Source organism: Danio aesculapii, chromosome 17 (assembly GCF_903798145.1).
Source record: "Danio aesculapii chromosome 17, fDanAes4.1, whole genome shotgun sequence".
Lineage (NCBI taxonomy): Eukaryota > Metazoa > Chordata > Actinopteri > Cypriniformes > Danionidae > Danio > Danio aesculapii.
Genome location: NC_079451.1, coordinates 11489081 through 11631037, shown reverse-complemented (window position 1 = coordinate 11631037; position 141957 = coordinate 11489081). Strand labels below are relative to the sequence as shown.

Sequence of the window (141957 nt, the reverse complement as noted above, 5' to 3'; positions counted from 1 at the left end):
AGCCGCGAGGAAAAAACTTCACCAATTGGCGAAAGTGAAGAATTAAAAAACCTCGAGAGAAACCAGGCTCAGTTGGGCACGACCATTTCTCCACTGGCCAAATTTCTTGTGCAAAGCTGCAGTCTAAGCGCCAGAGTTGTTGTCAGGTAAACCAAGAGCTAAAGAAATAAGTAATGCCGGGAGACAAGAGAGGAAAATGACAACAGCCAGAAAAAATCTGAATTTCCGCCGAGGTTTTCAGTAAATCTTGGTGTTTTAAAGTCTGCACGAACCGGAAGCTGCAACTGTGTGACACATTTCCTAGAGAAATGGAATATTAAATGAGAAAACAGTGGGCGTGGCTTGTTTTTTTGTGTTTTGTTTTTTGATTGGATGTAGTAAAGTAGGCATTTTCAGGAGAGTTATTACAACCTAACAGCCACCTCCTAACCATTTCTGTTTATTGTTGTAGCGTTGTCAAAACTGATAGTTGGAGTGGTGTAGTTAAGAATGTTAGCCATGCCCAATAGGCGAATTACCAGTTTGTAAACATTCAGGATGCGTGTGCATCGAGGTTGCAGAAAAAAACCGGGAGCGCTAGCATTTACAGTGAGGGAATGAGTTTGTTGTTGTATTAGAGATGAGTTATATTGATTACATATTATATATATTATTTACATAATGCTTTCAGTGTATTATAACAGCTTGTCATCCAGCGATAAGCACAGTTATTCAGCAAAATGAACGTTAAAGTGAGCAGCGTCTGACAGGTCCATTTGTGATAGCACCCTCCCAATCGCCTCCAGCCCAAAATTATATCCAAACATGTGTCCTATTCTTATGGCCCATATGGTCCAAAACCTGACAGGTGGACAAATCTAAGCTTGTTTTTAATAAAAAAATATAAATATGGATATAATTAATAATACTACTACTAATAATAACATTATACAAAAGCAAAATGTCATGAATAAACAAAAAAATGCAGTGTTTTTTAAATGTAGAAAATAATAGTTTTTTTAATATTTTAATCCTTTAATTCTTTTTCATTTGTACAGATATTTGTGTATTGCTGTACATCATGCGTGTTTTTAGCAATGTGTAAGCGAGGCGCTCAACTAACACGCTCTGCGCTGGACTTTAGACCTGCTTTCAGCCGGTCTATTGCGCAGTCTATTTTAGTTCCTCAAAACAGCAACGCACCAACAATGTGCCTTAATATCATTATCGCAATACTAACATTTTTTTAACCTAATTTTCCCAGTATCGTGCAGATCCACTGCTGTGATTTAATTCCTTTGCACATAATAATAATATTAAATTGATCAGCTATAATTAGTGTATGTGTGACAAGATAGAAAGACAATGTGTTGTTTAATTGCCTTGTATTATACAAGCAAAGCAGCGGCAGGCATTCTTTCACAGGAAAAAGTGAGAGTTGGACACCTTGTGCGGCTGTAGGCCAGCGTTCCAGTCCCGTGACTGTGATTCTGTCATGCATGATATTCCACAGTTTAAACAAACTCTCTCTCTTCTGTCTGCCAAACACACACACACACACACACACACACACACACACACACACACTGTCTCTGGCTTTCACACTCTCTCCTGCACACCCATAAAGCCACGCAAACATTTGCACAGATAGTGTGAGAGTCAAAAAGACGTGCACAATTACACAAACATCCGAAACAGTCAGCAAACTCCCCAGGGCTGTTAAATCAAAAGACAGAGATGATTTCAGCGAGTCCTGCAGGACTAATGGGAGATTCTCACACACACACACACACACACACACACGCACACACACACACACAAACACACACACACACACACACACACATCTATGCAAAGTAATGCATCATCAGAAGAGGAGAAATGACAGTGTGGGAGTTAAAGCAGAGTTTAAAAAGCTCTGTATTGCAGTGTGGGCTCAAAGAAATTAAGAAATAAAGATTTTTTTCCAAATTAAATTATTTTTTTTCTTTCAGGGTTACTTTTTCTGGATTAAATTGAAATTTTTGTAATCAAAATGCTTGTCAACTTGTTTGAAATTTTTTTAAATGTATTTTTGGTATCAGGAAATCTATGAAATCGGTCTTTTATTGTTAAATTATGTTTTACTCCAGTTAAATCTAAAAGGTGATTATTCTTTAGAGTTTTAATAATTGTATTTATTAAGCTTATCATTATTTTTACTATGAGAATTAGATTTTAGTGTTTAGTGGGATTATGTTGATATTTTTTGTCACAAATTATTCAAATGAAGCCAACCTTTCAAAGAAATTGCTTCATTTTTAGTGTGTAGATAATATGACAACAGTTTTGAATCATTTTTAGTGTGTAGATAATATGACAACAGTTTTGTCTCACATAAAATGGTAAAAATTTGTTAATGTTCTCATACTCCAAGCTTTTAAAAACAATTAAAACTTTTAGGCTAGGTTTTCTCATGCTACCATCAAAGTTTGTACAAAATTTACTATCTAATTTACTAATTAGTTTATTTCTAATATAATATTTTGCTTTAGGTGGCACAGCTGCTTAGTGGTTAGCATGGTCGCCTCACAGCAAGAAGGTCGCTGGTTCCAGTCCCGACTGGGCCAGTTGGCATTATTGCGTGGAGTTTGCATGTTCCCCCCGTGTTCACATGGTTTTCAAGTGAAGTCAAGTTGGCCTTTTTATTGTAATTTCAACAATACACAGTGCAGTATACAGTGAAACGAAACAATGTTCCTCCAGGACAAAGGTGCCACATCAAACAACATAAATTGAGAACAAATCTAGAGAATGAAATAAAATAAGATAAGATAAACTACAATTAAAAAAATTTAGTCATGTTTCCTCGTGAGATCAGGCTGGAAAAACCAATAAGACATTTCTATGTAGCATACTTGGTCCTGCTGCTTGCGATAGTGCTACTGTTCTGGCATGACAATGGTAGTAAAAATGACTCTTCTTGACTCTTAAAGTTTTACTGTCAAAAAAATCTGCTTATTTTATTGGCTTTTATTTTTGAATTATTATTTTATTTGTTTTTTTAAATGATTATAATTATTGATAAAACTGTGTGATCAAAAATATAATTAATGATAAAACTAATTATACAAAGCATCTTTGGCTTTGGTTTTTGGCTAAGTGTATTAAGAATTTTCCGTTTTGGCACAGAAGTTTCATTTTGTTGCATCCCTAGTAATTTTTATATCGGTGTCAAAATTAATCGTTTAATTAATTATCGATGCGGACGATTCGGCATCGTTTTAGTAATAGATCATAACCGTCGTGGTACCTTATTATGGTAAGGGAGGTTAGCATGCATATTTAAAATGTTCCAACAACATAAAAAGCAGACAACTGTGCACAATTTCTGCTTGTGAGTTTGCTGGACCGTCTTTCACTGACAGTGAAGTACAGTAGAACCCTGGAGCACCTATTTCTTTACTAGGGAGAAAATGAAAGCTGTAAAGCTCTATCTTTTTTCTCTCACAGTGAGACCTTTGACCTGCTGGTGTGTTCGTGAGCTAAAGATTCCTCTTCTCTCTTGATAATTGTGCAACAGCTGTGGATCAGCTGTGATAGCCATGGCTGTTTTTCAGTGTCAGTGCTCGGCGAACAGCACTGATCATTAGAGCCAATCACAGCCCTTTCTGTTGAGTGCTAGAGCACAATGGTCAATCATAGATGTTTAAGAACTCGCTCAACAGCACTCAAAAAAGCAAGCGAGATAATATTTACATTTATTTATTTGCTATAAATGCTATACTTTTCTCCTGTTGCTCCGGTTTTCCCCACAGCATTTTAGATTTATGATTGCAGCAAGCATTTAATATGTTTTCTTTCATAGTGAACACAGAGAGTTGTGCATGAAATTACATGTTTAACAGTGTCATGTTGAATATAATACAAGAGGGAATCTGATCATGACAAATGTCTGATTTTATCAGTGAATAAATGGTCTAATATTGTCAATGACAGATTGCAAGCATATGTCTCAAACATAATAGTTGTATTCTGATGTCATCACTTTACTGTGCATTAATGACCAGGACAAATTTAGGCTAAAGTCTATACAAAATTGAGCATTTTAACCAACAGTAGAACTACACATAACATTATTATTGTTGTTTTACCATATGTTTGAGAAATAACAATAATAATAGCCTACTCATATTAACCTTTATTTTACATCTACAGAATCGTGAAAAAATCATGATCTTGATTTTAAGCAAAAGAATCGCGATTCTTATTTTAGCCAAAATCGTGCAGCTCTAGTTTAATAGTAACACACACTGGTCCATATCATAGGCTTACAGTCCTTCTTTTGATTAATTCACCCACAATGTCCCAAATTCTGGAACTTCACACGTATTATACTGTAAATTCCATTTTTATGACTGGAATCATAAAGCCCTGTGTGCCTGTGCGTGTGTGTGTGTGTGTGTGTGTGTGTGTGTCTTTACAAGGCTTAGATCTACAATCACACAGTCTGAGCTGTGCTTCTTACGTATTTCAGGAGATAAGCTGCAGCAGCACTCTCTCTCTCTCTCTCTCTCTCTCTCTCTCTCACACACACACACACATACACAGGCAAAATCTGTCTGGTCTGCAGAATCACACATTGCTTCCCTGGCAAAGCTTCAAACCATCTGTCAAAGGTCAAGGGTCAAATGAAAAGAAAGCTGTATATAGAGCACAGCAACATGCACAATTCTGCAGGCAGACAGACTGAGAGGGTCACACAAACACATAAACAAGAATTCACAACGTGCGTCAACCAGGCATTAGCAAGAGCGCGAGAGACTGTTTAAAAAATGATTCGATCCCATGCCTCTGACACTGCAGAACCATATATTTGTGTGTGTGTGTGTGTGTGTGTGTGTGTGTGTGTGCATCTGTCTGTGTGCGCCTGTCTGTGTGTAGTCAGGCAAACACACGTGCAGAGAGCTGGAAATCAGCCCTCAGTGTGAGCACATGCACAGATGAGGAGAGAGACAGAGAGAGAGAGAGAGAAGTGCTTAAATAGAGCACAGTACAAACACACACACACACACACATCCAGAGAGAGAGAGACAAGACAGAGACGAGGCCAAGCACAGACATCTGGCTTTAGTTAATGCAGTGCAGACCAGAATTAGAGTACTATCAGAGCGAGTCGATAAAACACACACGCAGCTGAAATTAATAAACCTCCGCATCAGACGGATGATATCACAGGATGAATATCACTGCAGCATATAGAGTTGCACAATCCAGTGCGAAACACTGTCTGCACAAATAAAGCCTCCATCAAATCAGTGTTTGCAACAGCAGGCTGGACTGTAATGCAGATTCTATAATAATGATTTTACTAGAGGCTGAGTACGTAAATAGCCGGAGCTATATATTCTGCATTACAATATTGCAGTTATAATAATGCATTATAATTACACAATCAGAAACTGTATTTGCTTTCAGAGGTGTAATTTAGCATCATTGATTCAAGTTAAATGCATTAGGTTCTAATAACACATTATTAAGGCACTTTGTACAATTGCGTGTATACTGTTGGATCTAATCAAAATTCAATTTTGAATTTTGCCAAAACACGGCACGTCTTAGTGATCTAAATCCAATGGTGCTGTCTATTTCAGTTCCTAAAAATAACAACGCGTCAACAATGCGCCTTAACACACCTCCTTTCTAGACCAGATCACCCATGAGTCCACAAAGTGGCGCATATTGATTTGCTATTTAAATGTGGCACAAAACGTGAAAATTAGGGATGCGCTTGTCTGAAAACAGAAACAAATCACACCATAAATGACTTGCGCCTTATTGCGCTGGGTGTTTGATAAGGTTTTAAAGAGTTGAGGGGGTCGCCACAGTGGAATGAACTACCAACTATTCTGGCATATGTTTTATACAGCGGATGCCCTTCCAGCCACAGTCCAGAACAGGGAAACACCCATACACTCTCACATTCACACACACACTCATACACTACAGTCAATTTTGTTTACCCAATTCACCTATAGCACATGTATTTGCACTTGTGGTGGAAACCCGTGCCAGCGACCTTCTTGCTGTGAGGCAAAAGTGCTAACCACTGAGCCACTTCATTTTATAACATTAAAAATCAAATTCAAAACCTCTCAAACTACTAGAAAACAACAAGCATAATTCAGGAAGGGAGCAAAACACACCACATGTAAACAGTATACAGATGCAGCTTTTGGGCTGCTTTTTTGGCTTGTGGATTCACTAAACATTAGTAAACCTTAACAGAAATGTTTACAACAGGTGTTTGCAAACGAGCCCAAACAGAAAAAAACCCACGCTATGTAGACCTTGAGATAACTCAAACTGGCATTACGTGAAGTTTTGATAAGGATAAAAAACAGCCAAGATCTGACAGTGCTGTGATTATGATGATTTACACGTCATTTGTAAACGCCAGGAGGTTTGACCAATAGAAACTGGATCTTGGGTATGACGAGTGGGTGGGTAGATGTTTTATAACAGTAGTGAACTGGACTTATCACTCGTGCCATTCAGAATAAATTAAAAGAGCAATGGAAGACCAGAGTTCATTCACCAGGATCTTATTAGTACTTCTGTCTAATTCTTAAATGGGTAGTTCACACAAAAATGAATCATTTATTTTTCCACTTATGGTTTTAACCCTTTATAAGTTTCTCTCTTCTGTTAAACACAAAAGAAGATATTCTGATAAATGCTGACTGATGCTGCGTTCAAACTACAAGCGACTTGCAGCAGCAAAGCGACAAGCAATCGTTCATTTCAACGGAGAGTGAGCAACTTCCGGCAACCTCCATCTACACGAGTGACATCGACTGTTGGCGATTGATGCAACAAAGTTGAGAATCCTTCAACTTTATGCAAATCAAGAGCAACTTTCTTGAGGGACAGCCAATAGAAGCACCAGTAGAGCTCACGTGATCCTCTCTCAGCTCCCACAGAGGCTGGTTGTATTCTCCGTGCTTTAGTCCAATGACAGAGAACACACTTTTTGTTTGATCATCTTTGTAATTAAGCATTTTATATACTGATTCCAGTTATATTTAGGGTTTCTCTGAACAATAGGAGTGTAACAGATCATGGATGATCAGTGATTCGTACAACAATCACAGAGCGAACACATCTCGCTTTACATGTATGAAAGCATTAGGCTTTCCTGTAAATATAATGATGACAGAAGAAATTGTGGTAGGTTATTCGGGATGTTGTGGGTGTCTTAGGTTAGTAAAGGTGTTTTCTGTCACTACTTGTTTAGCCTGCATTGATGCATTTAGTGTAAGCTGAACAATTAATCATTAAAAGATCAGGATCTCAACACCCACACAACATAAATTATAAATTATGCTGATTTGCATATGTGTATTAATCCTTCAAATCACCGTCATATGCATTTAACTTGATGCTCAAAAATGAAAGTTGTAGGCAGCAATTATACTATTTAACCAACATGTGGAAACAACCAGCCATCAAAAATATGCCACTGAATAATTCTTCAAAAATGACACATGTAGCAATAAAGCATGACGTTTTATGAGTGAATAACTGAATCATTTATTGAAAATGAGACAAAAAATAAATGTTGTTGAACAAATTATAATGTCAGATTTATACATTTTATCAGCAACAGTAGTAGTAACAGTGAATTTATTATTATTTATCAGTGAATTTATTTTTAATAAAGTTACAGCTTCTCGGTTCTGTTTGCTAAAACCAAAAGTGTCTTGCAGTGCTTTTTTTATAATAAGTGGAACGCAAATTACATTTGTCTCCTCCCCTTTTTGGCTGATCCAAAAAATGGTCCAATCCGTGACTATAAAAACCATAATGAATAAATTTCATTTATAATTACATTTGATTCAGAGCTGATAACATTTATTTTGCATAATTCAGCATAACTGGTTTACCATTTAAGGCGACACGATAGCTCAGTGGTTAGCCCTGTCACCTCACAGCAAGAAGGTCGCTGGTTCGGGTCTCGGCTGTGTCAATTGGCATTTTTGTGTGCATTTTGCATGTTCTCCCCATGTTCACGTGGGTTTCCTCCGGGTGCTCCGGTTTCCCCCACAGTTCAAATACATGTGCTATAGGTGAACTGAATAAACTAAATTTTCCATATTGTATGAGTGTGAATGAGAGTGTTTCCCAGTACTGGGTTAGCAGTTCATTCCGCTGTGGTGACCCCTCATGAATAAAGATACTAAGCCGAAGGAAAATAAATGAATGAATGGTTTACCATTAGGCCCTTTATCATGGCTACCAATTTGTAAAACTAAAAACAACGCATCTCAAGTTATCTACTATCTAGATCTACTCAAGCTATAAACTCATGAGAACACAGCAGAGTAAATCTACAGGTTGAAAAGGAGATGAGTAGCATTAGAAGGGGTGTGTGTGTGTGTGTGTGTGTGTGTGTGTGTGTGTGCGTGCGTGCGTGCGTGCGTGCGTGTGTGTGTGTGTGTGTGTGTTTGCCCACTAACACGGCAGGAGGTTGTAACCCAGGGAAGCTGTCAATCACACGGCTAAGCCGCTGTTGCCACGGGGACGTCGTCTAACCAATGGTGTAAAAGACACGAGTCCCAAAAGACAAACACACACACGCACACACAAGCAGCACATACTCATGAAACAAATAAATACACCAGGAGAAGAGGCCGACAGCTGTTCTGATAAACAAGCGGAGCTGAATTATCCCCCCCCCCAACATTAAAAATAAGAGCAGAACACTGGAGAGTTTCTTCATAGCAGAAATAAACCAAGGACACGATCCAAATCAACAGCTTCACTGCAACATAATAATGATCAAGTCCAAAATAATTGACCTCACAGAAAACCACAGAGCTCTCAGACAGTGAAAATCCTGCTAGTTTACAACTAGACAAACATCCGCACACACACACACACACACACACACACACACACACACACACACACACACACACACACATACATGTGCACACACACATAAATACACACAAACAAACAAGACAGATAGGCAGACACACACACAAAGGACAGACATACAGAAAGACAGACACACACTGACACTTACACACATGTACACACATACACAGACCCATAAACACACACAACCATACATACAGACATACACACACGCACACACACTCACATACATATATACACAAACACACACGAGACAAACACACAGACAAACGCAGGCACACTTTACACAAACATACACACACACCCTCACACATACACACAGACACATACACTGACACTTACACACTTACACACATGTACACACAGACACACACACAGACCTATAAACACGAACACACATACAGACATATACACACAAACACACACACACACACACACATGCACACACACACACACGGACACATACACACATACGCACAAACGCAGATACACAAGCACTCATAAACACATAAACCACTGAACACACACACACGCATTAACATACATACACACACACATATATGTATATATATATACAAACACACATGACACACACTCAGACACACACACAGATACACACAGACACACTTCACACACACAATTACATACTCAAACACGTGGACACAGACACACACTGACACTTACACACTCACACACATGTACACACAGACACACACATACACAGACCCATACACACAAACACACACAGAGGCACCCTCTCTCACACACATACAGACACACAAAGACACACAAACTTACTTGCAGACATACACACGCAAAGGCAAAAGCAGGCACATACACAAATGCACACACACACACACACACACACACACACACACACACGCACACACACGCACACACACACACACACACACACACACAGATGTACTCATACTCACATACACACATACACATATACAGACATACACACAGACACAAATACAGACATACAAACTCACATGCAGACACACACACATACACACACACACACACAAAGACAAAAGCAGGCGCAAACACACGCCTACACACACACACACACACACACACACACACACACACACACACACACACACAGATGTACTCATACTCACATACACACATACACATATACAGACATACACACAGACACAAATACAGACATACAAACTCACATGCAGACACACACACATACACACACACACACACAAAGACAAAAGCAGGCGCAAACACACGCCTACACACACACACACACACACACACACACACAAAGACAAAAGCAGGCACATACACAAATACACACACATACAAACATACACACACCACACACAGACACAAACTCAAATGCAGACACACTAACACACACACAAAGACAAAAGCAGGTACATAAACTAATGCACACACACACACATAAACAGATGTACTCTCACACTCACATATACAGACATACACACACAGACAAAAATTCAAACTTTCAGAAAAACACACGTATACACACAAGCACACAGACCTTTAAACACATAAACCAATGAACACACAAAGACACACACACACACAAGCACACAAACACAAATACATACAGTCATACACACACAGAGGGACACACATACAAGCAGACCCACAAACACTCTCTCTCACACACACAAACACAGACACACAAACAAACACACGCACACACACACACACAAACTCACACACCCACATGCAAACACACGCACATTCACACACACAAGCACACAGACCCTTAAACACATAAACCAATGAACACACACACACACATACAGTCATACACATACAGAGGGACACACACACAAACAGACCCACAAACACACACACACACACACAAACTCACTTGCAGACACACACACAAAGACAAAAGCAGGCACATACAAAAATATATACGCACACACATGCACTCTCACTCACACACACATACAGACATACACACAGATGCATACACAAACTGGCACACAAACACACACAGACACAATCATAGAACCATAAACACACACAGACACACTCTCTCACACATACATACACAGACACACATACACACACACACACACACACACACACATACACAAATATATACATACACAGATGCACCCTCTCTCACACACACACACACACACACACGCACACACAGATATACACAAAGACATACACACACACACACACACACACACACACATAGACACGAACACACACAGCTGCACAATTACAGATATAGCAACCCCACACCTGTACTCAGTAAATGAATGAGATTATGCATGCACACGGATGCAAGCCTCTGCCAACCAATCAAACCACATATGATCTGAGCAACAACGCCAGTACTGTAATAACCAGTCACACACTCCTTTTCTCTCTCCACACACACACACACAGCTGGGAGCATATGACAGCAGCTGCAGGACCAAACTATCAATGCACACAAACACTGAATACGATGAATAAAACACAGTCACACGCACACACAAACACCATACTGCTCACCATTCATTTATTTATTCATTCTCCTTTGGCTTACTCCCTTTATTCATCAGGGGTCCTCACAGCGGAATGAACCGCCAACTATTCCAGCATATGTTTTACACAGCGGATGCCCTTCCAGCTACAACCCAGCTCTAATATACACCCATACACTCCCACACACACACACACAACGCCCAATTTAGTTTATTGCATGTCTTTGGACTGCGGGGGAAACTGGAGCACCCGGAGGAAAGCCACACTAATACGAGGAAAACATCCAAACTACACACAGAAATGACAACTGACTCAGCTGGGACTCGAACCAGCAACCTTCCTGCTGTGAGGCGACAGTGATAACCACTGAGCCATCTTGTGCAATGATTCCACATAAAAAAATCAACATATTTCAGCTCTTTTCGCACCCCAGCACATGTACATTTGATTTACATGTAAAATGTCAATGAAACACACCGCCACAACTTCAGTTACGCAGTGTGCGCTCCTCAGAGGGAGATCTGCGATTTCGCTGAGCACTAGTGTAGGAGGAAAGTGCGCCTTTGACCCCCATAATTAGCTTCACGGTTGTAAAAATGCAAATATGCCTGCTGCAGTACACACATAGGGTGCCTGCGTGTGAAGATTCTGTCTAATGAACCGTATACTGGCTTTACTGGAGTCAACATGCATTTGCTAAATGATTCCACAGCTAATGAACATCCAAGGCATTTATGATGAATTTGTGGAATAATTAATAAGGAATTTCATTATTCGTTCATTTTCTTTCAGCTTATTCCTTTTATTCATCAGGGGTCGCCACAGCGGAATGAACCGCTAACTTATCCAGCATATTTTTACACTGAGCCACTGTGACGCCTATGAAACCTTATTACTACATCAGTACTACACTAAGTTAAAAGTTTTCAGCTCTTAAATATCGGACTAAAAATTGCTTATTGGGCGACACAGTGGCCTCGTGGTTAGCACTGTCGCCTCACAGCAAGAAGATCGATGGTTCGAGTCCCAGCTGGGTCAGTTGGCATTTCTGTGTGAAGTTTGCATGTTCTCCCCATGTTCATGTGGGATTTCTCCGGGTGCTCCAGTTTCCCCCACAGTCCAAAGACATGTGCTATAGGGGAATTGGATTAACAAAATTGGCCGTAGTGTATGTGTGTGTGTGTGAATGCGAGAGTGTATGGATGTTTCCCAGTACTGAGTTGAAGCTGGAAATGCATCCGCTGCGTAAAACACATGCTGGAATAGTTGGCGGTTCATTCCGCTGTGGTGACCCCTAAATAAGGGACTAAGCCGAAGGAAAATGAATGAATGAATGATTAAGGTTTCATTTGTTAAGTGCATTAGATTGGCTGATAGACTGACATGTAACCATTATTATACAGCATTTATTAGACTTAATTAAAAAAGTATGATTACATAAATAAAAGCTGTACTTTACTGTGAACCAACACAAAAATAAGTATAATACAGCTTTTGATTCGAAAGAAGACGCCCACTAAAATGTCATTCAGTATGATTACTAACGTTTTACATGCATATATGAATACACTATTATACATGTATCTTGAAGGGAGGTATTTCATATATTTATATGGAATGCTCTTCCAGTTAACAAACACAGCAACTTTAGAATACCTAAAATCCTCCTGGGAGGAAGATTGTTGAAATCACCGATGAGCAATGGGAGATAGCCCTTGAACAGATCCACAGGTCATCGGTATGCGCAAGGCATGGCCTCATACAATTTAAAGTAATACATCTTTTACATTAGTCCGGACAAAAACTTAATAAGATATTTCCAGAAGTGGACCCTGCATGTAATTGGTGTGGGCTAGAATAGGCATCACTGGCTCATATGTTTTGAAGCTGTCCAAAATTATCATCATACTGGGAAAATATTTTTCGAACATTCTCAAAAATAGGTCATAAACTGATAGATCCAGATTCCCGTAAAGCAGTTCTAGGCATTACTGATTTCGAGTTTTCGAGAACTAAAAACAGTACTGAACAAAATAGTTCCATTTGTCTGTCTACTAGCACGAAGGTTAATATTATTAAACTGGAAACAAAGAGCTGCTCCTACACACACATATATATATATATTTTAAAACCATAAATTCTGCAAGTATTAGTTAAATTGAAGAGGATTAGACTAATTTATTTATTATTATTTTATTTATTATTGTATTTATTTTATTATTTGTTTCCTTTTTGTTTGTTTTTTATTTGTTTTTTAATTTAACTATTATTACTGTACTTATATATGGATTGTTTGTATATTGTATGTTTTATTGTCAGTCATGGTGTGAATGTTTGTTGAACCAAATTTTTAAGTTGTTGTATTTGAATGTCTAAAAAACAATAAAGAAAGTTTAATAAATGTAACTTGATGCAGACACCAAAAATTATACATCTTAACTTTGGCATACATTGGAAGTGGGATATGGGATATACATTGGAAGTGGGAAATGCCTTTCTTATTTGGGTTTTTTGTCTTGTTTCTTGTCAAAATATCTAAAAACTATCTAAGAAATAATATGCCAAAATTAAGTGAGTTTTTCATTAAAACAAGCAAAATAATCTGCCAATGGGATAAGAAAAATAATATTGTGTCAAAAGGAAAAACAAGTTTATTAATCTTACCCCATTGGCAGACTATTTTGCTTGTTTTAAGGAAAAACTCACTTAATTTTGGAATATTATTTCTTAAATCAAGACAATGAGTTTTGCTTGTCTAGAAAATGCTTCTTAATTTAAGAATATTTAGATATTAAGATTAGAACAGGACAAAAAATCTAAGTAAGAAAAGCATTTTTTGCAGTGTGGTTAAGGTTACAAACAAGTTTAGTGGAAAGCTTAAAGCTGGATCAAGAGGTAAGAGTAAAGTTCAAGAGTCTAATTATAGACGTAACCACAAAAAGTAATTAAATGTAGGATCTATAAGTGTGACATGGGTTTAAATATAGGTACGCTGTAAAAACATACATGGTTCGTGTATTATATCTTGATTTGCGCAAAGTAGGTGCATTATTTATTCATCACACACTAATAATATATGAATATGCAGACTGAAAAAATTATGTCAACAAAATTGTTGCAAACAATTTGTGTTGAATTAAAAAAACATTTATTCAGAAATGTTCAATTTAATTTGTATAAATTCAACCCAAATTAAATGTTTACAAACTACTTCACTTAAAAAATTTGTAAATCCAAGGAATCGAATTTGAATATGTTTTACAGTAGGTACAAATGCAAGTAACGCACATTATTACATGGTTACAATCATGTACCTGACGGTTTAAGTGCAATTGCATCCACATAACTAGCGTTGTTCATTGGTTATTACAGTAATGCTAGACTGTAAAGTGTATCCTATCTTTCTTCAAGTCCGTTTGAAGTAAATATCAGTCTGTAATAAAGATAAAGGGAAGGTGTGTGTGTGTGTGTGCGCGTGTGTGTATAAAACACGTCGTGATGACGGTGTTTGAGTGCTGTGGTGGAGTGATGGAGTCATTAGGCGCTACAGCGGCAGTGCAGTAAACTGTCTCACAACAGCTGATTAGTCTGAGTGAATCCCGCTGAGCCATGACCACACGCACACACACACAGTTGTGTTTCCCCCCACTCTATCATAGTAACACGCCCAGCCTTCATAGTAAAAGCCGCATGAATGTTTGTTGACTAAAACAACTGACAGAAACAAAACAATCAACTTTCGCTGTCATATCAGCAGCTCCGTCAAACTTTGCTCTGAAAAACAAGCCAAATGCTATTTGTAGAAGTTATTTCAACTGGAGAACACACAAACAAACAAATAAGCGTGTCTAGCTAAATGGGCTTTTCTCTTGTTTTACCGTGAGCGCAGGGCAGTCTGCGGCGGCCGCTCGGATGACTCCGGCTCTCCAGCCCCAGCGCGAGATCCCCGCGGGCTCCAGCAGACGCTCTCCAGAGCCGTTCGCGCACAGGCAGCGCTTCCCCGGCAGCTCCACCGCCATTCCCGCAAAAAAAGTGCGAGAAATGTCCACCGACAACACACAAACTTCCTGCTACTATGGCCTGCGGTGTTGACACATTATTAAATTACGGCGATTAAATGAATATTGTGGTGTGTTTTGAGTACAGGGGGTTAAAATTCCCTGCATGCGTCCTCGGGCGAGCGCTGGTGCCTCTGTGCGCCGGGAAACTGATTTACACTGGGAGTAGTAACAGTCATTATGGCTCTCTCTCTAGCGCTCGCTCTCTCACTCACTCACTCACACCACACACACACACACTCTCTCTCTCTCTCTCTCTCTCTCTCTCTCTCTCTCTCTCTCTCTCTCGCTCTCTCACTCACTCTCTCTCTTTCTCTCGCTCACTCACTCACTTACTCACTCACTCACTCATACGTGGTATTCATCCGCCCCAGTGAGAGCACACAGGACTATCAGACCGCAGAGAACACACTTGTCCGTCCGCCAGACTTGAGTTCACTCCTCTTTTGGAAGCACTGCTGCAAACTACAGAGAAAGTAGTTCCTCGTCTGGGCTTATTTATTCTGAACTTCTAAATTACACTTTAAAGCTACAGTTGAATTTGATTTAATTGTTTTATCAGAAACTGGAGTGTCGACATAAACACCCAACAGCTGAATTATGTTATTATAATTTAATTATTATTAAAAATGAATTAATTAATTATTGAATTATTTTTAATGTTTCAAGGTATTTAAGAAAGGAAAAAGATCTATCTATCACAAATAAAATAGAAAGATATTTAAAGAAAGGTAAAAGATCTATATATCGCAAATAAAATAGAAAGATATTTAAAGAAAGGAAAAAGATCTATCTATCACAAATAAAATAGAAAGTAGTGATTTCTAAATTTGCTGTGACTTGTATTTCACTGCAAACAATACAACAAACAGTATTTAATGTGTTCCTCATGATTTTTATTGTTTTATTTTCCAATTTTGGAACAAATTAATCAATAAAAGTTGTAACAGTAACAGTAAAGCATTTATCACTTTGTAATGTTCCTATTCCTTTTCACAACACTTAGACATTTAGGGACTGAAGACACCAAGTGATGAAGTGTTTCAGTTGTAATTTTGGTCCCATTCTTCCTGCAAACAAGTCTTAGGGTGGGCAACAGTACGGGGTATTGATTTTTGCATTTTGAGCTTTAAAATGCGCCACACATTCTCTATTGGAGACAGGTTGGGACTGCAGACAGGCCAGTCAAGCACCTGTATCCTCTTTCTCTGCAGCCAAGACTTTGTAATGTGTGCAGAATGTGGTTTTGCTGTGTCTTGTTGAAATTTGCATAGGTGTTTCTGGAAAAGAAGGCAGCATATTGTGCTCCAAAATCTCTTGGTACTTTTCAGCATTAATGGTGCCATCACAGAAGTGCAAATTACCTTTGCCAAGGGCAGTTACACAACCCTATACTATACCATGACAGACCATGGCTTTTGAACTTGTTGCTGTTAATAGTCTGGATGATCAATTTTTTCTTTGGTCCGGAGTACACAGTACAGGTTTCCACTGTGTGATGGTACATCCCAGAAGCCTCCGAGCCCAGAGAAGTCAACATCGCTTCTGGACACTGTTAACATAGGGCTTCCTTTTGGCACAGTACAGTTTTCACTGGCATTTGGATGTAACTACATATTGTGGTACTTGACAAAGGTTTGCCAAAGTAGTCCTGAGCACATGTGGTGACACACACACACACACACAAACACACACAAACACACACACACACACACACACACACACACACACACACACACACACATACACACACACACACACACACACACACACACACCGGGGGTATGGATGTGTATGTGTGTGTAAAATAATCAATTCAGGCATAGTTCTTATTAGATATATTTGATCTTTTTTGATGTACACATTGTCAATTTAATTACCTAATTATTGTAACAGAAAATTTAAAAGTATAAACATGAGCCTAGATCCGTATTATTGACTTGTTTGTTTCTTATATAAAATTCAACCTTTTATCTTGAAGACTGCACTATTTTAATAACCTTAACAACACATAATTTCAGAATATAGACAAGAACACGGTACAATATATAACTTTTGTTAATAATTTTACCTACTTATCTGCCTGTTTATTTATTTAAAGTTTGCCAAGATTGTAAATCCACATATTCTTAGTACAACCACACCAAAATTGTTTTGATTATATTTTTTATAATAACCCAATGACACATAAATACAAGTATATAAAAGATCAAGTAGCAGTAGTCTCTTTTTATCTATCTATCTATCTATCTATCTATCTATCTATCTATCTATCTATCTATCTATCTATCTATCTATCTATCTATCTATCTATCTATCTATCTATCTGTCTGTCTGTCTGTCTGTCTGTCTGTCTGTCTGTCTGTCTGTCTGTCTGTCTGTCTGTCTGTCTGCCTGCCTGCCTGCCTGCCTGCCTGCCTGCCTGCCTGTCTGTCTGTCTGTCTGTCTGTCTGTCTGTCTGTCTGTCTGTCTGTCTGTCTATCTATCTATCTGACTATCTGACTATCTTTCTATATGTCTGTCTGTCTACATCTCTATGCATTAAACATTTTGTTCTGTTATGCATCTGTTAAAAATATTCTGTTATGATCCTCCATCAGCAGTGTCTAAAATGCTTTAAAAAGGTTTCAATTATTTGTATTATATAACTTGCTATAGACTTTGTTTGTGGTGGCTCAGTGGTTAGCATTTCTGTGTGGAGTTTATATGTTCTCCTCGTGTTTGCGTGGGTCTCCTTTTATATATATAGATATCTCTCTCTCTCTCTCTCTCTCTCTCTCTCTCTCTCTCTCTCTCTCTCTCTCTCTCTCTCTCTCTCTCTCTCTCTCTCTATATATATATATATATATATATATATATATATATATATATATATATATATATATATATATACCTAATATGACACTCTTACATACATAATTTGTCAAATTTAATGTCATTTTGTTGTATTCAGATATTGTATTTCCAATAAAGGGAAAAAAGAAAAAACGCTGTGTCTAGTTATATGCACATTTCTGCTAAAAGCACCCAAAAGTGGTGTTCGTGGTTAATTCTGTCAGATGACTTCAGTGTAAACTTGGAGAGGTTGAGGTCATAGAGCATGACTAGTGTTGTCATGTGAATGATAAAAATAAACAGACTTTTGCAAGTACAATGACATTTGTGTGCTTAACAATGAGGAAAACTTTATGCACAGTTCCTACACTTTTGGTACATGTTATGCAATGTAACCTCAGTTTTCTGAATGTTTATGAAAATAAACATGATAGATAATCACAGATCATTAGGCTACAGAAAATTACAGGACATTACTGTTATTTGACTGCCCTCGTGTGTCGTGACCTGGAAATGCATAGAGTATGGAGTCAATATAGGCCATATATACTTGCAAAGTAAAAAAAAAGTTTTGCAAACAAAAATAAAGTATTGAGCAAAAAATAAATAAATAAATGCAAATCTTCAAAAATTGCAAAGTGAAAAATAATTTTTGAGTTTGCGTGAGTTTGCGATGCTGTTTTCTCTTTGCACTTCATATTTCTGCGCGTTTCATTTTGTGACCCTGATTTGACAAGGAGGCGGAGTCAAGGGGACTTGGGCGTTTACAGCAGGCCCCCTGTTGACTAAAAAGAGAATCAATAGAATCATTGCAATTGACTGGACGGGTTTTGTAAAGGCAGTGCTATATATTTTTTCAAATATATATGGTTTTTTATTTAATTGCAAACTTTTTTTTTTTTTTGCACTGCTTGATTTTTATTTGCAGTTCTTTATTTTTGTTGACACATTTCATTTTTTTCTCAATTTATTTTTGCTTTGCAATTTTTGTAGATTTGCATTTATTTATTTATTTTTTGCTCAATACTTACTTTTTTGTTTGCGTAACTTTATTTTGTATGTATATATGGCCCTAGATTGACTAACCAAAGGAAAATTAATCATTAGTAGGCCCACACGGAATCTGCACGCGCAGAATTCTGCATATTTCTGCAGATTTTTAGCCCATCATTGATTCTGTTTATTTACTTGTGTAAATGAGTGTAAATTTATATTTATTCAGTTTTTAAATGAATTTCAGTATAATTATTGACTAATATGAAAATGTTAATATAATTTATTCACAATAGAGTTTGCAATGTAATATTTTCAGTCTTTTAGTAGATATATTATTTGCATTGTAAACATTAAATACAAGTTAAAAAGGTATTACTTTTTAGTTCATATATTAAGGATTTAGTTATCATATTCCCAAAATCATTCCGCATAAATTCATAAAATGTACAAAATTCTGCGCAGAAATAACAAAAAACGTCCGCAGATTCCGTCTGGCACTAATCATTAGAAACCAGTCACCATTGACTTCCATAGTAGGGAAAACAAATACTATCGAAGTCAATGGTTACCAGTTTTTGGCTTTCTTAAGATTTTTTTTTATTTAACAGAAATCTAACAATAGGTTTGGGACAAATATGAGTAATGACAGAAGTTTCACTTTTGGGTGAACTATCCCTTTAACTGTTGTGTTTCTGCCACCTGCTGGTTATAAGTTGAGTTGTATGACTGACTTTTTCATCTGACTTTACGCTGCGGTTAATTAACATGTAATAAAAATGCTCAAAACGACTGAGTTAGATAAAATATTGAACTAGCTTTGTTCTGGCATTATTCACACTCAAAACCCTTCATAAAGTTGCTTTTAACCTACAAAGTGATTTTTTTCCCTACTAAAAAAAACCAGCTTAAACCAGCCTAGGCTGGTTGGCTGGTTTTAGCTGGTTGACCAGCCTGGTTTTAGAGGGGTTTTGGCCATTTCCAGGCTGGTTTCCAGCCATTTCCAGCCTGGTCTTAGCTGGTGAGGCTGGAAAATGACCAGCTAAAACCAGCTTGACCACCTTGCCAGGCTGGAAGCCCAGCCAAACCAGCTATGTCCAGCTTAAACCAGGCTGGTCAAGCTGGTTTTAGCTGGATTTAGCTGGTCATTTTCCAGCCTGACCAGCTAAGACCAGGCTGGAAATGGCTGGAAACCAGCCTGGAAATGGCCAAAACCCCTCTAAAACCAGGCTGGTCAACCAGCTAAAACCAGCCAACCAGCCTAGGCTGGTTTAAGCTGGATTTTTCAGCAGGGTTTAGATTGCGTCCCCACCTCCACCCCAAAACTACACTGTTATGCTAGATTTATCACTCTTTACAGTATAGTCCGACTTAACCGTAGAATGAAATTCATAACTTAATGTACTTATATTTGCTTAAATGTAAATATCCATTCGTCATACAGTTGTGAGACGCTGCAGCATATTATTAAACATTTATTATTTTTTTAAATATTTATATTAATATGTAAAAAATCTTGTTAAAATGATAAAATATAGCGGAAAATTGACTGTTTACAAACGCCACGCCGCACGTGACAGGGGCGTTACCTTAGTGAAGCTCGACCCACCTTGTTCTTCCATTCATTTCTGCTTCAACACTTCCTGTGAAAGGTAAACAAATGGAGCTCCGCACTCCGAGTCGTAAAATGATTCAAAATGTAAGCCTAATGCGGATATTCAAGCTTTCAAAATGCCCGGACAGAAGAGAAAATATAACGTTCGCTTTCCACCCGTGAGTATTTCTGTGTTTGGAAGTTTTGTGAGCTTTGTGAAGCTTCCGCCTCTGCGACACTGAACCGCTCCACTCATCCTGCTGTTGTTCGGCTTTCGGCCATGCAGGGACGCGTCAAGAAAATAATGCAGAAGGACACTGAGGTGGGACGAATCGCTACAGCTGTACCAGTCATCATATGTATCCTTTCAAAACGGATGCTGCTGTGCTCTGGGTATCATTTGTAGCTAGTCATTTGCAAGTTATTAAAATATTACAACACACTTAACAATGACCTCAGTTTTTAAACTAAGCATGTTTTTATTTACTTATTTGTTGTTGTTATTATTATTATTGTCATTTATTTGTTTGTTTTTATTGATGCACTTGTTTTTTGCATTGTAACAATATTTAATTGGAACTTTAATATAGGACTGGAGTCGACTCCTCAAACTTGACTCTTTTTTTTATTGTTCCGTTTACGCTCATGCTGATAATAACAGCTCATGCTGGGCAACTTTGGGACATGTATATGATGCCACCAATGGGCATGGCAACCAAGTGAGACACAGGGCTACTAATTAAGGCAACCAGATACAATTTTGTTGCCCATTCTCAATAGAAAAAACTCAAGCAACAATGCTCAAAACATTTCCCCGTGTACCATCAGCAGCATTAGTTCGCAAGATCGTTGAGAATGGCACAAAATAGCGCTCTAGAACCACGACTCTAAAGAGTCGGTTACTCGGCATGGACCTATGAGATTCTTTTATTCAATCATTTGTTGTTATTTTTATTTGATTGGCACAGATAAGTTAATCGCTTTCTAAGATTCACACCTTAAAAGAATCAATTTATTGACTTTGACTTTTCAGTGATTTGTTATGTATATTCTTTCCCCTATAATCTTTTTCTTTTCGTAAATAAGTTGCATGTTACAAGTATTCAATTAAATAAATAATATACAGTTGAGTCAGAATTATTAGCCCCCCTCAACAGTTATAGACAGATTTTACAACACACTATAGAAAATCTATAAAAGAGCTATATGAATTAAATAGACTTCTCGGCATTGGTCAGGGCCCCCTAATTCCCAGGGGCCCTAAGCGTTGCTTGCCTCGCTTATTGGTTAAGTCTGCCCCTACCTTAACACTTTTAGATTTTTTCATCCTTTTGATTACTTCGTTCATTTTTGTAAATCAGTGAAGAGGTGTTCTAGTTTCAAACCAGTTTCAAATAAGTTTGACTTCGACTCTTTGATTCTGTTGTTCTATCGACTCTTTACAATAACCCTCATATGAAATAAGAAAATTATTTGAATTAAAATGAATTCAAGAAAATCTGTCTTGAATTAAATTATGACAAGTCTTTAATATAGCTGTTATGTTCCATGACTTGATATTTAGCTAAAGCTTTAGAAATATTCCTCAAATCTCTTCTCACCATGACCTGTAAAGTAACTCAGTCCCGAAACAGCAGAGTGATGTCCATCAATCACATGTGAGATTCTTCTTCTATTAAAAAAAGTAATAATACTAATAATAATAATAAAAATGTACAGTATTTTTGTGTCTTAAACATTTATTTGTGTTGTTTAATCATACTTTGTAGGAAGCAGTGTATTAATTCAGAGAAGCTGTTTGATTTCCTGAAGGATATGGCAGATCAGGCCTCTACCTCGTCAACATCAGAAACATGCAAAACAAAGGGAAAATGGCAGTCCCACAGGTACAATATCATTCATCAGAATGCACATTATGTCCTGGAATTAAATATAAGTAAGCTTGTGCCATACAAGCAGTCATTGTAATGGAATTCTTGTCCCGTAGGAGAAGATGGCAAAGTGTGTCCATCAAAGCTAGGTCACCCGAGCGAGAGGAGCCGCCTCAGAAAACTGCCAGTGATCTAGTCATCAACAGTGATTCCTCCAGTGTAAGTGACTCAAATTAAAGGTGGTAAAATGCTGATTGAACATAGATTTTATTTTAATATTGTTTCAGTAAGTAAATAAAGTGAAAAAGCTGTTTTTTTAGTAAACCTGTTAAAGCGGTTCACAAATACACAGATTCATTTGTTTAACTGATTCAAATAGATTCATTTGTTAATTGGACTGAAGTGATTGGATCTGTTCTCAAGTCAGTAGCTCAGTGATCCATAGGATCTGGTCAGAGCAAGTTAACGATTGACTGATTCAAATGATCTGGCCAAAGTGAATCTTTAGTTTATGATTCATATGATTCAGTTAAAAAGCAAGTCTCCAGTTGATGATTCACTGATTTAAATGACCTGGCCAGAGTGAATCTCTATTTTCTTTGAATTATTGATTCATATGATTCCATTAAAAGGCAAATACCTTGTTAACAATTCACTGATTCAAATGACCTGGCCAGACGCTAGTTCTCTTGTTAGTTAACTAGAGTAATCTCTAGTTGTTGATTCATTGATTTAGTTGAAAAGTAAGTCTCCGGTTAACAATTCATTGTTTTAAATTACCTGGCCAGAGTGGATAACTAGTTAATGCTTCATATGATGTGGTTTAAAAGCAAGTCTCCAGTTAACGATTCCCTGATTCAAATGACCTGGCCAAAGTGAATCTCCAGTTAAGGATTCCCTGATTTATATGGTCCGTTCAGAGTGAAGGTGAGTTGCAAAACCAAATACCTCTGTCTCCAAAGAGCACTTCAGGGTGAAAACAGTCATGGCCGCCATGTTTAAGTGTTGTTCCAAAGCGAAGTGCACAAAACTGGCTACTTCGAAAGGTTTTCTAAAGTTAAAGATTTTTAAGGGTTACAGCTGATGCACACTACAGGCTCATGTGTGTTTGCATGGGGAAGTTATTTTGTGTTATTCCATCTTCAAAGATGTCACTCCATAGGGTAAACCAAGCTGTGAGTTTCCAGTTAACGATTCACTATTTCAAACGACTTCACATTTAGTGAACTTTTAGGGAATCTCCAATTAACGATTCACTGATTTATGTGATCCGGTCAGAGAGCCACTCCTGTTAATGATTCACTCATTCAAATGACCTGGCCAGAGTGAATCTCCAATTAACAATTCACTGATTCGTATGATCCGGTAAGAACAAGTCTCCAATTAGCAATTCACTGATTTAATTGACCTGGCCAGAGTGAATCTCCAATTATTGATTCACTGATTTATGTGATCTGGTCAGAGAGAGATTCCAGTTAACGATTCACTGATTCAATTGGCCTGGCCAGAGTGAACGTCCAGTTAATAATTCAGTGATTCATATGATCCAGTTAAAAAGTGAGTCTCCAGTTAACAATTCACTTATTAAAGTGACCTGGCCAGAGTGAATAACAAGTTAATCATTCATATGATCCAGTTAAAAAGTGAGCTTCCGGTTAACAATTCAAAGATTCAAATGGCCTGGCCAGAGTGAATGTCCAGTTTACGATTCACATGATCCAGTCTGAACGAGTCTCCCGTTAATGAGTCACTGATTCAAATGATTTTGTTACAGTTGTTGCATCCAAAAATCGCTTACATCCCTTTTGTGTAGTATGTGAAAAACAGAATTTTAGTCAACTAGTATGTTCAAATTCATTGTATTTTCAAAAAATACACATTTGTTTTTCCACAGTTCAGGCGATGAATGAATTGTTTTCTTGATGTTTTTCAGGAGTCTGAGCTGTTCATCTGCTTGGAAACCCATTCACCTTGACTGGGCTTTTGAAAAGGTGAGATTCATACTGATGTTTCTACTCATGTTCATGACTGTACCCGTCCAGTGCTGTGTGTTTTTAACCTTTCATTTTATTCTTATTTAAGTTTCACAAGATCCGACAATCTCTTTCACTGAAAACTGCAGTATCATTTATGAAGACCCAACATCTTTTTTGGGGAGGGAGTGTTATTGTTATCCTGACATATATATTTAATTTTTAATTTGTGAAATTGCTCTGTTGTGGCGTTATACTGGCCATGAAGTTAACCTTATATATATTTGTTTGTTTTCTAGTTTTAAATTCCGATAAGGAATCTATTGTTTATAGTATGATCGAGATTCTGCGATAGCGAGCAGCTCCATTTATTTTCTTTTATTTGGATTCATGATTAAAACTGTAGTTTGAACCGCCTAATGTTTATAAGCTGTGACATATAATAATATATATGTATAGAGGTAAATATTTATCATCTTTAAATGCAAATTTCCATTTTCCACAGTAGGATACACAGGGTTCTTAAAGCCAGTTATATATTTTATAGTGAATATTCTTATCTATAAAGCATATTTTAAGATGTAGATATTACACTATTATATAAATATGCCTTTTCTACTCTTAACTCAACTACTGTGATGAAAGACAAATGAGATGTAGTTAAAAATGTTACACGGGCGATGTCTGAATAAAATATCTGAGGATGATGTTTCAAAGGTACTTTTATTTGAAGGAAATGACGCTCTTTGCCTGGTCACAAAAAGTGTGATGCCGAAAAATGTACAAGGAAATAAATAAAACTCATCGGGATCATATTTTCTGGGGCAATATATCCCACATTTTCTTGGGTTACTAAATGACTTCTGGTTCCCTTTTCAAGCTTTTCAAACATGTCAGCAGCTAAAAATACAGTACTTGCAGTCATACAAAGCAAATAGAAAAGCAGTGATCTAAAAAATAACCAGTTGTGCATTTTACATGACTTTCTTTTTAATGTAGTCACAAAAGAAACATCTTGTAGTTTTCTTGAGCAATATAAATGCTATGAATAAAAATCACATGATCATAATACTATAAGATGCGGTGACAAAAGTACATGAGTAATAATTCCATCAGAAAAAAACATTAACCGAGTGCTCTGAAATCTCTCTTTATTGTTGCTTCTCCAAACATCCAATCTTTTCATAACTCTGAGACCCTTCCCAAAAGCCAGCCAGTGCATAAAAGGCACCGTTCGACCCTGTGAGCCCTCACAGAACAGGACAGGAGTGCCGTCATGCTAAAACAAGTCAACTATATTACACACATACACAGATATGACTCACGTCCCCTCTTTAACACTCTTTTCAGTTCTGATTTCCAATCATTTAATAACTGTAAACATCAAAATCATCCAAATAACGTGATAAGAGCAATTTGATGATGCCTGCTGTTTCAGTAGAGTCACATTTAGATCCTCTGTTTTTGTAGGTGGAGCCAAATGAAGAGAAATAAAAACGGTTAAAGAAAGAGCCAAAAAAAACCCAACAAGAACTCTCCGAGGCTGCTACATCCTGTGCTCAGCAGAGTCGTGCGCCATAGCCAAATGTCTGTTTAATAGCGTGGCAGTAGTACCTCTGCCATCCGTCTCGTGTTCGCTCCTCTTCGCTCTCGGGAACTCCTCGACAATCCACCTTTAGCTCTGTCTCATTACCCTTGTCTGTGAAAGTCAATGTCACTGTCGCATAGTGCTCTGAAATGAGACAGACAGATGAGGTAAAACATCGGGCAGTAAACAGGAAAACACCAATAATACAGCTAGAACTAGACAATATGACAAATCTCATATCTTGATATATATATATATATAAATAAATAAAAAAAATCACAATATTGTACAATTTCAGTAAAAATTAAATCAATTAATAGTTTCAGTAAATTAAATCAATTAATAGCTTATATATATATATATATATATATATATATATATATATATATATATATATATATATATATATATATATATATACATACACACATATATATATATATATATATACACACACACACACACACACACACACACACACACACACATACAGTATGTCACAAAAGTGAGTACACTCCTCACATTTCTGCAAATATTTATCTATAACTTTTCCAAGGACAACACTGCAGAAATTAGTCTTTGACACAATGAAAAGAAGTCAGTGTAAAGTTCGTTTAGCAGTGTAAATATATTGTCCCTTCAAAATAACTAAAAATACAGCCAATAATAGCTGAACCCCTGGCAATAAAAGTGAGTACACCCGTAAGAAAAAAATTTAAATGTTAATATTTTGTGTGGCCACCATCATTTTCCAGGATGGCTTTAATTCTCCTGGGCATAGAGTTGACCAGAACTTCACAGGTTGCGACTGGAATTCTCTTCCACTCCTCCATCACAACATCACAGAGTTGGTGGACATTTGACACCTTGTGCTCTTCCACCTTTCTTTTCAGGATGCCCCAGAGGTGTTCTATGAGCTTTATATCTAGAGATATGCTTGGCCAGTCCATCACTTTTACCCTGAGCCTCTTTAGCAAGCCAGTGGTCATCTTGGAGCTAGGTTTGGGGTCATTATCATGCTGGAACACTGCTTTGCGGCCCAGTTTCCGGAGGAAGGGGATCATGCTCTGCTTTAGTATGTCAGAGTACATGTTAGAATTTATGTTTCCCTCAATGAAATGTAGCTTCCCAATGCCAGCAGCACTTATGCAGCCCCACATCATTACACTCCCACCAACATGTTTAACGGTTGGCAAGACACACTTACCTTTGTACTCTTCACCTGGTTGCCGTCACACACACTTGACACCATCTGAACCAAAAAGGTTTATCTTGGTCTTATCAGACCACAGGACATGGTTCCAGTAATCCTGGTCCTTAGTTTGCATGTCTGCAGCAAATGGTTTACGAGCTTTCTTGTGCAACGTCTTTAGAAGAGGCTTCCTCCTAGGACGACAACCATGCAGACCAATTTGATGCAGTGTGCGGCGTACGGTCTGAGCACTGACAGGCTGACCTCCCATCCCTTCAATCTCTGCAGCAATGCTGGAAGCACACATCCGTCTGTTTTTCAACGACAATCTTTGGATATGACGCTGAGAAACTTAGCTTCTTTGGCCGACCATGGCAAGGTCTGTTCTGAGAGAACCTGTCCTCTTAAAGCGCTGGATGGTCTTGACCACTGTGCTGCTACATAGTTTCAGAGTGTAGGCTATCTTCTGATAGCCTAGGCCATCTTTATGCAACGCAACAATTCGTTTTTTCAGGTCTTCTGAGAGTTGTTTGCCATGAGGTGCCATGTTGAACTTTCAGTGGCCAGGTTGAGAGAGTGGAAGAGCTTTTATACCAAATTTAACTCACCTGCTATCTGGTGACACCTGAGACAGTGTAACACTAATGAGTCACATGACACAGGGGAAGAAAAAATGACTAATTGTGCTCAATTTGTACATTTTCTCTTAGGGGTGTACTCACTTTTGTTGCCAGCTGTTCAGCTATTATTGGCTATATTTTCAGTTTTTTTGAAGGGACAATATATTTACACTGCTAAACGAACTTTACACTGACTACTTTTCATTGTGTCAAAGACTAATTTCTGCAGTGTTGTCCTAGGAAAAGTTATAAATATTTGCAGAAATGTGAGGGGTGTACTCACTTTTGTGACACTGTATATATATATACATACATATACATACACAGATTTTTTACATTTGAAAGCATATAATAAAACACTGGATAACAATAAAACACAAGTGATTACAGAAGAGTATTGCACAAAGGTGAAAGCCAGGATAAAAGAAAAAGCGCAACTTGAACTAGTTTAATCGGGTCATCCTGGCTTAGTCCATTGCACATTTGCCGATCACGGATGAGAACGAGCCGCTATGTCAAGCCTGATGTTGATAACCAGGATAGAGCACATTTGCAGAATTTGTTAACAGACCACGGGATCGTTCACAGAATTAATGATGCAAGTATGGATAAAACCTGATGTGAGCCAATCAGGTAACGAGTTGAAAAGCACCTCTCTCACCCACCAATCAGGGTACTTTTATGCAGAGAATTAACAGAAACATGAGGATGTGCATTATTTGTCTTAAATGTGACCAGTGAACATTCATGCTACTAATTTAATTTATCGTGAAGATTTTACCAAACACTTAACTTTACCCAATATTGTACATCTATTTTATCTGTTTAGTTTATTTTTATCACGTTTATTTAATCTTCATCTATATGATAATTTATCGCTTTCATTAAAAATTTTTCTTCCTAATTGATTCTATTTAATCTATTATATGATGTTTCATCATTAATAACAAATTATAATTATACATGTAAAATATAAAATTGTTGACTTTTTATAGTTTGTAATTTATTTTTTGCAATTTCTCATTTGAATTTAAATGTTTTATCTTTCTATACCTAAACATGTTAGGTGAATAGTCTTATTTTAATGAATATAACTGTTAAATAAAGGGTTTTGTTTAAATGCAACAAAAATGGTCTATATTCGCTGAGAAATAGATAAAAATGTTCATTTTTAAAAGGGGCTGTACTCATTTATGCTGAGCACTGTAGGCCTATATTTATTTTTTTTCTCTAATCATTCATCTATTTTTTTTTATCTCTTGTCTATATATCCCCATGTTTAAATGTGAAATAGATATAAATAAACATTTATGAAATGATTGCTAATAACATTTAACACAAATTTTTAATTTTAATAATTGGACAATATATGTAAATAGGCAAGAGCATGGAGTGACTGTAAAACACATTATTTCTAGCACTGACAATAAAACTAACATATAGATCACTAGGATTAATCTTAGCCTCGTTGTTAGTCTGTTCTGGAGCAGGCTAGCTGCAAAGAAAAAAATCTCCATAGTAACTTAAAGCCCCGGTCAGATCATACGATTTAGGCACGATTTCCTTGACGTAGCGTGTCGCAGGAATTCGTAAACAACAAAAGGCCATCGTGACACAAGATTCAATTGTTTCTTCTCGTGTAATGTGCCATAGTTCAAGACAACCGATACCATGCCTGCGACGCGTCACGACACCATCCCAGAAAGTCTAGCATGTTTAATTTTTCCCCCCATCTTCATGACGAGTTCCGTCACGTGGATGACACTGTGCATTGGAGCTCATAATTTCTCGGTTATAGCAGTGGGTGCTGCTGTTAATGCATTTGTCAGGTAATCAAAAAATAGGCTGCATGCATATTTATAGCTTACTTATGGGTGGGTCACCGATGGATAAGATTTACAAGCTTTAACTACATTTCTAAAATATTAAGGTGTTTATAGCGGAAAATGTTATAGCGGACTTGGTTTGAAATGCATCACCTCAAATGTTATTCATTATTCTTGTTTATTGATAACTGAAAGAAAAGATACATAAAAATTAAGTAAAAAATTATAGCAAACGAAATTCGTTTCAAAAAGATGTTTTTTGCAAGAAAAATATACGCGTTATATTTTTATTTGTATCTCCACTACTCAAAACTATACGGGTGGATGATTTATTTCGCTCTGCGGAAAATAACGATTTAATGAATGCTTCACTGTAATTGCATCACAAATCTCAGTTATATATTTGCTAATTTTTTAAAATGTCATTGTTTTACATTGTTTTCACACCTGAAACTTGTCTATAGCACTTGTTCACTGCTGCTCTTATAGTTGTGTAAATTGCTTCCTTGTCCTCATTTGTAAGTCGCTTTGGATAAAAGCGTCTGCTAAATGACTAAATGTAAATGTTTTAAAGATTATGTCTGAGCATATGATTTTTCCTTGCTGTTATGCTTTCAATAATCCGTCTCTCTCGCAGCAAGTTCAGGCGAGTGATCCCCATGGAAGAAACCCATTGCAGGAAAATATACATTTAGAGTTCAAAGAAAATATCTTAATATTAAAAAGCATGTAGCGTACCCAGAAAGAGACCCTGTGTGTGCATCAGAAAAACTGGGTGAGCTTCATGTATTGTCAAAATAATGTGCAAAAAAACACAGACTCTGCGTTCTAACGTTACACAGAACAGACTGGGCTGTAAATCATATGTGCCCCATGATCACTCGCATGATTTCCTGATTTCCATGATTATTTCCTAATAGCACACATAATCTAAAATCTTTCTCTGTATCCGAGACGTTTGAACTTATTTGAATGCATTCGTCTACTAGATCCTTGGACTGAGAAGTTTACAGGGGTTCACTCGTTTGAGAAATGTCTGACTGTAAAACCTGCTGCTGTTTATTTGTAAGGTATTGTTTTCGTTATTATGTACTGATTCAAATTACTGGGGTGTGGGAGACAGTCCAGACGGAGCGAGCGCAGGCTCAATCATCGAATATATTCAACGCAAGCCAGCACCACGGTATTCACTGCATCACTGTGACTTTTATTTACATATGACTGGATGTGATGGACTGTCATAATTTTGGCTACTTCAGGACGCTACTGAAAGATTCGTATCAGAGGGGATTTAAGAGGTGGGTAATACTCAAAGCCGTCTGATAAATAACTGGTATAGGGCCTAACGTACCTGCATCAACTCGTTCTCACGGATTGCCTGCGTATACCCTCCAATACACCATATTATCGTCATTTTTGATTGCGACTTGTAAAAAGCATTTACGTCCTTGTCATTTTTTATGAGCCATTTTCTGAAGCTTTGAATGCACAATGCGCATTTATAAATGAATGCCGCAATAGACACCTGGCTTTTCATTTATTAACACTTTATTCGCGACGCACACTCTGCCAATTTTAAGTTTAAGGTTATATGTTTACATATGACTTGCAGAAAAAAGATAAAATATATATTTCAAATCGCATGATGCATTTAGCAGGCCTAAATAAGCTTTTTGCATCAGGCGTTTACACACAAATTAAAGAGTTTAAAAGTTTACGAACATTTAACGTTCCTTTTAAATGACTTTTGGTGCAATAAATAATCCTGAATAATTAAAAGTGTTAAAATATTTTTAAATGTATTTTATAACTATGAAATTTAATTACTAAACAATAAAGCATTAACTTGCCAAGAAATGCTCCACTTTACCATGGTAAAATAATGCCCCCACTCATGCAATACTAGAACCATGTCTATATAACCATGGAAATATATGTACACACATTAACACCAAAGTTGCGTATTTGTAAAATAAAGAAAATAAACAAGATGCGCTTATTCTCATGCAGCCTCCGTGAAAGAGCGCGTCGCAGCAATGAACTGGCTACTTGACGAAAAGAAATGTATGCAGCGTGGGCAATCTTCATATTTTCAGCCTCTGACTGAGAATAATGCAGCACTATTTTATTAACAAAATATTAAAAGGTTTTATTTTCCCTCAACACACTCATAATCATTTCTTTAGCCGGTGCGAGATTTTTGCCAACAGAATAGGCTATAAGCGTGCACATTTATATATATATATTTTTTTTAGGCACCGGGCCACCGGCACGCCCCTGTTGTAAAGGAATTATAGGTTTCATACTATCCTAATGAGCGCCCTTAAATAATGTAGCCTAGTTATTATTGTCTGCAAGCATCAGTGTTTATTGATATTAAAATAAGATAATAAAAAAAACAACATATTGAAAATGAGATTAAATATATATTGTTATAGCAACCTATGTGACTGCTTTGGGAAATAACACTCGTCATAGACGTCACAGGATGACTGATCATGAAGGAACGTGTAGTCTGGCACATTTGCTACCCACGACAAGTCAAGATTTTATTAAGCGGGAAAAATTTAAAAAATAATTAATTCGCATGATCTGACATAGTGACTTTCGTAACCGACAATAAAAATCGTGTGATCTGACCGGAGCTTAATTCAGCTTAATCTAGCCTGCTATCATGCAACTGAGTCAAGGCTAGATTCAGCCAAGATAGCCTCAAAATCCCCGCTTTATTCCCTATCTCACTTTTGTGCAATATCCCTCAGGTCCAACATAAAAATAAAAATATTGCCAAGTAAAATGTTAACATTGTACTTTCAGGATTTTTTTCCATATGCCAAGAAGTTTTGCGTTCATAGGGAAGGAAATGCTTTACGTGTGCAGAAGACAAAAGCTCAGTAGATTCAATTGCAGTAGGTTAAACTCCAAAGAGCAAAATTTTAGTTGAAGGCTCCATTTAATCTATTAAATTTTATCCCCAAATAAAAAAATTATCAATTTAGTGAAACAAAAAAAGAATATTTAATTGAGTGAGGAAAATAACATTAATAATTAATCTATTTTTGAAATCATCCAAATGAAAATGACTTTTGTAAAAATTTTACAATTTAAAAAAATTATAATTTAGCATTTAATTTTTGATTTCTGCTGAACACAAAAGATTTTTGTCAATGGGTATCAAAAGTAGCCATTGATATTCACACTACATAAAAAATATATTATGGATGTCAATGGTTACAGATTTCCAGCAACATTCTTCTAAATATCTTTTTTTTCTGTTTAAAAGACTTAAATTAATTTGGGAACAAATGGAAGATGAGCAAAGATCACACACGTTTCATGTTTGTGTGAACTGTTCTTTAACTTTAAAAAAACATACTGAATAGACCTAAACAAATGTATCTGTTGATTTCACAACTTGTTAAATCCATTGTGGCCGGTCAGTCATGTGTAGTGTTTCAGCTTACCACAAGGCCACGTGTTGAACCTCCACTTCATGACTATCTTCTGCTCTGATACCTGTCGAACCCACAGCGCAAGGTTTTCAGAAATCAATTTTCACTTAACACTATCATTACTCTAGCAGTTTATTTACAGGCTAGCATCATGTAGTTACGCTATATATATATATATATATATATATATATATATATATATATATATATATATAAAAAAACAAAATCTCACCAGCTCCAGGAACTCTCCGTTCACGTTTCCATTCAACAGGCGAAATTTGCCACCTTTTTCCGCTTCGACCATAGCACCGCTGCGTGTGAACGCCTGAACCAGCTGAAATGAACAATTTTACATACTTTACATACATAGATTCTGCTTTAATTCTAAGAACCCACTGATTAGGTGATGTTCAGATGCTGTTTTTAGCAATGCGCCAATCTCAGCAAACTCACCTCCTGATTGAGAAAGACCCGATACAGCTCTTCTGGTGAGGTGAGGAAAGTGTCCCTTATCGAAAACTTGCAGGTGGGGATTTTTACTCCTGTGTTGGAAGGAGGAGGAGCAGTGCTACAGGAGCCAATCTAAAAAAACACACACAAAGAATTTCAGATGGTTTAGATTCATTTATAGCAAAATAATTAAAAAAAACATTTTGGTTCAGCACATTTACTGAAAGGAATCTGTCCATTTTATTCATTCATATTCTTTTCGGCTTAGTCCCCTTATTAATCCGGGGTCGCCACAGCGGAATGACCCACCAACTTATCCAGCACATGTTTTATGCAGCAGATGCCCTTCCAGCTGCAACCCATCACTGGGAAACATCCACACACACACACTCATTCATTCACATACACTACGGATAATTTAGCTTACCAAATTCACCTATACCACCATGTCTTTGGACTTGTGGGGGAAACCGGAGCATCCGGAGGAAACCCACGCGAATGTCAAAAATGACATGGAGTTCAGATAAATGTCTGACAACTTTTTTTTTTTTACTTTTATAAATGTCTGTGAATTCCACTGCAAGTGTTTGAATATTTTGTATCCAAAAAGTAATCGATGTGACAAATATGCAAGTACTTGCGAGTGATGGATATACACAACAATTAATTCAAAGTAGCATTGAAAAGGCTCACCTGAGTTTTGCTGGTCTCAGTTATAGCCTGGCCTGTTGGCTGTTTGGTCATGCCGTTGGCTGTGGGCAGGATCATGCCTTGTGTGAACTCTACAACACACAACAGCATTCTCCATCAGACAAACGCCACAAACTCTGGCATGTGTTTAGTATTTTGGTGTGCCTGTGAGACTTGCCTGTTTTGAGGAAGCCCACATAGCTGGCAAGAGCCGTGCGGATTTTATTGGCTCCCTCCTTCCTCATCAGAGACAGCAGCGCCGTTTCCGGCTCATCTTTACAAAGACTGACACTGATCTGGGAGAGACATCGAAAATATCATCATCACTTACATAACAAATATTGCTGGATATATATACACAGCCATATAAATAATCATGTTTAGATCACTGGCTACATTTACAAGGAAGCTTTTTCTTTAATTAGGAATCAAATCATTCCAACTGATGAATCAGACATGAATGCTAAATAATCAGGTTAATGTGTGTATTTATGTAGCGCAAGCTTCAAATCACACATGAGTGAACACACAAGCTTGTGAAATGCACACAAAAATAGTTTCCCACTCTTTCAAATAGTCCAAGATGAGCAAATCCTCCTGTTTCATTTTTGTTTTAAAAAGCAAAGTTAATAATTACTGACTGGTTCTCAAAGATTTTGAATCCAAGGCCCTTCACTGTCTGTCCCAACTTCACTAACAGCTGGAAAAGTCATGGAGCTTTTAAAATGTATTGGAATGGAATGTACCAAAATCTGAAAACTGGAACTGCTTTGTAATAATTATTGATTGCTTTATTAAATAATATGAAGTAGATTTGTAAGACTTTAATTTTTATTTTTTTTTGTAATTTATTAATTTAACAGGGACAATGCTCATTAATAAACAGTGAAACTGTAAATAAGCCAGAGTTAGCCACGGGGGCTAATTTTCATCTGTTGCCCCCTAACTCAAATTATTTAACTCAAATTATACAGATTTTTAAAAAAGTTACCAGCATTGCTATGACAGCACAGTGATGCTATTGCAAGCAGCTCAATATATAGTTCTATATAGTTCCAAATAGCTCAGTATTCCGTTCTGTGGATATTCTGCTCATTTATAGTCTTGCTGTCCACTACCCTTGCGCTTTGGTCAGCACAGCAACAAACAGCCCTTGCATGGCACAAGCCATAGAAATCAATAGGTTTTATAGCGCATCACTTTCTGTGTCCAGTGTGAAAGCTGCTTCACTCCACACGGAATATGGCTGAAAGAAGAATGAAACCTGAGTGCTGAACACTGTTGTCGGAGGTTTTTCTCTTTTAGGCCCAAAACCTAAAATGCCATTTTCAAATGCCAAATTCAATGAAATTTAAAACCATGAACCATTTTTTTTTTATTGTAGATGCAATTTTAACAATGTTCATAGAACATATTTTTAATAAGCGGTTTTCTGATATTTAGAGATTTTGCAAGACTGTTGAAATAATGGCCCTTTAACAACCAAAAATGAATTGAAGTGTAAAGTTATTCGTTCATACATTTTCCTTCAGCTTAGTCTCTATTTCAGAGGTTGTCACAGTGGAATAAACAGTCACTGTTTAATTATTTTTAAATCAAATTTAAAATTATCATTAGCCCAATCAGAGGCTTTCTGAAGTCCTCTATTTTGCATTGGCCCCCTGGTTAAGAAACACTGCTTTATGGGGCTATCAAGCTCGTTTGGTGCACACACAATTTTTCTGGATAACTTTAACAGTCTTCTAAACCCAAAAACCAAATCAAACACTCCACATAAAAAGTAGTCCCCTCAATACAATAATATCACAATACAAAATTATTGCAATCTTTAATATATTGCCATATCACATCTTTTTACAATTTCCAATTTTGTCCCCAGAGAAAAACTTTGGCAACATCAGTTTTACCTAAATTAAATAGTTTATCTTACTTGAATTTTATTGCTGCAATGCAAAATGGGATTGTCAAGTAGACAAACTGACCAACACTTTGATAAAAACCTGTCATAAATGTTGTGTGCACATTTTAGTGATGGCGCCATCTTTATTTTACTAACTTACAGCATACTGAAGGTGACTCCGCTCACCAGAAATCAAAAATCAAGTTCAACACCAACTTCTAGTTAAACTTAAAATAACCATTACTCCATCTATCCACCCATCCATCCATCCTGGTAATACTACAATGTATATATATTAAAAAAAAAAAAATAAACATTACTGGGTAACTTACATCAAAGTCATCGATGTCATTTTCATCTGAAAGATTTGGAACTTCAATATTCCCCTTGTATTTAATACCCGATGTTGATGTCCCTATAAAAACAACACAAATCACATCAATTAAAATGACATTAATGTATTTAACTTCAATGAATACTAAACTACAGATTCAAATAAACCTTACTTTCCTCTGGGCCATATTCATCCTTACGTACCTTCTTTTTTGTACTTTAAATAACAATATAAATATGTAAGAATAATAGAAAGACACATACAACATGTTCAAATACAACTGGGAATAATTCAAGGTTCCTTACTGATCAGTTTATTTTCAATGTATCCATGATACATAGTAACAGCTGTCCGTCTTTGTATAAAAAGCTTCGTATCTTTGTCATATATTCCATTTTACACATAAATTCATGTTTTTTTTCTATCCACTGGGCCATTGTACGATGGTGTGGTTTCCAATGAATTGTTATGGATTCGCTTGCACTTTATAAGAGTATGTGTAGTATATACATCTCTGGTTTTTCTACATAAATCCTGGAGCATCCCTTTAAGCAAGGAAAAACAAGGGAGTTTAAGGCAAGTTTATATACAGATTTTTCACAATCTCAATCTTTACCCCTTGCCAAAATGTAAATATTTTCAAACATTCCAAAAATACATGAGTGATCTATCTTTCCACACCCCCTCCAACATTCCTCTGCATCAGGGTTGTTTTAACATTAATTTTTGAGAGTATGTACAATTTCTTTATTTGCTTAATGAAACTAACCAGATTAAGATTAATTTAAATAAAAACAAACACTTTATAGTTGCTTTATAGCAGATATTAATGTAATTTTAATAATAATAATAATAAAACACTACTATTATCATCATCATTCTTATTATTATATTATTATTATATAATAACTAATTTTAGATGTTAGTTTTGTTTTGAGAGGAATTATATCCCTAAACGAAGAAGGAAAAAGAACTTTTTTTGTGGGTACAATGGGGTCTTTAATTAAGCAATACCTGATCTCAATCACAGTGTTCCTCACCTGTCCAGGCAGCCTTCAGATTCCACTCATAGAAGAATATAAGCTTTCCTTTGCGGTTGTTGATGGAAGCTTCTCCCTCCACCTTGCTGACCTCTGTAATCTCACACTTGCCCTCTTCACTCTCCACCTGCAACCCCATGAGTAGGTCCTTCAGCTTCTCTGATGACCAGCTTGTGACGTCCCTCTCTGTCCTATTAATACAAAGCACACTCTGTTATAGTATTCCCTCATTTCCAGGACTCTACACCAAGGTCCTTTTTTAACTAGTCCTTTTAGATTAGTGCTTTAGATTTGCCAAGCCAAAAATAAAACTTCTCCATTATGATTTTAAAACTGCAGGAAAGGTATGAGTCCAAAATGACCATAGAAAAAATGACAAGTGATTAACATTACATTTAAGTATATAAAATAAGCAGAGGTCTCCAAACTTATTTCACTGAAAACTGAAAGTGGCCAAGAACTACTCGTCAGAAACACTATATATATTGCTGGACAAAGATTAATGGCTTCCAAAATAACAGATGGTTTTGACACAATATGCGTGTTATATACACTCACCGGCCACTAAATTAAGTACACCTGTCCAACTGCTCGTTAACGAAAATTTCTACTCAGCCGATCACATGGCAGCAACTCAATGCATTTAGACATGTAGACATGATCAAGACAACATGCTGCAGTTCAAACCAAACATCAGAATGGGGAAGAAAGGTGATTTAAGTGACTTTGAATGTGGCATGGTTGTTGGTGCCAGATGGGCTGGTCCAAGTATTTCAGAAACTGCTGATCTACTGGGATTTTCACACACAACCATCTCTAGGGTTTGCAGAGAATGGTCCGAAAAAGAGAAAATATCCAGTGAGCGGCAGTTCTGTGGGCGCAAATGCTTTGTTGATGCCAGAGGTCAGAGGAGAATGGCCAGACTGGTTCTAGCCAATAGAAAGGCAACAGTAACTCAAATAAGCACTCGTTACAACTGAGGTATGCAGAAGAGCATCTCTGAACGCATAACATGTCCAACCTTCAGGCGGATGGGTTACAGCAGCAAAAGACCACACCGGGTGCCATTCCTGTCAGCTAAGAACAGGAAACTGAGGCTACAATTCACACAGTCTCACCAAAACAGGACAACATTAAAGCATGGATCCATCCTGCATTGTATGAACAGTTCAGGCTGGTGGTCACAGTGTGCCCATTTTCCGATGGCTACTTCCAGCAGAATAACGCACCATGTCATAAAGTGCGAATCATCTCAGACTGGTTTCTTGAATGAGTTCACTGTACTCAAATGGCCTCCACAGTCAACAGCTCTCAATCCAATACAGCACCTTTGGGATGTGGTGAAACGAGAGATTCGCATCATAGATGTGCAGCCGACAAGTCTGCAGCAACTGTGTGATGCTATCATGTCAATATGGACCAAATTTCTGAGGAACATTTCCAGTACCTTGTTGAATCTATGCCAGAAAGGATTAAGGCAGTTATGAAGGCAAAAGGGGGTCCAACCCGGTACTAGCAAGGTGTACCTAATAAAGTGACTGGTGAGTGTATATTATGTCAAAACAAACTTTTTTTTGGATGTGATTAATTTTTGCCCAGAGTACTAATATATATATAAGCTTGGGTTGTCAGGTTTTTAATGAAGTTGTAATCTTGGCAATATTACTTTAGCAAAAGTGGGTTTATTTTATCAGTGTTCCAATGTAGGCTAAATATAGTTCTATGGAAAAGAATGGGGAAGCAAATCATGAAAATGTGAAAGTGGGTAAAGTTTTTCTATTTTATTTCATAAAATGCAATCTAGTTCTGTGAAGATTATTTGCATTAATATCTACAAAGGTAAGCACACAGTGAGATCATTAAAAAAAACATTTGTTCCTGCCTTATTGTGGCTGAAATGGAGCCTATGCATGTAATTTGTTTCAAGTATTTTATGCAAATGCCCTCGCCTACAAAATCACACCAATCAGTCTAAAATAATAAATTATTTCCAAATAGACATATTAACTTATCTGATTAATTGTATTTTTTTTTTCTTTATATTATATATACCCAATGACAATGCAGAACTATCATTTGTCCCAAAAGTGTTTTATGCTGAAGCCAGGCAATCATATTGTCCAGCCCTGTTTTGTATCTTAATTAATCCTCACTTATTAATCCTGATTTAATAACTGACACAAAACCTGTTTTTCCACTTTTTGACCAGTGAAGTTTCTGATTTTAAAATGCATCCAGTGTGGAATTTAATTAAAGAAATACTTAAGAACGTCGTCTTTGAATCCACTTATTTACAGGAAAAGGACAAGAAGTCAATATCAAATGTTTCATGTTTTTAGACTTTAAACATTAGGGAAAGATGTACACATCATATAAATATCGCTAAAAATATATAGCATAGACCAGAGAGATTTAAAAAAAAAATTATGAGAAATATTATATTATGCCGAATAGTCATTTTCTGCAAATAAATGATCTAAAAAAACAAGTTTGATTTTTAAATTCAGATTTCAGTAGAGAGGTATTTAACTAAAAACACGTGGGACATTCTACCAGAGGCGTACATTTTCACTTATAAAAAATGTGACAGGACCTGACATAAGCTTGTCCTCCTCAAAAAAAATCATACAAAAACAAGCATAAAAATCACAATTCAATGATAGAACGCATCCTTGATCACTGTCAGCTTCTCCATCAAATGATGTCACTTCTTTAAGTCATAGCCTTAAAGGTGTATTGCACACATTTTATGTTAAATGTGACAGGACTGACAGAAACATGGGGACAATAGTAAATTTATTTGTATTATATATTTGTAGTGCTTATTTTTTTTTTCATGTTTTTAATCAATTGATGTTAATGATAACAACTTAAACTTTCTATTTCTGAATGATTGTTTTTTCTAAACGGCAGTTTTTGGCATAGCAAAACTATTAAAGCTATAGGGAGGTTGTTGGGCTAAGGACAATGACAGGGTTTGTACATTTGTAAAGTGTTTTTAATGAAAGAACAAAAATCTGAGAACAAAATGAAAGACTTTAATGAACAACTCACAGAAAACAACCATCGATCCATTTTAGGCATTTTTGGGATGAAATACTTTTTGTTCCCAAACGTTTGGGGTCAGTTTTTTTTATTATTTTATTTAATTATTTAAATAAAATTATTCTGTTCATCAAGGCGATAACTTATTAAATGTAAAATAATAAATTTTAAATTGTTTATTACATTTATATTTATTACTGTATATAGTTTCAAATGAAATTATTACTCCAGTCATTATTGCTTTTATTACTATTACCATTACTACTAATAATAATATTAATAATGATAATCATCATAATAATTAATATTAGAGTGATTTTTGAAGAATCATGTGACTCTGAAGACTGGAGTAATGAAGCCGAAAATCCATCATTAAAATACTGGAATAATTTATTAAATTAAATTATAAACTACTTTCTAACAGTTATTTTATAGTGCAATAACATTTCACAATTGTAAAATTTGTACTGTGTTTCTGATTAAATAAATTCAGCCTTGGTGAGCAGGAGAAGCTTATTTTAAAACATTTAAAAATCAGACTGACCCCACTTTTTGACCGCTAGTGTATGTTTTTTTTTTCCGAGGACAGCTAATGTACATTTCTGGTAGAATGTCCCACATACTTTTCAGTGCCAAATCCATATAACTGGTTCTACAGTATAGAGGTAAAGTTGGTTTTATATTTGGATATTCAGAGAATCTCCATAATAATATAATTTCAGAAAAGTATTCTTTGCAAATTCTAAATAGGGAAATCAAATTAGCAGCAAATGACCAGCAAAGTACAACATTGTTCACAGTGAATTAGATAGTGTTACTGTTGTTTAGAAGTCATAATTGCATGATAATTCCGATCGAATATTCAAAGTAACATGGTAAACAATATAGGCACTTCTAAATGAACGAATGTGCGAATATAAAACCAACTTTACCTCTATTTCTAAAGTTAAGTTTTAAAAGTTGAGGATGGAGATGTGGCCTATGGCAATGTAATGCTTCACTGGACTGATCAAACCAAGTCCAATCTCTACATTCCGTGTTGTTAAACCAATTAACCAAACACTTTAGTACACTCAAACCTCTTAAATTGCCGTAAGAGCATCTCTTCTTCAGTAATGATGACTACCCATGCCACCTTACACTGTTGAATCAGAGACGCGAGACGAGTCGTGCCGAAGTGAACTATCGGAGAACAGTTGACAGTTCGAGTGACAGCAGGATAAAAACAAACATTTCCAGAGTATATATTATTAAAAACACCAAAGCGTCAGGTTAAAGATGGAGTAACGTTACGTTACAAGCATGGCATGAATACACTTGTGACGACCCCGGCCAGACATCCGCATTTGACTTCGTAAATAAAACATACAAAAAACAACAACAGCTTGAGTGGTTTCTAACATAGCGAGCTTTTATTCCAACAACGACCAAACCGCATTTTCTCCGGGGTGTTTGACTCGGAAAGGACGGCTGGGTCAGTGGAGAGTGAGTGTGCTTTAGCATGTTAGCATCAAGATGGCTCGAGCAGTGAGTGTGAGTGTATTTGCCGGCTGACTCTCACCAGTGCCAGTTGTTGACGTTTGTGGCGTCCGCTCGTTCCTCCACGATCCAGCGAGGGTCTCCTTCTCCCCACTTCGCCATCTTGGGTGAATACAGATGTTGTGCTGGGAATGAATGAAGCCGTGGACTCGCTCTGAATGTGTCTGTCACGCGTGAAATCTCGCTTCTGGAAACCTCTCGACTGCTGCCGCAGGTTTTGTTGCTCGTAGAAATTACTGGAAACGGAAATGTGTCGCGCGCTCAGAAATCCGTGCTGAACACGAGGCTAAGTGGAGAAGATTCCGCGTGAAGCAGGAGGACGGTTTGTTGGTGCAGTAATATCCAGGTATAATTTTACTAGACTTTGGATATGAATGGTGGAGACAACTTTGTACTATCTGAAATACACCGTAGAACCAGCCACATTTTAAAATAATTCATTTGAAATTTAATATGCAAAATAACAGCATGGAGTGTATGTAAATGGAAGACTTGTTTGGAGTGGTGGTCCTCCTATGTCAGTTTGATGGCTTTTTCAGTCACAATATTGTGACTATACCTCGCATCTTTTACCGTTAGTTTGCTACTAAGGAATGATGCGCAAATATAATTTTGTTATGTTTATAAACTTCTTAACAAGTGAGCTGTCATCAGTTGCCATAATATTTTACCACGTAATAAGGCCCTCAATGATCTTTGGCCATCCCAATAGAAGCTAAACAGTACATACTAGCTTCATTATGATAAATTAATTTCAGTTCACCTTAATTTAAAGCGTTATTTTACAATGTAGATCGTGTCAAAGCAGCTTAACATACACTAGCGGTCAAAAGTAATGTTATTTCACTATAAAATAACTGTTCAAAAGTAGTTTATAATTTAATTTAATAATTTATTCAGTGATTTTTAAAGATGAGTTTTCAGCTTCATTACTCCAGATCCTTCAGAAGTCACTCTAATATTATTATTATTATTATTATTATTATTATTTTTATCATTAATATTTATAGTAACAGTAATAAAAGAATGTCTGAATGAAGGGATGAGGATATACAGCACATAACTGACAATACTGCTACAAATATAAATCAACCAATAATGTTACCATTGTAGTCATATTGATTGCCTATTGATTAAAAATTATTCTGTTCATTAGAAAACTCGTATAGAAAGTTGACTAATAAGTCATTTGACCTAATTGTTTAGCTTTATTAAGCAACTAACTCTATAAACCAATACTGACAGCCCACAGGCTTAAAGTTCACTGTTCTCTCCTGAAGTTTGGCATCATTTCAGAAAATCCAAGGACAAGAACTGCTAATATTGTGAAACAGAAATAAACAAAGGCAAATAATGCTGTTTCTTTCATGCAGATTAAAAACAAGATTCCTCAGCAATAGAGTCTTAATTTATTTTTCAGCATGTGGATTACAGCACTTCTTTTGTGTGATACTCTCGAACTGTTGGTGATTCTTCAGCGTATGTAACCCTGGACCACAAAACCAGGTAATTTTTTGCCAATAAAATTTATAAACCATCTAAAATCTGAATAAATTAGTTTTCCATTCATGTATGGAATGTATTGGGCAAAATATAGCTGCAATCTGAGGGTTAAACACAAATGTTAAGAAAATCACCTTTAAAACTGTTCAAATTCTATTTTTAGCAATACACATTACTATTAAAAGTTTTGATATATTAATAATAGGGAATTTACAAAATAACGTTCATATAACATGGTCTTTATTTAATGTTATAATAATGTTTGGCTTAAAAAAAGCAATAATTGTAATGCATACAATCTATTTTTGTATATCCAGGGTCACATGACCTCATTCATTGGGTGGTGTTTATATTAGATAGCTCTCCCTCAGCTGTTTTTTTTTCTGCGCAAAGGGACAATGAAGCTCCTGGTTGTGGCTGCTCTGGTAGGACTGTGTCTTTCCCAGCACAACACTAACTTTAAACATAACCGGACGTCCATTGTTCATCTGTTTGAGTGGCGTTGGGCAGATATAGCTAAAGAATGTGAGAGATACCTGGCACCAAACGGCTATGGAGGAGTTCAGGTAAGGTGTAATTATTACACTTGACAAAAGTATAAACGCAACACTTTTGTTTGTGCTCCCATTTTTATGACCAGAGCTCTTTCTGTGTATACAAAAATCCTATTTCTCTTAGATATTGTTCAAACATTTGTCTAAATCTGTTAGTGAGTACTTCTCCACTGAGATAATCCATAAGTGTTGCATTTATACTTTTGTTGTATAAGAAAGAATAAGTGTGATCTTTGGAAACTTTCTGAGCTTTTAAAGGTTCTTTGTGAAAGTTTTGGACTCTTCTAAAGTATATAAATACCATAATTTGTTTGCAGATATTTAAGTAACATGCTAAGTGAACATTCTTGTTTATCTGAAAAACAATGCTGAAGTCAGATATTCTGCTTTGAAAGGGTACGTTATGTGCCAAAATGGCTGTTTTTGTTCTTTTAACCCGCCCGATGCCAGTTTAGTCAATTATATTTCAGCTCCCTGGGTTGCCTTGGTGGAAAACAGCGTATTCTATTCATTCAGTCAGGAAGGCTCTCAAAGTATGTGTTTGAGACCAAAATGTGTCATCCGGTAGGCAGTAGCAGCCTCCGAAATGAAACAGGGATTCAGAGTTCCACATGAGGTTATTAAATAGCAAATAATATAAATATTACGAAGGTTAGCATTAGGTGAGCAGGTTACATTTTAACCTTGTGTCCTAACAACGCGCTACTTGACAAGATTTGCAGTGATAAGCAATTTGGCTGTTTGTACCAGACAAAACACGACAGAAATTTAAATGCAGCCATTCAGAAGCACAGAATAGTGCACTCACTGCACTCCAACGTAATGGTAACATTTACAATGTAATTAATACATAATAAACCTCTTTAACATTATTATATGTATACATGTGGAATGATTGATATGTGTTGCATTCAACACTGTATAAAGCACATGAGGTGTACCTGAGGTGAGCATTGTCAGTTTATGCTGTTGTTCAGCAGCAAGAAATAGAAGCTGTTGCTAAAATAGAAATTTCAGGTGTTGGTTATGAAAAATACCCCTTCTAGTTTGGAAAATATTGAATCCATTGCGTACCGTTGCTTTTACACTGGCTCCCAGTTACATTCAAAATAGATTTTAAAGTATTATTACTTGTCTATAAATCATTAAATGGCCTAGGACCTCAGTACATTACAGATATGCTCACTGAATACAAACCTAACAGATCACTCAGATCTTTAGGATCATATAAACTAAAAATTCCAAGAGTTCAGTCAAAGCAGGGTGAATCGGCTTTCAGCTACTATGCCTCTCGCTGTTGGAATCAGCTTCCAGAAATAATCAGTTGTGCTCCAACTTTAGGCACATTCAAATTGAGACTGAAAACACATCTGTTTAACTGTGCCTTTACCGAATGAGCACTGTACTACATCGACAGATCGCACTATTATGTTTTTCTCTTCTTTTTCATTCTTTTAGAACCTGTTTTAACACATTTATCTGTTTTTATCAGGTTTTTTATCATTTTTATTATTTGTTTTTATTTTTCTTATACCTCTCTTTTTTATTCCTGTTTATGTGAAGCACTTTGAATTGCCACTGTGTATGAAATGTGCTATATAAATAAACTTGCCTTGTCTTTTATTTAGAACATTAGCCTTTAGGCTCGATAGTCAGGCACACTCGTGTAAAGTGCTTACGTGGACTAGTCAGAGACGAGCGAAAATGTGTTTTTAACCAGGAGTGCAAAACCTAATTCAATCACTCTGTGTCAAAGTTAAAAACGGTAAAATAGCAGTTATCTTTGATTTTGCAGATCTCTCCTCCCAGTGAAAGTATTGTGCTGACAAAACCTTGGCATCCTTGGTGGCAGAGATATCAGCCAATCAGCTACAACTTGTGCTCCAGATCAGGAACAGAGGCAGAGCTGAAGGACATGATCGCACGCTGTAACAATGTTGGGGTAATGCAAAATAAATGTGAATCTTGATTTTACTTTGGTTTTTAAGGGGTGGTTTAACACTGAAACTTTTGTCATAAATTACTCCCCCTTCACTTGTTCCAAACCTGTATGAGTTTCTTTCGTTTGTTGAACACAATTAGTAAATATTTTGAAGAAAGCCAAAAACAGGTAACCATTGACTTCCATAGTGTTTGCTTTTCCTACTATGGAAGTCAATGGTTACCAGTTTTTAGTTTTCTTCAAAATATGTTCTTTTGTGTTACAGGTTTTGCAGGATCCCAATAAACTTAATGTCATATAGTTACGCAAAGGTTGATGTTAATTCCTGCCTGTGTTTTCACATATGTTAAAGCTTCAAAATACACCTCTAAATACATTTCTGTACAAATTTAAAAAGATTTAAAAAGGCAACTTCTTGATTTCCTAAAATATTTTTTGACAAATGTATGATTATTTATGTGTATTTCAGAGTACATCAAGCTGTTTGTGTGTGAAAGAGATAGAGCAGGCATTGGCACAATCTGTGGATCAGAGCAGAACTCATTAATATTCATGACCCTTCCAAATATGGTCAAAAATGATCTTAAAGCTGAATAAGTAAGATTTCCATTAATGTGTGGTTTGTCAGGATATTGCAAGATGCAACTGTGAAAATCTGTAATCTGAGGGTTCAACAATTTTTTTGTTCAGAAAATCACCTTCAAAGATGTCCAAATTCTACAAAAAAAAAGAGGTCTAATCAATGCATATTATTATTAATAATGTAGCTTTTATAAATTTACTCATGACATTTATCAAATATCTTTTATGGAACTTGACTTTCGGCATCAATGTATTGTTGGCTGTTCCTACAAGAATACCCATTTTATTGTTCAGGGTCACATGTTATGCATATTTACCTATTAGCCCTATTGGAATAAATGGAAATTAATGAAACTCTTTTGAAGTTGAACTTATGAGGGCTTATAAAGTTCAGAATTTATTAATTCTGCATATTTATTTCTAACAAAGGTTACTCTGCAAAGTTTTCAAAGATGTCACTTTAATTTTGCAGTCCAGCTTCAGATCAGTAATTGACATTACATTAACATTGTTGCAGTCAGTAGACAAAAAGTACAAAAAGTGTGTTAGATATGGACAAAATATTTTACTAAAGTACATTTACATCATTTTTCAAGAAGTATTTTTGAGGGTGCTCCATCCATATGACCTGAGCATAAAAAGTGTATTATCATTATTTGATCATTACTTCTTAAAATAAATACAACTGTAAAAATAAATCTAAAGAAAAACACATTTCCAAAGAATCATGCATTTTTTAAAATAAATCCTATAGCCTGTTTTGGCTCCAAATGAATTTAAATGGAGTAATTGATGCATCTCCCGTGTGCTGCTTTGCTACAGGTGAACATATATGCGGACGCAGTGATTAATCACATGTGTGGAGCTTCTGGTGGAGAAGGCACTCACTCCAGCTGTGGAACATACTTTAATGCCAAGAATGAGGACTTCCCCTCTGTACCGTACTCATCATGGGACTTCAACGATAATAAATGCAAAACCACCAATGAAGACATTGAAAACTACAGTGATATTTTTCAGGTAAAGTCATTTACTTTTTGTTTTTTTTACTATCAGGACTAGTGTAGAATAAAATATGCTGAATTTGAGTAGCTACAATAACTACTATAATATTCATGGGTGTTTGGTGAATTTGATTTACTCATCCTCCTGAACTGTTTGAATTTTTTTTTGTTGAACACAAAGGAAGATATACTATGTAAAGGAAGAAAAAAGCCACTAGCTACATTTCTATTCTCCTATTTTATGCGCTTTTTGGATTATCACAAAAATGCCTAATGGAAACACCATGGTTGGTATAAATTCAGAATATGCACATAAGAACATATGCAAACAACTGAGTATGATCAACTTTTTATTTGTGTAAAAAAATGCATAAACTATGATGGAAACACATTTACCAAATTAAATCTAGCATCAAAAAAATCATGTGATTTTTATTTTTAAAAGATCGTGTGATAACAAAATTGGCACAAAGGGGTGCATGAATGGACAAACAAACTGACCGACCATATTGTAAGACATTTTTTTGGTCTTTCTAAAATCCCTCAGCCAAAGTCTGTCATTAAAGTGGTTTGATTTTATAATCTTCCAGAACTATCTTGAGCATCTGCACTCCCAAAGACATTCCTGTCAACCCTCCTGTTTTTGCCAGAATTCTCTTGTATTTTACAATTCTATCCCGCTCTCATCCCGTTTAGGTATTTTCCCATATTTTTAATCTTTCTATGTAAAGTGTAAGTAGCATCAATGAGCTGATCTCAAATGTGATATAATAAGCTGTTATGCTTTCGCTTTATTTCGGCTTGACAGCACGTTGAAATTAATATTAAAACAGCCGCATTCACTTCATTTCCATTTAAGCTATACGTTGATCGTCACCCTTCCCATGCAATTACTGAATCAGTTTAGTGATGTATCAGTGCTGACTGTCAGATACGCTCCTTAGTGATAAAAACACTGTTCCCAGATCAGCATCTGTACATGTGAGTTGAAGAGGAGCGAAATGGACACTTTTGGATTTGGGTGTGTTTTTAAACGGGCAAATGCACTTAATAATAAGCAGAGATGGGAAGTAACGAAGTACAAATAATTAGTTACTGTACTTAAGTAGATTTTTCTGGTATCAGTACTTTACTCCACTATTTATTTTTTTGACAACATTTTACTTTTACTCCTTACATTATTACACAAATATCTGTACTTTCTACTCCTTACATTTTTAAACCAGGGTCGTTTCTTTTGTTTTCATGTGTTTGGTGGTGCGATCTATATTATTTCTTGTCATTGTCATTTAAATGGGGTTAATGTCATGTTGCTCTGTACTTCTCTGATCTTTCAATCTACTACTGTGGGGAAAAAAAAAAACTATTAATCATGTGCTTTTTTTGTCAACATTTGTACAGTTAGTACTAAAGCAATTCAATTCTTATGAATACATTATGCAATGAGGTTTATTTACTTTGTTTCTAACGAGTTCATATTTCCTAGTACAGAATTTATACTGTTTTATAGTTTTAATGTGTATATTACTGTATATACATTGTAGTCTTCATTAAAATTTCTTAGATTGTTGTTAGATAAATATTTTAGAACATCAAAACTATAGTGGGTCATTTACTGTATGAATAAAAATATATCAGGAATTTATCATGTGAAAAAAGATGATACAAAAACGTTATCCGTTTCATAAAATATACACAATACTCCGAAAACAAACAAACAAATCATATGAGCTGCATGATTGTTACTATTGGAAGTAAATGAAGCAGCTTTAGCATAATGCAAAATATTATTTGTAGTCAAATACATTCACACTAAAATATGTTTTGGACAAAATGAAGTGGTAAATTTAAGACAATCATTAGTAATAAATACAGTATATAGGCAGATGAATTACGTTTTATAATATACGAATGTGAATGGCAGCTGTTGTTCTTAACAGCAGTAAAGTTAAGTTTTGTGTCCAGGTGATGATACACAGGGCAATTTTTTTGAGCAGTGTTATTGGACAATATTGTAGAGTGATGTTGCTTGGCTACTTTGCTGCTGAAAATTGGCAACAAATTCTTTGCAAAATATTTGAAATGTAGGTTATTTTGTATAGATGTATACATGATGACCGTAAAACTAAAACAGGTATAGTGATGAATACTTATTACTTAAGTGCTTATTTCAGGCTGTACTTCTTTACTTTTAGGCAGTACTTCTTCTTTTATTAGAGTCGTTTTAACCATCAGTATCTGTACTTCTACTTAAGTAAAGGATGTGTGTACTTTTGCCATCTCTGATATGTAAACATCCTTGTGTGTTATATTTTAAACACAAAAATGTTGTGTTAAATGAGCATAAACAGTTACGAAAATAATCGAATGCTTTCATTATAGATCTGTGCATCCTTTAAGTGACAGCTCTGTTATCAAACAAGACAGTGGATCAAAATGAGAGATTAGCTGCTCATCAATAAATATTAGTAACTTTTAATCAATATTTACATACAGTGAACAAGATTTTATAACTTGATTTAATTTCTGTGTAGGCCATTGATTTTTAATAGGCTCAACCTTTTATTATATTGTCATTATGTTCTAATGTTTGTTATGTATTCTATGATTTGAAGCTAATTTCCTTCCCATATTTGTAATGGTTTGAACTAGGCTTATATACAATGAAACTGCTCTGAATGTTTGGGGTCATTTTGGTAGTTCTTCTGGGTAGGTTTGAATTTTTTTGTTTATTTTTTGAGGTGAGTGAGGCAGTATCCCATATTTTTACATCCCAATGTTGACAGGTATGGCCAAAGAGCATCTCACAAAATAAACTGTGTGTTCTCTGCGTTTCGTCTTCTGAGGCGCTAGTAATTTAATATATAAGAAAAAGGGCCCACAGTGGCTTCTCCTACCAGCAAATTCAGTTTTTTCAGGAAGTCCAGTTTATCAGGAAGTGATAATTCTGTTTTCTTTGACTTCTTGGATGATAATTGTTTTTTGTGTAATATTCCAGTTTTTTTTGCATTGGTTTAATTCGCAAATCTGGATGGAATCATGGGTATAGATTTCCATAGTACTTTTGTTTTAACTATGGATGTCAATGGCTCTTTTTTTCCCTAACATTCTTCAAAACATCTTTTGTGTTCAACTGCAGAAATTATTTTTTGACTGTATTTTTATTTATTTTTTACATTTAAAGAAGAAAAGTAGAGAAAAAGAAAGAAGGAAATAATAAAATAACTGTAATGAACAGTTGACTGGTCACGTAGGTCATTGCAAATCATGCTGACAGATACATTTCTAATATAAAAGTCAGGTTACACAATATAAAGGCATAAACACAATCCATTTCTCCCAATATTGCTAGTATTTGTCCATTCGTAGTAGCTGAAATGGATTCATTAAGTTTTAGAACCACTTGAATGTAAGTAAATGAGAACTGTCCCTTTAAGATATTTTTTTTTGTTGTTATTGACGACACTTTTTCTATTTCTTTTTTTATATGATCAGGTCAGAGATTGCCGCTTGGTTAGTCTACTGGACCTGGCACTGGAGAAGGACTATGTTAGGGGAAAAGTGGCTGAATACATGAACAAACTGATTGAAATCGGTGTTGCTGGATTTAGAGTAGATGCTTGTAAGCACATGTGGCCTGGTGATCTCAGTAACGTCTACAGCAGGCTCAAGACTCTGAATACCACTTGGTTTTCTCCAGGCACAAAGCCCTTTATTTATCAAGAGGTATCAATATCCCTTCAAGAAGACAAGAGTTGCCTAAAATACCTGTCAAAAGCATTAATGTACATGTCCTATTTTCAGGTTATCGACTTGGGTGGGGAACCTATTAAAGCCAGTGAGTACGTTTCACTTGGAAGAGTCACGGAGTTCAAGTACAGCGCAAAACTGGGCACGGTTATTCGTAAATGGGACAAGGAAAAGCTGTGTTATCTCAAGTATATGGCAATTACTTCAATTATTTCAGTTAATCCGAAAATTTGATTCTGATTAATCAATTGCAATTATCTTTTACATACGCTCACCAGCAGTGTGCTGGGTAAGTTTAAACATTTATTAATTTATAATTACTTCATTCAAATTGTGTTTAAATCACTTTTCTAAATACTTTGTCTAAAAAAAAGAATTCAATTACTCAATAAATAATGCACATATTTGACTCAATACTTCTTAAAATCCCTATAAATCTCAATCCATAATAGAAATTAAACTCTTCTTTTTATTATTATTATTTAGCTTTGCTATAAAACAAGAATCTTTTGTTATTACTTTCATACATACAATATAATGTCATTTAATTTCTTAATTCATATTTTCTTAAGCACATGCAAATGTTTTGTATATGGGACAATATATTGCATATACACACATGGTGACCATATGGTTTTAAATAGTCTTAAAATATCTTTAAATGTCAAAAATGAATTTTAAGCCCTAAAAGTCTTAAATTCACTGAAATATGGTGTTGGTAAGTCTTAATTTTTTTAAACAGGTTTTATTTTCACATGTCTAGCTAACCAATCTGGCCTACACCCATCCAATCACCAACAATCCATCTCAATAAAACTTTCAACAAAAGTTAAAGTTATTAGCTTTATTTACCATTATGATTTAACTATCTTATTTACATCCTTGCAGAAATATTTGTTTAAAAGTTCTTCATGTATTTATAGCTACCTGGTAAGGACGCTGTCTTTTAAAAAATTGTCAAAAAAAGAAAGGTATGCTGAAAAAATATGTATACTGTATATACATAAGTTTGCTTGTTTTGACACATTATTTGAAATATGTGGCTAAGAAATAACTAAATTAGATTTTTTTTAAATGGGACAAGTCAACAAGTAAATTTTCCATTGGATATTAGAAAAATTATTAGCGTTTAGCCCTGTAGAAGGCTGAAATTTAATTCATAATAGTCTTTAAAAGGTCTTAAAAAGTCTTAAATTTGACTTTGTGAAACCAGCAGAAACCCTGATACAGAAAATATATTTAGCAGAATAATTATAGTTTTCAATAGCTTTTTAATAGTTTTCATTTAACTTTTTTTATTTTGTTAACTTTTTAATTAAAAATTTGAATTATTCTTCAAAATATACTTTCTAATATGCATTTATGGAGCAATAACTTTGAGGAATATCACCTTGTAAAATCTCTGCCATGAAGAATTAATGCAGTTCTGAAGGCTAACTAGTACTGGTTGGTCCAACCCAGTACTAGCAAGGTGTACATAATAAAATTAAATTGAAATGCAAGTTAAGCTAATCTACAATGCTTTATAGTGTGTGATCATTTGTTATGGGTTTAATTTGTGCTGCTATTGTAAGACCATATGTAGTGATCAGTGTTGGGAAGAGTTACGTTTGAAAGTAATGCATTACAATATTGAGTTACTCCCAAAAAAAACTAACAAGTTGCGTTATTTAGTTACTTTTTATGAAAAGTAATGCGTTATTTTACTTTTGTGTTGTCTGAGGTCTGATCTCTTTCAGAACTTGTTTTTTTTGTTCTTTCTTTTTGTAACATAGGAGTCTGCAATTCACAATACACTGTATAACATACACATATACATTTACCTTTAAAAAACACATTAAAAAATAAAATTTTAAAATAATGTTATGTAAGAACTTCCCTACCCCAGAGCTCTATATGCCGTATATACAGATTAATAAAAGTTTAAAGCATTGCATTTGCTACTTTTGTACTATTAAGTAAAATCACTCTCCAGTGAGACTATAATCCCCCTTTCTTTGATGCGTTCAAAATAATGAACACATTCTCTCATTGACTGCATGATTCATTGTGACTCATTTTAATTCAGCAATTTATTTTTTGAAAAGCTAATAAATTAAAATAAAAAGTAACTCGCATTACATTGTCAAAAAAGTAACTCAAATATTATTACTTATTTTTAAGAAGTAATGCCTTACTTTACTCGTTACTTAAAGTAATATTGTTATACATGTTTTAGCTTTAATGGGTTTTAAATGATGTTTTGTTGTAGGAACTGGGGAGAGGGCTGGGGGTTCTTGCCCTCTGATAATGCCTTGGTTTTCGTGGACAATCATGATAACCAGAGAGGCCACGGTGCTGGTGGAGCTTCTGTTCTGACATTCTGGGACTCCAGGTGAAATGTTTTAATTTGTATGAGAATTATGAGAGCTTATGAGTATTCCTGCTGAGAGTGGTTTGATTTATGCTGTGTATTTTTAGGCTTTATAAAATCGCAGCAGGACTTATGTTGGCTCATCCATATGGTGTAACAGTAGTCATGTCAAGCTACCAATGGGATCGACATTTTGTGAATGGGAAGGTAAATACTTGCACTTAAAATTATAACTGTACTTTCCTGTTTTTGAAGCTCATGTTTCTGACATGACATAAATGAAGAGTAGGAAAAAAGGTATATGCTGTGTGTTTTGGTACCTAATTGGTATTGTGATTAAAGATATTTAGCAAAAAAAAAGAAAAAGATGGCAAGAAAAATTAAATGATTTTTCTGATTTATTATTCATGCTCCAAATTGAATACTGAAACTTGCTGTCTTTATTGTAAAGTGACAATATTTAAAATGAGTATATCACCATATTTGTAATGAAACGTTTATATATTTAAAAAAAAATCTTATTTAATTCTATATTAAATTATCATTATGGGATCTCCTTTTAGCACTATTATTAAATAGTTTTGGAATTTGTAAAAGTCTTTATTTATTGCCAAAAGAGCACATTTTATTGACTATGAATTTATTCAATAAGTTGAATAAACAACTTTTAGCTTTTATTATAGATTTTTAATAAAGCTGCGTGTACTATTTATTTATCTAGAAAAATGTATTGCTCCGATAGCATACAGTGGGGGAAATAAGTATTGAACACGTCACCATATTTCTCAGAAAACATACTTCTAAAGGGGCCGTTGATTTGAAATTTTCCCCGGATGTTGGTAAAAACTAAAAAAAATCCACATATGCAAAGAAAACAAACCTAATTACATTACAAATTAAGTTATGCATAATAAAATAAAATGATGCAGGATAAAAGTATTGAACACATGAAGAAAGGGAGGTGTAGAAAGGCAGTGAAAGCCCAGACAGCAGCGGAAATCTCTCAGTAGTTACTCCGCAACCCTCTGCTCTTCGTCATTAAAAATTTATATTCCCTGCTTCAGTCTAACATCTACATTATCAGGATGATGAAGATGAAACCAGGGTGGACATTTCAGCAAGACAATGATCCAAAACACAGCCAAGGAAACTCTCAAATGCTTTCAGAGAAAGAAAGTCAAGCTGTAGATAGGCCCAGCCGATCACCTGACTTCAATCCAATAGAGAATACAAATTAAAGATTTGATAGACGAGACCCACAAAACCATCAAGATTTCTACACTCTGTTGAAGTCTGTGAAGAACTCACACCTGAGCAATGCATGTGACTTCATTCTTTACATAAGAGGGATCTTTAAGCTGCCATCACCAAAAAGCCTTTTAAATAAAGTATTAAATACATTTCAGTAGTTCAGTACTTTCTCCTTGTGTCATTTCATTATTATTGCATACAACAAATTTTTCAGATTTTTTTTTTGTTTTGTTTTATCTTTATGTTTGGGTTTTATTAAAATCTGGTTCAATTCCATGTCAACAGCTCCTTCAGAAATATTATTCCCAGGAAAAAGCACGACGTGTTGAATAATTTCCCTCATGATCTAATTTTATCCTCTTTTGTACTTTTAACCCTATAGTACCTTATTACACATTTAATCTACACATAATTCAGAAAGCCTGTATGTTATCTATAAAATACAACACAGGATCAAAATGACTGGATAGGTCCTCCCAGCAATGCCCATGGAACCACAAAGTCAGTGCCCATCAACCCAGACTCCACCTGTGGAGACAACTGGATATGTGAGCACAGATGGCGTCAAATTAGGTAGCTATGATGTTTTTTTTCTGCTTTACCAATCTGGCTGAAGTCACTGTCACATACCAACAGTCTTCATGCTCTTCCTTTGTTGCCAGGAATATGGTGATTTTCCGTAATGTGGTCAACGGTCAGCCACTCTCCAACTGGTGGGACAACAGTAATAATCAGATCGCCTTCAGCCGCGGCAGCAAGGGCTTCATTGTCATCAATAATGATGATTGGTGAGAAACACTCAGAGCTCATACATGAGTAATTATCATTTTTACAATGTATTAAAACACATTTATCACATTACTACATGCTTAAGGCAAGACACTGAAAGGTGAAAACATAAGTCAAGTCAAAGTCAGCTTTATTGTCAATACAACCACGTGTACAGGACATACAGAGAATTGAAATTGTGTTGAGAATTGAAATAAGGTCAATATTATTAGCACACTTAAGCAATATATATTTTTTGATTGTCTGCAGAACAAACATCATTATACAATGACTTGCCTAATTAACCTAACTTGCCTATTTAACCTAGTTAAGCCTTTAAGTTACCCTTTAAGCTGAACTAATGTCTTGAAAAATATCCAGTAAAATAGTAGGCTATCATCATGGCAAAGATAAAATAAATCAGATATTAGAAATTAGTTTTTAAAACTATTATGTTTAGAAATGTGTTAAAAAAACATCTCCTCTCCATTAAACAAAAACTTGGGGAAAAATATACAGCGGGGCTAATAATTCAGGAGGGCTCATAATTCTGACTTCAACTGTGTGTATTAAGCAAAGCAAAAAAGCCCCAAATCTCCAAAAAGCAGTGTTTTTGCCTGTAGTGTCTCACCTTAACTTAATGTGCTGAATGTCTCAGGGATCTGAATGTGACGCTGAACACTGGCCTGCCGTCTGGCACGTACTGTGACATCATCTCTGGAGACAAGAGTGGGAACAGTTGCACAGGGAAACAGGTGACAGTGGATTCTGATGGACAAACCACCTTCAGCATCAGCCACACAGAAGAAGATCCATTTATGGCCATCCATGCTGACTCCAAACTGTAGATTCAGTTTGATTTTATAATAAACACATTTTGTTTTAAATACATTTTTAATAAAGCAGAATCTCTTAAACCAAGAGTGTGGTAGCGTTGCTGTTTAAGAACATTGATAGCGTAAGATTGTGTCATGAATCATAAAAGATAAACCACAGTGACTTACACAGAAACACAATGGAACAAAACTCCAAACTGTATTTTACTGTATCTGGATCACATGAGCTCCAGTTTATAATAATAACTTGTTGGATTTCAATTGTAGTGACAATATAAAAGCAGCTCTTTTCATTTCGATAACAACAGCAAAAAACAAGAAAAAAATGTAGTAACAAAAATTCGTAATTATTTACTCCAACGTACCAATGACAGATATTTAGTTTTTTGTGTTAATGGTTTTACTACAAAATTGTCAATAATTAAACTTTTGTTAGACTAGTAAAACAATGATTGATTGATTGTATTGCAAAAGTCAAAGTAAATTATGGCAGAATTGTAGTAAATGAATCAACAACATCTGAAAAATGATAGTAACTACTAATCAAAGACAATAACAACTGATGTTGTGGAGAAAAACCCGGCGCTAATGAAAATTATTGATCAAACCATAGAAAAAGATAACATACATGTACATTTTAAATGAAATTGTAAGAAAATACACAGCTGATATTATACACCGTCAGTCCTATGACGTAAAAAGAAAAAACACAAATAATAAATCTAACCTATATATATTAAATTAACCAAATATATAAACAACTGGTTACTATATCTCCAGGCCATCGCGTTATCATAATCACCACAGACTTTGTAACTGTAGTTAATGTTTAACTATTTGAGTAATCAAAATTTTGACATTAAGTCCCTGGTCAATGGGTAAGTTTCAGGATTCAGTAGCTACATGGGCTGGTAACGTAGTGGCGCGAAAAATAAACGTAATCATCAGTGCAGGCGTGCAGCCGTTAATGTTTTGACTTTTCCTGAGGTAAGAAATAAGCTCGTTTTATCACATAAAATAGCCAAATTTTTTAATGAATTCCACGCCACTTAGTTATCGTAACACTGACGCCAGAAACAGACTTTCAAAGTATATATAATGTTTAATTTTAACTATTTTAACCCAAATATTCTTGAAGTGAAATCTAAATTTACTCTCTTGATAGAGTTTAAATTGTGCAAAAATTAACGCCATTAGTGCAATCCTCGAGCTTTTGATTTTTCCTGGCATTTATTTGCAAGATATGTTCTGAAAGACGTAACCTTCGCCTGTGTTGGTTAACGACAAGCCTTGAGAATCCCAATTATGAGCTTTCACTTTAGGACATCAGAGTTACCGTAATTTCACTACAGACAACAAAAACATGCTTTTATTGCTGTATTTAATTTGTTTTTAATTTGGATTGAATGTTTAATTTGAGTAAACTATTTTTGACATGAAGTCGAAATTTGCTTCTGGTGAATGTTATGACTTCTATACAAATGACCACTAGATGGCACTAGAACAGCAAAACAACTTTAAAGCCAATTTGACCCTTATGCACTAGATGTTTTCATCCACTCCGGGGTGATTTTGTGTCTTAATTTGGCCATAACTTTTTCTGTGTTTCAGCTAGCAGAATGATTTTTGGTGACTAATCTTATTTTGACACATTTATTTTGGGAAAATGCTTTAATTAATGAAAAATACCTCAACAACACACTGTGGGCAAACTACCCTTTCGTTATGTGTGGGATGAAAATATCCATCAGATAATTTTTTTTGCATAAATCTGTTAATCAGCCCTTAGTCCAAAACTACTGAATTGCTTAGAAAATTAAAGGGTTTTAACTCTTTAATTGCCAAATTTCTAAATAATGTCACTGATTCAGTGAAAAAAACACACACAAAATGACGTATTTTCAATACAAAAATTAATTATGGACTGTATTTTTTTTTACCTTCATCAAAGTCTTGGACATGCAAAACAACATTGCCTTTGATGCATCGTTTTTGATGAATTTTTATTTTTTTTCTCCCTAATTTACTGTTGGTGGCTGTTTTTGCCCCATTGACTTCCTTTATAACCACATAATTTTTATTACAAAAGCATGACAGCATATAATCAAGCAATTTTTATCAGTATATATTTATCAGTAGAGTATATATATATATATATATATATATATATATATATATATATATATATAGTCAATATATTTAAGGGTAGTCAATTTGAACAGTGCACAAGGGCTAATTTGTAAATAGCGACCACTTTCTTTTTCTTTTTTTTTTCTCTTTATAAGCTAAATTTCCTCTTCAGCAGCACATATATCAGGGTTTCCACAGGTCATGGTATTTTTGGTATATCGTGAAATTTGAAAAGCTCTATTATAGATATTGAAAGTCAAAATTTAATTTCTTTTGTTGCAAAGTGGGTAAGTGTTGCAATTTTATATTTATTACATAAATAATATACATTTTAGGAGCTTTGTCTTCAAAATGATCAACAAAGTCCAAAATGTCATCAATGTTTGGATGATGTCAAATAGGCACGGGCAAGGTATACCGCAGTTTGGAAAAGTCAAGGTTTTAAAACTGTCAAAAAAACGTTCCTAAGGTATGTGTATGATTTTTTATTTACATTTGTTTTATGACAACAGTATCTCCAGCTGAAAAGATATCCAAAGAAATCTGTTTTTGAGACAAATGAAGATCGTTTAAAGGGCAAAAAAGTTTTTGTTTTTTTTACTCAGACATTTAAAAAGGATATATTTTAGAGCAGTAATCACAATACCGTGAAACCGTGATAATTTTATCCAAGGTTATGATACCATCAGAATCTTATACCGGCCCATGCCTAATGTCAAATGGAAATCAAGGTTTTAACATGTTTTTGATGTCAAAGTCAAACTTTTCAAAGTCAAGTTAAAGGTTTTATCAAATTGATATACCTCAGTGAAACCATGCTTTATAATGTGTTTATAATATTTTAAAAAGTTTTTAGAATGTGTGTGTATAGCCAAATAAAGTTTTGTTATTTTAATTTTATACTCCGATATATATCTATTTTATTATATTTAACACTAGTAATTTACTAAATGCTTTGACAGTTTTATTTGCTTTCTTTAGTTATTTTAGACCTGAGAAAGCAGCCAGATGTTTTGCAGCAGCACTGAAGAGGTGACAGCAGGTTCGAGCTCAGAGCCCGAGCCAAGCAGCAGCACTTTAACACCATATAACCTGATGAACTATAGTCAGATATTTGGCAGACAGCAGGATCCACTATCATCTTCTGTCCTACTGACTTCACGTGAATCTGATGATGTGAGGATCAGTGTGTGTCCAGGATCGAGCAGTGATACTGAGCCGTCTGCACACTCAGAAACAACACCGACTGCAGGTGATGGAAAACAGTAACATGAAATAAATATGACAATCTTACTTTTGACAGAAGTTTTACTTACTTAACAGCTTTATTTAATTTATTTACTTTACAATTAACCTATATATAATTATGTTTTAATTATATTTAATATTTATATTATATCAAAACATTTGTTACAAAGTTTAAGTAATTCTGAACCCCCTTATTGTCAAACAATATTTGATGGTGTGAATATTTTTGGTATTTATTTAAATTAATTCTGGCAGTTAATCATTCATTCATTTATTTTCCTATGGCTTAGTCTCTATTTCACAGGTTGCCGCAGCAGAATAAACCACCAACTGTTCCAGCATATATTTTACACAGTAGATGCCCTTCCAGCCGCAACATCCATGCACTTATTCTCACACACACACACACACGCACGCACACAAATCATACACTACGGCCAATTTAGTTAATTCAATTCACCTATAAGGCATGTCTTTGGACTGTGGGGAAAACCCACGCTAACAACAACAAACTCCACAAAGATATGCCAACTGACCCAGCCAGGACTCAAACCAGCGACCTTCTTGTTGTAAGGCAACAGTGCTAAGCACTGGGCTAATTGTTTTATTCACATTTTTTTGTAGAAACTAGTTGTGAAATAAATATATTTGAATTTTTATAACTTAAATTTTTTTTTCTTTTTTTAAATATTTCCCAGGTCAAAATTATTAGCCCATTTAAGATATGTATTTTTTTCAATAGTTTACAGAACAAACCATTATTACACAATTACCCTAACCTGCCCAGTTAACCTAATTAACCTAGTTAAGCCTTTTAATGTCACTTTAAGCTGTATAGAAGTGTCTTTAAAAATATCTAGTCAAATATTATTTACTGTCATCATGGCAAAGATAAAATAAATCAGTTATTAGAAATGAGTTATTAAAACTATTATGTTTAGAAATGTGTTGAAAAAAATTGGGGAAATTGGGGGGGGGGGGAATAAACGGGGTAAATAATTCAGGAGGGCTAATAATTCTGACTTCAACTGTATATATATATATATATATATATATATATATATATATATATATATATATATATATATATATATATATATATATATATATATATATAAATTGTAACTATTTCTAAATTATATAATAAAACTAATATTAAAAAATTAATAAATTCTAAAATTACAGAAACCCTTTTTTCTGTCTCTTGACATATTTAAAAATACATTTGTTTGTTATTGAAATATTCATAACTTTTTACAAGTCAGAGAAGTTTCTATTCTATGAGTTTCACAACAGTATTTAAGAACTGTTTTTAAAAATTTTGCCTGATTTTTATGACCAGTATTACATTTTTTAAAAATCATTTATCAATATAAATGAGTTTATTTTAACCGAAGATATGTGATAAATTCCTTCGGGTGTTCCAGTTTCCCCCACATGTCCAAAAACATGTGGTATAGGTGAATTGGGTAGGCTAGATTGTCCGTAGTGTATGTGTGTGAATGAGTGAATGGATGTTTTCCAGTGATGGGTTGCAACTGGAGGGGCATCCGCTGTGTAAAACATATGCTGGAAAAGTTGGTAGTTGATTCTGCTGTGGCAGATGAAGGGATTAATCCGAAAAGAAAATGAATGAGGGAATGAATGATATGTGATAAACAAGTTTTTTGTATTTAAATGAATGCAATATAGTGCTACAAATGTTAAAGTCATGTGGACTTTAAGATCAACATTCCATTTCCAGTTTAGTTAACAAATACTTCAGTTTATTAATCTGTACTCACCAATGTCCATAATTACTGTTATTATTTTTTGGGAACCTAGTATTTCTGACAACCCAGAACTAAAAAGAGATCATATAATTGTTATCAATCATGCCATCCAGAATATGTATGTAAAACATGTGTTAATTGACCCCTCCTTTGGTTTGTTTTTAGCTCAGGGTCACCTCAACATTAGTGAAACAGTATACAGGACCAACTCTTCTGGAGGATCATCTGCCCACTCCTGGACCTCCAGCACTCCACACCTGAAGACCACACCTGCACTGTCACACCATAACCGAACCCCTCGCAGAGACCTCAACAGTACACGACACTTTAATGTTTTCTGTAGTCCTCATTCAGTCTTTTGTTTAGAGTGAATGTGCTCTTCAGTTCACTGTTCAACTCTTTCACCGCAGTGACAACATCTTCATCTGCATCTCATGCGGCACGTGCGCCTGTGATCGTGGCTGTGGTGGAGGGACGAGGTTTAGCTAGGGGGGAGATTGGCATGGCCAGTATCAACATGAAATACCCAGAGCTGGTGCTCTCACAGTTTGTAGACACTGGTACTTATACTAAGGTAAAGCTTCATCCATTCATTCGTTCATTCATTCATTCATCCATTTATTCATTCATTCATTTATCCATCCATCCATCAATTTATTCAATCATTCCTCCATTCATTCATTTATTCATTCAAATATGGTAAAGATGAAACCACTTGCTAACTATGAATGCAATGCATACTGTATTATGAAAATGTGTCCGCTGAATAAAATGCCAAAAGGGTAAAACCACAGTTTTGTAGCAAACGTGTGTGAATATAGCCAGGCTCTAATTGTAAAAATTTATTACATTTTTTTTAATCACACTTAATAAAAACAGTCTGCAGAAACACTTGATTGACATTATCTCTTTGTACATGTCATCAGAGGGGAAAAGCCTCGCCCATTATCTCTCTCTCATTAGCATAAACAGCCCTGAGTGAGAAGCAGCCATCCGCTATTAGCGTTTTCACACCACATCTGCTGAAGATAATGTCAGCAACTAAGAGGCATCATAATTTTTTGTTGTAGAATGCACAAATAGCCTGAACACAACTGAAGGCTGAAGAGTACCTCCATAGAGTACATCTCTGAGCCACTTCTTCTGACATTTTGAGTTTTTAAGGCACTTCACTGGCTTCCTATTAGTTTTAGAGTAAATTTTAAGATTCTGGTAATTACATATAGAACTCTGCAAGGTCAAGCACCCCTTTATAGTCAAGATCTTTTAAGTAATCACTCATGTAGCCGCTCTCTGAGGTCTTCTGGCGAAGACGTTTTAGCCGTTCTAGAAGCTGTCTTAAGACTTATGGTGACCATGACTTCTGTGTTGTGGCCCCAAGGCTCTGGAACTCTCTCCCTGTAGCACTAAGAACTCTGGGATCAGTTGAAAAAGCATTAAAGACACATCTTTTTGATCTTTTCGGCTTTTAATTAACAGTATTAGTGTTTCTGTACTTGGATTTATAACTTGTTTTTAAAATGTTTTCCTTTATTGATATGTGTTCTTTTACCTGTTTTCTGGTTTTCTTATATTGTAAAGCACTTTGTGACTTATTGTCTGTGAAAGGTGCTTTATAAATAAACCTTTATTTACTTACTTAGATTTTCAGTTTTTCATAGAGATAACATAGTCATGTTTTGAGTCTGCCACTATGCTGACACATAGATTTTTGTAGCCCCGCCCTTTTTTGAAAAGAGCACCATCTTATTTAAATTTAAAGTGACAACTATCGAAACAGCACAATTTGGATGAAAGTTCCAAAGGGGCAGTTTCAAAGAGTTATAAAACATTATTTGTGTGGTATTTAGAGCTGAAACTTCACACACACACTCACATTAGCGACTTATTTTACTTGCAAAAGGTGCATAGTAGGTCCCCTTTAAACTTCTTTTTTAGTTGCAATAGTGTCTCAGCCTATATCACATTGATATTGTTTTTACGAATGCAAATAATTAAAATTTATTAGTTAAAGGAATTCATTTAATGTAATAGTTTTATCCCACAAAAAACTCAAATATTACAAAATGCCAAAGTTTCTTACTGATTTTCTTTTAAAGATTGAAAATAAAAAATATATATAATTTTAGTGCCATACAGTACATTATCCTTTTAGTTTTTAGTGCCATAAAGTACATAATCATTTTCCTTTGGGTTAGTCTCTTCATTCAACAGGGGTTGCCAAAGCGGAATGAACCACCAACTATTCCGGCATATGTTTTACATAGCGAATGCCCTTCCAGCTGCAACCCAGTACTGGGAAACACCCATACACTCTCACATACACTAAGGACAATTTAGCTTTCCCAATTTACCTATAGCACATGTCTTTGGACTGTGGGGGAAACCGGAGCACCCAGACGAAACCCACATGAACACTTAACATGCAAACTCCACACAGAAATGCCAACTGACCCAGCTTGGACTCGAACCAGCGACCTTCTTGCTGTGAGGCGACAGTGTTAATCACTGAGCTACCATGCCGCACATTTAGTTCCAAATTAACAATAATAAATATAACTGATAAGTTATATTTGGGGTTCATTCAAAGTTATATTCTTCTAATTTCATTCAAAAACTCTTACAGTCCAAGTGTTGGAGACATTTAACATTGCACTTCCTGACCATCGATCCCAAATGGCCGATTTGATTAACACCTATGCATCAGATTGTTAATATTATGTTGATGAGTTCAGGGCTGGGAAAATGATGTTTCCCTGGCTGACTCCTGTACTTCATTTGCATGCTTTGTTTAGATTTGTCTCCTCCTCCATTTTAACACTGCTCCACCTAAAACACATATAATAATCGGGACAACAGACTCTTGTAGACTTAGACTCTTGCAGACTCTTGTAGACTTCTTTGAAGATGTTGTTTGACTGCAGAAGAACAAACACTTTCTCAATAAAGATTGACCCGGACAAAGACTGAAATCACAAATTTTCTACAAAACCCATTGCTTATTAGCAACAAATTTTATTGTCATCTATTATGATCGCAAAGCAAAGATGAGTTTGTACTCTGAGACAAAATCCTGCAGAAGATTTGTAAAAGTGACAGAATAATGTTGACTGTTGTCACAGGTAATCACCAAGCTGCATAACTTGACGCCGATGGAGATTCTGATGCCAGACACGGCTAGTGTAAAAGGACAGGGAACCAAACTCTACAGCCTCATCACAGAGACCTTCCCGGTATCATTCTAGTTTACTACCTCTATCTTTCCTGTAAATCAGGCCTGTATAGGTGACTCAAACCTGTATAGGTTGTAAATCAGCACTATTGTCAGAGATCTACAGAGTTATAGTATCAACTAACTTTCAGAATTATAGTGCAGAATTTTTTATTTTTCTCCTGGTGCAGTCGGTCACATTCACTGCGGTCATGAGGAGGTACTTCAATGAGAAGAAGGGCCTGGAGTTCATACAGCAACTCTGTGTGCCTGAGTTCACCACTGTGCTCATGGAGGTACAAACCAAGTAAGAGCTCCATCTTTACAATGACACGAGTTATGCACATTTACATTATTTTTATGTTTCTAGATTTTAAAAATGTTTTTTTTTTGCAGTTTTAGACTGCAGTACCTCCATAAAATACCCAGGCAGTGTTTCCTAATCATTACCCAGACTCTGGCCTAATTATCTCGATAATTATTTTACATATTGAATGATATTGATATATATTTAATATACGTTGTACCCCAACAACTAGCATTTAATAATGAATCAAAAGTATTTGAAAACTTCTGTCACATTGAGTTCTATAAGAAAATGTAGACAGTGGATCTATCAACAGCGATACCTTTTATATATCAAACAAGACAAAGATAACTAATGCCGAGTTCAGACTACATGATTTTAGCCCCGATTTTGACCCGCCGACAGGTTTTGAGAAATCACAGACAAATGCCTGAAGCCACAGGCGAATCAGGGCTTGCTCATGTAAGTGACAATCACAAAGTATGAACTATCAAAGACGCAATCTAAGAGAATCGATTATGAGTTCCTAACACCTGTGAGATATTTGGCATGCTAAATATCTGGACCTTTTGGCGATTCAAATTATGCCATATGAAATGAGTTTTGACTGAAAACAACACCGGCGATTACCTACAGCCAATGAGAGAGCAGCATCTACTAGTATGGGTACCTGCTGGCCAGCGGGAGGTTGGGGAAGAAGTTAAAAACGCTTATTTTCAGTCTATTTGGACCCAATAAATGGAGGAAAAACCAGTGGAAATTTGTCAGGAACACCCGTGTCTGTTTGACGTGTCATCTAAGCAATACCACAACCGGGTCAAAACAAATAAGTTGACACGAAAATGCTAATTCCCTTCAAAGGCCTGGTGATCAAAATAAGTATTTTCTACTCCACTAAAGGCTTCTTTCTCATTATGTAGTTAACACAAGATAAACTACGTGACCTCGCTTTGTTTCCATGTCACTTCTCACACGTGTTTGGCTGTGAGACATAGTTTGGACAGAGTTGTCGGCGATTCTTCTTATTTGCGGTGTGAAACCCTCTATCGCTGATCCATCTTGCAGTGTAAACAAAGCAGTGATGAAACGCTACCCCTGATAGTCATGCCATGTGAAAACATCTGTGACAAGACTACTTTGAAAATTATGCAGTCTGAACTTGGCTTAACAGAGGTTGGGTGCAAAATTCATAAACAACATCATACAATCAGGGTGTTTGCAGGTTCTTAAAAAGTCTTAAATTCAAATAAACTTTCAAATTTTATACCTTAAAGTCTAAAATTCATGTCCATGTAAAGCTACAAAAGTCTTAAATTTGACTTTGTGAAACCTTCAGAAACACTGTACAGGACAAGGGTCGGAGTGAGACTCCATTTCAGCCCTGGAGTTTTAAGCCTTAGGACCGGCCCACCTCAGTTCATGACTGACTATATTAAAATAAGGTCATTTCCAATTCAGTTTCTAATGACACTATCACGTTTTTTTCAAGGAAACAGTTGCTTTAGAACTTCAAATGTTTTTTTTAAATATGAGAACATTAAGGGGTAGCTAAACCTCCAATACTATTCTTTAAAACATCACAATTTCCTTACCTGCAATTTCTGAATATATATTCTGTGCAAAATTCTTTATAGATATCTAGTCCTTTGTAACAGTGGTCACACAAAAAATAAAAATAAAATATGTACACCTACATAAATAACCCAAACAGTAATATATGTCTTAACACTAAAAGTGAAGAAAAAAATAAAATAAATAAATTACTCAAGCAAGATTTGAACTCCAGTCGGCAACATCGTAACGCAACGTACTTACCACTGGACCACAATGGCGCTGTTATGGTAGTGTGTGTGGAAGAAAAAGGTATCTGCAAGACCCTTTCAACCATAGTATTACTTTGTATTGATTGCTTAATGTCTTTGTCCCCTTTTTAGATTTCTGATCAAATTATGTCAGATTTATTAATGTAGTGAATCAGCTGATTTTCATTAAGCAGGTGTAATATTCATTAATATTAATTATTAAATTCATATATTTATTAAGGTGCCGCTGTTTGGGGTCGAATGATAGTTACATCATCATTGACCGGCAGGCTGCATTTTGCTCAAGGGGCTGTGAAAAAATAAATAAAAAGAGCGGAGCTGCGGCAAAATAATGAATAAAAAGAGTGAGGCTATGGTCAAATAAATAAATGAAAAAAGTGCAACTGCTGAGAGTGCAAGCAGCTAGGGACACCGGCCCTCGCAGCCAAAAAAACTGACCGGCCCACCGGAAACTCTCCCGGTCCTCCCGATTAGCCAATCCGGGCCTGCAATGAACATAATAAAAAGGAAGACAATATATACTTAGCAAAAGCAGCATTCACGCCATCTTGTTGCCAATTTACTAGGGCTGCATGATATTGAAAAAATCTGAAATTGCGATATTTTATTTGTCTGCAATAAATATTGCGATATGAACACAGTTTCAGAAGGGTATTTCGAATAGCTCTATTTGATGGTTTTCTGGGAAGACTATCAGTATTCAGGTACAGAAATTGAATAATCAGAATGCAAAAATGCTTTTCTTACTTAGTCTTGTCTCGTTTCCTGTCGAAATATCAACAAGCAAAATTATCTACCAGTGGAGTAAGTAAATAATCTTGTTCTCACTTTGAAATGTAGATATTTGTATTAGAAACAAGACAAAAATCTAACATTTTTCCATAAAACATATGAATTCAATATAAAAACAGTGATTAAATAAAAGGTGACGCAGTGGCGCAGTAGGTAGTGCTGTCGCTTCACAGCAAAGAAGGTCGCTGGTTCGAGGCTCGGCTGGGTCAGTTGGTGTTTCTGTGTGGAGTTTGCATGTTCTCCCTGCATTCGTCTGGGTTTCCTCCGGATGCTCCGATTTCCCCCACAGTCCAAAGACATGCGGTACAGGTGAATTGGGTAGGCTAAATTGTAAGTAGTGAATGGTTAATGAGTTTGTATGGACGTTTCCCAGAGATGGGTTGTGGCTGGAAGGGCATCCGCTGAGTAAAACATGTGCTAGATAAGCTGGTGGTTCATTCTGCTGTGGCAACCCCAGATTAATAAAGGGACTAAGCCGAAAAGAAAATGAATGATTAAATACAATCTTATAACTCTTGTTCAAATGTAAGTCATACTCAACATGGCATATATTTGGGATGAGGCTATTGCGGATGCGCACATTGCAGTATCAATGCTCAAAACAACATATTGAGCAGCCCTACTATTTACTGTAATTTTTTGATAATAACAGAATTTTGCATGTATGGACACCGCTAACCATTTTACATTTTATATTATTTTAGATGATTTGTTATATTGATTTTAACCCAAGAGTTTCACTTCAGATTTATCATATGAATGTTTTTATACAAATAGTTAATTTTATATAAAAAAAAACAACCACATCGTTTTTATTATAAATATGCCTAAAATAAGTGTCAAATAAAATCTTTTCTGTCTATAGATACTACTGCCTGGCATCTGCATCTGCCCTTCTGAAATACTTTGAGTTCGTCCAGAAATCAATATATGCTCCGAAGTCATTGAAAGTGACGTTCAGTGGCAGTGAGCAGACTGCCATGATCGATGCAGTTTCAGCCAGCAACCTGGAGCTAGTGGTCAACCACAGAAATCACAGGTGAGAAAATAAAACACAGAGCACATTCATTTCTGCAGGTTTATTTAGTTGAAATCTCATAACAGAATTGGACACATATCATCCCCACATTTAATTTTTTTCTCTATCTCCAATTTTTATCTCTTTGTGACCAGATTACTTTTGTCAGTGTAAACGATTCAGCAGTGAGTAAATGAAGTGACTTACAATCAGGAAAACAATTAAATTTTATTTCACAGGTTAGAGTATAAAAAGACAAATATTCTCCATCTCTAATGCAAACAAGAAGGGAAAAGTAAATAAACTAAACAAAATAAAAAGAAAAAAACAAACCACTAATGGCCACCGGTTACTCAGAAAGTGAGGACAGATGAGGGACCCAAGCAGCAGTGTTCTCACCACACTCAGCTCACAGCAATCTCCCTGCAACCTAAAAACATAAAATCAATAAAGTGACCAAATCACCACACAATACCAACCACCTTTTCTCCACCGCCATCCTCACAGTGCAGGGAACCCAGTGGCCACTGATGGTATAAAGCAAATCCAAAAATAAAACCTACAAAAGAAAGAAAAGGTGAACAAAGGAAAATACAAATACAAACAGTTGTCAAACTAACAGCATAATAAATAACCCAAGTTCACATACAACAAATGTCAAAAAGAAAAGATTTAATAACAAAAATATTATTGTAGGTCTAAAGTGAACGGCAACTGTGCTTCCCTGAAAAAGGGAAAACAGTTCATTACAACACAGAAACTCAGAACATAAAAATTACAAACAAAATAAAACATCCTATAAATAAAACACAAATTAAAATCAAAATAAAACCCTTCTTTGTTTTAAACAATACCTTTAAGATCCATAGTTTCCCATTCTGACACTCAGGCAACAATCAGTAGGCAATGATCCCGTAATAGCACTAAAATAAAAAAGATAATATCATTAAAACACAATCCTAAAAACAGTTTATTAAAACTTTAAAACGACTGCCTCTTTAAATAAGTTCGCAATGAAGATCTGGCAGCATTAATCCTGTTTGCTTAGCTACCCCTTACATGAAGTGTTGACTCTACAATGTCAGTTCATGCATGCATTAAAAACAGTAAACTCAGCAAGAAAGAGCGCACATCCCACAAATAAACTCACTACCTACCGGCCTTTACGTGCCGCGATCAGAATGCAAAACCCATAAGCAAAAGGGCAAACAAAAACTTTACCTGTTGTTAATTTACGCCACAACCAGGATATAAAGTGTCCGCATGTAAACAACAACACTTCCATATGTGGCGCTAAGCCTGCTGGGACTTGTAGTGCCCAGACATCGTCTCATTACATCTATTTCACAAAGACCTTGTTTATACCAGGTGTAAGAAGGTGTGATCATACTGTAAAATTACACCAAACATTTAATACCAAGTGTAAATGGCCACTGTTTATCATATTTACTTACAAATCCAAACAAGTAAAAATTCAAAGATGTAAAAGACTTGTTAGATATGAAATGTCTATTTGTCTGCTCTTCAGTATCTAAACTTTGCAGTCAGATTTACATGCATCTGAATGTCAGCAACCATATGCTGTTATATATGCAGAAGTGAACACACTCTATTTGGAGTCCTAAATCATACTAAAACTTCTGGTGGTGAGCGGCGGTTGCGCTCCAATATTCTCGAGCCCCTGCTGGAGATGGACACTATAAAATCACGTCAGGACACCATACAGGTGATCTTCTTTTTCAGACTAATATTTTCACATCCTTGTTCAGCTATTAATTGATCTCTCTTATCATTTTCCAGGAGCTTTTGCAGAACGAGGAGCTCTTCTTCGGTCTGAAGAATGGTAATGTTACACTACCTGACAAAAGTCTTGTCGTCGATCCCAGTTGTAAGAGCAAGAAATAATAACTTGACTTCTAGTTGATCATTTGGAAAAGTAGCAGATGGTAGATTTTTCAGATGAATCATCTGTTGAACTGCATCCCAATCATCACAAATACTGCAGAAGACCTATTGGAACCCGCATGGCCCCAAGATTCTCACAAAAAATCAGTCAAGTTTGGTGAAGGAAAAGTCATGGTTTGGGGTTACATTCAGTACGGGGGCGTGTGAGAGATCTGCAGAGTGGATGACAACATCAACAGTCTGAGGTATAAAGACATTTGTGCAGCCCATTACATTACAAACCACAGGAGAGGGCAAATTCTTCAGCAGAATAGCGCTCCTTCTCATACTTCAGCCTCCACATCAAAGTTCCTGAAAGAAAATTATTTTTCCAGGATTGGCCAGCCCAGTCCCCAGAGATGAACATTATTGAGTATGTCTGGGGTAAGATGAAGGAGGAGGCATTGAAGATGAACCCAAAGAATCTTGATGAACTCTGGGAGTCCTGCAAGAACAGTTTCTTTGCCATTCCAGATGACTTTATTAATAAGTTATTTGAATAATTGCAGAGATGTATAGATGCAGTCCTCCAAGCTCATGGGAGTCAAACACAATATTAATTATTTTCCACTGCAGCATGACTTTATATTCTATACTGTAATTATATCTGTTAAGTGACAAGACTTTTGTCTAAGCAAAGTCAGACCTTACTGTCCTAATTAAATAATTAAAGATCAAGGCATGATCATATTTTATCTTGGTAAAATAAGTGTAATGTAGAGGCTTTTGCCCTTCATGTAAGCCACTTCTGATACCAAATAATCAACTAGAAGTCAAGTTATTATTTGTTTAACTAAAACGTGGATAGCCGACCATATTTTTGTCAGGTAGTGTAGATAAAGTATTAACTTCTTAGAGACATTGCTTTAAGCTGTTCTGCTCAATGTACACTTTGACGCCGGCAATTTATCATCTTTACATGTTCACTGAGTTTGTACTGCACTGCATGCATATGCACGTATGTGGATTGCAACAGCAGGAGGATGTTGTGATTCACACTAATGGGGTTTGCACTGGGTAACATATAATGGTTGTAAGGAGTGACCCACTGGGACAATATTCCTTACATTAGGAGGGAGACCAAAAGTTATGGATTCAGTCATTTGGTAGCACTTTACAATAACAGTACATGAATAATGATGTATTAATGTGTAAACTAAACATTACTTTATTATGAATTAATGATGAGTTAGGGTGTTTGCTAATCATAAACTAGATTTAACTACAACTTGAGTTAATGAGTAAATAGTGACTACCTTAATTACCTGTTAGTACATGCTAATATATTAATTAACATTTAAGTTTAAGTCAAATGTAACCAACATGAACTCATGAGCTGTTAATGTATAATTATGTCATGACTTTACTTGAAGGGGCATGTCACCATTAACTCATCCTTAACTCCTCATGAACTCCTGTGTTTAAACTGTTCATGTTGATGTTGACAGAACACTTTTCTTTTGTTATTCAGTGTAAACGCACTAGACAGATGTGCATAAGGAGTTCATGAGTAGTTAAGAATCGATTAATGATGATGTGCCCCTCCAAGTAAAGTCATGATGTAATTACACATTAACACATCATGAGTTCATGATGGTTAAATTAAGCACAAACTAATGTGGTAATTAATACATTAATTAACAAACAAGCACGTACTAACTAGTAATTAGGGTAGTCGTTATTCACAAATGAACTCATGTGAGTTATGTTAGTGCATACATTATCTCATCATTAGTCCAAAATAAAGTAATGTTTAGTTTACATATTAACACATCATTATTCATGTACTGTTATTGTAAAGTGTTACCAGTCATTTTGTTAAACAGAAATGTAGGGATTTTTCAAATTAAAAGTAAGTAGCTTGCTTAGATTAAATTAAATTAATATTTACATTTTATTTTATTTTATTATTTTGGCCTTTTAAAAAAAATTGGTTTCTTTTTTTAAAAAAAAGGATTCCTTTAACGATACAAATGTAAAATAAAAGCAGCAGTTAACTTAACACTGTTAATGTGTGAACCAAAATAGGCCTTACGTGTTGTGCAATTTAAAAATGATCTCAGTAGCTCTTAAGTACCTGGATCACATCTACCTGGAACTGCACCCACAATCATAACATATCAATCAGATGTCTAAATGTTTGGCTCATGGCTCCACACCATGGCGGGACTTTATTGATGTTGGGCTTTTATTCACAGCCATTGCACACTTCCTGGATATAGATGAGCTGCTGTCTGCTCTTGTTCAGATCCCAAAGCAAGAGACGGTAGGCACACTTTTTTCCAAACGTTGCTTACTTTAGAATTTAAAATATTATTGGTGAGAGATTATTTTTGCGTTTTCCAAAAAAGGAATAATAATAAATCATATTTATTCACTGGTATGAATCAAGCCAAAAAGGTTATTTTAAATCACAGAATGAACCTTTGATAGTAGCAAAATGAATGTATTATCATCAGTTAAATTAGGTAAATCTTAGCATATTTAAAATGTTGTAAAGTAACAAGAAAAATCAATCTTGTTAATTCAAGCTTTACTTTTTTCAAATGACTTTTTTTAAAACCACCATCATTTCATTTATTTATGCTCAAAAGCTTAGGGTTTACTTTATTCAGTGATAAGCAAAGATCATTTTTATGGTTTGCATTTTAGGTAGCAGTGGCTGAATCAAAAATAACACAAGTTATTCAGCTAAAGCACATCGTGGAACTGGTCCCATCACTAAAGGTATCTTTTACCTATACATTTTTTATCAGTTCTCTCAGAAACACTGTAACACATAAACCATGACCAGACTAATGACTTATTTGTTCACTTGCCAATAATGTAAATAGTGTGAATTCAACATTAAAGGTCCTGTGAAGTTCTTTGAAATGTGCATTTTTATTCGATGTTTGATGTAATCTCAACTGAAACACGAGAGAGGGTGGGATCTAGTGCAGCCAATAGCATTTTGTTTTATTACCACTCTGCCAGTGAGCATCTTGGAGGGTCAGATACTAGAGAACATTTGATTGGTCAAGAGTTGTTGAGAAACTGAAGTATGATGAAAGGGTGATGTGAAAAAAAAACGTTGATCCATTGGAAAATCATGATTTTAAAAATATCCTTAGCTTCGTAACAATATCAGTGTTACAGTTATTTACTGACTGTATTTTCTGACTTGCTCGAAAAATGCACAGCTGCAACGCTACCACATAAAAATAAGTATATTTCTTCTTGATTAGGTGATGCTGCAACATTCCACAACACACTTGCTGACAGCGTACTGTAAATCACTTGAAGACAGCAGGTAATAACGTTCACACTGTCAGCTCTGTAAAGTATATACAGTATTTGCATATGTGCACACATCCGCACTGACCATGTTAGTTTAATATGAAGCATCAGCTTGCTATGTCAGCAGAGATAATAAGAATGTTGTGTACATAGAAATAAAACAGTGGTTATAGGATTGTGCATATAGAAACAAAACAGCTCATGCATTCATATATAGTTGAAGTCAAAATTATTAGCTGTCCTGTGAATTTGTTTATTCTTTTTCAAATATTTCCCAAATGATGTTTAACAGAGCAAAGAATTTTTCACAGTATTTGCTATTATATTTCTTCTTCTGTAGAAAGTCTTATTTGTTTTGTCAAAATTATTAGCCCCCTTAAGCAATATTTGTTTTTCAATTGTCTACAGAATAAACCATCATTATACAATGACTTGGCCAAATTTAAGCCTTTAAATGTCACTTTAAGCTGTATAGAAGTGTCTTGAAAAATATCTAGTAAAATATTACGTACTGTCATTTTGGCAAAGATAAAATTAATCAGTTATTAGAAATGAGTTATTAAAACTATTATGTTCAGAAATGTGTTGAAAAAAATCTTCTCTCCATTAAACAGAACTTAAGTAAAAAATACACAAGAGAACGAATAATTCAGGAGGGCTAATAATTCTGACTGTATGGATAATTCTACTGTATGCATTTGAAGATTTGTTATCGTTATCTCATTCATGTTGATTTAGGTTTAACAGCATTCTAGATCATATAAAATCTCTGATTAATGATGACACCAGCTACATGAAAGGCAGTTTGACCATGCGCACGCAGAAGTGCTACGCTGTGCGGCCCAACGTCAGTGAATTTCTGGACATCGCACGACGAGCTTACACAGAGGTAGTAGATGACATTGCAGGTGAGTCCTCTAAAGCAGACTATATAAATACAAAGATACTGTTAAACAGCTCTTTAAGACATAAAATCATCACCAGGTCTGAATAGAATGTGTGTCTGTGGAAAGCTCAGCAGAACCCATATTGTGACTAATTCGGTTATGCTTGCAGCTACCAATAAAAATAGGATTATAGTGGATATTTAATTCAAGTTTATTTATATAGCGCTTTTCACCATAATTATTGTTTCATAGTCTTTTGTGTCTTCAGAATGTGTCTGTAAAGTTTCAGCTCAAAACACCCATCAGATTTTTCATTATACCTTTTACAAGATTCTATTTGATACATTTTTGCACCAGTAGGCTGTTTTGTTGTACTACACTTTTAAGGCTAGTCCTCCCCACCCACTGTTTCTACGTGCCTTTTAGCATGCCTTAATCTCCTCCCTCGGCTGCGTCAAACAACAGACAGACATGAAGGAAGCAGATCTCACGTAGCGTTTGTGAGAAATACTACAGTAAGAACTTTACCAAGTGGTGTTTGGTGCATTTGTTGTGTTGAGTCAACTTAACGATGAGCCGCACACAATGTTGTTACAAAGTTCACGCACGCACACACACAGATACACACACACGCAGCGCAGCAGACACACACACACACACACACAGACAGATAGAGCGCACGTTTAGCTTTGCACTCTTTTTGCACGCATATGTGACAGGATACAGGTTAATCCCCACTGCTGTATGAATATCTGTTATGTTAATGTACAAAATAAACCTGATTTAACATCCACAAACCGAGATTGAAGCGTCTTCCTTTATAATTGTTCTGACACAGTTGTGGTGATAAAGTAAAGCTGAAGTGAATCGCTGTAATTCATTACACACATGCACTGTTTTAAAACATGTTAAACTTGTAAAACATTTGAGGATGACTGATGATCCTCGCAAACTGAACAGACCTTTTATTCCTAGTTGCTTTGTGCTCGTCTTCTCTTGTTGATATGATTATACACAAGACTACCAGGACATGTTAATACAAGCAGCTGTCACTCAATTTGGTGGCCAGGGGACTGCACTCCTATGTAAAGTTGCGGTCGGTCTGAAAACCGCTCCAATTGGTCCACCGTTTTTATGTTGTTAAATTGAAAACAAAGCACTGGGTATGTTTATATCACCCCAATATGATGGTCTATACACTATACCTGCACATTTGTCTGTCCAAACAGCTTGAAAAGTAGATTTTTTACCATAGGTGCCCTTTAAACTAATTAACTAGTAACTAATAGCTTTTAACAGTTAAATCTATTATACAGTGGGTGACCATTCAAAATGACCATTACCTTTGCGTGTGGTGCCGCCGCGGGACTAAGGGATTAAGAACATGTTTTTAGGTGTAACAGCAGATTGCAACTATGCTGCCAGGGCACAGAAAGTGACAGGATGCGAAAGGTATTAAATGTCAATCTTGTATGCATATGCTCACTCACAAACACACAGGATCGCAGGAGTTATCAAAATACATGGATTTATTTATAAACACTCACTTTAAGGGCACTGGAAATGCTGGAGACTCAGGAAAGACGTGGGGTGTTGACAATTCAAGACCAGGCAAAGACTGATACAGAAACCAGGAGCTTAAATACACATGACATAACTGACTAATTATACATGGGATAAAGACACAAGCTGTTAACACTTAAACATTAACACATGGTGGGAAAATGGAACAAAAACATGACAAAAACCAACGCACCTGGAACACAACACAACACAAACACCTGACCTCGCACCTTCAACATAAAAGGAGGCTTAAACACAGGAGGCTGGAGGGGCAGGAGCCAGGGAGGAGTCCCAGGAGGGAGGAGCCAGGAGAGAAGCTGGTAAGCGAGGAGTCAAGGAGGAGACACAGGGGGGAGGAACCAGGAAGGATGCAGGAGACGAGTAGTGAAAGACTTGGCCAGGGAGGAGTCACAGGAGGGAGGAACCAGGAAGGGATTTGGACCAGGAGCCAAACAACCCAGGACACAGCCAGAAGACAGCCCAGGGAGCTGACTTAGGAAGATGCCGCTGAAGGTGTAGCCCAAGGAGGAGACAGTGAACCGCAGTGCGAGGGTGACATCGAGGTCCCGGAGGGCCAAGGTGGAGCAGATGACTCGCCCTGACTCAGTAACGACGTGAATCCGGAAGACCACGGCAGAGCCAGACGAACAAGGTGGAGCTGGAGGTAGGGAGGAGCTCAACACAGCGGGCAGGATGGAATGATGAGGTTCAGCCAGGGTAATTGAGTCGAGAGGCGTAGGCAAGGTGACGACTGACCATGGTGGAGCCGGAGGAATGAGGGAGCCTGGTGGAGCTGGTGGGCTGATGGGTCACGGAGGAGACAAGGGATGGACGCACATCTTCAGGGATCAACGAGGCTGGGAGACTGTCTAGGAACTGTCGACTTGGCACTGGTGATAGACTTTTGCGGAAGGGACTATAGATAGACTTCGCTTCAGAAGTCAATGAGCAGCAATTCAGTGTCCAGCAGCAGTTCACCCTCAGCAGTGGGGACTATGTTTAATTAATTTATTTGTTTGCATATATTGATATTTTTTCACATTCTAAATAAACTAAAGGATTTAGAAATCGAACGTTCTTTTTACCCCTTTGCAATTTAATACGGCACTATAAAGGCTAAATAAACAACTTAATTCTTATATTTGCTTAATATTTGCAGTCTATGGGCTAAGCTTCTCGCTGTGTATTGTAGACATCTTTTCTAAAACACAGTATAGTGTAAAAGCATGTTTATTACTAGGGAAATCTAAACAGCATAATTATATTTTAATTGAACACATCGCATACAGTATATGGTACACACACAGTACCTTCCTATCTAGTGTTGTAAAAAAGCAAAGCTAAAAATTACATGTTGATATTTATGCTGATAAAGTCTACGGTTAAAGTGCTACCCAGCGGTCAAAATCGGTCAAAAGCAAATGCGGGGGCAGAGGAAATATATTGAAGTGTTAACATCTGTATATAAACATAGTTAAGCTGCAGTTATAGTATATAGGTGATGGCTATATATGTGTACATGTTCAATGAAGAGTATTAAGTGAATCGATATGAAGGTTACTGTTAAAGTTCACCCAAAAATGAAATCTCTACCAAAAACCTGTTTCAGTCTCATTCTTCTGTTGAACACAAAAGAAGATATTTTGAAGAATGCTGGTTTATGGCATCAATTGACTTCCATATTAATTGTTTTTCTACACCGGCATTTTTAAAAACAATGTCTTTTTTGTACAACAGAAACTCATAAAGGTTTAAAACCTTGAGGGAGAGTAAATGGTGTGATACTTTTCATTTTTGGGTGAGCTATCCCTTTAGATGGCAATTAATCATCTTTAACTACTCCACCACAACAGATTGCACAATTTTCCAAGGCAGGAGGAAGTATTACTGACATCTCTGCCTGGTCTATAAACTACATTTCATAATAACACAAACGAGAAGTGATACAAGAAACTATGTTAGATCAGGCTTGAGACACAAGACTACTCATTAAAAAGGAAAAAGGAAAGAACTTTTATTGAAGTCAAACTTGCTGACTTGCAGGTCTCTGACTCCTCCCCCTGATCTTACTGCTTCATCATGGGTTGTAGGTTGCAAATATAATTTCCAGTCAAATCACAATTTAATTCAGAGTCGCAGTCAGGACCATGTATTCAGCATTTTCAACTTTCAAATTGGGTTGTTTAAATTACACTATTGTCACTAATCTGAATGACTACTAAATTACCTTCCATTTGAATCTGTCTGCTATTTACGCATAACTATTTGTGAGTGGAAATCTGATCTAAAGTGCTTTCATGATGACCTGGTTTGCCAAAAGAAATGCCACAATAGGATTTGCATACTATAAAGAAAACTTTTTCACATTCCAGCCTGTTGACAATGTGTTAGTTATGAACTTCAGCATTATTGATGTGTTGTGCTGATCAGGATTAGTGGCTCAGCTTGGAGAGAAGCACAGCCTACCGCTCCGGACAAGTTTCAGCAATGCACGTGGCTTCTTTATCCAGATGAAGCTGGAGGGTGGAGCCTTACCTGGTGGGAAATTACCAGACGAGTTCATCAAAGTGAGAAAAAGACATTACAATCTTTAATAAGTGTTCAATGAATTATATACACTGTATATTACAGTTTTTCTCAGTCATTTTGTTTCATTTCTCACAACACTGTTTACATTTGCACAACATTTAATGTATGTCTAAAAACAATTTGTCATTTGTGCACGTCATAGTAGCAGTTTCTCATTTCTTCAAACAAATTGCAAATGCTTTTGGACATGCATCAGCTGCTTTCATAGAACTCTCTGCTGTTTTATAACATTATCATTTGCTTATGTCATGTCAGTCAAAACTAACTAAACTTGTGAATGCTGAATAGCCATTCCATATAAAACTAATAGTCCTCATTTTATTACTAGAGTCATTCCATACAAAAATGTTAAACTAGTTGTCTAAATCTGTCAAGCAAATTTGATTAAAAAAACAATCATCTTTTTTCCCTGAAAATGTCTTCTAAATTGAACAATTTCATGATCGATTTTCAGACCTATGTATGTTGGTTCAGTTTCAGTATGTACAGCAATATTGTTTACAGTTGTGCACAGCTCTACCCAAAGGAAGTTTATGTTTGTTGTAAATAAGGGTGTATTTATTCTTTTGCACAATGCTGTGAATAAATTAGAATTGCAAAGAGCATCTGCAGTAAAAATGTAAAAAAGCACATATTCGGTGTCTTGTACTCAGATACCTCACTAAATGCAGTGATGTCTAACTTTACTGTCGTTTTCAAATGGCTGTGCAAATAGTATATAGTGCTGTATTGAGTATTTTTTTAAGGACGTGTCACCAAACTCTGACGTTTTTGCATTGGATAAAATTACAGAGTAAACTGTCATAATGAAAATATAAAGCCATTTTTATCTTGTTCATAAACAATGATGTCAGGACTTTTCATCTTGATGACACTGACACTTTCAATGACATGAATACTTGCTTTTGAGGAATGAGCTATTCATTTTGAGCAAGTGACACGCTTTTGCAGGTTATCAACAAGGTTTTGCAGTTTGTACTAATTGTTTTGAGTAATGCATTAACTGTTGTGCAAATGTAAATAGTGTTGTGAGAAATGCACCAAAGCCACTGAGAAAAACTGTAAATACATTATCTATGTTGATAGACAGACAGATAGATAGACAGACAGACAGACGGACGGATGGACAGATAGATAGATAGAACAGATGTTTTAGATGATGAGGAAATATTCACTCTAAGTGAAAAGAATTTCCATCTTTTTTGGGTAAAACTGGGTTGAGCAACATTTCAGTTTTTTGTTTTTATGACGATTCATTCATGAGAGGTCAGTATGTTACAATGTCTACTAAAAAGCGGTGGTTTCTAGATTTTAAACATCATCAACACTTTATTAAACCACACACATATGTTTTCGGACTATTATCTTATATGTCTGACTCAACACTACAGGTGTCCAAACAAAAGAACAACTTCAGCTTCACCACTTTAGACCTCATAAAAATGAACGACCACTGTGAGGAGGCACTAAAAGACATTTTCCACATGTCTTATGTGTGAGTATACTAATATAAACCAAAGTAAGACTACTGCAAGGATGAAAAATGTACCATAATAACCAAACATGATATGTACTTATTATATTTAGTGTGGTTTCCAAGCTACTGAGTGAAGTCCATGAACAAATCCACTGCCTGTACAAACTGTCTGATGTTGTTTCAATGCTGGACATGCTGCTCTCTTTGGCTAACGCTTGCACCATCTCAAATTATGGTAATGTATAATGTAATAATATAGATTGTTACATTCATGAGAGTGCATTCAGTCTGCTTTATCAGATATTAGTGCCATTGATTTCCTTGAAATGTTTATATAATAAATAGGGTATTTGTTTCCTGCAGTGCGTCCTGAATTTACTGATACTTTGGCAATACAGCAGGGTCGCCACCCCATCCTGGAGCGCATTTCTGGGCAACAGCCCATCTCTAACAACAGCTACATCTCAGAGGGAAGCAATTTTGTGATCATAACAGGCCCAAACATGAGTGGCAAGTCCACTTTTTTGAAACAGGTGGCCCTCGTCCAGATAATGGCTCAGATAGGTACACAATTTCTATTGATATTTATTTATTTATTTATTTATTTATTTATTTTTCCCCACTTTTATTTTTATTTAGTAATTTTTTTTACAATACAAAACAATAATTTAACAGAAAAAAACATGCTAACATATATCATTACATACATACACATACATCAATATGCACATACATAATTACCTATATATACACCACATAAACTTGCATGCAAAATAAGTTAAAAGTAAAAATTAAATAAAAGACAAACGCATAAGATTGCTATATCTCTTGCTATTACAATTCACTTAAATGGAGATCTCCTTATATTCCCTATATATCAACCATTTTCCCAACCCTTCCTGAAAATATCCGTTTTCATTCTCAACAGTTTTCCAAATGTTTCGCATTACCTGAATTTCTTCAATTATCTCAAACCACTGTTTATGTTTCTTTGTTGAGTCTTTAAGCTAGTTCCTTGTTAAAGTTCTTTTGCATGCAACTATAAGAATCTTAGACAAATATTTGTCTCCTCTGGAGACAATGTCTTTAATATCTCTCATAAACAAAAAATAATGCAGTCCTAGAAACTATATCCAAAAACCTCAGAAATAACAATACGCAAATCATCCCAAAATGAGTTTTCCTACAGTTCAAGAAGATATGGGTATAATCTGCTTCTGCCTGCCCACACTGTCTCCAACATGTTGATATTTATTTCTTTTTTTAATTAAAGTTGTGTTTTTTGTTATAAAAAGTAACATAAAAATGCTAAAATCTAATTCAACCGGTTTTATTAAAGTAAAAAAAACACTGAGTCCACCTACAGTTGAATTTAGAATCAGTAGCCCTCAATTGAGTTTTTTTTATTTTTCAAATAACATCAAAGTGATGTTTAACAGAGCAAGGAATTTTTCACAGTATTTCCTATAATATATTTCTGGAGAAAATCTTACTTGTTTTATTTCGGCTGGAATAAAAGCAGCTTTTAATTTTTTACAAAAACATTTTAAGGTCAATATTATTAACCCCCTTAAGCAATATTTTTATTCGATGGTCTACAGAACAAACCAGTGAGTACTTTTTGCTTGTTGTTTTAGTTTCCAAAAGAAAATGCATATATAACTTGGATAATCTCTCATACAGAAAGAGATTTACAGATCTTGTATATGCTTTGTTTTTTCTTTACTTTCACAACAACAAAAACTATAAACAGTAAAACATGGGGAGCTACAAATGCTTTAGAAAATTGCCTTTAAAGAAGAAAAGATATATATTTAGAAACATAATATTACATTTAAAAGTTACAATTCAAGAAAAATCCAGGCATATTGGTGAAATATACTCAATCCATTTTCTCCAAATTAGCGTATTTCATATTTTAATATGATTAAGACAATACTCTGATTTAGAGTCTACCATGTAAACATCGGTTTTTGATTAATTTAATCCGATTAAGGTCATAATCAAACTAAACAGAAATCGAATTAAGATGTGGAGTTTGTCGATTTTAATCACATTATTAAAGTGTAGTACAGACATGTAAACACTGCAAACTATTACTATCGTATAGGATTTTGTCCGCATTTTGCGAAAGGATATTCCATACACAAGGCTGTTTGGCACTATTCTCTGCACCTACCGAGTCAGTGAGGGACCACAGACACACACATTGCAAAATTCTGAGTTTTTTACTTTCCATACGGTGTGCGGTATCGAATTCCATTAAAACAACACTCTTCCAGCTGTTCATACTTGCATCCAATATCTTGTTTGACATGGGGGGCATGCATGAAACGTTCCTGAATGAAAATGAAAGTGCCAAACTGCAGTTAAAGTTGACAAATTAAGAATAAAACACCTGAAATTACACGAAGCTCTGGAGGAAATGTGGATAGCGTGGTGACGCAGTGACGTTAATTGAATTATGTACTATAACATGTAAAACGGGATCATGAAGGGAACATTCAAAAAGCAACTCATGTAAACCCTTAATCATATTATTGTCTTATTCAGATTAAGGCAAATAATTTGATTACTGATGTTCATGTAAATGTAGTCACTGTTATACAATGACTTGCCTCACTACCCCAACTTGCCTAGTTAACCTAGTTAAGCCTTTCAATGTCACTTTGAATACTACTATCTTGAAAAATATCTAGCAAAATATTATTTACTGTAATAATGGCAAAGATAAAAGAAATCAGTTATTAGAAATGAGTCATTAAATCTGTTATGTTTAGAAATGTGTTGAAAATCTGTTAAACAGAAATCGGGGCAAAATATACAGAGGGCTAATAATTCTGGAGGGCTAATAATTGTGACTTTAACTGTTCATAAAAATATTTTATAAACAAAAAGTTGATTAATAAAGAGGAAATTGCTCTTTACGTCACTGATATAATGTAAGAGGTTGTGTGTGGTGATGAGTAGGTTTGGGGGAAATTTTAGGATCATGTGTTTTGTGCATGATTTAGCAGCTGTCTCAGAATCCTGCAGGATCCAAATAAACTTCTTTAAACAGTCTTCTTTGTCCTAGGATGTTTTGTGCCTGCGGAGTACGCTTCTGTTCGTATTGCAGATCAGATATTCACCAGAATAGGAGTGGACGATGACTTTGAGACCAACTCCTCTACATTTATGGTTGAAATGAAAGAGGTCAGTTTTAGACAAATCTATTAAGATTAGCTCACATGCAAATATATATATATATATATATATATATATATATATATATATATATATATATATATATATATATATATATATATATATATATATATATATATATATATATATATATATATATATATATATATATTGGCACAATGGGGGCACATATGCAAACTGTTGTAATTCCTACACTGTTCACCTGATTTGGATGCAAATTAAAGAAGCACATCTTGTTAGTTTCATTTAAAATCTATTGTGTTGGTGTATAGAGCCAAAAAGGTTAGAATTGTCCCAATATTTATCGACCTGATGTGTGTGTGTATATATATATATATATATATATATATATATATATATATATATATATATATATATATATATATATACATATTTATTAAGGATGCCACGATTTTCAATATAATATTAAAATGTTCGGTACAACATCCACGGTTAAATACGCACTTGTGAATTGCGGTTTTCTCGGTTTTGCGTTTAAATAATTTATGTGCGTTTTATATCACCCCGAATTGACTGTGTGTGCCTGTAAGTCTATGAGCTGAGATGAGGAAACTATCAGGATAGCAGAGAAGGTAATAAAGTCCTCCAAATAGCAACAATCCCGCGCAAAATTTTTCCAGCAAACATACCTAACTGGTTTCGAGACACATAAAAATAACAAAGGCAGTGGGGGTGTTTATCGCTAAAGATTTGGAGCCTTTTTCGGTGATTTGAGATGTGTGCTTTTGTCATCTTATAAAAGCACTCGATCCGAGTTACAGACTACAGTCTCATATTTTTTTTTTATCCCAAGTTTGTACATAGGCTACCAGCAGCTGTGAGATTTCAGTGTTAATTTTTTTTAATACAATACACTAGGAACTAGTGTACCTTTCCTACACTTTTAACTAGTGTACTGTTCCTACTGCCTATAGAATAAAAAAGAACAAAAAAAAAACGTGTCAAGCCATGAGAACCGAACCGAAAACCGTGTTAAAAAACCGAGGTATGTATTAAACCGTGGGCTAACTGTATTGTTGCATCCCTAATATATATATATATATATAATATATATATATATATATATATATATATATATATATATTATATATGTATATATATATATTATTTTAATTTTTTTAAATTAATATATTTTTCATTTAAAAACTGCATGTCTAGGTGTCTTACATCATCCACAACGCAACCAACAGTTCTCTGATCATTATTGATGAGCTGGGTCGGGGCACCAGTCCAGAGGAAGGCATTGGCATCTGCCACAGTGTCTGTGAATTCCTCATTAATCTTAAGGTGACTTTTTAATTTTATTAACACTGTATTTTCATAAAATTAAATGAAAAACTATACAAAGCAAGTAAATATTAATGGTAAAAAAATTATATATTTAATTTGCACATCAACCAATCAACATACTTAAAGGGAACCTATTATGCAAAAATGCATTTTATAAGGGGTTCAGTTGTATGGCAACAGTCTATGAATATAACCAGCTTCTTATAGTAAAAATGTATTCATTTATTTATTATAAACACTTGATAAAAACAGTCTGCAGAAACACTTTGAACGTTTTGACACTCTCCCTTTATTTCATCGGAGGGGGAAAGTCCTGCCCATTAGTGACAATCTCTCTTTTATTAGCATAGAAGGTTAGTCTTGTTTTTGAATCTGCTGCTATGCCCTGTGTGGCTCGGAGGATGAAAAGGGCTAAACATAATTATGACAACCCAATATTTATTTAATTCCCTTGGATCCATGGATCAACACAGACAACGGACGTGGCAAAAAGTGGTTCACTTTATTAACAATAAAGATAAAGAAAAAAAGAACATTTAATCACCCAAAGTATATTTACAAATGTGTAATAGAAAAACAATACATCTTCGGCATCACACGTCCCTTTCTAAACTGCACTCACTGGACAAACATACAAAGGGTAGCACCTGCTTCTGACCTAATGGATTAACAGAGAATCAACTACGAGTGTGTAAAAATGTAAGTCACGTGACGTACTTCACTTTCACTTCCCTTTTATTTATTTATTTTTTTTAAATATTTTATTTAGAGTTTTTCACATTTTAAAGAACAAACCCCAAAATCCCTCCCATGCCAGCAAATAAAAATAAGTAAACATATTTGACATGTAAATACATATGCGCATACACGTCCACAACTGTACAGATACTTAATCATATTCCTCCATGAGAAATCTATACCTGCACATATTCACAAGTCCAGTCAAATATCTGCATATGTACACTACATATAGAGCATATACACATATGAGAGTACAAATCAATACAGATAACAAAAGAGGGACAAAAATAAAAAAAGAAAGGAGATAAAAAAGAAATAAAATAATAATAATAAAATAAAATAATAATAAAAAGGTTTCGGATATATGAACACCTATACATACCTGATTATTGAAAATTTGTATTTTGTACACATTGCTATGTTTCATAAAATCTTCCACACCACTCAGTTTTCATTGGTCAGTCTGTAGACATTCAAAAAAGGGCTTCCAAATTTTTGAAAATTTCTTTGGTTTACTTGCAATCTCATATCTAATCTTTTCCATGTGTAGTACATTACAAAACTCTGTAAGCCATGTTTCAAATTTAGGTGTACACTCTTTATTCCACATCAATAATATTACCTTTTTTGCCATAGTCATTCCATATTGAACTGTCTGGATTTGATCCAAGCTACAGTTTTCAAAGGAAGGAGCCCAGCCTAATATTGCAATAAGTGGGTCAGGAGGAAAATTAATCCTTAAAACTTCAGCGTAAAAAGAGAACACCTCCGTCCAAAATTTAGATATTTTTGGGCAGAACCAAAATATGTGAGCCAGTGTACCTTCATTGGTCTTGCATTTAATACATAGAGACGATACAGAGGGGTATATAGAGTGCAATTTAGTGCGGGAATAGTGTAGTCTATGGACTACCTTATATTGGATCAGCTGGAGGTTAGAGTTAATGGAACATGACCTGATAACTTGAAGAGCATTAGTCCAGTTATCTTCTGAGATCTCTAATCCCAGGTCCTTTTCCCAAGACATCTTTAAATTTTCTGTTGGAGGGATTCTGGTATCATTAAAATATTCAATTCACTTCCCTTTTAGTAGATTTAAGTAGATTTAGCATGGACGTTCTGAATAGATGTTCAAGAAACTCAAGAAAACTAAAGTGAACCAGAGAACAGGACAGGCACACAAATCACACAGAAAACCAGAGCAGTAACAAGAGACAAGGATCCCCCCCAGTCTGGTCCGAGTCATCACTGGAGCGCTTAAATGGCCCCATCCCCATCGGTCCATTCGTAAAAACTCCTCGAGCCAATTGGAACACCTAGATTTTAGAAGAACAGCAGAGAGCAAATAAAAAAAAGAAAGAGGAGGAGGGAACAACAGAGCAACACCCCCAGGCATGTAACACACAGGTTTTTGTAGCTCCACCCTCTTTTGAAAAGTGCATCTCATTTGAATTTAAAGCAACAATAACTAAAATGGCACAATTCAGATCAAAGTCTAAAAGGGGCAGTTTCAAAGAGTTATAAAACATTATTTGTGGGGTATTTTAAGCTGAAACTTCACTTTTCCCTTCTCTAGGGACATCGGAGACTTATTTTACTTATTTTATCTTGTAAAAAGGGGCATAATACTGTAGGTCCCCTTTTAAATTATAAATTTATATTTTCTTCACCGGCTGGGCGGTGGCGCAGTGGGTAGCACGTTCGCCTCACAGCAAGAAGGTCGAGCCTCGGCTGAGTCAGTTTGCATTTCTGTGTGGAGTTTACATGTTCTCCTTGTGTTTGCGTGGGTTTCCTCTGGGTGCTCCGGTTTCCCCCACAAGTCCAAAGATATGCGGGTGAATTGGGTAGGCTAAATTGTCCATAGTGTATGTTTGTGAATGAGTGTGTATGGATGTGTCCCAGTGATAGGTTGCAGCTGGAAGGGCATTCGCTGTGTAAAACATAATCTGGACAAGTTGGCGGTTCATTCCGCTGTAGCGATCCTCAGATTAATTAAGGGACTAAGCTGAAAAGAAAATGAATGAATTTTCTTCACCCTAAAATATATTTAGAAATATATTTAGTTTGAATGTATTTTATTGTACAACACAGATGCAACATATATTTAATTTATATATTTTTACAAAATGGGCACACTGCTTCATTTATTTGTTAATTATTTCACATTTGTTATGTTTAAAGCTTTATTCCTAAAAGGATTCAATTAATTATTTTGCATTTAATTAAAACAATAATTCATAAAGACAATATAAATGAAATTTGTTTCGGAAAAAATAACTTTGTTCTGCAGGCCTTCACACTCTTTGCTACACACTTTCTTGAGCTGTGCCAGTTGCAAACTCTTTACCCCAATGTGGAGAACCAGCACATGCAGGTGCAGCACATCCGCACAGGAGATGGAAGAGCCGAGAGGGTCGTCTACACCTACCAGCTTAGCCGAGGACACTCAGAGGAGCGCAACTACGGTGTGTCATCATTATTACATGTTTTAAACAACCTATTCTATGGTTGCACAATGTCACACCAACACATTTTCTGCTGTTTGTTTAGGCATAAGGGCAGCAGAGATGACCAATCTACCACTAGACATCATTCAAGAGGCCAAAACTGTTGCAGATAAAATCAACCAAAAGCTCTGGGTTTGTTTCTTCTGATGACTCATGATTTAAACATTCTAGCTGTACAGAACTCCTATAAAGTTATTGACCCTGTTTCAATCATCCTGACCACAGGCCAAGCATCATAGTGATCCTGCCACTCTTAAACAGAGAGCAGACTATCGTCTGGCCACCCGACTGGTGCAGACGGCCCGTAACTCACAGCTGGACCGGACAAGCCTACGCCACTACCTGAAGGGACTAAAAACTCAGTATCTGGCTGAGATTCAGATGATAAAAGAAAATGCTACAGAGTTGGTAGAGATTGAGGAGTGAGGTCTGTGATGGTGAAACAAAAAGATAAAATACACATTTGGAAAAACTATTTAAAGTGATAGTTTACCAAAAAACTATAAACCTGTTTAAATTTCTTTTTTCTGATGAACACAAAAGAAGATATTCTGAAGAATGTTGGAAACCAGTAAGTGTTGACTTTTATGGTATTCTTTTTTCCTACTATGGATGCCAGTGGCTTCCAGTTTTCAAACATTTTTCAAAATATCTTCTTTTAGTTTAACAGAACAAAGAAACTCATAAAGGTTTTAGAACAAGATGAGGGTGAGTAAATGGTCATTTTGGAGAACTATAAGAAGATTGTTCAGTTTTACACCATACACAGTGCACCTAATTTGTTAATTTAATGATTTAATTAATTATTTAATTGTTTTATTCAATGTTGTTTTAGCATGAGACCAATGTTTAAAGTTTATTTCATGTTTTATACACATTCTCTATAGAAAAACTATAGGACATCTGTGTTTAGTGAATTCAATATAAATGTTTAAGCAAACAAACATATGGTGTTTGGGTGATATTCACTGTAGTCCATGCACAACACCAATGCTAAATGCAAATGTTAACATCTCAGTCTATAAGGTTTTATAAGCAATATGACACTTCATTTCAACGTTTGCAGTGTGATTTTTATTTTAAAAAGTCAATTTTAAAGAACCCCTATTATGCATTAAAAAGGGTCATATTTTGGTTTTGGGGGTCTCCAACAACAGTCTGATATGAGTGCAGGGTCAAAAATTACTTTCATGGTCTTATAATATGCATTTATTTTTACCTAATTATCCCAATGACTCCCATATGATTCCATCAGCGATTCATTTGTTCCCAAACCCCTCCTTTGCATGAGGCTAATCTGCGCTGATTGGTCCGATGACCCAGTCTGTTGTGATTGGTCAATTGCATTCAGTGTGAGACAGAGAAATGCCCAGCATGGCTTATCAACAAGTAGTCAGAGTGCAGAATGTATGTGTGAGCTCAATGCAGGAGTGCATTAAAGCAACGCAGTTTAACACCAGCATATTGCTCTATTCTTAACCATATGTAAAAACAGTGACACACATTTAGTATTAATCCACACAATGGCAAAAGCTGAACTATTTTGAAACTTGACCGCTGCAAGTGCGTAGGAACAGCTGACAGTGGCCATAGCAATGACAAATTGCAGTAGATCGCAAGCTCACAAACACATTTAAATCCATAAACAAAGTGGCACGCTTCACGTTCTCAACGTGGTTTTAGACGCGATATGAGAATATGAAGAGTTAACCAGATACAGTACAAGCGGTTACAAGTAACAAAACACAATTAAATACATAATTTGCAAACTAGAGAAAACAAGGAAGCAACCATTTTAATCCCATGTACCTACACTTGTAAAATGGAGGAAGAAACTGATCCATGAACTGTGTACTGTAAAGTTCCTCTCAAGCTCTGACAAAGTCCTATACATCATTAGTCTTTTCTGACACTTCCTTTAACAAATCCATCTCATGAACACTTGGTGATAATTATTGTGGAACCAACATCACTACTTGCTATACACTTTTATACACATATACACTTATTTAACAACACACTACATGCCATTTTGCACATAACAGCTGCACATATAACGTTGTATATAGTAATAAACACATACATACACTTGTCAATTTGTATATTTGCATTCACTACTTACTTGTATTTTTTTTAAATATATTTATTATCTGTTTTTTGTCCTGTCTCTGTTACCCTGTTGCACTGTAGAAGCTCTGTCACGAAAACAAATTCCTCATATGTGTGAACATACCTGGCAATAAAGCTCTTTCTGATTCTGATTCTGACCAATGAATCCCCCATTGTGAGCATGTAGATTGCTGAAGCACTCGTCAGAAAAATAACGGCAACACAGCACAAGGCTGGGGCTATAATGCTGAGGTATTTTCACAGCCTCATCTTTGAGTAGGGAAAATAACACTAACCTTCAGAGCACAGCGTCTTCGCAGTGTCTTCCTCTTTTTTTTCGACAGTGTTTGTGGGCGGGCCTAGGGTTTCAATTTTCCCGGGTTTGCGAAGCGCAACACATGGGCGGGACTTGAGTTTCATATCGACGTCACGCCGGCACGGCTAAAGACTCGTTACCGCAGCGATTCATTGGAACCACAATGAGTCGACTCTTTTGTAGATGAATCAATAGTTTTAAACACTGCATGTGCACTTTCAGATTTAAGCCTTAGCTGGATATTTCACTTCACTTAGAGCTGTATTACACACTGCATATGAGGTAATTTTCAAAAACCCATAATAGGGGCTCTTTAATGCATATTTTACCGCAGTGTTTTTTCAATCATGTTTCTGGAGGACCACCAGCTCTGCATATTTTTCATGTCTCCTTAACCAAACACAGCTGATTCAGATCATCAGAAGAGACTGAAAGACCTGTAATGGGTGTGACAGACAAAGGAGACATCCAAAATATGCAGTGTTGGTGGTCCTTCAGGAACGTGGGTTGAGAAACACTGCTTTAATGCATTTACACGGTTTTGACCAGCAGGTGTCCCTAGCATGTGGTGTTTTAAACGTTTCGAAAGTAAATCTTTTTTGTGAAGCAGTGGGTTTAATTGTTTCTCCCATCACTATTCATCGGTAATAAATGTGATATTGCTTCTAAACAATAGGTTTAAGAAATGGTCAGTACTGCTAATACCCTAACCCATTTCAAACAAGTTGTTAGTATTGTGGATGTTTCAGTGATTCTTATATTGTTATGCCATGATGTGTCAGCAAGTGACCATTTTTGTCATTGAATCATTCACTCAACTGACCAACTCATTCAGTTAATCATTCATTTATCTAATACTCATAATTAATCAACTCATATACTGATATAAGTATTGGAAATATCTTGAAAAATTCACAATGTTTCATCGATTATGGATTTTTTGGCAATGATTCTTTCAATGATTTGCTCATTTAGACTGGCGATACAGTATAACCTGCAGAAAGAGTCACAAATGTAATCTCACCACAAATGCACAGACAAATAGAAAAGCTCACAGACAAACTTAACGTGTAAAACAGAATAGCTTTTACTAGGAAAGTTTCAGATATCCTCATTCAATTTGATACCTCTTGAATCACAGCATGTTCTGTCTATCACGGTTTGCAAGGAAAGAGACATTAAAAAGAAGAATTTGGAGTAACAGAAATAAAATGACTAAAATTGTTTGGAGCAACTAAAAAAAATATGGAATAACAGAGTTTACATAAGATAGCATTTTAAAAGATGAGCCAAATGCAGGGAAACAAGCAGTGCAATCATGAAATGTATTAGGAATAATAGAAAGACAAGATTTAACAAGATATAACCTTTAAGCATCATTTTCTCATTCCCAGCAGGCACACAACATCATTGATCTATAGTTCTATTTTGGTTGCAACATCAGGTGACCAAAATTTAACGTCAATTTGCTGTCTAATACAGACGTCAGCTGACATCTAATACTGATGTCATCTGGTGCTGATATTTGGTTGGTTTTAGGCTGTGGCATTAACTAACTAAAATCCAACATCATTTTAACGTCATGATATGACTTCCATACAACGTCAAAGTCTAACATCAGTAGATGTTTATCTTTGGTTGGTTTTATGTTGTGTAATTACCTAACTAAAAATCAACGTCACTTTAATGTCATAATGTAACGTCCATAAGCTAACATCATTAGCTCTTGACCTTTGGTTGATTTTATGTTGTATCATGAACTAACTAAAATTTATCTTGCCTTTAAAATCTGACCTCAAACTAACGCTGGGTTCTGACGTCCACCCGATTTTCATATCCAACCAAAAATCAAAGTTAGTCTGACGTCTGTGTGAAGTCCGGTTTCTGCTGGGTTGGTTTTAAAATCCTTCAGCCAAAGTCTGTCATCAAAGGGGTTTAGTATTATGAGTGTCAGCAGTCTCATGCCTCCAAAAGACAATTTGCTTTCAGTGATTTGTATTCCTTATCTGAGGCGCAAGTAATTTATTATATAAGAAAAGGTCTATAGTAGCATTTCTTTTTTTTATTTTTGCCGCCAGTTTATCAGGAAGTGACGATTTTGTTCTCTTTGACTCAATGGAAGGAAGCTGAGCCTTATTTTTTGTTAAGTATATGTTTTGTATTCTTTAACGTTTATGCTTTATTCCAGTTTGGCCCATAAATTTGCACAATAAACTTACACTACCTGACAAAGGTCTTATCGTTGATCTCAGTTGTAAGAGCTATAAATAATAACTTGACTTCTGTTTGATTATTTGTCAGAAGGTAGATTTTTTTTTATGAATCATCTTTTGATTTGTATCCCAATCATCACAAATACTGCAGAAGACCTATTGGAACCCGCATTAACCCAAGATTCTCACAAAATTCAGTCAAGTTTGGTGAAGGAAAAATCATGGTTTGGGGTTACATTCGGTATTGGGGTGTGCGAGAGATCTGCAGAGTGGATGGCAACATCAACAGCCTGAGGTATCAAGACATTTGTGCTGCCAATTACGTTAAAAACTACAGGAGAGGGCAAATTCTTCGGCAGGATAGCGCTCCTTCTCATACTTCAGCCTCCATATCAAAGTTCCTGAAAGCAAAGAAGGTCAAGGTGCTCCAGAATTGGCCAGCCCAGTCCCCAGAGGTGAACATTATTGAGCTTGTCTGGAGTAAGATGGAGGAGGCATTGAAAATGAAGACAAAGAATCTTGATGAACTCTGGGAGTCCTGGAAGAACGATTTCTTTGCCACTCAAGATGACTTTATTATTAAGTTATTTGAGTCATTGCAGCTCATTGGAGTCAAACACAATATTAATTCTTTTTCCACTGCACCATGACTTTATATTCTATACTGTACATTATTTAAGTGACAAGACTTTTGTCTAAGCAAAGTCAGACCTTACTGTCCTAATTATTCATTCATTCATTTTCGGCTTAGTCCCTTTATTAATCCGGGGTCGTCACAGCGGAATGAACCGCCAACTTATGCAGCACACGTTTTACGCAGCTGATGCTCTTTCAGCCGCAACCCATCTCAACCCAACCCATCTTTATTTTTGGGTGGTTGAACTATCCCTTTAAATCAAGAAAGAAGAAGAAAAACGTTCTGTCCCACAGAGCTCCTAAAATGCCCAACCCATTCAGCAGCAGCAACGGCGGCTCTCGCGAGATTAGCGCGGCTCGTCACCCCGGTCTCTCACAGGCGGAGTTCCGTCTTCCCCTCTCACTGTGCTTCTTCAGCCCACACTGACCTGACCTGCAGAAGTGAAACAACCGGGCCGGAGCCGCAGTCCACCGCGCTTCCCGTTCAGGAACGCCTTTACATCCCGACAACAACAACAATAACAGCGAGCACACTATCACAGGTACGTCCAGCAGCGGCTTCAGCTCGCGCTATCTGCAGTGAAGTGAAGCGTGAGAGAGTAAGTGGATGGAGCAGATCACACGGGCCTACTGCTCTGCTGCTCCTATACGTTACTCATCCACTGGTACACTGGCACACATTCACTGCAGCAGGGCTTACATTTAACTGACAGAGAGCTGAGATCTCTGCTCTCCGTCGACCGATAGCACACCGGCTAACGATGAAGGCTTTTAAGCCTGTGATGATGCTTGATCAATCCACGCCTCTCTTTCCAGCTACGCTAAGCTAGTGGTCATAATGAGTGCGATAATGCTGATCATTCCTCATGTTTGCAGCTCTCAGTTCGTTGTCAAGTGTAGAAACACGCACGAGTGGACAGTCAAGCACGCGCTGGTTGAGTTGGTCGGTCAGTCATATGTGGTGGTCAATCAAGTGTCAGTCAGTTTCTTATTGAACGCCTCGACCTACTTTAGACCCTGGCTGTCATGCAGCTCTTTCAGGCTTTCTTTCTCTCTCTCTCTCCTTCTCTCTGAGGACTTTGATACTTGCTCTCCACTACTGTTATCTTATCGTAAAGGTGTGTGCTTTATCGTAGACATGCTGTAAATACCCGTATAACTATGAATATCTCTTGTTTTGTCTTTAAGTTTTGTCATTTGAACTGCGTTTATCGCTCGTTTGATGTTAGTAGCCCTGGTGCGGCGCACATTCATTTCCCCTCATGTGGTTAACGGAAGGGATTATCTGTCATCAGTAGTAGTTGGGTGGCTTTTAATAGTCGCATCTGTATGCGCACGCGCACTGAGCTGTCATTTAAAGATCTGGGAAGAGGCCTCATGGCAGGGAACATGTGTTCCAGTCTTATTTAAAGAGCACATGAATTGGACATTTGTGCTTTTTATTACTCCTCAATCTGTTATCTAGTGAACTTCTTAAAACTGGATACATGCATGTCTAAAATATATGATTTAATGGGAAAGTCAATTTTAGAATCATGCAAACTCTTTTGTACAACACAGTGTCTTCACAATCCGTTTGATGTGGCTGACATTGTGATTTGTAAACCGCAGTGGCCAATGGGATGCCAGAATTGTTTAATTTAATTTCATTTGAGTTTCTTTCACAATGATATCGTGTTCTGGGTTTGAGTTTTGGTTGAGTCCTGGAGTCTGTGTGTGAGTTCACAAACATCCTGTTAAGATACGTGGCATCTGGAGATCACGTTCTCTGGAGGTCAATTCTTCATGGATTTGGAGATTTTCAAATTGCTTTATTATTCTCATGAATCGATTGTGAGCTTAGTTTTTAACTGCAGTTACAAACAGTTGTAATTTGCTTTCATTCAATTCTTTACAAACACCGCTTGAACCTCAAATAATTATTAATAAAGTTAGGAAAGCTTTAAAGGAATTACAGAAGTGTTCACTGAGCTGTGTTTACGTTAGTCTTGGGATTTGAAAGGTACCGTGTATTTGAAATAAAGTTTTATAGAAGTTAGTTTCAGTTTGTTAGTTTTAAGGATATCTGATCACGTCCGCCTAAAGGCTCATACACGCATTCGTTTGAGTTTATCGTCAGCGTTATTCGAGATGTTTTTCTATTCTTTTTTTATTTAGTCACGAGTCGTTAAACGTCAATGGAAAACGCGCAGCAAAAAGTGTCCCAGTGTGAACGAGCCTTAAGTCAGGGGTGCCCAAACTTTTTCTTATGAAGCGACAGAAACCAAACTTGATTGAGGGTGGTGGGCCAAAGGTATTACATTAAAGTTGCCAAGGTAATTTATTAACTTCCCAATTTATTTTTTAACTTGTTACAATAAAAACAAACAATCTCATACCACAGTTTAGTTCTATGCATTGTCTTCTATCCATCCATTAACAGTATTTACATTTTAACATTTTTATAAAATCTGATTCATTTAATTGAAATATTCTGCTTTTTGTAGCTCAACAATTAAACAAACAAACAAATGGTTATGTGAAATTAGAGCTGACGGTCATTGTTGAAGACATTTGCCCCAACCTTTTCCATCATTTCCCATCCTCTTCTCAGATGGAACGCCGGGCCAAATCAAAGCTTACCATGGGCCAACTTTAGCCCACGGGCCCTAGTTTGGGCATATCTGGCCTAAATGGATCAAGGATTTATTCACGTCACTTCATACTTCTCTCTCATCAACTCTTCTGCCCAATCAAATGCTCTCTAGTATCTGACATGCTCCGCCCCCTTCAAGACACTTCTAATTTGCCTCATTTGATACACTTAATCTCAACCACTCTCAATGGCAGAGCTGTGAGTAAATGCTATTGACTGTTTTTTTAAAAGGGGAGGATCTACTCTGTCTCACCCTCTCTTTAGTTTTCAGTTGAGATTACGTCAAACATCGAATAAAAAAATGCATATTTCAAAGGACTTCACAGGACCTTTAAAAAGCCAATAGACATGACCTAGCCAAACACAGAAGTGCTCTTTGTGAGCATTTGAGTGTATGGTTAAAAACTAGCCTACAGGACCATCTGCTGTTTAAAACTAAGCTCAGAATCAATTCAAGAGAGAATAGCGATACATTTTGAAAATCTCAGAATCAAGATTTTTCGTCACAGCTCTAGTAGTGCCAGGACATGGAGGTGTCGAAAAGGCCAGCTCTGGAATCTGTATTTTCTTAATAATATAGACCATTTCAATGTGGTCATGTCATTGGCCCATGAACATTTCCTGCTTGTTATCATACTATTTTATAAGTGTAACAAGAGGCAATTCAACCATAACCTAATGTTAAAACGGCTATCATAACATTATTTATCAATATGTTACTCTTTTGGATTCTCGGAAGCTATAGAAATTAAATATATAAAACAGGAAATACCCTGGGACCATTGTTATTGTTTACACCCCTCAAAATGGTCCATATTAGTGCATTGTGTCTTGTTCCACGTAAGCTTCCAGTAAGCTGGCTAATGATGTCCTCTTCAGTGCAGATAATGAGAAGCTCCCTGGCCTGTATTTCATTCCAGTTTGCAGACGTTTTTTTTTTATTCTGTTGTTGATGCTGATGTTCATCTAAATCCCCTTAGGCTTGTTGCATAAAACAAGTTGAAGAATCTCTGGGTTGTAGTGTAAATTTCTGCTCGACAAAAAATATGAACCAATCGCTCACTTTTTAAAACGTCTAATTATCTTGTTTAATCCCGCCCTTTTTCAGGGCACCGTACGACAGAATTTTGCATGCTCAAACTTTATTGTGACCCCGGCATAAATTGTTTCACAATGCTTGATATAAACATTCTCTGTTAACTCAGGGTTTAACCCAGGGTTAGTGATTAACTCTGGAGAGTGTGCACATGAAAGAGTGACACGTGCAACAAACAGCCAATCACACGAGATGAGATCATTATCAGAAATGTAATGAATTTTAATTAGTGTACAAGACCAAAACACATGATGTTGATGCAGCATATGTTTAAGAAGGCGATTTAAACAAAATAGTATTGTATTTATGCAAATCAGTTAATGATTTTATTAAAGTAGGATCACAAGCATTTTAAAAAAGAGCAATTTTAAAAACTTTACATTACAGCTGCACAATAAAACATTTCAGCATCGATATTGCAATGTGATCATTCGCAATAGTTACATCGCAGCATATGCAATGTTGAGTCTAGATTGTAGTTTGTATTTCCATGAGAATTTTAAAAGCATTCAGACTTAAGAAATTGTACCATTTGTAACTTTAATAGCAATTTTTTTATTGTATTATTAATTCAATGTAGACTACGCTGTATTATTTTACATGTGATTATTCAATTAGTGTACCTGAAAGCGGTTAGACTCCTCGGAAAACCGTAAAACACTGTTTATTTCATTTGTATCTTTTTCTCCACTGTATTTATCAACGGTCGTAGATAGCTTTTTATATTTTATGCACGGTTCACACCCTTACAGAATCATCGTGATATATTAAAGTAATCTGGTGAAATTGTATTTATGTCGCAGTAAAACAAAATATTGCAATATTCGATTTTTCCAATATCGTGCAGCCATACTTTTAATAAATTTACATAAATTTATATAAAATTTTCAAATGTAAATGATAAAGGCATTAGTAATATTGACAATTATTTCAATATATACTATAAAGCGTTAAAATTCATATAATGTAAACCAATTATTAGATACAAAAAATATGTGACTTTGACCAATAGAAGTTCTTCAGTGCAGAGCTTTCAAACATGATAACAAAAGCAAGAATATGGTGTTCTTGCTGCTCGGTGTAGATTATTGACAAGACAGCCAGTACAAAACACACTACTTTAGCCATTATAAGTTACAGTTGTTTCAGAACGTTTGTCACAAGTTGTCTTCTCAATAGCATCGTGTATGTTGTTAAAGAAGTGATGATCCCTCAGAAAGCAATGTGTAGTCTGACCTCACCAAAAAAAAACAACAACATAAGCAATAAAAGTAAGGCCAAAACTTTTTAATCACCCTGCCTGGTGGCTGGATCAAGTAAAGCGAATAAATCCTGCTACAATTTTCTACAGTGGAAGGAAGTGGAGATGCGTCATCCATCTTTTTTTGCAGTCCATCCATGGTGGAAGCACAAGCGATAAGTTGCTAGCTACAATTCACTTAACAGCCACTCATATAATATAAAATACAGCACCACAAATTGATTGAACACAAATTGATTAACTTGATTGTTTTAGCAAATTTAAGTGGATTAAACATAAAGCAATTGTTGTGCCCCAAAACTTCAAGAATTGTGTTAATTCGGCTCACTTTATATAAGCAGACAACCAGCAAAAATCCCCTTTTGATTGTAGATTGTGTTGTTCACGGAATCGCAGCTTTTTGAAAAGTGTTTCTGCAATATAATGTTGTGAATTCACCTCATAACTTGGTTAACTTATGACTCTTTAACAAATACTTTTTTATCACCTATTGGAAAAGTGCTTTCAGAACCAAGCCCATGGAAGAAATGGGCAGCCATTGTTGAAGTCATTGTTCAAATTTTTGTCCAATCAGTTGCACTGTAGGCAAACAATGTCCTTCTCACTATCAGCTCCAGTGACTGGCTAGCATTATCCAACCATGCTCCTCTGCTGTAATGTATAAAGTGTGATTTATACTTTGTTTTATCACATGGCCAGTGAACCAAAAAAAACAATAATAAAAACTATAGTAAAGAAACTACTAGGTACTGCTAAAGCATTTTGTGAAGTGTTTGTGTTTATATTGGTGTGGAAGTGTACTTTGCTGCCTTTGTTTGAGTATGTAGTCTTATTTTCCTCTATTTGTCTGAACCCATGTTCTGAGTAGTGTGTATTCAAATAAACAAAGAGAGGAGTTTACATCAGTCGATGACTTCATTTTCACTTCCTGTGCCCTTCTTAGGTGGAGTTTGCAACACACCTATCCTAAAAAGTGTTTCCTGTCTTTATCCTTTGTGTTTAAAGACCAGTCAAGTTCAGTTTTTGTGGCGTTTTCTGCACTTTTAACATCCACAATGTTTTTGTCATCACATGACCTACTAGAATCAGTTGTCAATTAAATTCCATTGTTGATTTCTCGTCTGTGGTCTTACTTGTCCAGAGCATGCACACTTCAGGATCTCTGTAGTAGTAGTAGGTCATTTGGGTACTTCTCATCTCTTGGGTACTTCCGGGTTTCTTCCCACCGCAGCCTCGCTTTAGATCTTTAAAATGGCGGCCGCGTGAAATAAGCGTATACTATGATTTTGCACTAACTACTCAGTAGGGTTGTCTGATAAATCAAAATGAAATGTAAATTTTAAATCACATCGAAAGGCTGCAGTTGTCATGCACATCTTGTCAAGGAAGCATAGTTCTGTGATCAGTAGTAAATCTCCAAATATCTGGCTCAGTAGTTTGGACCTGCATCGTTGTCACAGTTCAGTTCGATATGATTATCAAGTCACCTGTTTGTTTCAATTCAATATTAAGATGCATTGTCTATGCACTGCATCATTGAACAATTCTTCTTTGTCGAGGGATTGCTGTAACCACGGCACATTCCTTGCAAGTAGTCATCCATTTAAGGCTGGTTTATACTTCTGTGTCGAATGATCGCCATGACCCACGTAGCCGTGCATTTATACTTCTGCTTGCTGTTTGTGTTTCTCTGCAATTACACTTCTGACATGTTAACAGTGAGGTTTTTATGTTCCTCTGTGTCGAGTTTCTTCGTGGGTGTTTTGTTCTGAACACTACCTTAATGTACAAGTAGCTAAAACTCACAAATTTAGCCTCTGCCGCTGAGACTGCAGCTCTGCACAAGATGTTTGGCCAGCAGAGAAATTAAAATGGTCGTACCCAACTGAGTCTGGTTTCTCTCAAATTTTTTTTTCTTTACTTCGCCAATTAGTTAAGTTTTTTTTTTCCCTCTCCGCTGTCGCCACTAGCTTGCATGGTTTAGGATCGGTAGAGCTACGCATCGTTGGGTTTGCTCTTCAGTGTTTGGACTCTCGGTAGTGATTTTTAAACCACAATGAACTGAGCTGAGCTGAACTTAAACACTACAAACTGAACTACACTGTTCCAATTTACTATGACCTTTTATGTGAAGCTGCTTTGACACAATCTACGTTGTAAAAGCGCTATACAAATAAAGGTGAATTGAAAAAAAAATCATAATGGGAACTGGCAGACGTGCAACAACTTTAGTCATAAGGTTAACACAAAACGAAAGTTTCTATCTGGAGCTTCTTCAAAGGACACTTGTAAACACTCACTCCATCGGGCTCGCTGCTCTCCTGCGGTTAGTATAAACCAGCCTTTAAACTTCTTTGTTCTGTTTGTGTTGCCAATAACACTTCCGAAATGCTAGAAGGCAGTGGGGTTTCTACTTTTTTATATAATTATTTTTTAGCGGTTTTCACCTTTAATGTGATAAGACAGACAGGATTGGGAGCAGAGAGAGTGGAAGGATCGGCATAGGACCTCAAGCCAGGAATCAAACTCTGGTCGCTGTGAGCACCTAGGTGCACCTAGGCTATTGGCGCCGATGGCAGTGAGGTTTCTTTGTTTCTTTATGTTGAGTTTCTTTGCGTATGTTTGAGTATACACCGGATGTGTGCTATGCTAAGTTACTACAGAAGTAGCTCAAACTTGCACTGATTTATAGCAGAAAGAGACAGGAACCTGCAACATGCAGGACTCGGACCTTGTTCAAAACTCTGGCTACCAGGCTCGCTCTGCCTACAGGACTCTCTGCCCTGCCCACACTCATCATCGCTACCAAGCTGACCAATCACACCTCTTGTGCTACGCATTGCAGTTACATGTAATTACATTATTTGACAAGTTTGCATCACGTTATGAAGAAAGTTATGCCAAGGCTGCACTGGATCGGTTTCCAAGCACTCCATACAATATCCAACCCAGTGACTCTAATTTACATTAGAAAATTAAAGCCAGTTCAGTTTGGACAATGTGCATACTATGCAAAATATCCAATTCTATTCAAGCAAAGTGTTTACTAATCCAAATGAGAGCGAGTCATTGACTGTGTTTACGTGGACATCAGTAATCAAATGATTTGCCTTAATCTGAATAAGTCAATAGTATGATTAAGGTGTTTGTATGAGTTGCTTTTACAAAGTTCCTTTCATGTTCCAGTGTTATAGTACATAGACTGATTAATGTCATCACATCACCACGCTTCCCAATGTTCCATCTGGAGTTTCATTTAATTGTGGGTGTTTAATTTAAAATTTTTCAACTTTCGATTTCATGAATGCCCCTGTGACAAACTCTGATGTACTGGATGAGAGCATGAAGTAAAGACTGGTGGGACAGAGTTGTTTTAATGGAATTTGATTCCACACACAGAATAGAAAGACATTTCTGCATTTTTCAACATTTGTGCAATTGTGTTTGGTGATAGAGGGTATGAGTCTCCAGAGTTCACTGTGGGTGGCTGTGGCCCTGAACTGACTCTATATGTGTGAAGAATACAGTACAGCTGTGTATGTGGCCTATCCTGTTGTAAAATGTTGACCCTACAGGACGATAAAAGTTTGATTAAGTTGGTTACAAGTCTGTATTGCACTTCAATAATGCAGCTAAAATAGGAATACTCCAGGTCCCTAAATTCGCCATAACTACAATTATGACTTTAGTTGTTGTAGTCTCTTAATCAGAGTATTGTCTTAATCGTATTAAAATCAGAGTATTGGTGTCCATGTTAATGTACTGATAGTGTTGTTGACCGCTGGTTTGCCATTGCTGAACACCTCATCCTGTTGTAGTGTAAAAACTCTCATATTTGTTTTGGTTTTCTTCTTAGCAGGACAAAGAAAAGAACAAGCAGTTCAGAGCAAGCGAGCAGAGCACCACACCCACTTTCTTCTGCGTGAAGCTAGCACACGTGCAGCTAAAGAAATGTGTTTTCACTTACTTGACAAGGAATATACAAGTAAGGGCAATGAGCAGATTCAGCTTCCATTTCAGCAGCTGCTTGTCCTGTCTTGTATGTTTTCGAACGTTCTTTCCTGCATATGTAATAGTTCAATGTGCTTTTTGCAGTATGCTGTTTTGTACATCTTTTGCAGAGTTTTGACTTTTTGACAAACTAAGTCAAAACTGCAAACTATTAATGTGAATGCAGGAGTTTGGATTGAAATGTTCCTCTTTTTTTACCTCTTTTAATGTCCTTAAGTGCATAATGTTGCTGTTTGTGCATAAAAAATATCATGCAAACATGTAAAGATGCAAAGTTCATTCCAAAGGGAGCGATTCTATCTCTATCAGTACTGTTTTTAAACTCCTGCTGATCCCACTTTTTGAGCATAGACATGCTAATGCCTTAAATGTATATTTTATTATATTATGTATAACCCGCTGGTCCTGCTGCATGCAGCCCACACTGAGATGGGATTGAACTGGCAATTCTGTGCATGGAAGTCGGTTGCTCTAACAAGGAGGCTAAAGACCTTGGCTTCTAGCGTCTGTCGCTGAAGCACCTTTAGAAGTCAGAGGAGTGAGGTTTATCTGCATAGCACTTTGCTAGCTGACCTCGGTTACACTCACCCCCCTAAACCTCACTCCCATCTTGGACGAGCCCCCACGTGTAACCCACTGGTTCTACTGCACCCAACCCACGCTGAGCTGGAATCAAACCAGCGATTCTTTGCATGAGAGTTGGTTGCTCTAACAAGGAGGCTAAAGACCATGGTGTAGCACCTTTAGAGGTCAGAGGAGTGAGGTTCACCTGCATAGCACTTAGCAAGCTGGCCTCTGTTACTCTAACCTCCCTAAACCTCACACCCATCCTGGACGAGGCCCCACGTGTAACCCACCGGTCCTACTGCACCCAAACCACGCTGAGCTGAGATCAAACTGGTGATTCTTTCATGGGAATAAGCTGCTCTAACAAGGAGGCTAAAGACTATGGTGTAGCACCTTTAGAGGTCAGAGGAGTGACGATTACTTGCATATCTCTTCGCTAGCTGGCCTCCATTACATATATAAAATCAGTATTTTACAAAACCTGTTTCAATACCCGTTTTATCCAGACAGAGAGTCAAGCAAAATATTTGAACAAATTATTTCATTTAGACTTTCACATGGTGAAATGAAAAACCCAAAACCTGTTGGATGACTCTGCGAATGAATCAGACTTCAAAGTTGATTGTGTTGTCACATGATGAGGGAACGCCAACAATAACCAGAAGACTTGAAATGTGAACTAATTATGGATCAAATTGCAGATTTTGTTTAAGCTTTTATGGGACCTACTGTCAGTGTCATGTAAACTAACAATTCCAACTTGAAGGCTGAGCCGAGTTAATCATAGACAAAAGACCAAGCTAAAGAGTGAATGATTCTTCTCTCTTTTATGTCATTGTAGTTCTGACTTGTTTGTAGTTGTTTGTGGATGTGTTTGGGAACAGCTTGTAACATTTTAAAGTAGGGATGCTCAAAATAACTGATTAACCGTTAATCGAAATGGTGCATTTGTAACCGATTAATGGTATCAGTTAAATGATTAAAAAATATTATTTTATATATTTTTAAAGTTTGGCTGCATAAGAGGCTGATCAGAGCGAATGCGCTTTTTCCATTTAAGAAGGGCCTTTTTTGAATGGTTTACTAATGGCTGCGAGGGTTTTACGCGCTGCTTATGCGCCCTGCGCACCTCATGTTATGCTGTTGCGCGCTGTGTGCTCGCGGTTGAAATAAAACTCAACCCTGAGCGGAAAAGCGCGTTACGTCAGTCACGTCTTTTTCATTCTTCAATCAAATGAAAGCAGAGCAGGGTTTCTGTTGTGGTGTCTGCAGTGTTTGTGTTGTCAGGATGACGGATAACTTTTAATGATGGAGGAGAGACTTGTGGTCGCAGTTTCAAATTATCCAAATCATGAATATCACAATGTTATTATATGTTACAATTATAACAACATGGACAGCAACACTCGTGCACAATAGACCAGCTGATTCAGTCGTTTCCTATAGTGACATAAAAAAAGAGCACCGCGCTTAAAACATAAAAGGCAGTGTGGTGCAGCTCGCATTTTTGGATTGGACAGCGTGATCGGCCCCTGATGTGCAACAAATATTTGTTAACTTGCGGGATGGTAACATGTGCAACCACACGTGCCTACAGACGTATTTTCTTACAGAAGCAAAATGAAAGAAGGTGTTTCTGGTCACAGTTTGACACAGACGAGTTGACACAAACCAGCGCTGATGCTGATTGCCTCTGTGCTGCCTGGAGCCGCGTCATAAACTTAATAAATAGGCTATTGATGATTTAGTGTACAACCAACAAACCAACCTTTTTTCCATTTGGAAAATTTGTTATTTATAGTTCTTATATAATATAAATTTTTAAGATAGCCTACATAATCTTCGAATTAAACAAATCCAACGATTTTCTTGAATTTTTCATAATGATAACTCCGCACCAAACTGAAGCTTTCATTTTTTATAGCTTATAATACATGTATGCAAATTTATACAATTCATTCATTCTTTCATTCATTTTCTGCCGCTTTTCCGGGGGCCAGGTCGCAGGGGCAGCAGTCTTAGGAGAGAACCCAAGAGTTCCCTCTCCTCAGACACTTCCTCCAGCTCCTCCGGGGGGATCCCGAGGCATTCCCATGGCCAGCCAGAGTACCCGCGGGGTCTTGAAAGCATTGAAAAAGTCTTAAATTTGATAATCTCAAATTAAGGCCTTAAAATTCTTGAATTATACAAAGTCTTGGATTTTGTTACAAAGGTCTTATTTTATTCATTTATTTTACCTTTCTTAGGATTAAATTCATACCGTAACAAAATTAACTGTTGCTAATGTAAGCTAATTAAAAATTCATGCAGCGTAACATTGCACCTCACGCTCCACGTAATAGCAGAAAGTGCGAAAGCTTGCGCACGTTACTTGAGGTGAGGTACAGAACAAGATAGTCGCTAGCCTAGTTTGTCGGCTAAAATGAGAAAGTGTCTGTTTAATCTGCTATGTCCAAGGAATCTGAATTAAGTTTGGGTCAAGCCTGTGCCAGGAAATGACCGTGACGCCTACTGCTGTTGTTGCTGGAAATCTTTTAAGCTAGCGACGATGGGTGTTACGGCCCTGGACTCCCATATGAGGGGTGCCAAACACACCATGTGTAGTACTGCTCATCAGCGCCAACCACCTATTGTGCAGTTCTGTGCACTGGAGACCTCTTCGGTTACTAAAACAGCTTTGGCTATCAGTAACGAAGAAATTTCTACATTAGAAGCATTACCACCACACAGTGTTGGACAGTAGCTTTGCTACTAGTAGTGATGCTACTAGCTTAACTACATTTCTCAGTAGCGTGGTTGTAGCGTTGCTACTTTCTAAATCAAAAAGCTTTTGTGTAGCGAAGCTATTATTTTAAGCAATTAGCGCAGTAGCGTCCACAGAAGCTACATTTAGCGATCGCGGATCAATAAGTGATGCCACTAACATTCACGGAGCTGTGAGGCCGGTGTCTAGCCGATGAAAGTATATACATATTATGGCGAGAATGACAATTTCTTCTTCCTGTTTTACGATGGTCGAAAACAAACTTTTTGGTGCATTACTGCCACCTCTCGCTCTGGTTGGTGACGTCGCCAAACAATCATTGGGCTGACACGAGAAACTTGCTTGATTGAAAGATGACTGAGGGAGATATATATATTTATATATTACTGTAGTAAAGGCTAAAGTATACTATGGCAATTACTATTAGTTCATGATAGTTATTAATGATACTACATTTTATAGTGTAATTCATTAATGAAGAGTTGTAAATATATATACAATATAATGCTTATTGCAAAGTATTTCCCTTTACTATAAATTACTATAGTATTTTAAATGTGTAACACCTGCTTTTATTGGATTTTTTTCTTTTAGCTGTTATATACTATAATGTTTTTCTGTTTAGTACAGCATATTATTTACAGTAAATAATTGAACTGAACAGTTCTGCCTCATATTTCATTGGCAGTTTTTTGATCACTAAAATATGATTGACTTGAATTTAAGTTGCTTCAATTTGAAAATAAAAATTGCAAAAATATCTTAGATGTAGCCACGCTACTTTTGCCAAGCTTTTAGCTTATCTTGCTACATTTCACAGAGGGTAGCTTTTAGTGTAGTTAAGCTACATTTTAGGTAGTGTAGCTAATAGCTTAGCTCACTACATTTTTCACGTAGCTTGCCCAACACTGCCACCGCAGCCAAGGAACATCCCATCTTACTGTGGCTCAACACCAACTCTGCAGGCAGATGTGATGTGGGTCCTTAAAACAATCTCTGAGCACCACTCTTACACATTTAATGAGAACATTACAGAGGTTTTTCAAAATCATATTTCCTGACTCTGAGGTTGCAGTTACATTCTTGTGCGGAAGCAACAAAACTGCATATATTACTTAATTCGGATTGGCTCCTTTTATAACTAAGTAACTGACTGACCAGGTCAATAAGGCCAACGGGTTTGTGGTCATGTTGGACCTTCATATTCGCTACTGGGTGGACGATCACACTGTTGCGTATTTATTAAATATAACTGAAAATTGAAATAATGTTTTATTTAATTCAATAGCCCACTTGTACATAATTATTTTCCAAGGTTCAAATCTTTTTACAGATTTGACATTTTTCCCCTCATACTTCTGTCAGAATGGGTACGAAGTTGGCATAAAATTTCATTTCAAATGGTATTAAAAAGCTCTTAAAAAGCCTTGAATTTCATTTGGAGGATCCTGGAGGTACCCTGGCCAGCCGAGAGACATAGTCCCTCCAGCGTGCCCTGGGTCCTCCACGAGGCCTCCTCCCGGTGTGACATGCCTGGAACACCTCCCTAGGTAGGCGTCCTGGAGGCATCCGAAACAGATGACTTCTCTCGATGTGGAGGGGCTGCGGCTCTACTCCGAGCTCCTCCCGAGTGTCAGAGCTCCTAACCCTATCCATAAGAGTGCGCCCAGCCACCCTTTGAAGGAAACAAATTTCGGCCACTTGTATTTATGCAATATCATATGTAAACAACAAAATTGTTATATGCTATATTAGCCCTAAGCCCTAACCTTAGAGCCCTAAGGTTCAAATGTACTGGCAAGGGGTTTTGTGACATAATAATAACAATGAAGCATTAATTAAATGCATATTTTCAGTGAAGCGTTCGATTTAATAGCCTGATATTTTATTTGACGGATGAAAAAAAAAACATGATTGGAAAAAACAGCCTATGCCGGTTCTTAAAAAGGATTTTCGTTTCGTAATCTAAATTTGTCATTTAACTGAAAAATATCTAGAGCAGGCCTGTTATTTTATTATTTTATCTATTTTATTCTTTTTTCTATGCTGTCAGAAACGCTGCAGGTGCGTGAAGATGTTCTGTTATGTTCTGTATGCCGTTCGCATGTTATAATAAATCAGTGTTTTAAAATATTTAATGTGTCACAAAATAGACACGTCAATTTTTTAAATTAAATATTATTTTCATATTTCTCGGTTAACAGTTCAAATTCGGTTAACTAGCTGCGGTTGTCGTTGGTAAAATAAACCGAAATGAGCATCCCTATTTTAAAGATTTTTTTGCAAATGAAATGCAATAAAAACAAATCACTCACAAAAAGAATCATTCATCTCGCTGATCGAGACTCATGTCTGGGTCGGTAAAATGATCCGAACTTCCCTTCATTAATGTACTCCACATTTTTACGATGTCATGTCGAGATAAAATACTTTCAACTTTTGAGCACAACGCTTCTCATTAATGTCAGTTCCAAAGCAGTTCTGTTTACAGTAGCAAGTTGGCATGACAATGTTTTTTGTTTGACGGCAACATGGTGGATGAGGCACTTTAAAAAATATGACTCTATCTGAGAGCTACATCTTACATTTTTAGATGCCAAGATGTGTTCTGTGTGAATGTTCTCTTAAAATGGATGTATGCATTTTGTTTGTTGTTGACAGAGTAACAAATGCATGAATTGTAAAAGGCACCACACTCTTTTGGAAAGTGGGTGAGAGGTAGCATTTAAAAGGACATGATTTTGTTTATGTATGTTTATTTTTAATTGACACAGTAAATATGATTAACAGACTGCAGCAATACACATTTAGTAATAATAATTGATAATGCTATATTTATGCAGAACTATGGTGTGCTTTTAATGGCTTTAGCCATAGATTTTATCCTTAATGTTAATGGATTATTTATAGTGTCATGGATTTATTTATCTCTTTTGACATGAACCATAATTAAAAGATTACAACAATGCTCAGTTACTATAATTAATTAATATGATTAATTGTTAGTGTCATTTAAATGGCTTTTGTCGCAGCTTTTATTCTTTTTTTAGGTTGTCTAATTGTTGTACTTTATACTACTTTATAAATGTTTAGTCCTTGTTAAAATCCGCTTGTTAAGTCGTGACGTATGGAATTGTTTCCGGGTCCAAGCCGCTACTCATTTGAGTTGAGAAAATATTCGTTTATGACCACTTTTTAGCCACATCACACAATAAAGTGAATTTTAAATAAAATCATGGTGTACACAACAGTTGCTGCATCACAAACACCAATATTTTAACAATTTATAAAAATTAATCACTTTCTGGCCATCGGATTTTAAGCATGGATAAATATATTGGGATCGTGATTTTCTAAGTGATACATTGTAAATGTTTATTATTAACATTTGTTGAGTCTTCCCATACAGTTTGATATAGCGCTTGGAATTGTCATATTTATATACACATGGAAATAAAGCCGGTTCAGGCAAAATTTCGAGTTTGGTCGAAAAGGAAATTTTTAATTTTGAATGATTTATGAATTTGTGATTTAATCATTTAGAATTCACTTTATTTTATTGGAATTTAGTGATGGTAGTGACAAGGTTAAATGCTAAACTGCTATTCATGAAGTCTACTTTTATTTAGCAACCAATAGCTAATTAATTATTTACGCAAAATCTGCTGCTGATACTACTACAATTTTTTTATTTATTTATTTATTTTTGTTGCCGACTGAAAGCAGATCATATTAGTAAAGCACATTTATTAAATATCTTAAGACAGTAGAGTCTTTTAAATCACAAGTTTAATAGTTCCGCACTGATTCTAAGTCTGTCTGCATTGAGACTAATGAAGGAACACTCCACTTTATTTGAGAAATTGACTCATTTTTGAGTCTCTCAGATCTCCAGGTCTTGGGGTAGCGCTTTTAGCTTTATATTAATTTAGTGTAACTCATTGAATCAGCTTACACCATTAGAATAGCAGCAAAGTTAATTTATTATTACGGCGGAGTGAGACTTTCTTGCCATATTGGCCTAGAACAGGGCTGTCAAACTCCATTCCTGGAGGCCCACAGCGCTGCACCATTTAGTTCAACCCTGCTTCAACACACATACCTGGTTTCAAACAAGCCTGAAGGACTCTATTAGTTTGACCAGGTGTGTTTAATGAGGGTTGGAACTAAACTGTGCAAAGCTACAGCCCTCCAGGAACTGGGTTTGACACCTGGCCTTGAAAATGACAACAATTCCTTTTCTATTGGTCTTAGTATAAGATGTAACTACAGACGAGTCAAGCTTTAAATAGGAAAATTATTTAAACACTTTTTGACCAGAAACTAGTAGTCTAATCAGATTCAATGTTTTATGCTAAGCTAAACGTGCTCCCGGCAGAACCATATATCTGAATGGATTCAAAACTCCAATGTTTACGTTTAAGGCAGTTGAATATTGAGCTACTTTCAAAAAAAAAGTGGAGTTTTCCTTTAAGAATTTGAAATGCTGTATCTATCATACATCTTTATTTCTTGGAAATGGTTTCTTTTTTTGGCCCGAGATGTGACCGGATAATGGAGAATGTTACTTATGGCCTGTGTTAGGACTCTTGGGAGCTTGCAATAGAATAGCACTCTTAAATGTATTCTTAATGTAATCAGCTTATCCAGATTCCCAACACAGTGGATCTTTCAGACACGCAGAAACAAACAGACTCCAGTCAGACAGAGAGCAAATAGACCTGGTACTTCTTGCTGCTGTTTTTCTTCACTGTCCTGAAGGCAAGATTCAGCCAGGCATGTCTTCCTGCACAACAGTGAACTGTTGCATGTTTGCTTCGCGTTTTGTACTGAAGCACTCAAGCAAATGTCCACTTTTATGGCTTCCATCAAGAGGCTGTATTTTATTTGTTTTTTTGATGTAATTATATTATATTATATTATATATGTATTAAAACTTTTCCAGACATTTTTAAATATTCAAGTCTTTATCATCCCTTACTTGGATATAACATGAACGCTATCTCTAATTGACGCAAAAGCATAAAACCCGAGGATATTTTTATATATGACATACAAAAGAACAAAATAAGCCAAGTTTGTTATCTTTTGTCACTTGGAGGGGTCTAGATCAGGTTGTTTATTTCACCATTATTGTCAATATAGTGCTCAAAATTCAAATCCGGCAGCTAGCTCTCTGCAGCTCTCACATGGTCGCCACTGAAGCTAACCCGGGCTGCGCCTGGTCAGTAACTGGGTGGGAGACCAACTAGGTTGCTGCCGGATGTGGTGTTAGTGAGACCAGCAGGGGAACCTCAACTTGTGTACTGTGTGGGTAATGCCCCAGTATATTGTTGGGGACTCTATATTACCCAGTGAGTGCCGTCTTCGGATGAGATGTTAAACCGAGGCCCTGGCTCTCTGTAGTCATTAAAAATCCCAGGATGTCTTTCAAAAAAAGAGTAGGGGTATAACCCCGGCATTCTGGCCAAACTTGCCCTCTGGCCTCTGTCCATCATGGCCTCCTAACCATCCCCATATCATTATTGGCTTCACCACTTATTGGTGTGTGGTGTGCGGTCTGGCGCAATATGGCTGCCATCACATCATCCAGGTGGATGCTGCACACTGGTGGTGGATGAGGATCACAAAAATGTGTAAAGTGCTTTGAGTGTCCAGAAAAGTGTTTTATAAAAGTAAGGAATTATAACTATTATTATTATTATTAAATCTCTAGTGCATTTAGCATCTGGTTCATATTTATGATTTGAACAATATTCTGAAAATAAAAAAGTTAATGCATTAAAAATGTATTATTCACCTAATTTTTTCAAAACATAAATCAACCTGTTTCCTTAAAAAAATATATATATATTTATATATATTTATTTATTTAATTATATATATATATATATATATATATATATATATATATATATATATATATATATATATATATATATATATATATATATATATATAAAATACACATTTGTGCCGCGTTAACCAATCAGGAGCTTGCTCTTGTAGGGGCGTGATTGTTGGTGTCCCGAGGGGAAATCCTCCAGCCGACACCGGACAACAGCTCATCAAAACACTGCTGAAAGTGTCCGTCATCCAGGTATAGTTTTTGGAGGAGTTGATTTACTCACAGAGCTGGGTGCCCCCTTGAAAAGATCTATTGGACTCCGCGCCGAAGGAATCTACGCTGTTTTTTTTAGCTTTCCTAAATCACATAAAGCACAGCTAATCTCTCGATAAAATCCATGCTAGCCATTTAGCAACAAAACAACAGTCACCGGACAGACAGAAGCTCCGCCCACAACGTGAATCCGCATCTATTGTAAAGTGAATTTGATGCACAAAACGGGGATACTCGGAATGTACACGCAGCTAATTGTGTGCGAATATTGCGATTTATTTACACGTTCCGTGTCTAGTGTGACACCCCAATAGTATTTGATGGCATCTAATATTTAAGTGGGTCTTAGAATATTAACAAAACTTTAGAATTATGTTAACATTACAACAACACTGGCCAGATTAACAGGAAAGCTTTATTTTTATTTTTGGACGCTGCTTGCCAGGCACAAGACTGACATTCAGCCTAAAAAGATTTTTTTTTTCTTCTAGGGCTACACTGAGGCCTTTAATGGCTAAGCTTTGGACAGATTAGCATTGAGGGGGAAGTCAGTTCCATTTTCAGATCTGAGAGCGCTCCGCGTCAGCGTTACTGGAGTGACATTTTCCCGGCTGGATATTTTTGTTGCCTGCAAAGCCCCTCTGCTCTTGAGTTTAGGATGTCATTTTAGTTAGCAAGGGTGTCTTGAATGGCCACTCCGCCTTGGCCCAGCTCCACGGTGTCATCTGTTCAACAAAGAAATGCCATTTATTTTTCAGTATGACCATGATGCTGACTTTTTAATTTAGCTCGTGGTGATCATATTGCTTGTTTGCAGTCTTTGTTTATGCCGAGCAAAGTGGATGTGTGAGGATGAGTGTTGCTGGTTGCAGGTACTTAGCTTTGTGTCAGTGGGTAAATCCAGATTGCTGCCCTCAGCACACATGCTAATTGGATCATACCACTAAGAGAGACGGTGGAGATGGAATGGACAAACCTTAATTATGGAGGAGGTTATGAGGAGTGACTTTTCTAGCCCCCCGCTAGGCATATTTTCTTTTTTTCTTAATGTATCATTTCTCTTACTGCTTCAGAGGTTTGTCTATCTTGACCAAATTCCTTCTTGAAGCCCTCTTCTAATGAGCTGGTTATCGAAATCAGCTTTGTTAAACAAAAGAGACATGCAAATAAGCAGTTGGAGATTGAGAACCGCTGGTTTAGAGTAAGAGAAGGTAGACGTCAACTGTAGTAGAGGAGGCATTGTAGGGGAACCTGTTGGTTGGAATATCTTATTCGATTTGCTAAATGAGTGTACCATGGTTCTTCATTTTAATGTCTGTCTGAGAAACGCATTTCCAAGCAACGCAAACCAAGAATTGATTTGGTTCAGATCTTCAAGAATTTACCATAACTAGAAGGGCTGGGTGATACAAAAAAAATCACAATACAGTGTTTCTTATCATTCAGTATCGATAATTATTGATTATTTTTTTACAATCCATTTAGGAAGTTTTTTTTTAATTTATTTAACCACTTTATTTTAATTTACCAACATTACTAAGGCAAATAGTTTTAATAGTAAAAAAACAAACAAAAAATCTTATGTCTTTAATGTCTTTATGTCTTATAATAAAATAAACAGAAGTGTTAAAAAGACTCTAAAACTTGATTAATAAAATGTTGCAAAATATGTGCAATGTTAAAGTGTAAACCCTAAGGTGCAAACTTTAGGTTGATCGACATCTGTAAGGTGTGAATAATAATGATACATTAAACCTCAATTTATTTTGTGTACAGACTTTATGATAATCAAATCTGAGCTTTTAAGTAAAGGAATTAACCATCATCATTTTAATACATACTGCAACATTACAAATTGCGAAGTTGAATGACTACATTACCCCTGTGCTAAAAACTCTTTCAGATGTAGTGCTAGTGGCTGGCATGCATAAGAAAAGAAACCAAAAAGCAAATCTCCTCATGGCTGCTAGTCATGACACTTATTTTTGCTTGTGTTATTATGACCTGAGGTGGCGATGACGAAACCCAACTGGAATCCGTTCATATGCATCTAAAAATAGGTGAAAAGCGCGAGTGCATGGTTTCCCTTACCATTTTCATTGGGTTTTACGCTCGCGCTCCCCTGGCGTCTCTCGTAACTAGCCAACCGTCAACAATTTTCTCAGAGGATGACAAACGCTGCATTTTGGAAAGTTGAGATGTTTTCAACTCTGGAAAATGCACACGTGTCACGTGTGCGCCGCTTACACACCATGTGCACTCCCTATTTGTGTGCGCGAGCCGTGTACCTCGATTGGAAATAACCTTAAGCTTATTGTCATTCCTTCCAAGGCACACGCTCAGCAGGCACATTTTGATAAAACAATAGCGCTTCATACCGAAACTTTTTTATTGTTATTGACAATGGTGTTTGGTCAGTAAATAACGACACTGTGTCATCAGCCCAGCCCTAATGGTTGGTTCAAGTATACTAAACATGCTAATTTGGCAATAATTGGTCTATATGTAATTGTGATTCTTTGTAGAGTTGAATGGCAGTTTGCTTCTGGAATGAATATTTGTCCTCACTTCTGTCTTTCTGCTCTTCTTTGTTATCTAGAATGGCACTGGACATGGCTGACTCACAGTATCTCCTCATCCTGGCACCGACGCTGGTCATCGCTCTCATGTTCCTCTTTTTCTGGCTCTTCATGAAAGAGACTTCTTATGACGAGGTTCTGGCACGCCAGAAACGAGACCTGAAACTGCCTCCCACCAAACCTGATGTTCGTAAAAAGAATGAAAAGAAGAAGAACAAGAAGAAGGAGAGCGGTGGAGGCGGCGCGGGTGGAGGAGGTGGTGAGTCGGAGGAAGACCTGAGGGATTTCGATACATCTGATGCCACTAGCCCGACCTCAATGATGAGGATTCTGAGCACTACCCTGTGAGTCCCACCTGCTGCTCCGGGTCCAGGCAGAACCTCCGTCTGGGGATAAGAGAGAGAAAAAAGAAAGAGAAGAAGCCTAAATCTTCTCCGACTGCTGCCCCAGCTGTTGTACCAATGGTTGTACCCATTACACGTACCACCCCAACTACTCCTGCTTCAGAAGAACCAGAAGTTAATGGCTCCAAATCCGCTGTCCGTAAAGAGCAGCCTCCGCTTCTGACCAAGCAGTCCAGCCCACCAAAATCTAAGGCGTCACCCCCTGTCCCCTCTGAGACTACCAGCAAAAAGAAGGCCAAGAAGCAGAAGAGTGAATCTGGTGAGTGAACCGCATGCAAATATCAATGTGTGTCACATTATCTTTGTAAACATTAGTGATTAGCCACCGGTTAGCCTCTACTGAGGCAGTTTAAGTGCTGGTTCAGAGCCAAAGTCTGATGCCAATAGTTTTTTAGTATTTCAACATCCAAAGCACTGGCCTAAGTATCACCAAAACGCTGCCTAGAAGTAAGAACAGGGGCTGAGTGCAGGGGTCTAGGACCAACAAGACAAACAGTTTTGAGCGCAATATTTAAAATAGTAAAGAAAAACAATGCTGAGCACACTATCAGTTTTTCTGTTTATTCATATTGTGGTGTGCTGCAGGTTAGTGTTGTCAAAAGTATCGAGTTCAGTACTGACATTTTAAAAATGTCCATTTCCCTGCTATCATTTAAAGTGGAAGTGAAGCAGTCAGTCCACTTTAATAAAAGTATAATAAACAAAGTTGATTAATGACAACATTTTGAAGAAAACTGCATGTTTTCCTAAAGCTCTTAGTGCAAGGGCGCTGCCATCATGGAATATCGCTGGGTCTGACATCACAGGGTTTGTTCTGTTCGCTTAGCTGAAAAAATATAGTGGAAGTAATAGACTGACCACAGAGACTGTAAAGCCTAATTAATCCAACGCGTGAGGTTGTGGGCATGCGTAGCAGAGCTGGTGCAAATACAAGCATCAAAGTTGTGTCTAATATATACAAAAATATTTATACAATTTCTATTTTTCTTATTTTAATACCTTTAATACTCCAGTGCTTTACTAAGTCACGTCTTTGTTGATAATGTCAACACTTATTCCCTTTTTAATTCGATCAGTTAATCTCTCAACATGTTTGAAGGACGTAAAAAACTGCCATGTGAAAAAACACACTGCTCTTAGTTTGGTTTTGTAAACCCAAAATGCGGTGAGCAGCTGTAGTAGTAAAAAGTGAAAGTACCTGCCCCATTTACATCAGCACCGGACCTTGGTAAAACCATGGTTGAAACCCAGTTAGGCAGCGTAATACAGAGAGTGGACCAAAGCGCATCAAATGATCAGTAATTAAAAGCAAAAAAAAAAGAAAAATAGATTAAATATGTTTTTATTTATTAGACTCACATCTGATGCTTGTATTTGCACCAGCTCTAAACCCACAACTCCATGCATTGGGTTAAATTAGGCTTTCCAGTTTCTGTGTTCAGTCCATTACTTTCACTGTATCTGTTCAGCCGAGGGAACGGAACCAACACCGTGACGTCAGACACAGCGATATTCCAAGATGGCGGCGCCCTAGCTCTAAAAGCTAAAGTAAAACATGCCATTTTCTGCTAAATGGTAACATTAATCGAGTTAATTTAATATATTTTCATTAAAATGGAAACCAATTTACCAAATAATGACTGACTGGTTCACTTCCACTTTAAGCATTGCTGATTTGCCGTTGTGTTTACGTGCTTAACAGAAATGACTGTGACTGGCCGTAAAGGTCATCAGTTCACTGTACTTCACTGCTGTTTACACCGCAAACACTGATACATGGACACTGGAGCATTTTAAAACCTTGTTGAGCCGCTGGTCTGTCTATGAGCTGACATACGAGTGATCTTCTAATGGATTGACTGATCTACGCAGCTTTAAGATGCTCCAGTGGCGTGTATCTGTGTTTGCACTCGGTGAACAGTGGTGAAGATCAGGGATCTAATGACCTTCTCACCCAATCGCAGTAATTTCTGTTAAGCATGTGAACACAGTGGCAAATCAGCGATGTTAGGTACATGCTCAACAGCGCTTACGTTTTAGCAGGAAATTGAGGTATTTAAATTTCATTGCTGATTAATACTGAAATTCCAGTTTTTCCAACACTGCTGCAGGTACACATCATTCTTGTGTTCTCTGTCTATACAAATTACAGCACTCAACACGTTTTATCGCTCATAAGTCTGTCTTTTCAAACTCCGGTGCCTGAGCATGTTTTGTGAACATGAGCTTGTTGTATTTGCTGTTAGGATGCTGATAGAGGTTGGCAAAGTTATTAACTTTAATAGTAACGCATCGTTGATGTAGTGTTTGTATTTGATACTCGTACGTTTGTGTTGCTGGGAAAGATGAGACACATGCAGTGATCTCAGAACTGGCTCTACGATGGCTCTTTAGCCTCTAGAAAGCAAAGCAGTTCTGACTTGGAAGGCTTGTGAACTAGTTCTGAACTGACAATAGCACTGGGTCCGAACTAGCATCTGGTTAATGTTGGTGTAAAAGTGGTATATGGGTTGCAGGGGTGTCCAACCCAGGTCCCAGAGGGCCATTGACCTACATTGACTCCAATCTTTATTAAACTGCCAGAACCAGCCAATCAATGTCTTCAGACTCAAATGAGTCAAATGAAAACTAAGTTTTTTGTTTCAGTGAAATATTTTAACTTCCAAAGTTTGCGGGCATAAACCATTCTGTACATTAAACATCTGCCTTACACCTAACAGCCTTCTTCATTACCCCAACAATCACCCTAGCAGCAGAGTTCTCCTCTGAAGATTTCTGGCCCTCTTTTTCCTCACAGAAGAGCATCCACCCGAGGTCAAGCCTGATCCGTCTCCTCCTGTGGTGAAGAAGGAAGAGCCTGTGATCACGGAGGTGAAGGTACAGGATGGAGCCGCCCCTGTTTCCATCGCGGCTCCACCAACCACCTCTAGCAGCAGTGGGCGTCGGAAGAAGAAGCAGAAGGTGGAAGCTGCCGTCACAGGTAGAAATAAACCATAATCAGACAAATGAGAGGGCAGATTCTTAGTCCAGTCAAGACTGTGAACATAAAACTCCAAATATACCACAGGCAAAGTTTTTTAGCTTGAAGACAAAAAAGTTTTAGTATGTCTAAACCTAAGCAGCTATTTGTTATTTTCGAACTTTCCTATATGCCAGATTCTCAAGGATTTAGCAAGTTTTGTAATCACTGAATTTAACACAAAGCTACATTCACATTGAGTTATCAATACAGGTTTCTTGTCCGGTGTGTGATCCGTATCATATGACTTATGACTAAGGCAACTTGCATTCAAAGCCTGTCTGAACTAGGCTACATGAGTTATATCAATTGGTAAACTATCTCTCTCACACACATAAGCACGCACACTCTGCATTATTTCCATCAACGTGTTTAATGGTTGTCAAAAGTTTTTTTTAATAAAAACAAAATTTGATTTTTTTTCGTTTGTTTTTTTTTGTTTGGGTTTGTTTCATAGGTTGTAGGTTGCTAGGCGACCATCAACCGTTTTCTTAGAGGATGATAAGCTGACAAAACATTGCTGCAACTCTGATACAAGTTTTATTTATGGAGAAAATTACAAAGCACTGCAGTGTTCTGTATTTGTCTGGGATAATAAGTCATACCGAAATGTATGTATCGATATTCCATACAAGCTGAAGCTGATCAGTCAGACTCGCAGTGCGCTGTGAGGTGGAAGGTGCGAGAGCGTCACGCCGATTGTGCGTGCAAACCATGCACCTCCATTGGAAACAACAAACTTGTGCAAACTCTTGAAAAGACAATTTCGATCTCCAGCAGTTGATCTCCTTGCAGAAAATTGCAAGAGATTTATTGACAAATGGGTCACAGATCTATTCCTTGGAAGTTCGTGGGTCCTTCACTGGGCCTTTCCCCTTAGCAAAGAAACTTTCCAAAGACGTCTGATTCTTACTCATTTTGCTGCTTGTGGGTTAAATTTGGGCGCTCAAGAAATGTAAGAGAATACGTTCATTTTTTAAATTAAAAGACTTTTCAAAATAAAAGATCATTCAGTCAATAAATACAATGTAAATAATTAATAATTGTAATAATGTAATGATTGTGTGACCCGGTACCAATTGATCCACAGACCAGTACCAGTCAGTACCAGTTTTTTTTTTTAAACATTAAAGTATTTTGTACAGAGGTAAATATTCTTACTCATCTTCTTTTGTGTTCCACGGAAGAATCAAAGTCAAGTTGGTTTGGCATAACATAGTGATGACATGAGTCTATTCTTAAATAATTCTTGAGGTCTTGTTTGTTCCAGTGGACGAGGCTCATGTTCAATCCTCCGCTCCGGTCACTCAGATGGGCTCCGCTACCCCAACAAACCACCAGAACAACCAAAACAATGACACTCCGCCTCCTGCCCCAGCACCCACCAAACATGGCAAGAAACAGAAGAGTGAAACCAATAAAGGTACATGGCTGTATACAGTAGCACTTGCATATTACTCATTCCAGATGTGCTAGGTCATTTTAAGTATTTTCCATTTTTCTTTAAACCAGAATGATAAACAATTAAACATTCCATTATTAATGTCAAAACTCAAATATGCTTAAATGTTATAAAGAACATTTGATTCTGTTACTAATTGTTGTTTAAATTTAGATGCTAACTCTAAAGTCAAGATGCTAACCTCAAACCAGATAGCACTTGGAATGTATAAAACCGCGTTTTATGTAATTTCATCATGTTCTTTTTAAAAAGAGAAATTTAATGAAGTACCACAATGATGGGGTTGACAAATAATTAATCTACTATTGGTGTAAACGTATCCTAAACATTGCACAAATAATATTTTAATTACCGCAAATACAAATTATACAGAAAAAAGATGTTTCATTCAATTGTTTATATATCTTAGTTGAATAAACACACAAAATGATTAAAAAGAGATTTATTATCGTCCTTTGAAGCAAGTCTTTTATCTCCGGCATTGGTCGTCCATTGTTTATTCACGCTTTGATTGAAAGTCCAAATTTGGGAAATTTTTGAGCTGATATCTGTGATTTTTGCAGTCAGTCAGAGAAAAGCATAAAATAACAGACTCCTATTAAACTTTACTGCGTAGAAGAAGAGCAGCCACTGAACAAGAATAACCATGAGCTCAAGGGCATCCTCTTCACTTCAGCAGAGCTACTGCCTGCCTCACTTCATGTCTTTCAGTGCGACTTTATGTCAGATTCTAACACTAAATAAATTATAGACATAAGTGAAATACATTACCTATCATATGGAAAGTGAGGACATACAATGAAAATGTCTACAATGTATAAAAACATTTTAATTAAACATTACATTGGTAGCATTGGTAGCATTAATAAGCTTGTGCTTCATCCCACTCCATTTTCGACCATGTTGAAATGTATTCTTTTGTTAATGATATTTTATGTATGATACTTTGTTCGAAAATAAATAAATCAAATCAAATCAAAGCATACACTGAGTAAGCAAAAGCCATGCGCTCAAGCCAGTTTGTAAAGGATCGCAATCTGACATGGTAAAGCTGCCTTCGCTTGCTTTTTACACTGTAATTTAACTGGAAATACGCAAAATTCAGCGATCTTGATCATAAAAATGATTGAAATTATTTGAATCACACAGAAATTGTATTTGTAGCACAGATCAGTAGACAAATATTTATTTTATCATTAGTATACGTCTCATGATGGCAGGTGAGGATGATGACAGTGCCTCACCTGCCTCCCCTGACCGCGTCCCTGCAACATACCCATGCAAACATTGTTTTTAGGTATAACTCGGTATATTAGTAGAATAGTAATATGGATGTTTCATTTAAAGTTTTTTGTTTTTGAAAAATAATAAAAGTTTATTTTTGGAGATGCAAAATGTATCCGCAATTTTAGACTTGTCTATATAAACATTGACGTTAATATTTGGGGAATGTAGACATAAATTAGTTTAAAGGGGACATGAACTGAGAATAAATATAAAAGGTTATTGTGTCATTAAAATAAAGTGACCTGTAAATTAAACATTTTTGTTATTCTGAACAGTTTATACTAAAGCCAGTCTGTCAAAATGGCAGATGCCTCTTTTTTATGTAATATTATGGCTAAGCTCGATCTCTGCAAAGGATAAATGCTGCCTTATGAGAGTTCACGAAATCATGAGAGTTAAACGCAGGTCTACATTTATACTAAATGATAAAAGGTGGCTCTGAAGACAACAAGCTGCTATGTCAAATTGGAAAAGCACAGCTTTCCTTTCCTTCTGTTCAGCGTTTCACCCACTTTCTCAGGCTTTAAATTTGTTTTTTTTCACTAAGCCGTTGAACTTACCTCAATAAATAATTGGATGTATGCAATCCTATCTTAGATTTGGCCCAAAGAGGTCATAATATTAGGCATAACCTATGATCTCCACGAAGTATTGCCTACTAAAGGTTTTGAAAGTGTGATTTTTTTTTTTTATCTTTTTTTTTTTTTTTTTTTTTTTTTCTTGATCTGTGATCTGTTTGTTTTCCCACAGAGAACTCTGAGGTGAAACTTAAGGAGCTTCTGGCCAGTCTTGGTGGACTCGTGCTGTCAGATTCTGATGTGGTCAGTCTTGTCTCACTGCTTCGAGACAAGAGTCCCAATGCTCTGGACAACTGGTATAAGGTAATGGGATAGCGTTCACTTTTATTATTTTGTTATGTAAAAGTGAAGTTTGATTTAATGATTTTTCACTGCCTTTGTTTCTTAGTCTACAGCTAAATTTGAGCCCACCGCCCAGCAGCTGGCAGAGAAAGATCGTCTTCTGAACACATTACAGGAGGAGGCATCCATCGCCAAGGGCAAAGTCAAACAGTTAAACCAGGTTAGTAATTTACCTCCGTATAAGTTTCCTGATGTGAATTTAGATATGTGTGACACTTTCCTTGAAAGGGCTACAATTTAAGATTTAATTTGTCTTTTAAAGGTGTTCTTCACCCCCCAAAAAAAGACAATTTGCTGTTAATTTACTCAAGCTTAGGCCATCCAAAATAAAGGTGACTTTCTTTTTCTTAAGTAGAGGATTATAGAAGATATGAAGCTAATTATGTGGTCTTTGGTGATTCATTTTGTACAATAAAAAATTTACAACATTGGACCCTTGGAGGAAACATTTTCCCACTGATTTACTAATTGTTACATTTAGGTTTAATTGTTTATTTTGTAACTAGAAATTAACCAGCAGGGTTGTAACGACTTCGGTTGGGTAACTTACAAATAGGTCAAACTAAATTAGACTTCAAATAAACCTGCTCATATCAAATGTAATTGCGTAATTATGAGAAAGTGCTGTGAATGAACAATTACGACAAAAATAATGGACTATTTTAATAACTATTTTCTATAACACTTTTGAAATGGTTAATATGCTTAAATCTCTTAAAATGCATTATTAATTTGAAGCCCCTTTTTTGCAAAGTGCCACACAAACGCAGTAGTTGTGACCGAAAATCTATACCATACAAATTGAGCTGTGTGAGCTTTACTTGATACTAATTTACCGAATGGGACTTCAGGAGCTGCAGGCTGAGAAGCAAAAGACGGGCCGTGTGGAGTCTGTGCTGCATGAGCATCGTGTTGCCAGAGATAAAGACATCATGCAGGCTAAAGCTCAGAGCTACCAGGAGATGCAGATTAAGGTAATCAGTCTCATTGACCAATAAAACGGTCAAGCAGACGGCAGATTATAGCTTGTTTTCCCACTGAGCAGCATGGTACAATATAGTACAGTGCAAAATTATTTCTGTTTAGAAAACAGCATATATCATACATATTTTCGGTTTTTAGACGACTGTAAAGCCGAAAAAATTGTATGCTGCTCTAAAGTTCCTCACTGAAAAAGCAAAGTTTGCCCCAATAACACACAGACAAGACCTTTCTATGTAGTAATTATTCCTGCTGCTCGCAATAACGCTACTGTGCTGTCATGGCATTGCTGGTAAAATGATCCCTCTCGACTAATCATTGTCAATAAAATGTGCTTATTTTATTAACGTTTTTCATCAGTGTAATCTAAGCTATTGAGTTCAATTTAAAAAGCCATACATGGAGTATATTATTTAATAAAATAATCTAAAATTATTACAAATAATTTTTTTAGGATCGGTTTTGGATTTTTGGCATTCAGAATTTTCATTTTTGGCTCAAGTTTAATTTCGATGCATCCTTAGTACCAACCTTTATTATTCTCCAGTTTGATTCCTGAAGAGTGAAGCTAGCTAGACACAGTTTCTTTTGAAAGAGCATTAGAAGGCAGTGTGTATGTAGTATGGTTATGTTTAAGAACATTCAATTATAAGTGAGCTTCTTTTTCTCTACAGTTTCAGCAGATAAGAGAACAGCTGGATGGTCAGATCGCTCGACTGCAGCAGGAAAATGGTATTCTGAGAGATGCAGTGGAGAGATGCTCTACCACCAACCAGATGGAGACTAAGTGAGTCCCATCAGGTCTATTTTGGTCCAGTTGTAGTGTTAGTAAAGTAATTTTTTTTTTCAAGAAAATCACCTTCAATTAAATGGCCAGCTCTATCTATCTGTCTGTCTGTCCCTCCATCCATTCCAATCCAATCTTTCCATCCATCAATCCATCCATCCCAATCCAACCATACTTCCCAATTCAATCCATTCCCTCCCTCCCAATCCAATTCCTCCCTCCCTCCATCCCTCCCAATTTAATCAAATTCCTCTCTTCCTTTCCAGACCAATCCATCCATCCCTCCCTCCCTCTATCCCAATCCACTCCCTCCCACTCTCTTCCAATCCATCCCTTCCAATCCAATCCATCCGTCTGTCCCCTCCCAATCCATCCATCCATCCATCCGTCCCCTCTCAATCCATCTGTCCATCCCCTCCCAATCCATCCGTCCATCCCCTCCCAATCCATCCGTCCATCCCCTCCCAATTCATCCATGCCCTTCCAATCCATTCCAATCCATCCCTCCCATTCCAATCCATCCATCCATCCGTCTTCTCCCAATCCATCCATCCCTTCCCGATCCATCTGTCCATCCCCTCCCAATCTGATACATCCCAATCCATCCCTCCCAATTCAGTCCATTCCAATCCACTCCCTCCCAATCCAATTAATCCCTTCCTTCCAAACCAATCCAATTCATCCCTCCCAATCCATCCTTCAATTCCAATCCACTCTCTCCCAATACATCCACCCATCCATCCCCTTCCAATCCATCTGTCCGGCAGCTAGCTCTCTGCAACTCTCACATGGTCGCCCACTAAAGCTAAACAGGGCTGTGTCTGGTCAGTGCCTGGATGGGAGACCACATAGGAAAGCTAGGCCAGCAAGGGACGCTCAGCCTGCGGTCTGTGTGGGTCCTAACGCAGCAGCATATTGAAGGGGACTCTATACTGTTCAGTGAGTGCCTAAAGGGTTCAGTGGTTCCTAAAGGGTTTCGAAACATCAAAACACATTTTTTGTACTGTTGACAGTCATATATGTGTCCCATGCTGCTAAAAACACTATTAGAATGCATATATTTCACAAATAATTGATAATTGGTTGTTTTTGCGTTATGCAGAGCAAATTTGTTCTTCCGGTTTGAAACAAATTTTTTAAGCTGTGTCACGCCGATTAGATACTTGCGTGTATTCCAGCGTATTGACTGGCTGTCTGTACCTGAGAGTACTTTGTGACGTCTCTGAGTATGCAGCATTAATTCTTTAGAAATGCTTGGTTCAAACCAATCAGCACGCTCTATTGTGTATGCGATGCAACTTCATTAGTATGTATGATAGCTTCCAAAACTATTTTTACCTGTACAGCATTCAGACGGCAGAGAGATGCCACGTTGTGTTGCCAAAACAAGTGGGAGAAGAAGAATTGTTTGGAGATAAGGGTCGTCAGTGTTGCTTTTATAATTTGCTGCAACTAAGGTTTTGTTTTCATTTTTCCACTATGAGAGCGCAGCTGGATTCACGTATGGAATACAGTGCGCACAACAAAAATATGTGTCTAAGGAACATTTTTTTACGCGAGAGATTTTCTCATCTGGAAATGGTAAAATCCGGATTTGCCGCTTGTCTCCTTTTAAAAAAAGATGCATTCCAGTTGGTGTTGATTGTCTTGTCTCTACAGATTTTGAAAGTAAGCGACCAGTGGTCTTTGTTTGTTTATTCAGATGGCAAAGTTAGTTCGTATCGTTAGCAATCCATCCGTCCGTCCACTCCCAATCCATCCGTCCGTCCACTCCCAATCCATCCGTCCATCCACTCCCAATCCATCCATACCCTCCCAATCCATCCATGCCCTCCCAATCCATCCATGCCCTCCCTATCCATCCATACCCTGCCAATCCAATCCATCCCTTCCATTCCAATCCATTTATCTATCCACCCCTCCCTCCCAATCCATCCCTCCTAATGAAATCCATCCACTCATACCCTCCCAATCCATCCGCCCATCCCCTTCCAATCCATCCATCCATCCATCCATCCCCTCCCAATCCATTCATCCCCTCCCAATATAATCCCTTCCAATACAATCCATCCTAATCCAATCCATTCGTCCGTCTTCTCCCAATCCATTCGTTCATTCCCTCCTAATCCATCCATCCATTCCATCCCAATCCATCCATCTGCCCCTCCAAATCCATCCAACTGTCCCATCCCAATCCATCCGTCTGTCCCCTCCCAATCCATCCGTCTGTCCCCTCCCAATCCATCCGTCTGTCCCCTCCCAATCCATCCGTCTGCCCCCTCCCAATCCATCCGTCTGCCCCCTCCCAATCCATCCGTCTGCCCCCTCCCAATCCATTCGTACGTCCACTCCCAATCCATCCATGCCCTCCCAATCCATCCATGCCCTCCCAATCCATCCATGCCCTCCCAATCCATCCATACCCTCCCAATCCATCCTTCCATCCCACCCTCCCTTCCCCTCTAATCTATCCCCCCAAATCAATCCATACATCCACTCCCAGTCCATCTATCAATCAATCCGTCCATCCCCTCCTGTGACTGTCGTAAGGTTCTGTTAACTAGTGTCCACTAGATGGAGGTGTTCCATGATCTGGTATTCTTCTGGAGTGTCGAACAGGTGCGGTGTTTTGCCGTGATTGCATTTGGACCAGGTGCGGAGTGTTACCTCTGATGTGCGTTTGGATAAAGACCAAGAGAACAGGACTGCGGGTGTTCATCCTTCCCTCTTCAGCCTTTGGAGTTTTTTTGTGTTCTTTTCTTTATATTTATGTATCATTTCACTTAATTTTTGATTAAATATAATTAAGTTGATTTGAATTTCTGGTTTGGATATTTATTTGGTTTTGTTGCTACTTCCTTGAGCCAGGAGGTTGTAACACCTCCCAATCAATCTGTCCATTCCCTCCCAATCCATTCGTCCATCCCCTCCCAATCCATCCGTTCATTCCCTCCCAATCCATCCGTACATCCCCTCCCGATCCATCCATCCTAATCCAATTCATCCCAATCAAATCTCTTCCGATACAATCCATCCCAATCTAATACATCCCTCCCTTCCAATCCATCCACCTCCATCTCCCAATACAAAAATATTTTGAACATATTTTATTCACATGATTCCCTATTTTATTCACATCATTATCAACTTTCAAAAATGAGAAGTTTCTGCTCAAATAATACAGTTTAAAAATTTTATTATATCTATTTGTTTGGATCCAAAACAGACACAGAATGCAAAAATAATAACAGATTTTACATGTATTATGAGAATTAAGGATAGAACGAACCAATTAGGGTCCTTCTTAAAAAAATAAACTTCACACAAGTTACATTGTTATTAAGGAATATCATAAAAAATAAATGATGTTTTATTATGATGTGGCCAATTTAGAATGTTCAAATGTCGAGTTTAGTTGTCATTTGACAATTATTGTGTTTTCAGGCAGTCGTCTGAGCTGAATAAACTGCGTTCAGAATACAACGGCCTGATGAAAGAGCTAGCAGAGACCAAAAACAAGCTTCAGCAGGAAGAGTTGCAGCGGAAGGGTCTAGAAGTGAACTACAAGCAGAATGTGTCCCAGCTGGAGGTGCACTTCACATAACACCCATAAAACCACTTCACAATACACACTTTTGATCTGACTCCTGCTGTCATTACACCACATAAGACATTACACCATAAATTAGTGGTGTTCAATAATATAATTGCACTATATATTAAACCACATCAAATAATCACAAGCTGTGCCAAGCATTCAGACAAGTTTGGCAGTTGATTTTCATTTACAAGCATTCATTTTTATATCCCCTATGCCACTACTTGCTGAAAATATTAGGTTTTTGCAGCACAAGGAGCTCTTGAAAACAGCTGAATTCATCTGTTTTAGTTTTCACTACTGTTATTTATTATTCCCAACACTAAAAGAGGTCTGTCTTTTGCCGCAGGATGCCAAACATCGTTGGGAAGATCTGCAGAACTATTTGCACAGCGTGAATGCAGAGAGAGAGAAGATTCAATCAGGTAAACATGGTAGAAATACAGGCACATCGTTTTTAGACATTGTGAATCAGATTTTCTGAACAGGGTAAAACTAGCAGATGAATGTATTCCCCGTAAAAGTGCAGATGAGTGTGGAAAGTTATGTCGATGAACTACTGACATTGAGCCAATCAAATAACAGACCCAGCCAGATAGTTTTCATAAAAACCAATGCAAATTGCTTGCAGCAGTGCAGATTGCAGTTTTGAATTAAATCTTAATTTTTGATTAAATCTTAATCTGTGTCACTCCAAATAATAACCTTTATGTAGTAAAACACAACATATTGAAGCATCGTTGATGTTTTCTATAAAACCAAACCGTAAATCGAGGTTGTATTACCATGGCAACAATTGTTTATTTCTTTGGACTTTAATGTAAGTACATAATGTAAGTCAGCAAAGTGTATAGCACGGTTCTAGTTGTTTATGAATATTTTAACCTTACAATCGTAAATATTGTGACTTTAAAGGTGCCTTTTAAAGAAAATATGAGTATACCTAGGCTTAGACAAAAAGAGTGCTATGTGGAAATTGCTACACCGTGGCGTGAGCCCCAGACACCATTGTTTCCTTGTTCTCATCCTTGTTCACAACCTTGGTGAAAAATAGGCCTATCACAAGACAAAACAGACTGTTGTGTGATTCAAGGAGCACACCCTCTAGATTTGCATGTACTTTAGGTCATGTTCTACTCATCCAGACCTGACGAGCAGCCTCATCATCAAGTCAGCAGTCAAAACACAGACCAATACTAGAATGTTGCTCTGGGATCATTAATATGCATGCCCCAGGCTGCGGTTAATACGCCACAACATAGTTGAAGTTTATCTAAGTTTAGATTAAATTTACTCTGTATATTGGGCTTTTATTTTGAAAACAGGAGACACAGATTATTAATAATAATAATGAATTTTAATTATGTAGCGCCTTTCCAGAGCTCAAGGACACTTTACAAAGAATGCGACAAAAAGAGATAGTACAAGCAGATAAATGTAGAGACCGCATTAGGTACACAAACATACAGGAAGTCAAATATAACAAACTGGAAATACAAAAACAAGACCTAAGAGACAAATGAGCAGAGTGCAGGTGGATCAAATAAAGTGGTCAGTTTGTCAGATGCAACTCTCAAGCATTCAGAAAATAAGTGAGTTTTAAGTAAAGATTTAAATTCTGAGATATTATTAACAGAACAGAGTAAGTGTGGTGGAGAGTTCCAGAGTTTGGGTACAATAACACTAAATGATCTGCCCCCCATTGAAGAGAGGCGGTATCGAGGGACAGCGAGAAGGCCAGAGTCAGTGGAACGTAATGAGCGAGTAGAGGTGTAGAGGACAAGCATGTTCCAAAGATAAGAAGGAGCTAGGCCATTTAAAGATCTAAATGCAAGGAGGAGAATTTAGAATTTAATGCGGTATGCAACAGAGCCAATGGAGGTTATACCAGATTGGGGTTATATGAGCAGAACGTTTGGTATGAGTGAGTATTCTAGCCGCAGAGTTTTGAATTTATTGTAATCTGGAGATGAGGCTGGCTGGCAGGCAGACCAATGAAAAGGGCATTACAGTAGTCAATGCTTGAAGAGACAAATGCATGGATGACAGTCTCAGCATCCTTGCTACTGATGAAGGGATGTAGTTGGGCAATGCGACGTAAATGAAACAATGCAGATTTAATGTGAGGCTGAAAGGAGAGTGTGGAGTCTATTTTTAATTTTTGACAGAAGTAGATGTTTTAATGTGAGAGCTAGAAGTCTCACAGGAGAAACTAGTCGGAATATTGCTGGTAAGCGCTGGGGTGCCAATAAAAATGATCTCAGTTTTGTCTATGTTGAGTTTCAAAGAATTTAATTTAGGCCAATCATTAATGTCCTTCACACAAAGCAGAGATTTTATCATTTTGGGCAGATGAAGTAGGTGTACAGACAGAGTAAAGTTAAATATCGTCTGCATGAAAGTGATGGTTTAGACCATGACGTTGTAAAATCAGACCAAGGAAAGGATAAGGTATATTGAGAATAGTAGTTGGCCCAGAACAGATCCCTGGGGAACACCTCACTTTAGGGGGACAGTGGGTGACCGCAAATCCTTAACAGAGATGAACAATTGTCTATTTGAGAGATATGAAGAAAACCAAGAAAGAGCAGTACCAGAAATACCCAGATCAAAAAGACGTGAGAAGTAAATCACGAGAGACCATATCGAAGGCAGAGCTGAAATCAAGTAGCAGTAATATAGACAAGGAGCTAGAATCACCAGAAAGCAGTAGATCATTCACTATCTTTACAAGTGCAGTTTCAGTACTATGGAGGGGGCGAAAACCAGATTGAAAAGGGTCAGAGATTATTATCAACTAGAAAAGACTGGAGTTGGGCAGCAACAGTACTTTCCAGTAATTTAGATATAAAAGGTAGATTGGAGATTGGAAGATAATTTGATAGAATTAAGGGGTCAAGGTTGGGTTTCTTAAGCACGGGTGTGATGGCACCCATGTTTTAGTGTGTTTTAGTGGCTGAGGAAATGAAGCGTGGGTAAGCAATGCATTGATAAAGTGAGAGATAGGCATGGAGATGACAAGAGTGGCAGAGTTTCAGAAGAGAAGTAGGAGCAGGATCAAGGTGACATGATGATGAGCTGGATTTCAATATTAGCTTAGGTACAGAATCAGGGGTCGTCAGTGAAAAGCAAGACAGAGACTGACTGGAAAGATCTGATGGATGGCTGAGCTCTGTATCAGTAGGGAAACATTGGTGGAAGGCATTAGTCTTATCGAGCAAATAATCCAAAAAGGAGCAGCAAAACTCAGTTGAGGCTAAGGCATTCTGAGGTGGGGGGTTAGTTAGTTTATTTATCAAATTAAATAATGCCTATTGCTTGATTTATTAATTGTAGCAGAGACAAATTTAAAGCGAGCTGAGGTGAGAGCAGATTTATATGATTTAAGATGATCATGAAAAGCCAAATAATGAACAGTAAGACCGGTTCTTCTATAGAGACATTCAAGCCGTCTGCCAGTGGCCTTAAGAGTACGGAGCTCAGGGGTATACCAAGGAGAAGAGTGAGTGGTGGGGACATATCTGGTCTTAATAGGAACATGCTTCTGCAGGATTTCAGAAATTATAGAGTTATAGTTAGATAGTATCATAGACGGAGAAGAGATATCAATGACATCAGAGAGGTTCAAAGAGACAATAAAAGTAGAAAATGATGCAGAAAAGTAGAAGTAGAAAATTATTGTTTATGCACTGCTATGCAACAACTTCATACGCCATCAGTTTGTAAGCTCATCAAAATGCAAAATACAACATATATGGACAAAAGCCACAGTACGTTTGTTTCATTTAGTTTTTCCTAGTTTCGTCTTATGAGGCTCACATAATTTTTCTTATTATGTAAGAAAAAAGGCCCACGGTAGCTGCTGCTACCACAGCATATTCCATTTTTCTTTTTGATCTTGATGGATTTTACAAAAATTCTTTGATGCATTAAACGAAACAATGCTTTTTTCGCAAATGTTTTATGCTATTATTCCAGTTTTACGCATAAATCTAGTTTGCATCATTGGATGTAAACGCCGCTTTTGACAGGAGCCACTGAGCAAAAGTGCCCTCAGAAGTGTAGCACCACCGCTTAACCTGTTTCTTCACTGTCTATTCTAGAGCTGCAGAATCAGGTGATGGTAGCGGAGAGCGAGATAACCAGTAAGAACAAGGAGATCCAGAGTCTCCACAGCAGCCTGAAGGACACGCTGATGTTCAAGGATCAGGAGCAGCAGAAGGTTTTGCAGCTGGAACAGCAGGTTCGGCAGCTGCTAGAGGCCTCGCAGCGCTCCATGCAGCCCGATGACCAGCTACAGGAGAAAGTCCAGGTGCCTCTTTTAGACACTATACACTACAGAAGCCCATTCTCTAGTTATATCACTGCTGATCGTCACATTATGTCGCCTTTTACAGGATCTTCTAAACGAAAACAAAACACTGAAGGTTCAGATTGATAATCTTCAGACTCAACTCAACACTCAGGTATGTGTGTGGGCTGGTAGATGCGGGTGAATCTGCCTCTGCTTGTTGGTGGACATTAATTTAAGTATTTTTGTTCTTCCTTTTAGGCTACGACAGTATCACATTTTGAGGAGCTTCAAAAACTGTAAGTCATCTGCACAGTGTTCTTGTTTCAATTTTTCTGTGTGAAACAGTAAGGCCTGTTTTACATTGCATATATAGTTGTCAGTGAGGTAACCATGTTCAAACTGACCACGCGTAACAGAGGAACTGCAGCAGGAAATATTGAAAATGTAAATCTGTTTGTTGATAAGTGTTGAAACCTCTGTTGAAACTAAGGGTTATTTAGGTGCCAACATTTCTGTATTCTTTAGCAATAACAGTGAAATTACACAGTTCTTGGTACTAATTTCTGTAGCAAAGAAACCAAAACAAAAACACTAATTAAACAACACAATTTTTTATTATGTTAAGTAAATTTGCTGTCTAACTGTTAATTATGGGAGAGGGAGCACTTCAGAAACTGTAATCTTTGTAATTCTTTAAAATCTAAGGTAAATTATTATCATCTATTGTTATTCGCTATTGAAGTATTGCAAAATGATATTCAAGCTAAAAACATTGGTTACACTAATGGTCCATTAGTTAATCTTAATGTATTTACTAATGAACAAACAATTAGGCCCAATCCCAATTCTACCCCTTAGCCCTACCCCTTGTTTTGTGCCCTACCCATTTACTTGAAGGAGTAGGGGTGTCCCAATTCTCTTTAGCTTGAAGGTGTGGGGCTAAGGAGAGGGGCTAGATAGCCCTTAAAACAGAGATTTTTCAGGACTTCACTAGAAAGTAAGGGGTGCGAAAATTTTCCTGAATACACCATCTACAACAGCAACATTACTGCACACAAATGCACACACAGTTTTTTACATTTATTAAGGATTTTTACACAACAATCATACGTTTCATTACATTAATTACGGCATTCGTGTTTTACCATTATGCTTTTTAAAAATAAAACCATAAAAACAGCTAAATTTCGCTATCTGTAATCCCTAATAATAACTCCCGTATAGTAGTCCCACAACATACTTTCACAACTGTCACTCTATGACTCTAATATCCTGTCAGAAAAGTCTAATGGCTGGGAATGACCTTTTTACAGTGTCTGGTATGTCCCATTTCTTAGGGGAAAATTTGAAGCACTTCCCCTTCACACTCCGTTTCAAGGGTGAAGGGGTGGGGTACAAAAATAGAATTGGGATTGGGCCTTTGTTATTTAAGTAAATAACATTAGTTCATGTTAACTTGCAGTGCATTAATTAATTGAACGATTATTAATAAATGCTTAATAAAAGATTATTCATATTAATGTTAGGAAATACATTAACTAATGGACCATTATTACATAGTGTTACCAAAACATTGTAGTATTATGTTATTTAGTGTATTCATTTAATATTATGTCAAACGAATAAGGGAAATAAATAAGAAATTAGATTTTTGGCTTTAAGTGGGAACCCATAGCGTAAACTACTATTGTGTGATGCAGTTGCGTGACAGTCAACCAAACAGCAATAGAATAGAAAAAAAATACATATTACTTAAACAGTTTGAAGCTACATTTAGTAGATTCTACTTAATATTGATCAATTTTGATAAAACACATTTAAATAAGAAGTCCATTTTTCAGATAAACCAAAGATTTTATTCAGAAAATGTTTGAATGGACATTTTTTTTTATTGGTTCTCCAGGAATAATATTAACATTAACCATTGTTGGTCAGGATTTGTAATACTAATTTTGTTTACTATTGTTATTTATTTATTTATTTTTATATGTATACGGGAAGAAAGACCGATTGTATGAAGACTGAAATGGTCGGCACCAGTGGTGTAGTGGTTAGTGTGTCGACACATGCACTCCGGTGCTCGCGGCGACCCGAGTTCGATTCCCGCCTCGCGGTCCTATGCCGATCCTTTCCCTTTCTCTCTGCTCCCCATGCTTTCCTGTCAATACTCTCTACTTTGCTATCCAATAAAGGTAAAATGTTTAAATGATAATAATACTGTTTAAATGATGAAATGTAACTGTTTTTGCCTCAGCCACTGGCATGGCATTACACTTAAAATAAATATATTATTTAGATGAATACATTTCAGTTTGGATGGCAATAACACTCAGTGGGTTAGCAGCATTCATTACATCATTTATGGCATGCCAGTTATTGCTTTAAATAAAAACGAAGCTGATCATTGTTTACTCACCCTGGTGTTATGTTATTTTACTGCCTTAAGCAACTCTTCCTTTTTTGTAACTCAGAAGGATGTTTACAAGAGTAAAGGAATGCAGTGGCAGCGAATAGGGAGCTACATTACGCTTTTCAAAATGACGCAAATCAAATAGTCCCATGTGACACACACCATGTTCCAAGATCATTTCTAATTTTATATGATAGACTTTGGTAGAAAACAAATGCAAGTTATTATTTTTAAAAAATCCTGACATTGACTGTTTGTCTTTGTGCTCAATTTACACATTAATGAGAACAAATTAGCATGCAAAACACACAATCAAACTGTTTTTTAAAAATCACGATGAAGAAAAGCAGTAAACTCAATTCCTAGTGACGTATCTGTATTGTTTTTTCATGAAGTTAAATATTTCTTGACTGGAAATCCACTAATGAACATGTTACCTTGAAGAAAAGTGCATAGTACATTTCTATTATTGTCTTAACATGTTGTAACTTTAGTGCTTTTTCAGTATTGCAAATATATTTTGACACTGATTTTGTGATTTTTATTTAATTTTTTTTGCATTTTATCTTTGTGTATGCTTGTTTTTGATATTGTGATAAAGGTCCTAAATTTAATACTTAATGGTCTTAAAAAGGTCTTAAAAAGTCTTAAATTTGACATTACGAAATCTGCAGAAATCCTAAATATTGTTCCCTCTTAACATTTTTTTTTCCTAGGTGAATTACATTTACCATTTATTTCTGTGATTTCACAGCAGTCATTACTCCCGTCTTCAGTTTCACATGATCCTTTAGAAATCATACTAATATGATGATTATTAAGCTTACAAACTGACTTTTGATTGTCTTAATAAACTTTCTATTTTCACCTAAGTGTATTAAAGGGATAGTTCACCCAAAAATGAAAACTGCCATCATTTACTTTCTCTTCGCTTGTTCCAGACTTGTTTGACTCCCTTTAGGGTTAGAGTAATTAGGCAAGTCATTGTATAATGATGGTTTGTTCTGTAGACAAATATTGCTTAAGGGGGCTAATAATATTGACCCTAAAATGGTAGTAAAAAAAATTAAAAACTGCTTTTATTCTAGCCGAAGACTTTATCCAGAAGAAAAAATATTAAATGAAATTCATTAAATGAAAAAATTCCTTGCTCTGTTAAACATCATTTGTGAAATATTAGAAAAAGAAATTCTCAGCAGGGCTAATCATATTGACTTCAGCTCCACCTTATCTTTTATGCGTGTCTCTTTAGTCTGGCTGAGAAAGAGCTGCAGAGGAAGAGTCTAGAAGATTCCCTCAATGCTGAGCGGAGCAGCGGCGCCAGCAGGGAGACCAACATGCAGGCGAGTGTCTCCAGCATCGCACTAGATCACTTCACTCACACTGAAGCTTGACATTATAATGAACTTGTGGTTATTTCTGCCCTCTGCAGGCCATGCACAATGAGAACCACACACTGAAGGCTGAGCTCCAGAATCTGCAGGCACAGATTTCTGAGAAGGTAACATTTTAGTTGCTTTCCTGTAGTTATTCATGGAATGTAAATAGTAACTCACGCCAAGGTTTGTGTTTTTTTTTTTTTTTCTTTCTCCACAGGTTGTATCTGTGGATCAACTTCAGCAGAGGTGAGTGCTTTAAGCATTTGAGGAATATATATATATATATATATATATATATATATATATATATATATATATATATATATATATATATATATATATATATATATATATATATATAGAGTTGAAGTTGAAATAATTAGCCCTCCTGTAGCACAGAAAAGAGCTTTTCAACACATTTCTAAACAGAACAGTCTTAATAACTGATTTGTCTTTGTCATGATGACAGTACATAATCTTTCTAGTTATTCTAAAAGATACTAGTAGTATTCAGCTTAAAGTGCAATTTAAAGGCTTAATTAGGTTAAGGTTAGGATAATTAGGTAAGTCACTGGACAACAGTGGTTTATTCTGTAGCAAATAAAAAAATTCTTAAGGGGGCTAATAATGTTCTTAAAATTGTTCAAAATAATATTAAAAAGCAGATTTTTTTTCTCTCAGCCTAATTAAAAGAAACAAGACTTTCATAAAGCGTTATAATTTTAAAGTGTTAATACAGCTTGATTTAGTTTTTCCCCATAAATTTTGAATAAATGTGACCTTTTTATTCTTGTTTGGCTATATTTAAAAGATATGTGTTTATATATTTTACTGTGATTTTGCTCTGAAGGCTGCCACTAAGCAAGAATCACATGACAACATATTAAAAGACTCCCATTTAATGATCACAGTGAAGCTCAAAAATACTAATTAAGTGTTGTTTTACATTTTTATACTTTTATATACATATATACTATATATTTTGTTTATAAATCGTGAACATTATTTTTTGTATCAATAGATCAAATTCAATATCAGTGATCCTTTTAAATGAAATCCTCAAAACAGATTAAACTGAAAAGTTGTCTGTCTCACAAATATCTTACTAAAAGTTATTTTTAGTAGATTCTAAAGCTTATCCCTCTATGTTAGAAAAAAATGGCTGGAGAACTGATAAATGTTTTCTATTCTTATTAATTTGTTACACTTGCAAAAACGAACAAAATAATTACATAATATTTACAGTAAAAGTAAAATAGAATGCAATAGGACATTAGCACTTAAAATTTTAGTTTTGCGTTTTAGTATAGATACATTTGTAAAAAATATTTACCAAAAAATACCAAATACGAGGTATAACTCAGCAGTGATTATTGTTATTTATGTATTTTTTTAGCTTAATATAAGAAGTGGATAAAAAATATTGTCATGGAATGAATAAATAAATAATAAAATAATTATTGATTCTGTATGTCATTATAATAAAAATATATACAGTGGGGGAAAAAGTATTCAACAAATCAGCATTTTTCTCAGAAAACATATTTCTAAATGTGTTGTTGACTTGAAAGTTTCACCAGATGTTGATGACAACCAACAAATTCCATATATGCAAAGAAAACAAATCTAACAAATTAAGTTATGTGTAATAAAATGAAATGCCGCACAAAAAAGCATTGAACCCATGAAGAAAGGGAGGTGTAGAAAAGCAGTGAAAGCCCAGAGAGCAGCTGAAACCTCTCAGTAGTTCTTCAGCAACCCTCTGCCCTTCGTCAGCGTACATTAATATTAGTTGTTTCAGTTCAACATCTACATTAATTAGAATAATGAAGATGAAACCAGAGTAGACATTTCAGCAGGACAATGATCCAAAACACAGCTGAGGAAACCCTTGAATGGTTTCAGAGAAAGAAAATCAGGCTGTAGAATGGCCCACCCAATCACCTGACTTGAATCCAATAGAAAATACAAAATAAAGATCAGTTTGGATAGACAAGACCCACAAAACCATCAAGATTTTGACACTCTGTTGAGGTCTGTGAAAAACTCGCACCTGTGCAATGCATGTGACTTCATTCTCCATATGAGAGGCGTCTTTTATTCAACACTTTTTTTAGGACAACTTTAAAAGTTTTTGTCCACTTCAAATGTTGTTCACTATTGTTTGCATCTCCTTTTTGATTTATCCATTGTTGTATTATGTATCTGTAGTCTTCAAATACGAGATGAGAAGACTAGAACGGTGGAGAACTTGCTGGAGACCAGCCTCATTCAGGTGGCCAATAAGGAAGATGAACTGAAGGTGAACAAGACAGTCTTATATTAACTTGATTTTTTTACATGTCTGCATGAATTTGTATATATTTATGTATGTGTACTGTATTTATAGGTGTGTTTAATGTATAATTTAAGATTTTATTTGGTTTTTAAACAGGTGGTAAGAAATGAGTGTGAAGGTTTGAAACAGCAGCTAGAAGCAGTACAGAAACAGACAACAGAACAGGTAGAACAGAACAAAGATGTAATATGTAGAGCAGAGAAATTTAATGCCTGCCAAAAGCTGCCCACTCACGTTCTTCCTTATTTCTTCCACTACATTTTTTTCCCCCAGACGGCGTCAGAAAAAGCATTAGAAGATCTACAGCTAAAGTAAGTTGCGCAATCATATCAAGAGATTTTTGTTTGTCGAGTTATACAATAATGCCATTTGCTGATGTAGGAAAAGCAGCACAAAATAGAGGCAGAATGTGTGAAAAATTGTTTTAACTTTGGCAGGATTCAAAAAAAGGATGAACAAATCCGATCGGTTGAGGGAAGTTTGCAGTTAGCAGTGAACAAAGAGTCTGAAAGAAAGAAGGTAGTGGAGGTGAGTGTGTTCTGTATGTACTGCTCATTTAGATATTCCATTGTTCTAGATCAGTGGTTCCCAATCTTTAACTCACAGCCCAAACTAAAAAATGCATGTTTCTATGGCCCACCTGCTATTTGTGGTGGGTTGTTAACTTACAATCTGTATTAAATAAGCTGCTAATGATTTGAATAAACATTAAATGTACATAACAGATCACCAAGCCCGATTTTTCCTGCAATATTGAAGTTTTGTCTAGGTCTATATCCAGCAATGTCTATTTTTTCACCATGTAGAAAGAGACACCTGTGTGTGGTGATTGCATCACTTGCCGCTTTTCCAAGAGAAAGAGCCTTAATAATGTGTTCTGTTTGTTAGATAAAACCAATTTACCCTCTTTTTACCAATTCATGAAAACTTATTTTAACATGTATCCATTTTGTGGGAGGTAATTTTAGGCATCCACAATCTGCAAACATCTTATCGGCTGCACCACAGTTTGCTTATCAAATCAGGTTCTGCGAGTCTCTTGCTTTTCCATTATTGTGCTGAATGATTCTAAGAACAGTCAGGTATAGTTCCAATTGTCCATCCTGGAACAGCACAGCACGAATACAAATCGTTAAAGGCCTGGATTCTAGTCATGGTCAGAAAACCTGGCAACCTGACAACAGGGCAACGACTGGCGCATTGCACTCCAAAGAGATTTGTTATCAGCACTGCAGTAGAAAATTAAACTGTTTCATGCTGATGAAAGCATATAAGCATGGAATTAAATGGTTAAGCAAACAGAACCGTTCGGCCTGATAGTGGAAAATCAGTTTATGTCAGAGGGGCAGTTAAAACCAGCAGAGAGCTGGAACACTAGACCCGTTGACAGCCATGTGTTCAGCAATAAATATGTTTTAAATTAGCTGCTTGATATTAAACCAATCAGCAAAACTGAATGGTTAACTCATAGTAACATTCTATAACTTATTTCTTTTTATTTAATTATACATCAAATTATGACTACATATATGACTACACAAATTTATATTTTTCTATTAAGAATAGCTGGCGGCTGCCCTGGAATTCCTTTATGGCCCTCAGGTTGAAAACCACTGATCTTTGATGTTGTTTGCTCATCCATTAACATGATGTGTTAAAGACTGGTGCGTGTGTGTGTGTGTGTGTGTGTCCACAGGATCTACAGCAGCAGGTGGAGGTTTTAACCGCTGAACTTGCCCATCTGAAAACTCAGGAGTCAAACTCAGACTTGAGGGCTAAACTCCAGGGACTTCACGCTCAGTATGTTTTTCTCTATTTATGTGCCATTTTACTTGTCAGTCAATTGCAGAGGGAAAATACAGAGCAAAATCTTTTTTTAAAGCACTATTATTCTTGTCCAGTCCATGGGATTCATGCCATTAATTTAGCCATATAATCGGAATACAAAGGTAGAGACGGACATTAACTGAAAAAACTCTCAATGATATTGCAATTATGTTTTATGTAGTTTACAAAGCACAAATAAACATCAGGTAGTGATCATTTGACCTTTTGGCACCATGGTCTGAGCCAAATTTGGTGGAAATTGGACGAACGATCTGTGGAGAGTTCAAAACAACAGATTTTCAAACTAATTTAAGATGGTGGAAACTAAGTCATGTTAGTCAATTTAGGTTGTAACACAGCGAATTTGTTGTATTGTACAAGTATTATTTTATAGCTTAATTCAGTAAATTGAAGATAAATTGTCGTATGAAACTTTATAAAATCTGCAGTTCAGTGATGCATCTGTATGTCATAGGTTAACAGCCAAAGATCAGGATGTTGAAAGACTCCAGAGAGAATTGGAGAAAGAAATGCAACAGAAGCAGGTAAGAGTGCTTAAGAAACTGAAATCATAGAAAAAAACAACAACCTACTAATGCTAAACTTTAGGTTTACTTTACATTGATGCAGCCATTTATGTCTCCCTTTTCCCAAAGCAAACCGTTTCAGCAGCTCCCAGTCAGGAATTATTAACAGCGTAAGAATCACCTTCTTTAATTTACAGTTTGTGTTGATCTCAAACACCTTCCAGTATAATATCCTCACATAATATACAAATCTGTCCTCAGGCTGGCAGAGAAGGAAAAGCGGTTATTTGAGGTTCAGGAAGAGCTCCTTGAGTTGAGGGAATCTGTGGAGCTTCATCGGAAGAAGAACAATGTAAGTTGAAAGAAGTTGAACGTGTTATTGCCTAGCAGCTTCTGTAAAAGAGTGGGTAGCATACAAGCTTTAGCTTTTCTTGTCTAGTGCACATCCTGAAGAGAATATAAAACCTGACCACATGCTGTGTGTCTGTGAACCTGTGAGAAGTAAATCCCTTACAAACGTTCTTGGATATTTTGAGTGTTTAATGCCTAGTTCACACTATAGGATTTTAACCTTGATTTGCAAGTTAACGAGCTCGCCGACAGATTGGGCTATAATCGTGGAAAAATTTGTAAGTGCTTGTCTTTGTGTGAACTACGCATCAAAGAGGCTCACTGACAAAAATCCAATATCTAGCATGCATCCAAGCATCTAGCATCCAATATCTAAATATTCCTTGACTTGACCTCACGTGGGATCAGATGTAGCGACAAGCTACATCCAATGAGAGAGTAAGTTATAGGCTAACTGGCTGTTGTGTTTACAAGCTCAATGTCTTTGATTAATATCATATTAATAAACATCAGTGTCTGTGATTGGCCAGAATGGTCATCAATGCACTCGCCTCATCCTGCATTTATACTGTGAAAAATGCTGGGTTCCACACAATTCGTTCATGTTGTCCCAACTCAAATCGATTTAGTTAACTTAATTGTTTTTACAAATTTGTGTAAGTGAATTGAACTCATAACAATAAAGTAGTTAAAAAAAAAACTCAGGAATTTTGTTGATTCAACTCGTTTAAAATCAGTAGTTTGCACAAGCAGCAAAATAATTTGTTTGAGTGTATTAAAGTCATATCTATCAGCTGAATTTTGCCGAAGTACAATTTACTGACAGATCAGCTGATTGACAAGGCTTTCAAACACTCCCTTGAACACTTTCAGAGAGATTTAAAACGGTGTCAGTGATGTCATCTACATTTCATTGGCTGTGGTTTAAGGGGCTGGACAGTTGTTGGGTGACAGTTGCATAACCTGTTAGTGTGTGACCCTCCTTTTGTGGATCCTTAATGTAGTGTAACGTACCATAGTGATTTAAAGACATAAAAACAAGTTATGGAGTCTGAACAGAATGCTTCCAATGTCTTAAGTCATGTAGTGTGAACTATGCTTTAGACTCAGGGATAATTATGACTTGCAAAGAGATTTAGTGTCATTTTCTGGATCAAAGGTGGACTAGTATGTAAATTAATGCGATGGTTTATTTACTAATTTCATCAAATAATGGGGGACTTTTTTCAGTAGAACATCAAAGAAGATTTTTAGCTGGATTTGTATGGTGCATTTCAATCAGTGGATCTCAACCAGAGGGTCGTAGTAGCAAACTTGAGCCTGAGTTATAC

At 36.4% G+C, this 141957-nt stretch overlaps 6 protein-coding genes and 1 long non-coding RNA gene across 7 annotated transcripts in view; 4 read left to right on the top strand and 3 right to left on the bottom strand.

Annotated features, from left to right (window-relative positions):
- The window catches only part of jmjd1ca (jumonji domain containing 1Ca), a 157196-nt gene extending 141610 nt beyond the window's left edge, over positions 1 to 15586 (bottom strand). Inside the window, exon 1 of the mRNA XM_056477224.1 lies at positions 15264 to 15586. Within this exon, the coding sequence (XP_056333199.1) occupies positions 15264 to 15404 (141 nt within the window). The 5' untranslated portion in view covers positions 15405 to 15586. The remainder of the gene's footprint in view (positions 1 to 15263) is intronic.
- A 5326-nt stretch (positions 15587 to 20912) lies between these two features.
- On the top strand, positions 20913 to 25416 carry LOC130244265 (dr1-associated corepressor). The gene is made up of 7 exons (XM_056476611.1): positions 20913 to 21044; positions 21152 to 21224; positions 22430 to 22523; positions 22635 to 22751; positions 22853 to 22955; positions 24670 to 24727; positions 24819 to 25416. The coding sequence occupies exons 1-6, from the start codon at positions 21003 to 21005 to the stop codon at positions 24709 to 24711; spliced, it is 471 nt and encodes a 156-aa protein (XP_056332586.1). The 5' UTR covers positions 20913 to 21002; the 3' UTR covers positions 24712 to 24727; positions 24819 to 25416.
- ahsa1b (AHA1, activator of heat shock protein ATPase homolog 1b) lies at positions 25414 to 42599 on the bottom strand. Its single transcript, XM_056476610.1, has 9 exons — positions 42408 to 42599; positions 37802 to 37992; positions 36760 to 36842; positions 34706 to 34823; positions 34531 to 34619; positions 33841 to 33969; positions 33620 to 33721; positions 33400 to 33451; positions 25414 to 26441 (listed from the first exon to the last, which is right to left on the bottom strand). The coding sequence occupies exons 1-9, from the start codon at positions 42485 to 42487 to the stop codon at positions 26269 to 26271; spliced, it is 1017 nt and encodes a 338-aa protein (XP_056332585.1). The 5' UTR covers positions 42488 to 42599; the 3' UTR covers positions 25414 to 26268.
- A 13-nt stretch (positions 42600 to 42612) lies between these two features.
- amy2al1 (amylase alpha 2A-like 1) lies at positions 42613 to 57013 on the top strand. Its single transcript, XM_056476609.1, has 12 exons — positions 42613 to 42731; positions 43806 to 43891; positions 44282 to 44454; positions 46238 to 46384; positions 47789 to 47986; positions 51466 to 51696; positions 51775 to 51908; positions 53972 to 54094; positions 54181 to 54280; positions 55776 to 55897; positions 55987 to 56112; positions 56751 to 57013. The coding sequence occupies exons 3-12, from the start codon at positions 44287 to 44289 to the stop codon at positions 56938 to 56940; spliced, it is 1539 nt and encodes a 512-aa protein (XP_056332584.1). The 5' UTR covers positions 42613 to 42731; positions 43806 to 43891; positions 44282 to 44286; the 3' UTR covers positions 56941 to 57013.
- A 2396-nt stretch (positions 57014 to 59409) lies between these two features.
- On the top strand, positions 59410 to 89311 carry msh4 (mutS homolog 4). The gene is made up of 22 exons (XM_056477223.1): positions 59410 to 59470; positions 60056 to 60310; positions 62244 to 62393; positions 62489 to 62652; positions 65201 to 65311; positions 65481 to 65596; positions 69077 to 69250; positions 70826 to 70955; positions 71030 to 71072; positions 73372 to 73439; positions 73826 to 73900; positions 74401 to 74465; positions 75191 to 75360; positions 79333 to 79469; positions 80883 to 80986; positions 81079 to 81203; positions 81332 to 81532; positions 84045 to 84163; positions 85355 to 85483; positions 88518 to 88692; positions 88778 to 88866; positions 88960 to 89311. The coding sequence occupies exons 1-22, from the start codon at positions 59410 to 59412 to the stop codon at positions 89158 to 89160; spliced, it is 2862 nt and encodes a 953-aa protein (XP_056333198.1). The 3' UTR covers positions 89161 to 89311.
- Positions 69439 to 70539, bottom strand: LOC130244616 (uncharacterized). Its single transcript, XR_008839239.1, has 2 exons — positions 70451 to 70539; positions 69439 to 70152 (listed from the first exon to the last, which is right to left on the bottom strand). It is a non-coding gene; the product is annotated as an uncharacterized LOC130244616 (long non-coding RNA).
- A 5087-nt stretch (positions 89312 to 94398) lies between the features above and the next one.
- The window catches only part of ktn1 (kinectin 1), a 67535-nt gene continuing 19976 nt past the window's right edge, over positions 94399 to 141957 (top strand). Inside the window, 25 exon segments of the mRNA XM_056477589.1 lie at positions 94399 to 94550; positions 115063 to 115355; positions 115358 to 115705; positions 118244 to 118426; positions 119736 to 119888; positions 121965 to 122095; positions 122181 to 122294; positions 122986 to 123108; positions 123790 to 123902; positions 127347 to 127491; positions 127850 to 127925; positions 131604 to 131812; positions 131898 to 131966; positions 132053 to 132090; positions 135457 to 135547; positions 135637 to 135705; positions 135801 to 135829; positions 137795 to 137885; positions 138018 to 138086; positions 138195 to 138232; positions 138359 to 138449; positions 139618 to 139721; positions 140224 to 140293; positions 140405 to 140445; positions 140537 to 140627. Of these exon segments, the coding sequence (XP_056333564.1) occupies positions 115064 to 115355; positions 115358 to 115705; positions 118244 to 118426; positions 119736 to 119888; positions 121965 to 122095; positions 122181 to 122294; positions 122986 to 123108; positions 123790 to 123902; positions 127347 to 127491; positions 127850 to 127925; positions 131604 to 131812; positions 131898 to 131966; positions 132053 to 132090; positions 135457 to 135547; positions 135637 to 135705; positions 135801 to 135829; positions 137795 to 137885; positions 138018 to 138086; positions 138195 to 138232; positions 138359 to 138449; positions 139618 to 139721; positions 140224 to 140293; positions 140405 to 140445; positions 140537 to 140627 (2778 nt within the window). The 5' untranslated portion in view covers positions 94399 to 94550; position 115063.

What these genes read in the sequence shown, in the direction of transcription:
- LOC130244265 (XM_056476611.1), top strand. Translation starts at nt 21,003, where the DNA reads ATGCCCGGACAGAAGAGAAAATATAACGTTCGCTTTCCACCC. An exon ending in GTGATGTCCATCAATCACAT is followed by an intron (nt 22,524 to 22,634) that starts GTGAGATTCTTC and finishes CATACTTTGTAG; the next exon opens with GAAGCAGTGTATTAATTCAG. An exon ending in TCAACAGTGATTCCTCCAGT is followed by an intron (nt 22,956 to 24,669) that starts GTAAGTGACTCA and finishes GATGTTTTTCAG; the next exon opens with GAGTCTGAGCTGTTCATCTG.
- ahsa1b (XM_056476610.1), bottom strand. Translation starts at nt 42,487, where the DNA reads ATGGCGAAGTGGGGAGAAGGAGACCCTCGCTGGATCGTGGAGGAACGA. An exon ending in TCTGAAGGCTGCCTGGACAG is followed by an intron (nt 36,843 to 37,801) that starts GTGAGGAACACT and finishes TTGTTTTTATAG; the next exon opens with GGACATCAACATCGGGTATT. An exon ending in CTGAGACCAGCAAAACTCAG is followed by an intron (nt 33,970 to 34,530) that starts GTGAGCCTTTTC and finishes GTGTTTTTTTAG; the next exon opens with ATTGGCTCCTGTAGCACTGC.
- amy2al1 (XM_056476609.1), top strand. Translation starts at nt 44,287, where the DNA reads ATGAAGCTCCTGGTTGTGGCTGCTCTGGTAGGACTGTGTCTTTCCCAG. An exon ending in CACGCTGTAACAATGTTGGG is followed by an intron (nt 46,385 to 47,788) that starts GTAATGCAAAAT and finishes GCTTTGCTACAG; the next exon opens with GTGAACATATATGCGGACGC. An exon ending in ACTACAGTGATATTTTTCAG is followed by an intron (nt 47,987 to 51,465) that starts GTAAAGTCATTT and finishes TTATATGATCAG; the next exon opens with GTCAGAGATTGCCGCTTGGT.
- msh4 (XM_056477223.1), top strand. Translation starts at nt 59,410, where the DNA reads ATGATCAACAAAGTCCAAAATGTCATCAATGTTTGGATGATGTCAAAT. An exon ending in CACGTCAGGACACCATACAG is followed by an intron (nt 70,956 to 71,029) that starts GTGATCTTCTTT and finishes ATCATTTTCCAG; the next exon opens with GAGCTTTTGCAGAACGAGGA. An exon ending in CTCAGAGGAGCGCAACTACG is followed by an intron (nt 88,693 to 88,777) that starts GTGTGTCATCAT and finishes CTGTTTGTTTAG; the next exon opens with GCATAAGGGCAGCAGAGATG.